This window comes from Cyclopterus lumpus, chromosome 23 (assembly GCF_009769545.1).
Source record: "Cyclopterus lumpus isolate fCycLum1 chromosome 23, fCycLum1.pri, whole genome shotgun sequence".
Taxonomy (NCBI): domain Eukaryota; kingdom Metazoa; phylum Chordata; class Actinopteri; order Perciformes; family Cyclopteridae; genus Cyclopterus; species Cyclopterus lumpus.
The window spans coordinates 16,949,107-17,066,606 of record NC_046988.1 but is presented as its reverse complement, the minus strand read 5'-3'; the positions used below and the strand labels follow the sequence as shown (position 1 = coordinate 17,066,606).

The 117,500-nt window shown below is 39.8% G+C and overlaps 5 protein-coding genes across 9 annotated transcripts; 3 read left to right on the top strand and 2 right to left on the bottom strand.

Moving 5' to 3' along the window:
* Nucleotides 1-2,505: 2,505 nt before the first annotated feature.
* On the bottom strand, nt 2,506-30,832 carry LOC117726161 (coiled-coil domain-containing protein 136-like). Its single transcript, XM_034526265.1, has 9 exons — nt 30,487-30,832; nt 27,883-28,154; nt 26,289-26,552; nt 26,130-26,204; nt 25,556-25,840; nt 24,072-24,183; nt 23,756-23,948; nt 22,513-22,635; nt 2,506-4,634 (listed from the first exon to the last, which is right to left on the bottom strand). The coding sequence occupies exons 2-9, from the start codon at nt 27,932-27,934 to the stop codon at nt 4,542-4,544; spliced, it is 1,197 nt and encodes a 398-aa protein (XP_034382156.1). The 5' UTR covers nt 27,935-28,154; nt 30,487-30,832; the 3' UTR covers nt 2,506-4,541.
* A 710-nt stretch (nt 30,833-31,542) lies between these two features.
* Nucleotides 31,543-33,043, top strand: LOC117726020 (protein SCO2 homolog, mitochondrial). Its single transcript, XM_034525999.1, has 2 exons — nt 31,543-31,683; nt 32,144-33,043. Exon 2 carries the CDS (start codon nt 32,156-32,158, stop codon nt 32,933-32,935), a length of 780 nt encoding a protein of 259 aa, XP_034381890.1. The 5' UTR covers nt 31,543-31,683; nt 32,144-32,155; the 3' UTR covers nt 32,936-33,043.
* ncaph2 (non-SMC condensin II complex, subunit H2) lies at nt 33,040-60,497 on the bottom strand. 4 transcript variants are annotated; one of them, XM_034525995.1, is made up of 19 exons: nt 60,385-60,497; nt 55,656-55,773; nt 55,479-55,580; nt 55,336-55,397; nt 55,188-55,263; nt 54,930-54,986; nt 54,000-54,079; nt 53,789-53,925; nt 53,580-53,716; nt 53,394-53,501; nt 37,460-37,625; nt 37,332-37,376; nt 37,155-37,225; nt 36,603-36,717; nt 36,401-36,490; nt 33,921-33,970; nt 33,752-33,853; nt 33,517-33,666; nt 33,040-33,283 (listed from the first exon to the last, which is right to left on the bottom strand). In XM_034525995.1, the coding sequence occupies exons 2-19, from the start codon at nt 55,761-55,763 to the stop codon at nt 33,161-33,163; spliced, it is 1,779 nt and encodes a 592-aa protein (XP_034381886.1). In that variant the 5' UTR covers nt 55,764-55,773; nt 60,385-60,497; the 3' UTR covers nt 33,040-33,160. The 4 variants fall into 4 exon arrangements, with proteins under 4 accessions (XP_034381886.1, XP_034381888.1, XP_034381887.1 ...); XM_034525997.1 differs by having other exon boundaries at nt 53,421-53,501; nt 60,385-60,486; XM_034525996.1 differs by lacking the exon at nt 60,385-60,497 and adding an exon at nt 56,105-56,254.
* A 1,396-nt stretch (nt 60,498-61,893) lies between these two features.
* socs2 (suppressor of cytokine signaling 2) lies at nt 61,894-69,068 on the top strand. Its single transcript, XM_034526000.1, has 3 exons — nt 61,894-62,183; nt 62,535-62,680; nt 68,327-69,068. Exons 2-3 carry the CDS (start codon nt 62,560-62,562, stop codon nt 68,800-68,802), a joined length of 597 nt encoding a protein of 198 aa, XP_034381891.1. The 5' UTR covers nt 61,894-62,183; nt 62,535-62,559; the 3' UTR covers nt 68,803-69,068.
* A 22,379-nt stretch (nt 69,069-91,447) lies between these two features.
* Nucleotides 91,448-94,109, top strand: cradd (CASP2 and RIPK1 domain containing adaptor with death domain). Of its 2 annotated transcripts, XM_034526193.1 has the most exons (3): nt 91,448-92,004; nt 92,086-92,409; nt 93,618-94,109. In XM_034526193.1, exons 2-3 carry the CDS (start codon nt 92,106-92,108, stop codon nt 93,908-93,910), a joined length of 597 nt encoding a protein of 198 aa, XP_034382084.1. In that variant the 5' UTR covers nt 91,448-92,004; nt 92,086-92,105; the 3' UTR covers nt 93,911-94,109. The 2 variants fall into 2 exon arrangements, with proteins under 2 accessions (XP_034382084.1, XP_034382085.1); XM_034526194.1 differs by lacking the exon at nt 91,448-92,004 and having other exon boundaries at nt 92,011-92,409; nt 93,618-94,083.
* Nucleotides 94,110-117,500: the final 23,391 nt, after the last annotated feature.

Sequence of the window (117,500 nt, the reverse complement as noted above, 5' to 3'; positions counted from 1 at the left end):
ACATATTGTAACATACCGTAACATATTGTAACATATTGTAACATATTGTAACATATTGTAACATATTTGTAACATATTGTAACATACCGTAACATATTGTAACATATTTGTAACATATTGTAACATATTGTAACATACCGTAACATACTGTAACATAGTGTAACATATTGTAACATATTGTAAATATTGTAACATACCTTAACATATTTTAACATATTGTAACATACCGTAACATATTGTAACATAATTGTAACATATTGTAACATATTGTAACATAATTGTAACATAGTGTAACATATTTGTAACATATTGTAACATACCATAACATATTTTAACATATTGTAACATACCATAATATATTGTAACATATTTGTAACATACTTGTAACATATTGTAACATATTGTAACATATTGTAACATATTTGTAACATACCTTAACATATTTTAACATATTGTAACATACTTGTAACATATTGTAACATATTTGTAACCTACCGTAACATATTTTAACATATTGTAACATACCGGGTTAGGGTTAGGGGCTAAATACAGAGAAACAGAATAACCCATCATTAACACCTGAAACACCTGAAGAACACGGTGTTGAAGGGGAAAAAAACACAGAAATGCAGCTGTTACACAGTAAAGTAGAACAATGATCTCAGGAGGTTCAAAACAGTCTGTTACTCCGTTCAACCTGAGACGCTAAATTACGAAAAGCTGCTACGGTGAAGGCATGACCCGCCCTCATCTTCCTCTGATTGGCTAGTACTCGTTGCCTTGGTCGGTGGGATTGGTTAGGTTTAGGCAGGATAAGTGAGATTTATCAGGATGAGCCAATCAGAAGCAGAGGAGGGTAGGTCATGCCTTCGCCATAGTGGGATTAGGACATTGTTAGCCTAGTTTAGCAAAAAGATAGAGGAGGAACGCTGCAAGCCTAGCAGCAGTTGTTGGTAAACAAATAGCTCCCATGCATATCTTCTTTTCACATTAATATTTCCCTACCTGGTTTGTGCTAAACTAGGCTAAAGATGATTTGTGTTTTCTTTTATGCTGAGCTGAGTTAAACCTATTTTGGTGTGATACACAAACAATAGCTACAAACCAAAAAACGGTTTAAATGTCTATAATAACAGCGACTAACTACAAAGCTAGCAGCTAAAGTTGGACAAGCTGTTTGTATCTAACAGGACCCAAACTAGCCAAAGTTATTAAGCTAACAAAAATAATACCTAACATAACATTTTGTTAGTTGTACATCAGTTACCAACAAAGACAAAATATTACATGAAAATCTAAGTTTCTCAAACGCGCTTTCTTTTCTCTTTTGGTTGAGCTAGCTTAGCATGTTTCCCCTGTATCCAGTCTTTGTGCTAAGCTAAACTAGCCATGTCCTACGTCTGTAGTGGATACATAGAAGGAACTGAAACATGATCAAAAGAGTTTAAAACATCATTTTAACTTGTAACTACAACATGTATAATAAAACAGTTTAAAGTAACTATGGAAGAGTTTGGATCACTGCGCTCATGTTAAATTAACAGCTGCTACATCGTCTTAACCTACTTGGCTAGTTTCATGCAAATGTGATACTTCTCTAAATCTAACATGCAACACTGCTGTCTACAGTTAACATTTGTCAGTGCACCACTAGGCTAGCTAACGTTTTTCAGCGCACTACTAAGCTAGCTAATGTTTATCAGTGCACTACTAAGCTAGCTAATGTTGGTCAGCGCACTAATAAACTAGCTAATGTTGGTCAGCGCACTAGTAAGCTAGCTAACATTTGTGAGTGCACTGGTAAGCCAGTTAACGTTTGTCAGCACACTATTAAGCTAGCTAATGTTTGTTTGCGCAATAGTAAGCTAGTGAATTGCTAAGGACGGACTGATTTAGGATCCTCCTCCTTGAATCTTTTAGCATTTAACATAAATCCTTTAACAATAGAAAGTGTTTACTTTTGTCTTAGATTTGGTATTGTTTTTTATTTCAGATTTATAATCTGAAATTTAAAAAACGCAAACAAATAATAATTCACATAAAAATGTATTTCAGGAACCATTATCATCAAAAGGTCAATTTAGTTTGAAGTCAAGTATCAGCTAACCAATAACCAATAATCAGTCCATCCCCAGTATGTATTTCTACTGCTACCTCTAAACTATAGTCTAAACAGCTGTCTGAAAAATAACTTCCTTTAATTATAGTGATTAGGAATCAAAGTGGAACTATTCTATGAACATTACAAACTATTAGTGAGTAGTAACAACAAAGAAAGCCACAGAAGTACAGAGTGAACTTAGCATGCAGCTTCAGGAAGAATTTATGTTTTTATAAACAAAGGTTTGAATAGCAATTGTTATTATTTGTCTATATTTATATATATATATATATATATATATATATATATATATATATAAATAGATATATATTAACTCCTCAAATGCTTAATACATTTTCTAATTTTATTTAATTTTTACAATTTATTAAAGACCTGCTGTGTCAAGCTAATGTCACTTCATCTGTCACTGTTCATCATGTTTCAGTCTTTTCTAATTCAGCACAATGTTTCAGACATTTTGTTATCAATTTGAATTCTCACCCGTGTCATATCACTAGTGCTTGTATGTAAACTGGAATGTTTTATTTTTAAGCTGTTAATATTTGGTCACATCACAAAGCAAAACAGTTTGTTTTCACTGTCATTCCAGCGTGATTATATTTTATGATTATTTGGTCCCCGCTCAAATGTAAACAGAATCATGAGTCTCTGAGGATCCATTGAAAAGCTAAAACACGTTATATAATAAAAAGATTAAATGTAAGAAATGTGTTCATTTCACCATCATATTAAAGCAACATGACATCTTTGAGAGTCTGCACAAACTGAAATGAGACGTAGACAGTTTGGTTTCTCTTGACTTTGATCTCATCAACGCTGTATCAAAAGCCCGATTATTTGAGCTATTTATGGTATATTTATTATTTTTAGGTCAATCCGTAAATTACAACTCAAGTAGCAGCTGTTTTATGGTTCCAAGCCAAGAAAGCAAAAATAAAGGTATCCCACAGGGCTGCATTTGTGGTCCTCTTCTCTTCACTATTTACAAAAATAATACATAAATAATCACTTCACTGTCTTCTTGTACACAGGGTTCCCCTGAAGAGGCCACCTCTATAATCAATAATTCATAAATGAACGTCAACATCTTTCTCCGGGTCCTCTTGTGCTCTTGTACCTTTGAGCTCAGTTTGCCTCATTTCAAGGGTAGTGAATGTTATCTGAAGGCTCTATTCCGGCCCCTCTTCTATCCACTAATATGTATTGCCCCCATCTGTATCCATAATCATATATCAGCTGCCTGATATGCTGTGCAAAAATATCTTTCTCAAATGAGTTGAGCTTAAAAGTGGCACAGTGACAACAGTCGTAGTAAATAATCTCTCTTCAGAAGGATTCAGCTACAACAAAGAGCTGGTTTTCACAGCTGTAATGAACATACGACCAAACATACAAATACAGATATTTAAATAGATCTGTAAAGGGTTACATAATGCATGTCAACCAACACACAGTAAATAACAGGAAGTCAATGGATTCCAACACAAAACCATCTTCTTGTATCTGCTGTCGATATCTCAGCCAGAGCAAAATATGATATTACTCCAGTACGCACAAATAAGGCAAAGAATTGTAGAAAAAAAAAAATCAATTATTGAATTACAAACATTTGCTACTTTTAAGTTCTTTATAAATGGAACACCTTTTGGGTTTTGGATTCATCAATTAATTGTAATATAAATTAAACTGATTGGAATTTTCAGATCTAAAGAATTCATGTCAATAAACTAATGTGCAGAAGTCTGGTGTTATTGATGACTTCTTCTTCACTTCACTGACAATAAACCCAACGACCGACTCCCATCACATACTGGGAACAGTGGAGGAAAATAAATGAATACTTTGACAACAGTACGGTACTGAAGTACAATCTGGAAGTTCTTGTACTTTTCTATTCTACACTACTTGATATTTCAGCACATTTTTGAGGTAAATATTCTATTTGCTACATTCACAACATTTGTTTTTTACTCTGAAAGTTAGACTTGTACATGCAAAACATATCAACAAATAAAATATGATTATTTTATAGATTAAAAGCTTCTCGACCAGCATATAAACATGCTGAATTATTTAAAAACATTATATATATATATATATATAATACTCTATAATATAATATTTGCATGTTTATACTTCTGTACTTTTTATTCTTACACTGTGGTATTACTACTTTCATTGAAGGAAAGTATCAGCAGCAAAAACAATGGACAACATAAAAACTCCGATGAACACTTCCAGCTGGACTCGTGGATCATGAAGTTGGACGTTTGAAAAGCTCACAAAGAGTTCAGAGTCCTTCTGGAGGACTTCTTCACGTCTTATTGCCTTCAGGAGAACCGACAAGCAGACATCAGGACAGCAACATGTATGGGCGGCGATCCCAGAGTTCCCAGTGAGGTCACTTCCTGTGGAGTCCTCAGGCCCTGGTGAAGCTGGGTAACACCAGAACCACAATGGCTGCCAGGGCCACCGCTGCCACCGCCAGCCTCCAGCCCTCGGGGTCCCGGCCCTGACGAAGAGATGGAATGACGTTAACGGAGAAAGGAAGAACAGAAGAAAAGAAGAAGAGAGTCCTGGACTCCCAAACAAGATGAACAATAAAGATTATAGACAAAAGAAATTTTGAAGAAATTTACATTTGCATAGACATTCATGAGAACGATGCAGCTGATTTATGAAACCATTGACATTATTCTAAAAATAATTACTGAAAATAATTACGAATAGCATAGATCATTTCATATGATATGAATTAGTATGAGTCAAATAACAAAGATATGTCTATAATACATACAAATATTGTGTGACTTTCTATATCATAATATCTAGTTTATGACTGAGTTTCAGTCAGGATTTAGAAAACAGCACAGAGACAGAACTGGTGAAGATTACTAATGACCTCCTAATGCATCAGATAAAGGACTCATCTCTGTACTGGTCTTGTTAGATCTTAGTGCTGATAAAGGACTCATCTCTGTACTGGTCTTGTTAGATCTTAGTGCTGATAAAGGACTCATCTCTGTACTGGTCTTGTTAGACCTTAGTGCTGATAAAGGACTCATCTCTGTACTGGTCTTGTTAGACCTTAGTGCTGATAAAGGACTCATCTCTGTGCTGGTCTTGTTAGACCTTAGTGCTGATAAAGGACTCATCTCTGGACTGGTCTTGTTAGACCTTAGTGCTGGTAAAGGACTCATCTTCGTACTGGTCTTGTTAGATCTTAGTGCTGATAAAGGACTCATCTCTGTACTGGTATTATTAGACCTTAGTGCTGATAAAGGACTCATCTCTGTACTGGTCTTATTAGACCTTAGTGCTGATAAAGGACTCATCTCAGTACTGGTCTTGTTAGATCTTAGTGCTGATAAAGGACTCATCTCTGTACTGGTCTTGTTAGACCTTAGTGCTGATAAAGGACTCATCTCTGTGCTGGTCTTGTTAGACCTTAGTGCTGATAAAGGGCTCATCTCTGGACTGGTCTTGTTAGACCTTAGTGCTGATAAAGGACTCATCTCTGTGCTGGTCTTGTTAGACCTTAGTGCTGGTAAAGGACTCATCTCTGTACTGGTCTTGTTAGACCTTAATGCTGATAAAGGACTCATCTCTGTACTGGTCTTGTTAGACCTTAGTGCTGATAAAGGACTCATCTCTGTACTGGTATTATTAGACCTTAGTGCTGATAAAGGACTCATCTCCGTACTGGTCTTATTAGACCTTAGTGCTGATAAAGGACTCATCTCTGTACTGGTCTTGTTAGACCTTAGTGCTGATAAAGGACTCATCTCTGTGCTGGTCTTGTTAGACCTTAGTGCTGATAAAGGACTCATCTCTGTACTGGTCTTGTTAGACCTTAGTGCTGATAAAGGGCTCATCTCCATACTGGTCTTGTTAGACCTTAGTGCTGATAAAGGACTCATCTCTGGACTGGTCTTGTTAGACCTTAGTGCTGATAAAGGACTCATCTCTGTGCTGGTCTTGTTAGACCTTAGTGCTGGTAAAGGACTCATCTCTGTACTGGTCTTGTTAGACCTTAGTGCTGATAAAGGACTCATCTCTGTACTGGTCTTGTTAGACCTTAGTGCTGATAAAGGACTCATCTCTGTACTGGTCTTGTTAGACCTTAATGCTGATAAAGGACTCATCTCTGTACTGGTCTTGTTAGACCTTAGTGCTGATAAAGGACTCATCTCTGTACTGGTCTTATTAGACCTTAGTGCTGATAAAGGACTCATCTCTGTACTGGTCTTATTAGACCTTAGTGCTGATAAAGGACTCATCTCTGTACTGGTCTTGTTAGAACTTAGTTCTGATAAAGGACTCATCTCTGTGCTGGTCTTGTTAGACCTTAATGCTGATAAAGGACTCATCTCTGTACTGGTCTTGTTAGACCTTAATGCTGATAAAGGACTCATCTCTGTGCTGGTCTTGTTAGACCTTAATGCTGATAAAGGACTCATCTCTGTACTGGTCTTATTAGACTTTAATGCTGATAAAGGACACATCTCTGTACTGGTCTTGTTAGACCTTAGTGCTGGTAAAGGACTCATCTCTGTACTGGTCTTGTTAGACCTTAGTACTGATAAAGGACTCATCTCCGTACTGGTCTTGTTAGACCTTAGTGCTGATAAAGGACTCATCTCTGTACTGGTCTTGTTAGACCTTAGTGCTGATAAAGGACTCATCTCCGTACTGGTCTTGTTAGACCTTAGTGCTGATAAAGGACTCATCTCTGTACTGGTATTATTAGACCTTAGTGCTGATAGAGGACTCATCTCTGTACTGGTATTATTAGACCTTAGTGCTGATAAAGGACTCATCTCTGTACTGGTCTTGTTAGACCTTAGTGCTGATAAAGGACTCATCTCTGTACTGGTCTTGTTAGACCTTAGTGCTGATAAAGGACTCATCTCCGTACTGGTCTTGTTAGACCTTAGTGCTGATAAAGGACTCATCTCTGTACTGGTCTTGTTAGACCTTAGTGCTGCGTTCGACACCATTGATCATGACATCCTATTACAGAGACTGGATCAGTCGATTGGCATTTCAGGTACCGCACTAAGTTGGTTTAAATCCTATTTATCAGATCGATCTCAATTTGTATTTGTAAACGATGAAGCCTCAATGACCACCAACGTTAATCACGGAGTTCCACAAGGTTCTGTGCTTGGACCAATTTTATTTACCTTATATATGCTTCCTTTGGGCAATATTATCAGGAAACACTGCATAAACTTTCATTGCTATGCAGACGATACTCAATTATATCTATCGATCAAACCAGAGGAGACCAAGCTCGCTAAAATTCAAGAATGTCTTAAAGACATAAAAACATGTCCAGCGATTGCTTGATAGCGAAGCCAGAGATGAAGTCTGACTTGAGGTAAAGCTGACTGGCAGTTCCAGAGGCCCCCTGTGACGAGGTGCTAGGTCTGTGTAGAGCGGGTGGGATAAATAAGAGAGGAGGGATTTTGGTGCATGTGTGACCGAGTCCGCGGTCTCTAGTATCTACGAGTAGATGTGCACACAGGTATGAAGAGAAAACACATTATCACAGAGAAATGTTTATACTCAGCCGCCCTCAGCCACCACCGAAGACTCCCACGAAAGACTCCTAGGTCTTTATCCTCAGAGTCTTGACTCCAACCAAAGACTCCTAGGTCTTTATCCTCCGAGTCTTTATACGGTTATACACCTGAGTTGGCAATAATTAGCTACAGCTGTGTCGACCCCGCCCACAGGTCGTTGAAGGAATTGCCCACTTAGTGACCGATACTGGTAAACAGGGGATCCTCGCTAACAGTGAAGTTTCAGCGTTGCTAGAATGCAAAATTCTTGCCAAACTGATTAAGGACAACGGTCTGTTTACATCAAGGTAAAAAGAATAAAGTTTAGTCCCTAGTAGATTTGGATTACAGAGCAAATACTTAAATCCTAGCTGGTTTGGTTGACTTTTCAGTCACTTGTGTAAAAAAGCAAGAAATCACAGTTCATCCATCCATCCATCCATTTTCAATACCGCTTATCCTCATTAGGGTCGCGGGGGCGCTGGAGCCTATCCCAGCTGACATAGGGCGAAGGCAGGGGACACCCTGGACAGGCCGCCAGTCCATCGAGGGCACATGTAGGGACATACAACCATTCACTCTCACATTCACACCTATGGGCAATTTAGAGATCAATTAACCTGCAGCATGTCTTTGGACTGTGGGAGGAAGCCGGAGAGCCCGGAGAGAACCCACGCTGCCACGGGGAGAACATGCAAACTCCACACAGAAGGACCGCTCCGACCGGGAATTGAACCCGCGGCCCTCTTGCTGTGAGGCGACAGTGCTAGCCACTACACCACCGTGCAGCCCAAATCACAGTTCAAAATGTTCAAATTAGAAAGACAGACTACAGACTAGCATTCTAGTATACCTACTCTCTATGGGCCACGTTCACTCCCTATCGACCGCGTTCACTCTCTATCGGCCGCGTTCACTCTCTATCGGTCGCGTTCACACTTTATAGGCCACGTTCACTCTCTATGGGCCACGTTCACACTCTATGGGCCACGTTCACTGTATTGGCCACCTTCACACTCTATGGGCCACGTTCACTTTCTCTATAGTTGAGTGGTATTGTGTTGTTCCATGCCTTAGCTCCCCTAGCTGTTTTGCTCAGACAGAAGTTTGCGCTCATGTTCCATTGAGATTTTTCCGGTGGAAGCTCGGATTAGCATTTGTGGCCCCCATGGATGTCCCCCCCATGATTCAGCCACTCTTTGATACTAAAGGAAACAGAGCGTCTGGTAGAGAAAGAAGGGCGTGGCCATACCTGGTCCTTTCTAGGACACCAGCTCCTCCCACCAGCACCAAATCAAGGCCACTATAACAATCATTCCTAAGAAGGGGGTGGGGAGGACAGGGAGCTCAGAAGGACCAGTGCAGTTCTGGGAAAAAGACAAAAGGTAGGAGTATGTGGTAACAATAAAATAATCAGAATAATAAAGTCAGAACGTGTCGGGAAGAAAGGCGAGCGGGGGAAAAACAACAAGAGACAGATAAAATAATAGATAGAAAGGCAGGCAAGTTAAGCATCAAAACCATCAAATTAACAGAGAATTTGATAAAGTTCATTGAAAAGTTTGTGTGAAAACCAAGTGATGGCGAACAGATAAAAACATGATGATGAAGGGAAAGACAGAACCAAAAAGAGCAGGCGATTAGAAGAAAACATCAAAGATGGTTAAAGACAAGATGGAGAGCTCCGATACCAATCTATCACCACCAGAGCAGTTTAAAACTGTTTAAAACATCTACATCTGGTCATTTAAAGATCTCTACCAACACTTTAAAGAAGTGCCTTGCAATGGCCTCGACCAGCAGCACTGCAGTGTGGGGAAAAGGTTTAACCTAAACCTAAACTACAACTATGGAGGACAAGAATGTAACTGAATGATAAAATGACGACGAGCAGAGGTGGGACCAAGTCAAGAAAATCCCAAGTTTAGTCTCAGGACTTGGCATTAAATACCTGTTCTTTGTCCTCTTCCACATTGAGACAGGAGAGTCTCCAGTCAAGTTTCAGAAAATCAGCAGGTGCCCTTATGGATGATTGGCGCCCTAAATGGATGATTGGTGGCCAAATGAATGGATTGCCCCTATGGTTGATTGGTGCCCGTATGGATGGACTGCCCATATGCATGATTGGCTCCCAAATAGACTGTTGGCATCCCAATAGATGATTGCCGCCAAAAGGATGGTTGGTGGCTCTATGGGTGGACGGTTATGCCCTTATGGATGATTGGCATCCAAATGGATGGATGTGCACATATGGATGGTTGGCACCCCTATGGCTGGATGGTGCCTGAATGGATGGTTGACGTCCCCTATGAATAGTTGGTGCCCCTACAGATGGTTGGCACCCCTATGGATGAATGGCAACCATTTGGATGAATGCCCCCCCTATGGTTGCATGGACCCCCTATAGATGATTGACACCTGTTTGGATGGATGGCCCCTCTATGGATGGATGGGCCCCTATGATTTTGACATTCCAGGTCAAGTTTCAGAATAGAGTCTGTCAGATTTGTGAAACTGGTCCACACCTCTGGACAGTAGTGAGGTCAGGCCAACAGACTCCAAATGTCTATGTTTGGATTGAACTATATAAAGAGATGTTCCACACATGATGTGTTATCAGACAACCAGATGGACCTCCGCTGTCAATGCACTTCACTGTGTTCTCATCGGTTGACCAGCGAGTAACCCTCTGAGATCCTGAGGGTTGAACGAAGGAAGCAGCAAGTTGAAGTAGAAACAGACAGATGACGGAAACAAAGTGCCCAGCAGCAACAGATGTTGAGAAGTTCACAAAACACTCAAAAACCAGCAACACCAGCAGAGCTGAAGCAGAATGACGGATGAGGAATGAGTTTCAGCCGCTCTTGACCCACGAGAGAAGATTCTGCATCGTACTTACCTTGAGTTGTTTCATTATTATACACATTATTATATTATAAAAAAATCAAAGTGTTGTAAACCAAAGTGTTCTAAGCCAAAGTGTTCTAAACCAAACTGTTCTAAACCAAAGTGTTCTATGCCAAAGTGTTCTAAACCAAAGTGTTCTAAGCCAAAGTGTTCTAAAACAAACTGTTCTAAACCAAAGTGTTCTAAACCAAAACCAAAGTGTTCTAAACCAAAGTGTTCTAAACCAAAACCAAAGTGTTCTAAGCCAAAGTGTTCTAAACCAAACTGTTCTAAACCAAAGTGTTCTAAGCCAAAGTATTCTGAACCAAAGTGTTCTAAACCAAAACCAAAGTGTTCTAAGCCAAAGTGTTCTAAACCAAAACGTTCTAAACCAAAGAGTTTTAAACCAAAACCAAAGAGTTCTAAACCAAAGTGTTCTTAACCAAAACCAAAGTGTTCTAAACCAAAGTGTTCTAAGCCAAAGTGTTCTAAACCAAACTGTTCTAAACCAAAGTGTTCTAAGCCAAAGTGTTCTAAACCAAAGTGTTCTAAGCCAAAGTGTTCTAAACCCAAACCAAAGTGTTCTAAGCCAAAGTGTTCTAAACCAAAACCAAAGTGTTCTAAACCAAAGTGTTCTAAACCAAAACCAAAGTGTTCTAAACCAAACTGTTCTAAACCAAAGTGTTCTAAACCAAAACCAAAGTGTTCTAAACCAAAGTGTTCTAAACCCAAACCAAAGTGTTCAAAACCAAAGTGTTCTAAACCAAAGTGTTCTAAACCAAAGTGTTCTAAACCAAAGTGTTCTAAGCCAAAGTGTTCTAAGCCAAAGTGTAGTGTTCTAAACCAAAATGTTCTAAACCAAAATGTTCTAAGCCAAAGTGTTCTAAGCCAAAGTGTAGTGTTCTAAACCAAAGTGTTCTAAACCAAAGTGTTCTAAACCAAAGTGTTCTAGACCAAACTGTTCTAAACAAAAAACAAAGTGTTCTAAACCAAAGTGTTCTAAGCCAAAGTGTTCTAAACCAAAGTGTTCTAAGCCAAAGTGTTCTAAACCAAAGTGTTCTAAACCAAAACCAAAGTGTTCTAAACCAAAGTGTTCTAAGCCAAAGTGTTCTAAACCAAAGTGTTCTAAGCCAAAGTGTTCTAAACCAAAGTGTTTTAAGCCAAAGTGTAGTGTTCTAAACCACCGTGTTCTAAGCCAAAGTGTTCTAAGCCAAAGTGTTCTAAACCACCGTGTTCTAAGCCAAAGTGTTCTAAGCCAAAGTGTTCTAAACCAAAGTGTTCTAAACCAAAGTGTTTTAAGCCATAGTGTAGTGTTCTAAACCAACGTGTTCTAAGCCAAAGTGTTCTAAACCAAAGTGTTCTAAGCCAAAGTGTAGTGTTCTAAACCAAAATGTTCTAAACCAAAGTGTTCTAAGCCAAAGTGTAGTGTTCTAAACCAAAATGTTCTAAACCAAAGTGTTCTAAGCCAAAGTGTAGTGTTCTAAACCAAACTGTTCTAGACCAAAGTGTTCTAAACCAAAGTGTTATAAGCTAAAGTGTTCTAAACCAAAGTGTAGTGTTCTAAACCAAAGTGTTCTAGACCAAAGTGTTCTAAACCAAAGTGTTATAAGCTAAAGTGTTCTAAGCCAAAGTGTTCTAAACCAAAGTGTTCTAAACCAAAATGTTCTAAGCCAAATTGTTCTAAACCAAAGTGTTCTAAGCCAAAGTGTAGTGTTCTAAACCAACGTGTTCTAAGCCAAAGTGTTCTAAGCCAAAGTGTGCTAAACCAAAGTGTTCTAAACCAAAGTGTTCTAAGCCAAAGTGTAGTGTTCTAAACCAAAGTGTTCTAAGCCAAAGTGGTCTAAGCCAAAGTGTTCTAAGCCAAAGTGTTCTAAACCAAAGTGTTCTAAGCCAAAGTGTTCTAAGCCAAAGTGTTCTAAGCCAAAGTGTAGTGTTCTAAACCAAAGTGTTCTAAGCCAAAGTGTTCTAAGCCAAAGTGTTCTAAGCCAAAATGTTCTAAGCCAAAGTGTTCTAAACCAAAGTGTTCTAAACCAAAGTGTTCTAAGCCAAAGTGTTCTAAACTAAAGTGTTCTAAGCCAAAGTGTTCTAAGCCAAAGTGTTCTAAACCAAAACCAAAGTGTTCTAAGCCAAAGTGTTCTAAACCAAAGTGTTCTAAACCAAAGTGTTCTAAGCCAAAGTGTAGTGTTCTAAACCAAAGGGTTCCAAGCCAAAGTGTAGTGTTCTAAACCAAAGTGTTCTAAGCCAAAGTGTTCTAAACCAAAACGTTCTAAACCAAAGAGTTTTAAACCAAAACCAAAGTGTTCTAAACCAAAGTGTTCTAAGCCAAAGTGTTCTAAACCAAAACGTTCTAAACCAAAGAGTTTTAAACCAAAACCAAAGTGTTCTTAACCAAAACCAAACTGTTCTAAACCAAAGTGTTCTAAGCCAAAGTGTTCTAAAACAAAGTGTTCTAAGCCAAAGTGTTCTAAACCAAACTGTTCTAAACCAAAGTTTTCTAAGCCAAAGTGTTCTAAACCAAAACCAAAGTGTTCTAAGCCAAAGTGTTCTAAACCAAAACGTTCTAAACCAAAGAGTTTTAAACCAAAACCAAAGTGTTCTAAACCAAAGTGTTCTTAACCAAAACCAAAGTGTTCTAAACCAAAGTGTTCTAAGCCAAAGTGTTCTAAACCAAACTGTTCTAAACCAAAGTGTTCTAAGCCAAAGTGTTCTAAACCAAAGTGTTCTAAACCAAAGTGTTCTAAGCCAAAGTGTTCTAAGCCAAAGTGTTCTAAACCAAACTGTTCTAAACCAAAGTGTTCTAAGCCAAAGTGTTCCAAACCAAAGTGTTCTAAGCCAAAGTGTTCTAAACCCAAACCAAAGTGTTCTAAGCCAAAGTGTTCTAAACCAAAACCAAAGTGTTCTAAACCAAAGTGTTCTAAACCAAAACCAAAGTGTTCTAAACCAAACTTTTCTAAACCAAAGTGTTCTAAACCAAAACCAAAGTGTTCTAAACCAAAGTGTTCTAAACCCAAACCAAAGTGTTCTAAACCAAAGTGTTCTAAGCCAAAGTGTTCTAAACCAAAGTGTTCTAAACCAAAACCAAAGTGTTCTAAACCAAAGTGTTTTAAGCCAAAGTGTTCTAAACCAAACTGTTCTAAACCAAAGTTTTCTAAGCCAAAGTGTTCTAAACCAAAACCAAAGTGTTCTAAGCCAAAGTGTTCTAAACCAAAACGTTCTAAACCAAAGAGTTTTAAACCAAAACCAAAGTGTTCTAAACCAAAGTGTTCTTAACCAAAACCAAAGTGTTCTAAACCAAAGTGTTCTAAGCCAAAGTGTTCTAAACCAAACTGTTCTAAACCAAAGTGTTCTAAGCCAAAGTGTTCTAAACCAAAGTGTTCTAAGCCAAAGTGTTCTAAGCCAAAGTGTTCTAAACCAAACTGTTCTAAACCAAAGTGTTCTAAGCCAAAGTGTTCCAAACCAAAGTGTTCTAAGCCAAAGTGTTCTAAACCCAAACCAAAGTGTTCTAAGCCAAAGTGTTCTAAACCAAAACCAAAGTGTTCTAAACCAAAGTGTTCTAAACCAAAACCAAAGTGTTCTAAACCAAACTTTTCTAAACCAAAGTGTTCTAAACCAAAACCAAAGTGTTCTAAACCCAAACCAAAGTGTTCTAAACCAAAGTGTTCTAAGCCAAAGTGTTCTAAACCAAAGTGTTCTAAACCAAAGTGTTCTAAACCAAAGTGTTCTAAGCCAAAGTGTTCTAAGCCAAAGTGTAGTGTTCTAAACCAAAATGTTCTAAACCAAAGTGTTCTTAGCCAAAGTGTTCCAAGCCAAAGTGTTCTAAACCAAAGTGTTCTAGACCAAAGTGTTCTTAACAAAAACCAAAGTGTTCTAAACCAAAATGTTCTAAGCCAAAGTGTTCTAAACCAAAGTGTTCTAAGCCAAAGTGTTCTAAACCAAAGTGTTCTAAACCAAAACCAAAGTGTTCTAAACCAAAGTGTTTTAAGCCAAAGTGTAGTGTTCTAAACAAAAGTGTTCTAAGCCAAAGTGTTCTAAACCAAAGTGTTCTAAGCCCAAACCAAAGTGTTCTAAGCCAAAGTGTTCTAAACCAAAACCAAAGTGTTCTAAGCCAAAGTGTTCTAAACCAAAACCAAAGTGTTCTAAACCAAAGTGTTCTAAACCAAAACCAAAGTGTTCTAAACCAAACTTTTCTAAACCAAAGTGTTCTAAACCAAAACCAAAGTGTTCTAAACCAAAGTGTTCTAAACCCAAACCAAAGTGTTCTAAACCAAAGTGTTCTAAGCCAAAGTGTTCTAAACCAAAGTGTTCTAAACCAAAGTGTTCTAAACCAAAGTGTTCTAAGCCAAAGTGTTCTAAGCCAAAGTGTAGTGTTCTAAACCAAAATGTTCTAAACCAAAGTGTTCTAAACCAAAGTGTTCTAAACCAAAGTGTTCTAAGCCAAAGTGTAGTGTTCTAAACCAAAGTGTTCTAAGCCAAAGTGTTCTAAGCCAAAGTGTGCTAAACCAAAGTGTTCTAAACCAAAGTGTTCTAAGCCAAAGTGTAGTGTTCTAAACCAAAGTGTTCTAAGCCAAAGTGGTCTAAGCCAAAGTGTTCTAAGCCAAAGTGTTCTAAACCAAAGTGTTCTAAGCCAAAGTGTTCTAAGCCAAAGTGTTCTAAGCCAAAGTGTAGTGTTCTAAACCAAAGTGTTCTAAGCCAAAGTGTTCTAAGCCAAAGTGTTCTAAGCCAAAGTGTTCTAAGCCAAAATGTTCTAAACAAAAACCAAAGTGTTCTAAACCAAAATGTTCTAAGCCAAAGTGTTCTAAACCAAAGTGTTCTAAGCCAAAGTGTTGTAAACCAAAGTGTTCTAAACCAAAACCAAAGTGTTCTAAACCAAAGTGTTTTAAGCCAAAGTGTAGTGTTCTAAACCAAAGTGTTCTAAGCCAAAGTGTTCTAAACCAAAGTGTTCTAAGCCAAAGTGTTCTAAACCAAAACCAAAGTGTTTTAAGCCCAAGTGTTCTCAACCAAAAGTGTTCTAAACCAAAGTGTTCTAAGCTAAAGTGTTCTAAACCAAAACGTTCTAAACCAAAGAGTTTTAAACCAAAACCAAAGTGTTCTTAACCAAAACCAAACTGTTCTAAACCAAAGTGTTCTAAGCCAAAGTGTTCTAAAACAAAGTGTTCTAAGCCAAAGTGTTCTAAACCAAACTGTTCTAAACCAAAGTTTTCAAAGCCAAAGTGTTCTAAACCAAAACGTTCTAAACCAAAGAGTTTTAAACCAAAACCAAAGTGTTCTAAACCAAAGTGTTCTTAACCAAAACCAAAGTTTTCTAAACCAAAGTGTTCTAAGCCAAAGTGTTCTAAACCAAAAGTGTTCTAAACCAAAGTGTTCTAAGCTAAAGTGTTCTAAACCAAAACGTTCTAAACCAAAGAGTTTTAAACCAAAACCAAAGTGTTCTTAACCAAAACCAAACTGTTCTAAACCAAAGTGTTCTAAGCCAAAGTGTTCTAAAACAAAGTGTTCTAAGCCAAAGTGTTCTAAACCAAACTGTTCTAAACCAAAGTTTTCAAAGCCAAAGTGTTCTAAACCAAAACGTTCTAAACCAAAGAGTTTTAAACCAAAACCAAAGTGTTCTAAACCAAAGTGTTCTTAACCAAAACCAAAGTTTTCTAAACCAAAGTGTTCTAAGCCAAAGTGTTCTAAACCAAACTGTTCTAAACCAAAGTGTTCTAAGCCAAAGTGTTCTAAACCAAAGTGTTCTAAGCCAAAGTGTTCTAAGCCAAAGTGTTCTAAATCAAACTGTTCTGAACCAAAGTGTTCTAAGCCAAAGTGTTCCAAACCAAAGTGTTCTAAGCCAAAGTGTTCTAAACCCAAACCAAAGTGTTCCAAGCCAGTGTTCTAAACCAAAACCAAAGTGTTCTAAACCAAAGTGTTCTAAACCAAAACCAAAGTGTTCTAAACCAAAGTGTTCTAAACCAAAGTGTTCTAAACCAAAACCAAAGTGTTCTAAACCAAAGTGTTCTAAACCCAAACCAAAGTGTTCTAAACCAAAGTGTTCTAAGCCAAAGTGTTCTAAACCAAAGTGTTCTAAACCAAAGTGTTCTAAACCAAAGTGTTCTAAGCCAAAGTGTTCTATGCCAAAGTGTAGTGTTCTAAACCAAAATGTTCTAAACCAAAGTGTTCTAAGCCAAAGTGTTCTAAGCCAAAGTGTTCTAAACCAAAGTGTTCTAGACCAAACTGTTCTAAACAAAAACCAAAGTGTTCTAAACCAAAATGTTCTAAGCCAAAGTGTTCTAAACCAAAGTGTTCTAAGCCAAAGTGTTCTAAACCAAAGTGTTCTAAACCAAAACCAAAGTGTTCTAAACCAAAGTGTTCTAAACCAAAACCAAAGTGTTCTAAACCAAACTTTTCTAAACCAAAGTGTTCTAAACCAAAACCAAAGTGTTCTAAACCAAAGTGTTCCAAACCCAAACCAAAGTGTTCTAAACCAAAGTGTTCTAAGCCAAAGTGTTCTAAACCAAAGTGTTCTAAACCAAAGTTTTCTAAACCAAAGTGTTCTAAGCCAAAGTGTTCTAAGCCAAAGTGTAGTGTTCTAAACCAAAATGTTCTAAACCAAAGTGTTCTAAACCAAAGTGTTCTAAACCAAAGTGTTCTAAGCCAAAGTGTAGTGTTCTAAACCAAAGTGTTCTAAGCCAAAGTGTTCTAAGCCAAAGTGTGCTAAACCAAAGTGTTCTAAACCAAAGTGTTCTAAGCCAAAGTGTTCTAAGCCAAAGTGGTCTAAGCCAAAGTGTTCTAAGCCAAAGTGTTCTAAACCAAAGTGTTCTAAGCCAAAGTGTTCTAAGCCAAAGTGTAGTGTTCTAAACCAAAGTGTTCTAAGCCAAAGTGTTCTAAGCCAAAGTGTTCTAAGCCAAAGTGTTCTAAGCCAAAAAGTTCTAAACAAAAACCAAAGTGTTCTAAACCAAAATGTTCTAAGCCAAAGTGTTCTAAACCAAAGTGTTCTAAGCCAAAGTGTTCTAAACCAAAGTGTTCTAAACCAAAACCAAAGTGTTCTAAACCAAAGTGTTTTAAGCCAAAGTGTAGTGTTCTAAACCAAAGTGTTCTAAGCCAAAGTGTTCTAAGCCAAAGTGTTCTAAACCAAAACCAAAGTGTTTTAAGCCCAAGTGTTCTCAACCAAAGTGTTCTAAACCAAAGTGTTCTAAGCCAAAGTGTTCTAAACCAAAACGTTCTAAACCAAAGAGTTTTAAACCAAAACCAAAGTGTTCTAAACCAAAGTGTTCTTAACCAAAACCAAAGTTTTCTAAACCAAAGTGTTCTAAGCCAAAGTGTTCTAAACCAAACTGTTCTAAACCAAAGTGTTCTAAGCCAAAGTGTTCTAAACCAAAGTGTTCTAAGCCAAAGTGTTCTAAGCCAAAGTGTTCTAAACCAAACTGTTCTAAACCAAAGTGTTCTAAGCCAAAGTGTTCCAAACCAAAGTGTTCTAAGCCAAAGTGTTCTAAACCCAAACCAAAGTGTTCTAAGCCAGTGTTCTAAACCAAAACCAAAGTGTTCTAAACCAAAGTGTTCTAAACCAAAACCAAAGTGTTCTAAACCAAACTTTTCTAAACCAAAGTGTTCTAAACCAAAACCAAAGTGTTCTAAACCAAAGTGTTCTAAACCCAAACCAAAGTGTTCTAAACCAAAGTGTTCTAAGCCAAAGTGTTCTAAACCAAAGTGTTCTAAACCAAAGTGTTCTAAACCAAAGTGTTCTAAACCAAAGTGTTCTAAGCCAAAGTGTAGTGTTCTAAACCAAAATGTTCTAAACCAAAGTGTTCTAAGCCAAAGTGTTCTAAGCCAAAGTGTTCTAAACCAAAGTGTTCTAGACCAAACTGTTCTAAACAAAAACCAAAGTGTTCTAAAACAAAATGTTCTAAGCCAAAGTGTTCTAAACCAAAGTGTTCTAAGTCAAAGTGTTCTAAACCAAAGTGTTCTAAACCAAAACCAAAGTGTTCTAAACCAAAGTGTTTTAAGCCAAAGTGTAGTGTTCTAAACCAAAGTGTTCTAAGCCAAAGTGTTCTAAACCAAAGTGTTCTAAGCCAAAGTGTTCTAAGCCAAAGTGTTCTAAACCAAAACCAAAGTGTTCTAAACCAAAGTGTTCTAAGCCAATGTGTAGTGTTCTAAACCAAAGTGTTCTAAGCCAAAGTGTTCTAAGCCAAAGTGTTCTAAACCAAAGTGTTCTAAGCCAAAGTGTAGTGTTCTAAACCAAAGTGTTCTAAGCCAAAGTGGTCTAAGCCAAAGTGTGCTAAACCAAAGTGTTCTAAACCAAAGTGTTCTAAGCCAAAGTGTAGTGTTCTAAACCAAAGTGTTCTAAGCCAAAGTGGTCTAAGCCAAAGTGTTCTAAGCCAAAGTGTTCTAAACCAAAGTGTTCTAAGCCAAAGTGTTCTAAGCCAAAGTGTAGTGTTCTAAACCAAAGTGTTCTAAGCCAAAGTGTTCTAAGCCAAAGTGTTCTAAGCCAAAGTGTTCTAAGCCAAAAAGTTCTAAACAAAAACCAAAGTGTTCTAAACCAAAATGTTCTAAGCCAAAGTGTTCTAAACCAAAGTGTTCTAAGCCAAAGTGTTCTAAACCAAAGTGTTCTAAACCAAAACCAAAGTGTTCTAAACCAAAGTGTTTTAAGCCAAAGTGTAGTGTTCTAAACCAAAGTGTTCTAAGCCAAAGTGTTCTAAACCAAAGTGTTCTAAGCCAAAGTGTTCTAAGCCAAAGTGTTCTAAACCAAAACCAAAGTGTTCTAAACCAAAGTGTTCTAAACCAAAGTGTTCTAAGCCAAAGTGTAGTGTTCTAAACCAAAGGGTTCCAAGCCAAAGTGTAGTGTTCTAAACCAAAGTGTTCTAAGCCAAAGTGTTCTAAGCCAAAGAGTTCTAAGCCAAAGTGTTCTAAACCAAAGTGTTCTAAGCCAAAGTGTTCTAAGCCAAAGTGTTCTAAACCCAAACCAAAGTGTTTTAAGCCCAAGTGTTCTCAACCAAAGTGTTCTAAACCAAAGTGTTCTAAGCCAAAGTGTTCTAAACCAAAACGTTCTAAACCAAAGAGTTTTAAACCAAAACCAAAGTGTTCTTAACCAAAACCAAACTGTTCTAAACCAAAGTGTTCTAAGCCAAAGTGTTCTAAACTAAACTGTTCTAAACCAAAGTATTCTAAGCCAAAGTGTTCTAAACCAAAACCAAAGTGTTCTAAGCCAAAGTGTTCTAAACCAAAACGTTCTAAACCAAAGAGTTTTAAACCAAAACCAAAGTGTTCTAAACCAAAGTGTTCTTAACCAAAACCAAAGTGTTCTAAACCAAAGTGTTCTAAGCCAAAGTGTTCTAAACCAAACTGTTCTAAACCAAAGTGTTCTAAGCCAAAGTGTTCTAAACCAAAGTGTTCTAAGCCAAAGTGTTCTAAGCCAAAGTGTTCTAAACCAAAGTGTTCTAAGCCAAAGTGTTCTAAACCAAAGTGTTCTAAGCCAAAGTGTTCTAACCCCAAACCAAAGTGTTCTAAGCCAAAGTGTTCTAAACCAAAACCAAAGTGTTCTAAACCAAAGTGTTCTAAACCAAAACCAAAGTGTTCTAAACCAAACTTTTCTAAACCAAAGTGTTCTAAACCAAAACCAAAGTGTTCTAAACCAAAGTGTTCTAAACCCAAACCAAAGTGTTCTAAACCAAATTGTTTTAAGCCAAAGTGTTCTAAACCAAAGTGTTCTAAACCAAAGTGTTCTAAACCAAAGTGTTCTAAACCAAAGTGTTCTAAGCCAAAGTGTTCTAAGCCAAAACGTTCTAAACCAAAGAGTTTTAAACCAAAACCAAAGTGTTCTTAACCAAAACCAAACTGTTCTAAACCAAAGTGTTCTAAGCCAAAGTGTTCTAAAACAAAGTGTTCTAAGCCAAAGTGTTCTAAACTAAACTGTTCTAAACCAAAGTATTCTAAGCCAAAGTGTTCTAAACCAAAACCAAAGTGTTCTAAGCCAAAGTGTTCTAAACCAAAACGTTCTAAACCAAAGAGTTTTAAACCAAAACCAAAGTGTTCTAAACCAAAGTGTTCTTAACCAAAACCAAAGTGTTCTAAACCAAAGTGTTCTAAGCCAAAGTGTTCTAAACCAAACTGTTCTAAACCAAAGTGTTCTAAGCCAAAGTGTTCTAAACCAAAGTGTTCTAAGCCAAAGTGTTCTAAGCCAAAGTGTTCTAAACCAAAGTGTTCTAAGCCAAAGTGTTCTAAACCAAAGTGTTCTAAGCCAAAGTGTTCTAACCCCAAACCAAAGTGTTCTAAGCCAAAGTGTTCTAAACCAAAACCAAAGTGTTCTAAACCAAAGTGTTCTAAACCAAAACCAAAGTGTTCTAAACCAAACTTTTCTAAACCAAAGTGTTCTAAACCAAAACCAAAGTGTTCTAAACCAAAGTGTTCTAAACCCAAACCAAAGTGTTCTAAACCAAATTGTTTTAAGCCAAAGTGTTCTAAACCAAAGTGTTCTAAACCAAAGTGTTCTAAACCAAAGTGTTCTAAACCAAAGTGTTCTAAGCCAAAGTGTTCTAAGCCAAAGTGTAGTGTTCTAAACCAAAATGTTCTAAACCAAAGTGTTCTAAGCCAAAGTGTTCCAAGCCAAAGTGTTCTAAACCAAAGTGTTCTAGACCAAACTGTTCTAAACAAAAACCAAAGTGTTCTAAACCAAAATGTTCTAAGCCAAAGTGTTCTAAACCAAAGTATTCTAAGCCAAAGTGTTCTAAACCAAAGTGTTCTAAACCAAAACCAAAGTGTTCTAAACCAAAGTGTTTTAAGCCAAAGTGTAGTGTTCTAAACCAAAGTGTTCTAAGCCAAAGTGTTCTAAACCAAAGTGTTCTAAACCAAAACCAAAGTGTTCTAAACCAAAGTGTTTTAAGCCAAAGTGTAGTGTTCTAAACCAAAGTGTTCTAAGCCAAAGTGTTCTAAACCAAAGTGTTCTAAACCAAAGTGTTCTAAGCCAAAGTGTTCTAAACCAAAGTGTTCTAAACCAAAGTGTTCTAAGCCAAAGTGTTCTAAACCAAAGTGTTCTAAGCCAAAGTGTTCTAAGCCAAAGTGTTCTAAGCCAAAGTGTTCTAAACCAAAGTGTTCTAAGCCAAAGTGTAGTGTTCTAAACCAAAGTGTTCTAAGCCAAAGTGTTCTAAACCCAAACCAAAGTGTTCTAAGCCAAAGTGTTCTAAGCCAAAGTGTTCTAAACCAAAGTGTTATAAGCCAAAGTGTTCTAAACCAAATTGTTCTAAACCAAAGTGTTCTAAGCCAAAGTGTTCTAAACCAAAGTGTTCTAAACCAAAGTGTTCTAAGCCAAAGTGTTCCAAGCCAAAGTGTTCTAAGCCAAAGTGTTCTAAACCAAAGTGTTCTAAACCAAAGTGTTCTAAGCCAAAGTGTTCTAAGCCAAAGTGTTCTAAACCAAAGTGTTCTAAGCCAAAATGTTCTAAGCCAAAGTGTTCTAAACCAAAGTGTTATAAACCAAAGTGTTCTAAACCAAAGTGTTTTAAGCCAAAGTGTTCTAAACCAAAGTGTTCTAAACCAAAGTGTTCTAAACCAAAGTGTTCCAAGCCAAAGTGTAGTGTTCTAAACCAAAGTGTTTTAAGCCAAAGTGTTCTAAGCCAAAGTGTTCTAAACCAAAGTGTTCTAAGCCAAAGTGTTCTAAACCAAAGTGTTCTAAGCCAAAATGTTCTAAGCCAAAGTGTTCTAAACCAAAGTGTTATAAACCAAAGTGTTCTAAACCAAAGTGTTTTAAGCCAAAGTGTTCTAAACCAAAGTGTTCTAAACCAAAGTGTTCTAAACCAAAGTGTTCCAAGCCAAAGTGTAGTGTTCTAAACCAAAGTGTTTTAAGCCAAAGTGTTCTAAGCCAAAGTGTTCTAAACCAAAGTGTTCTAAGCCAAAGTGTTCTAAACCAAAGTGTTCACCAAGAAGGTTTAAGACGATGGTTTAAACTTGACAGGAGCACCTTTGACCTCTGACCTGTGGCTTCTTCTGCAGCTCGGCCTTGCAGCGCTGCAGCTCCTGTTGCAGCGACGCTCGCCCCCGCTGGCTGCCGTCGTACAGCTGCTGCAGGTCGACCAGCTCGGCCCTCAAAGCGTCGCACTGACAGGAAGACAGACAGGCAGAGGTGAGACGGGCTCATTTAAATCATTGTTGTGATATATATATATATAGATATATATATCTATATATAGATATATAGATATATATAGATATCTTCATATCTATATATATGGAGGGAATACAAATAGAGGGGAACACAAAAGGAGGGACACAAATGGAGGGGACACAAATGGAGGGAACACAAATGGAGGGGAACACAAAAGGAGGGGAAACAAATGGAGGGAACACAAATGGAGGGGACATAGATGGAGGGGAACACAAAAGGAGGGAACACAAATGGAAGGGACACAAATGGAGGGAACACAAATGGAGGGGACACAAATGAAGGGAACACAAATGGAGGGGACATAGATGGAGGGGAACACAAAAGGAGGGAACACAAATGGAAGGGACACAAATGGAGGGGACATAGATGGAGGGAACACAAATGGAAGGGACACAAATGGAGGGGACATAGATGGAGGGAACACAAATGGAGGGAACACAAATGGAAGGGACACAAATGGAGGGAACATAGATGGAGGGGACATAGATGGAGGGGAACACAAAAGGAGGGAACACAAATGGAAGGGACACAAATGGAGGGGACATAGATGGAGGGAACACAAAAGGAGGGGAAACAAATGGAGGGAACACAAATGGAGGGGACATAGATGGAGGGGAACACAAAAGGAGGGAACACAAATGGAAGGGACACAAATGGAGGGAACACAAAAGGAGGGGAAACAAATGGAGGGAACACAAATGGAGGGGACATAGATGGAGGGGAACACAAAAGGAGGGAACACAAATGGAAGGGACACAAATGGAGGGAACACAAATGGAGGGGACACAAATGAAGGGAACACAAATGGAGGGGACATAGATGGAGGGGAACACAAAAGGAGGGAACACAAATGGAAGGGACACAAATGGAGGGGACATAGATGGAGGGAACACAAATGGAAGGGACACAAATGGAGGGGACATAGATGGAGGGAACACAAATGGAGGGAACACAAATGGAGGGAACATAGATATTGTTGCTGGTGAGACAGGAAGTGGTTTCACAGCCTCAGAGGATCCACAGATTGGAAAGCCCTCTGGGAAGTGGACTCACTTCCGTCTGCACTTTGAGGGACGTCTCCTCTGCTTGTCTCAGTTGGACCTGAAGGACATTGAGCTCCGAGCTGCAGGCACACAAGGAGTCCGGGTCCTGGTGCTCGGGACCCGGCGGAGACAGGGTAATGTAAGAGTCCGCCTTCACCTGCTCCCGCTCGGGGTCATTGACGGCCAGGTACACATCATCACACCTGTTTAGAGTCAGAGGTCAGATGTCAGGGGTGGGGAGGGTAGTTTTTATAAAAGGGTTAACCTTTAACCAACACAGTTATCTCAGAGCAGCAAGTTGACTGACAGCTGGTTGGACCACTCACGTGTCTCTTTGCAGTTGCTCCACTTTGATGTTCAGATCTTTGTTGTCGTTGTTTAAAAACTGACGTTCATCAGTCAAAGAGAAAAGCTCGTCCTTCAGCTGACTCCTGTCTCCTGAACACACATTTATACCAGATGATCAGTCACCTGACTCACTGTGTACCTGTGACTCACCTGTCTACCTGAGACTCACCTGTCTACCTGTCTACCTGGGACTCACCGGTCTACCTGGGACTCACCTGTCTACCTGAGACTCACCGGTCTACCTGGGACTCACCTGTCTACCTGAGACTCACCTGTCGACCTGAGACTCACCTGTCTACCTGTCTACCTGGGACTCACCGGTCTACCTGGGACTCACCTGTCTACCTGAGACTCACCGGTCTACCTGGGACTCACCGGTCTACCTGGGACTCAACTGTCTACCTGAGACTCACCTGTCTACCTGAGACTCACCTGTCTACCTGGGACTCACCTGTCTACCGGTCGACCTGGGACTCACCTGTCTCCCTGTCTACCTGGGACTCACCTGTCTACCTGGGACTCACCTGTCTACCTGTCTACCTGGGACTCACCTGTCTACCTGTCTACCTGGGACTCACCGGTGTACCTGAGACTCACCTGTCTACCTGTCTACCTGGGACTCACCTGTCTACCTGGGACTCACCCGTCTACCTGAGACTCACCTGTCTCCCTGTGACTCACCTGTCTACCTGGGACTCAACTGTCTACCTGGGACTCACCGGTCTACCTGGGACTCAACTGTCTACCTGAGACTCACCTGTCTACCTGAGACTCAACTGTCTACCTGAGACTCACCTGTCTACCTGAGACTCACCTGTATACCTGGGACTCACCTGTCTACCTGAGACTCACCTGTCTACCTGGGACTCACCTGTCTACCTGGGACTCACCTGTCTACCGGTCGACCTGGGACTCACCTGTCTACCTGGGACTCACCTGTCTACCTGGGACTCACCTGTCTACCTGAGACTCACCTGTCTACCTGGGACTCACCTGTCTACCGGTCAACCTGGGACTCACCTGTCTACCTGGGACTCACCTGTCTACCTGAGACTCACCTGTCTACCTGGGACTCACCTGTCTACCGGTCTACCTGGGACTCACCTGTCTACCTGGGACTCACCTGTCTACCTGAGACTCACCTGTCTACCTGGGACTCACCTGTCTACCGGTCGACCTGGGACTCACCTGTCTACCTGGGACTCACCTGTCTACCTGAGACTCACCTGTCTCCCTGTGACTCACCTGTCTACCTGGGACTCACCTGTCTACCTGTCTACCTGGGACTCACCTGTCTACCTGGGACTCACCTGTCTACCTGGGACTCACCGGTCTACCTGGGACTCACCGGTCTACCTGGGACTCACCTGTCTACCTGGGACTCACCTGTCTACCTGGGACTCACCTGTCTACCTGGGACTCACCGGTCTACCTGGGACTCACCTGTCTACCTGGGACTCACCTGTATTGTGGCTCTTCATGCTGATCTCGGTTCTCAGCGTGGTGACCTCCAGCTCGTACTCCTGCGTTGTGGCGTGGAGTCGCTGTAGCTCCGCCCTCAGCCGACACAGCTCCTCCTGCAGGGTGGCGATGTCGTTCTCTCTCTCCCCCGCCACCTCCTCTGCCCCCTGCTGAAGCATCAGCACCTCCTCCTGAGCTGAGCGCAGCTCCTCGTGCACCTCCTCCAGCTCGCTCTCCTTCTCCTCCTCCAGACTGTCCATCTCCTCCTGGACAGACCGGAGCTGGGCTGGAGGAGGAGGAGGAGGAGGGAGATGAGGAGGAAGAGGAGGAGGGAGATGAGGAGGAAAAGGAGGAGGGAGATGAGGAGGAAAAGGAGGAGGGAGATGAGTAGGAAGAGGAGGAGGGAGATGAGTAGGAAGAGGAGGAGGAGGAGGGACATGAGGAGGAAGAGGAGGGAAATGAGGAGGAAGAGGAGAGTTCAAACTTCAGAAAGATGTGTTCTTTGTCAGTTTTCTTTTCTCTGTTCAGTTTAAGTTCAGTTTAAGTTCAGTTTAAGTTCAGTTAAGCCTCCTAACCTTGCAGTCTTTGGATCTGTCTGGTGAAACTCTCCGCCTGGTGAGCACTCGCCAGGCGCTCGTCCTCCAAGAGACCTGAGGAGAGAGGAGGAAACAGAAGATGAGGAGCATGAGGAGGAGCATGAGGAGGACATTTGTGAACTGCTGTGAGGTCCTGACCCTGCAGCTCCTGTAGACCCTCCTCGTGTCTCTGAGAAACCTCTCTGGTCTCATCCAGCTCCATCAGCAGCTGGAACACCTGAGCTCTCAGCTCCTCCAGCTGCTCCTCTTCATGCTCCTGCACCTCCTTCTCCTCTTCCTGCACCTCCTTCTCCTCTTCCTGCACCTTCTTCTCCTCCTTCTCCTCCAGGGACTCCTTCTCTTTGGCTGTCAGGACTTCTGCCAACGTAACGGGAATCAGCACCTTCAGCTCACACAGCTCGTCTTCATCACACAGAGAGAGGTCACATGTTTTAACAAAATAAAGGTGGAGAGGTCACATGTTTTAACAAAATAAAGGTGGAGAGGTCACATGTTTTAACAAAATAAAGGTGGAGAGGTCACATGTTTTAACAAAATAAAGGTGGACAAGTCACATGTTTTAATAAAATAAAGGTGGACAAGTCACATGTTTTAACAAAATAAAGGTGAAGAGGTCACATGTTTTAACAAAATAAAGGTGGAGAGGTCACATGTTTTAACAAAATAAAGGTGGAGAGGTCACATGTTTTAATAAAATAAAGGTGGAGAAGTCACATGTTTTAACAAAATAAAGGTGGAGGTCACATGTTTTAATAAAATAAAGGTGGAGAGGTCACATGTTTTAACAAAATAAAGGTGGCGAGGTCACATGTTTTAACAAAATAAAGTTGAAGAGGTCACATGTTTTAATAAAATAAAGGTGGAGAAGTCACATGTTTTAATAAAATAAAGGTGAAGAGGTCACATGTTTTAATAAAATAAAGGTGAAGAGGTCACATGTTTTAATAAAATAAAGGTGAAGAGGTCACATGTTTTAATAAAATAAAGGTGAAGAGGTCACATGTTTTAATAAAATAAAGGTGGAGAAGTCACATGTTTTAACAAAATAAAGGTGAAGAGGTCACATGTTTTAATAAAATAAAGGTGAAGAGGTCACATCGATAACTGATAGAGGTTATTGATCATCATCACCCTCATCATCATCATCATCATCATCTTCATTATCATCATCATCCTCCAAACAGGTGGATGTCATTACTTGAATATTAGAAATTATTAGGAATTATGTATTTACATAATATATTTATATTATATACATGTATTAATGTCATATGTATTTATATATTTGTATAATAATAAATTATATTAAATATTTAAAAATAAGTATTTATATTGTATACATATAATTATATCATATGTATTTATAATATATATGAATCTCACTTCTTGCAGGTTTGATTGGTTGGATCTCCTGGCAATCAGCCAATCACAGACTGGCAGAGACAGCATCATGTGAACGAGATTGATTAGCATTGTGTCATTTTCATCATCATCTTCATCTAATGTCTCTAATGTTTACATGCTGTCTGTAGAATTCATGTGAATATATTTAACTCTGCAGGAAAGTGATCATAAAGTATCATCATGTTGACATGATGATGTCAGAGGATCAATAAAGGTACGACAGTTCATCACATACGTTGTTGAGATGTTTCAGACTGACTGAGTTATAGTTCTGATAACTATTTGATCATATTTCAGTTATTATTCGAACTGCTCTGAAAACACTGACCGGATGGATCCAGGACCTCCTCGATGACGGGAGGCAGCCGGAGTCCGTCCATATTGTCAGCTGATGGAGGACAGACGCTGCAGACAGACAGACGCTGCAGACAGACAGACGCTGCAGACAGACAGACGCTGCAGACAGACAGATGGAGGGTCAGAACTCCACACTGAGGTGGGAGGATGAGGTAGACAGAAGCCCAGGAAGGATGCTCAGGCTCTGGGTAGGCTGAGCCGCTGCAGCCCCACCATCCTCTTGCAGCTGAGAGATGATGCAGGCTGGAAGGGAGCAGAGGGGAAGGGGGAAGAGGAGGAGGGGGGTGAAGGGAAGGAGCAGGGAAGGACAGAAGGAGGAGGGGAGGAGGGGTCTGAGAGAGAACTGCGACATCACCGCCTCACTGATACTGGATCAGGTTCAGCGGTTTATGTTTTCATCATTATTTCTATAATTAGTTTGTCATCTCTGTCTTTAAACACTATAATACCCATGAGCCTCAGCTTCAGTTGCTATGGAGACAAAGCCTGAGGTCTGGTGAATGTTTTCTCAACAGTCTCAACAATTAATGTGAAGCTCTTTGATTGGATGTTTGTTGGTGAAATGCACCTTGGGAGTTCATGTTGTTTATTAAAATGTTGGCTCCTCGTCGATGATTCGCTAGTTCTAAGACAATCATTTCTTCATCTGCCTCCTACATACATCATAGGGTGCACATAGGGTGAGTCGTAGGGTACAATGTATGGTATGTCATAGGGTGAGTCGTAGGGTAAGTTTTAGGGTGAGTCGTAGGGTACATCGTAGTGTACACCGTAGGGTTAGTCGTAGGGTACGTCGTAAGTTAGGTCGTAGGTTACATCGCAGGTTACGTCATAGTCTACGTCGTAGGGTACATTGTAGGGTGAGTCGTAGGGTACGTTGTAGGGTATAGCGTAAGGGACAGTAGGGTACGTTGTAGAGTACGTTGTAGGGAATGTCGTAGGGTAGGTCATAAGGGACGCGTAGAGTACGTCTTATGGTATGTCGTAGGGCATGTTGTGGGGTACGTCTGAGGGTAGGTATTAGGGTACGTCTTATGGTACGTCTTAGGGTAGGTTTTAGGGTACGTCTTAGGGTACATCATAGGGCATGTTGTAGGGTACGTCTTAGGGTAGGTTTTACGGTACGTCGTAGGGTACGTCTGGTTAAATTTTTCGCGCGTCTGGATCCCATGTAAAGTCAACGTACAGACGCGTTTGACGCAAATTTGCGTCGGGCGGCGCGTCAGACGTGAATCGGGTGGCGCGAATTTTTCACCCGAGTTGAAATATTTCAACTTTGGCGTCGGGCGTTAAAATTCGCCTCGGGCGACAGCCAATCAGCGTTGAGATGCTCCGCCCGTCACTGTGCCGCCGTTGTTGAATCAGAAAAACATGGAGGACATAGTAGCGGTTTGCGGACCCCCGAGCTCTTTAATACAACTACAGGTTAGCCTGAAGTAGCGCTGGAAGCGGCAGTCATCCAGACGCAGTTCCAGGAGAAGACGGTGAAATTCACCGAGCTGTGTGCGGCGACGGGTGATGTTCCGACATTTGTGATATTTCCACAACAAGTACAGAGTAGAAATAGTGGCTATTTCTTTCATGGCGGACAGCGGAAGTTATAACTGTTTTTACGGAGACAAGCCACGGAGATAAGCCACGGAGATAAACCACGCCCCCTTTTCACGTCAAACGCATCTGTGCATTGACTTTGCATGGGATCTCGACGCGCGTTTGGTGTGAACACAGCACAACTTGTCGGGCGTCGAAACTCACGCGAGTAATGCGGCGCGAATATTCACGCCGCGTTTGGTGTGAATGCAGCATTAGGGCATGTTGTAGGGTACGTCTTATGGTATGTCTTATGGTACGTCTTATGGTACGTCTTATGGTACGTCATAGGGCATGTTGTAGGTTACGTCTTATGGTACGTCTTATGGTACGTCTTAGGGGACATCTTATGGTATGTCATAGGGCATGTTGTAGGGTACGTCTTAGGGTAGGTATTAGGGTAAGTCTTATGGTATGTCTTAGGGTAGGTTTTAGGGTACGTCTTATGGTACGTCATGTTGTAGAGGTGGAGTTTGTTGAGAGCGAAGACAACATGGGGGAAGTTACTAAAACTTTTCACTAAGATACTTCTGTCAAAACAAACACATTGCACCCTTTTTACCTTTTTCTTTTTGTGCCGGTCAAATAAATAAAGAAGCATCATGTAATGTCTTGGACTGCGCCAGGCTAGCTGTTTTCCCTACTTAATGCTAAGCTAAGTAAACCACGTCTTAAGCTGCATTCATGTCACATGGACATAAAGATAGATCTCATGTTGTTACATTTGGGCTGAAGTGTCTCTGATGATTCACTCTAGCTGACGAGAGGCGTCCATGTTTGTTTGGCTCCCGAGCACCTGAAACTCCCACATGACCTGAACGTGGCCCAGAATGTGGAACTGTCCCTTTAAGCTGCTGGTCTCCGGCTCCCCAGCAGCTCTCTTCCCTCCGAATGACCTTCCTGTGTTCGTCCTCACATTTAACATCACGCTTCTCACACGGCTCCACCCAAATCACACAGAGACAAACACACAGTCCATAAATACCTGAAGCTGAGATGAAGATGGTGCAGCTCAGTCTGCTGCAGCTCTCTTTATGATGTGTTGACTGCAGATGCTCCTCCTCCTCCTGTTGTCCTATAAATCCTCCTCAGCATCTCTCTGTGATGCTGAGCGACGTCACTAATAGAGATGCAGAGGACATGAAAACACAACCAACCTCCACGACGGCATTTATTAACTCCTAATAAATGATCAATTATTGAATTTTTTTTTAAATAACCAAATTTGTCAAACAAAAATCATGAATTAAAATGAAAGGTAAATAAATATACATGTATTACTTGATTTAATTATTTTTTTACAAGACGATGTGTAATAACCACATGTCATATTTATTATATCATTTATAAGTAATCGGGTGATTTGATTATTTTCTCCATTCATTAATTCATTATAATATATAATGCAATCATGAATATGAATTATTTTACTTTTTATTTGTTATATTGTACTTTTCTATATTCAAATGACTTGTTTTTATATTGCAAATTTTACAGTGTGGGATTAGTACTACAACACAGTATTTTTTTAATTGTGGTATTAGTACTATAACACAGTATTCTTTACAGTGTGGTATTAGTACTATAACACAGTATTCTTTACAGTGTGGTATTAGTACTATAACACAGTATTCTTTACAGTGTGGTATTAGTACTATAACACAGTATTCTTTACAGTGTGGTATTAGTACTTGTACCGTAGTATTTTTTTAATTGTGGTATTAGTACTATAACACAGTATTCTTTACAGTGTGGTATTAGTACTTGTACCGTAGTATTTTTTAGTTTGGTATTAGTACTATAACACAGTATTCTTTACAGTGTGGTATTAGTACTATAACACAGTATTATTTACAGTGTGGTATTAGTACTATAACACAGTATTCTTTACAGTGTGGTATTAGTACTTGTACCGTAGTATTTTTTAGTTTGGTATTAGTACTATAACACAGTATTCTTTACAGTGTGGTATTAGTACTATAACATGTTCTGTGTTTTGATGGAATCGGCAGAACTGAACTCGGATCGGTTTTACGTGGAGACACGTGACGTGCTGCCGTCACGTGTCTGAAGGCGGAAGCTGACCGCAGAACAACCCTGAAGGAAGTCTCTCCTCACGAGGCTCAGCGACCGGGACCGAAGGACCGGCTCGGCTGGGGGGGGGACGCGTCTAACCTCGAGGGTCAGAACCGGAGATCGTTTTATTCATAATAATAATAATAATAATAATAAAGACCAGCGTCGTCGTTCAGAGCAACACGAACCGGGTGCGATCCAAGATGGCGCCGGACGCTGCTCAGTGCTGTCGCGGGTGGCCGGAAGACGTTGCACACGTACACACACAAGTACGTGTGTGTGCACATGTACACACACACATGCACTTGTGTGTGTGTACATGTGCACACACACGTACACACACACATGCACTTGTGTGTGTACGTGTGCACATGTACACACACACGGGCATGTGTTTCGTCTTCCGATTTCATGTTGACGCTGGTCTTTATTGTTATGAATAACACGAGCTCCGGTTTTATTCATAACACACGTACTCACGTGTACTTACACTACGTGTACATAGTACTTTTGATGTACATGTACTATGGTACTATTATACTGTGGTACTTGTGTTTGTGTTGCAGGTCCAGTGGAAGATGTTGTGCTTCAGGTGCATTGTGGGTGATGTGCTTAGAGGAAGAAGACTCCTCCTCCAGCAGACGGCCCGGCGCCCCCTGTCCCGGGGCCCGGCCCCCGCCGGCCCGGCTCTGAGGACCCGCGTGGCGGCGGCGCTGCTGCTGGGCGGCGGCCTGCTGGCGGCCTGGCGGTGGGTGGAGTCGGAGAAGCGACAGCAGGAGCGGCGGCGGCGGGTGGAGCAGCTACGCCGGGTGTCTCTGGGCCGCGGCGCCTTCAGCCTGCTGGACCACGGCGGGCGGCGCCGGACCAAAGCCGACTTCCTGGGCCGCTGGGTGCTGCTGTACTTCGGCTTCACGCACTGCCCCGACGTCTGCCCCGAGGAGCTGGACAAGCTGAGCGGCGCCGTGGCAACGCTGGACCGCGACGCCGCGCTGCCGCCGGTGCAGCCCGTCTTCATCACCGTGGACCCGGAAAGGGACGACGTGCCGGCGCTGGCCCGCTACGTCCGGGACTTCCACCCGCGGCTCATCGGACTGGCGGGCACGCCGGAGGAGGTGAAAAACGCGGGGCGGGACTACAGGGTGTACGCCAGCCCCGGTCCCAGGGACGAGGACGGGGACTACATCGTGGACCACACAATCCTGATCTACCTCGTGAGTCCCGACGGGCTGTTCCTGGACTATTACAACCGCATGAAGGACCAGGACCAGATCGCAGAGAGCGTCCGGAACCACATCCACAACTACGACCGGCTGGACCCAGAACCCGGTAGAACCAGTCTGACTACCGGTCCTCTGTAAACATAATAAAGACCATCTGAAGACGGCTCGTCTCCTGAAATTATAATAATCATAAAAGAAAATGAATACATTTAATTAGGAAAGTAAATAAATGAGAATCAATGTAAACATTAAGGCCAATATTTATTTTGGTACATTTCATGGCAGATTTTTCTATAGACTTTAGATTTTGTCCTTCAGAGGGACGCACCAGAGTTCAAAGTACACACACACACACACACACACTCAGGTGGGGGCGCTCCTGAACCGGTCCGTGGCTCTCTGCGTGCTCAGCAGCTTCAGGCCCAGCGTGTCCACGCCGGCCTCCAGATGACCAGCGCTGTCCAGCTCCACCGTGAGGTCGTTGGCCTGAAACCACGAGGTGAGAGTCAGGTGACTGACAGGTGAGAGACAAGTGAGAGTCAGGTGACTGACAGGTGAGAGACAAGTGAGAGTCAGGTGACTGACAGGTGAGAGACAAGTGAGAGTCAGGTGACTGACAGGTGAGAGACAAGTGAGAGTCAGGTGACTGACAGGTGAGAGTCAGGTGACTGACAGGTGAGAGTCAGGACAGGCTGCCAGTGAACATGTGTGTTGTTTACCAGCTGCAGTGAGGCCAGCAGGTATTTACAGGCTTCATAGTTGTTGAGTCCAGACACGATGGAGGAGAACGACCTCCGCTGACCGACGCCGCTCAGCGCAGAGACGATGCGATCTCCGTAATCACGGATGTCGAACACCGAGCGCTGCTCCTGAACACAACATCAAAACAACAACAAGCAGCTGATCCTGAGGTTCATCCACAGCTCAACAACAAACTGGTCCCAGTGACTTTACCTGCAGCACCAGTTCAGGTCGGATCTTGTCCTCCCAGTCTTTGACTCTGCGAGACAGAGCTGTCTCCTGAGTGTAACCTCGACAGGTGACCACCAGCTGCTCCTGAACACACACACACAGGTAAATATGACACATGGATCTGATCGTATTGATCGTATTGATCTCTTACCACACGCAGCTTCACCAGATCTTCATAACTCAGCTCGTCTCTCTGAGTGCCTGAAACAAAAAGTTCAGCACTAATTAAAGAAGAATTCATGAAGCTTCTGGGACAGTCTGCTCCACTGTGAGAGGTCCTACAGGTGTGTGTGTCCTCCAGGTGTCCCCTACAGGTGTGTGTGTGTGTCCCATACAGGTGTCCCCTACAGGTGTCTGTGTGCGCGCGCGTGTGTCCTCCAGGTGTCCCCCTACAGAGTTGTGTGTGTGTGTCCTCCAGGTGTTCCCTACAGGGGTGTGTGTGTGTGTGTCCTCCAGGTGTTCCCTACAGATGTGTGTGTGTGTGTGTCCTCCAGGTGTTCCCTACAGAGGTGTGTGTGTGTGTCCTCCAGGTGTTCCCTACAGGGGTGTGTGTGTGTGTGTGTCCTCCAGGTGTCCCCCTACAGGGGTGTGTGTGTCCTCCAGGTGTTCCCTACAGGGGTGTGTGTGTGTGTGTGTCCTCCGGGTGTCCCCCTACAGGGGTGTGTGTGTGTGTGTCCTCCAGGGGTGTGTGTCCTCCAGGTGTTCCCTACAGAGGTGTGTGTGTGTCCTCCAGGTGTTCCCTACAGGGGTGTGTGTCCTCCAGGTGTTCCCTACAGGGGTGTGTGTGTGTGTGTCCTCCAGGTGTTCCCTACAGAGGTGTGTGTCCTCCAGGTGTCCCCCTACAGGGGTGTGTGTGTGTCCTCCAGGTGTTCCCTACAGGTGTGTGTGTGTGTGTGTCCTCCAGGTGTTCCCTACAGGTGTGTGTGTCCTCCAGGTGTTCCCTACAGAGGTGTGTGTGTGTCCTCCAGGTGTTCCCTACAGAGGTGTGTGTGTGTCCTCCAGGTGTTCCCTACAGAGGTGTGTGTGTGTCCTCCAGGTGTTCCCTACAGAGGTGTGTGTGTGTCCTCCAGGTGTTCCCTACAGAGGTGTGTGTGTGTCCTCCAGGTGTTCCCTACAGAGGTGTGTGTGTGTCCTCCAGGTGTTCCCTACAGGGGTGTGTGTCCTCCAGGTGTTCCCTACAGGGGTGTGTGTGTGTGTGTCCTCCAGGTGTTCCCTACAGAGGTGTGTGTCCTCCAGGTGTCCCCCTACAGGGGTGTGTGTGTGTCCTCCAGGTGTTCCCTACAGGTGTGTGTGTGTGTGTGTCCTCCAGGTGTTCCCTACAGGTGTGTGTGTCCTCCAGGTGTTCCCTACAGAGGTGTGTGTGTGTCCTCCAGGTGTTCCCTACAGGGGTGTGTGTGTGTGTGTGTGTCCTCCAGGTGTTCCCTACAGAGGTGTGTGTGTCCTCCAGGTGTTCCCTACAGAGGTGTGTGTGTGTGTGTCCTCCAGGTGTTCCCTACAGGTGTGTGTGTGTCCTCCGGGTGTCCCCCTACAGGGGTGTGTGTGTGTGTGTCCTCCAGGTGTGTGTGTGTGTCCTCCAGGTGTTCCCTACAGGTGTGTGTGTGTCCTCCGGGTGTCCCCCTACAGGGGTGTGTGTGTGTCCTCCAGGTGTCCCCCTACAGAGTTGTGTGTGTGTCCTCCAGGTGTTCCCTACAGGGGTGTGTGTGTGTGTGTGTGTCCTCCAGGTGTTCCCTACAGAGGTGTGTGTGTCCTCCAGGTGTTTCCTACAGAGGTGTGTGTGTCCTCCAGGTGTTCCCTACAGGGGTGTGTGTGTGTGTGTGTCCTCCAGGTGTTCCCTACAGAGGTGTGTGTCCTCCAGGTGTCCCCCTACAGGGGTGTGTGTGTGTGTCCTCCAGGTGTTCCCTACAGAGGTGTGTGTCCTCCAGGTGTTCCCTACAGGGGTGTGTGTGTGTGTGTCCTCCGGGTGTCCCCCTACAGGGGTGTGTGTCCTCCAGGTGTTCCCTACAGGGGTGTGTGTTCTCCAGGTGTCCCCCTACAGGGGTGTGTGTGTGTGTGTGTGTGTGTGTCCTCCGGGTGTCCCCCTACAGAGTTGTGTGTGTGTCCTCCAGGTGTCCCCCTACAGGGGTGTGTGTGTGTCCTCCAGGTGTTCCCTACAGAGGTGTGTGTGTGTGTCCTCCAGGTGCCCACTACAGAGGTGTGTGTGTGTGTCCTCCAGGTGTCCCCCTACAGAGGTGTGTGTGTGTCCTCCAGGTGTCCACTACAGAGGTGTGTGTGTGTGTCCTCCAGGTGTCCACTACAGAGGTGTGTGTGTGTGTCCTCCAGGTGTCCCCTACAGAGGTGTGTGTGTGTCCTCCAGGTGTCCACTACAGAGGTGTGTGTGTGTGTCCTCCAGGTGTCCACTACAGAGGTGTGTGTGTGTGTCCTCCAGGTGTCCACTACAGAGGTGTGTGTGTGTGTCCTCCAGGTGTCCACTACAGAGGTGTGTGTGTGTCCTCCAGGTGTCCACTACAGAGGTGTGTGTGTGTGTCCTCCAGGTGTCCACTACAGAGGTGTGTGTGTGTGTCCTCCAGGTGTCCACTACAGAGGTGTGTGTGTGTGTCCTCCAGGTGTCCACTACAGAGGTGTGTGTCCTACCTGCTGACATGAAGTCTGGTCCTCCAGCAAACTCAGGTGAAAGGTCGTCTGGAAACGCTTCCTGTTCGTTGTCCGAGTCGCCGTCTCCACCTTTAAGGATTATTAATCAGCTGCTCAGAGATTCATATTAAAATCATTACTTTCATTAATGTGAGTTCTACAAAAAGCTAAACAATAGAAGAAGAGTGTGTGGCGGTTTTACCCAGCAGGTCGGGGGGTCTGAATCCGTCCACAGGCTCCTCCCCCTGCTGATGTGGCCCCGCCTCCTCAAGCTGCAGGAAGGTCCTCCTCAGTTCTTCCTCAGAGACCGCCACCCCCTGAGTGACATCACAATCATCTCATATATATATATATATATATATATATATATATATATATATATATATATATATATATATATATATATATATATATATATATATATATATATATATATATATATATATATATATATATATATATATATATATATATATATATATATATATATATATATATATATATATATATATATATATATATATATATATGTGTGTATATATATATATATATATATATATATGTGTATATATATACACATATATATATATGTGTATATATATATATATATATATATATATATGTGTATATATATACACATATATATATATGTGTATATATATACACATATATATATATATATATATATATGTGTATATATATACACATACACATACACACACACGTACACAAGGTGATTGACAGGTTGTCCTACCGCTCTCCTGTAGATCCTCTTCTGAGTCCTCAGTTTGTTTTTCATTGTGCTCAAATAAATGTAGTTCAAGTCTGAAAAACATGAAGCGTGGTTTCTATAACTGTCCGATGGAAGTTATTAAATGTTATGAGCTCGTTTTATTCTGATGGTGAAATTACTCAAACAAGAGAGCGTTACCTGGAAACGCTGGTCCATTCTTTAACTTGTGCTCCGGAGGGTCAACTGAAACAAAAACATCACCATCACCACCTTCATCATCATCTTCATCTCAGCTGTGTAAACAGACACACAGAACTGCTTCTCACAGGTTCTTCTGAACCAGCTCCTGAAGTCCTGAAGCGAAGCGGCTCGTCTCCGTTTCCTCTTTCCTCCGTCATCCAGACCTTCAGGGACCTTGTGACACTTTCCTGGTCTGAAGGGTTTGTCCTCCTCGAGGACGGCGTACGGGTCACTCAGCGTCCACACGTTCACCTGAACCACATGAACACATGAAACACATGTTCACCTGAACCACATGAACACATGAAACACATGTTCACCTGAAACACATGAACACATGAAACACATGTTCACCTGAAACACATGAACACATGCTCACCTGAACCACATGAACACATGAAACACACGTTCACCTGAAACACATGAACACATGAAACACATGTTCACCTGAACCACATGAACACATGAAACACATGTTCACCTGAAACACATGTTCACCTGAAACACATGAACACATGCTCACCTGAACCACATGAACACATGAAACACACGTTCACCTGAAACACATGAACACATGAAACACATGTTCACCTGAACCACATGAACACATGAAACACACGTTCACCTGAACCACATGAACACATGAACACATGTTCACCTGAAACACATGAACACATGAAACACATGTTCACCTGAACCACATGAACCACACGTTCACCTGAACCACATGAACACATGAACACATGTTCACCTGAAACACATGAACACATGTTCACCTGAAACACATGAACACATGTTCACCTGAAACACATGAACACATGTTCACCTGAACCACATGAACACATGAAACACATGTTCACCTGAAACACATGAACACATGAACACATGTTCACCTGAACCACATGAACACATGTTCACCTGAAACACCTGAACACATGAACACATGAACACATGTTCATCTGAACCACATGAACACATGTTCACCTGAACCACATGAACACATGAACACATGTTCATCTGAACCACATGAACACATGTTCACCTGAACCACATGAACACATGAACACATGTTCACCTGAACCACATGAACACATGTTCACCTGAAACACATGAACACATGTTCACCTGAAACACATGAACACATGTTCACCTGAAACACATGAACACATGTTCACCTGAAACACATGAACACCTGAACACATGTTCACCTGAACCACATGAACACATGTTCACCTGAAACACATGAACACACGTTCACCTGAACCACATGAACACATGAACACCTGAAACACATGAACACATGTTCACCTGAAACACATGAACACATGTTCACCTGAAACACATGAACACATGTTCACCTGAAACACATGAACACCTGAAACACATGAACACATGTTCACCTGAAACACATGAACACATGTTCACCTGAAACACATGTTCACCTGAAACACATGAACACATGTTCACCTGAAACACATGTTCACCTGAAACACATGAACACATGTTCACCTGAAACACATGTTCACCTGAACCACATGAACACATGAACACACGTTCACCTGAAACACATGAACACACGTTCACCTGAACCACATGAACACATGTTCACCTGAACCACATGAACACATGTTCACCTGAAACACATGAACACATGTTCACCTGAAACACATGAACACATGTTCACCTGAAACACATGAACACATGTTCACCTGAACCACATGAACACATGAACACATGAACACATGTTCACCTGAAACACATGAACACATGTTCACCTGAAACACATGAACACATGAACACATGTTCACCTGAACCACATGAACACATGTTCACCTGAAACACATGAACACATGAACACATGTTCACCTGAAACACATGAACACATGTTCACCTGAACCACATGAACACATGAACACATGTTCACCTGAACCACATGAACACATGTTCACCTGAACCACATGAACACATGAACACATGTTCACCTGAAACACATGAACACATGTTCACCTGAACCACATGAACACATGTTCACCTGAAACACATGAACACATGTTCACCTGAAACACATGAACACATGTTCACCTGAACACATGAACACATGAACACATGTTCACCTGAACCACATGAACACATGTTCACCTGAAACACATGAACACATGAACACATGTTCACCTGAAACACATGTTCACCTGAATCACATGAACACATGTTCACCTGAACCACATGAACACATGTTCACCTGAACCACATGAACACATGTTCACCTGAAACACATGAACACATGTTCACCTGAAACACATGAACACATGTTCACCTGAAACACATGAACACACGTTCACCTGAACCACATGAACACATGTTCACCTGAAACACATGAACACATGTTCACCTGAAACACATGAACACATGTTCACCTGAAACACATGAACACCTGAACACATGTTCACCTGAAACACATGAACACATGAACACCTGAACCACATGAACACATGTTCACCTGAAACACATGAACACATGTTCACCTGAACCACATGAACACATGAACACATGTTCACCTGAACCACATGAACACATGTTCACCTGAAACACATGAACACATGTTCACCTGAACCACATGAACACATGAACACATGTTCACCTGAACCACATGAACACATGTTCACCTGAAACACATGAACACATGTTCACCTGAAACACATGAACACATGTTCACCTGAAACACATGAACACACGTTCACCTGAATCACATGAACACATGTTCACCTGAAACACATGAACACATGTTCACCTGAACCACATGAACACATGTTCACCTGAACCACATGAACACATGAACACATGTTCACCTGAAACACATGAACACATGTTCACCTGAAACACATGAACACATGTTCACCTGAACCACATGAACACATGTTCACCTGAAACACATGAACACATGTTCACCTGAACACATGAACACATGTTCACCTGAAACACATGAACACATGAACACCTGAACACATGTTCACCTGAAACACATGAACACATGAACACCTGAACCACATGAACACATGTTCACCTGAAACACATGAACACATGTTCACCTGAAACACATGAACACATGTTCACCTGAACACATGAACACATGTTCACCTGAACCACATGAACACATGTTCACCTGAAACACATGAACACATGAACACATGTTCACCTGAAACACATGAACACACGTTCACCTGAATCACATGAACACATGAACACATGTTCACCTGAACCACATGAACACATGTTCACCTGAACCACATGAACACATGTTCACCTGAACCACATGAACACATGTTCACCTGAAACACATGAACACATGTTCACCTGAAACACATGAACACATGTTCACCTGAAACACATGTTCACCTGAAACACATGAACACATGTTCACCTGAAACACATGTTCACCTGAACCACATAAACACATGAACACACGTTTACCTGAAACACATGAACACACGTTCACCTGAACCACATGAACACATGTTCACCTGAACCACATGAACACATGTTCACCTGAAACACATGAACACATGAACACATGTTCACCTGAAACACATGAACACACGTTCACCTGAACCACATGAACACATGAACACCTGAAACACATGAACACATGTTCACCTGAAACACATGAACACATGTTCACCTGAAACACATGAACACATGTTCACCTGAAACACATGAACACATGAACACATGTTCACCTGAAACACATGAACACATGTTCACCTGAACCACATGAACACATGTTGACCTGAATCACATGAACACATGAACACATGTTCACCTGAAACACATGAACACATGTTGACCTGAATCACATGAACACATGAACACATGTTCACCTGAAACACATGAACACATGTTCACCTGAAACACATGAACACCTGAAACACATGAACACATGTTCACCTGAAACACATGAACACATGTTCACCTGAAACACATGTTCACCTGAAACACATGAACACATATTCACCTGAAACACATGTTCACCTGAAACACATGAACACATGTTCACCTGAAACACATAAACACATGAACACATGTTCACCTGAAACACATGAACACATGTTCACCTGAAACACATGAACACATGTTCACCTGAAACACATGTTCACCTGAAACACATGAACACATGTTCACCTGAAACACATGTTCACCTGAACCACATAAACACATGAACACACGTTCACCTGAAACACATGAACACACGTTCACCTGAACCACATGAACACATGTTCACCTGAACCACATGAACACATGTTCACCTGAACTACATGAACACATGTTCACCTGAAACACATGAACACATGAACACATGTTCACCTGAAACACATGAACACATGTTCACCTGAACCACATGAACACATGAACACCTGAAACACATGAACACATGTTCACCTGAAACACATGAACACATGTTCACCTGAACCACATGAACACATGTTCACCTGAAACACATGAACACACGTTCACCTGAAACACATGAACACATGTTCACCTGAAACACATGTTCACCTGAACCACATAAACACATGAACACACGTTCACCTGAAACACATGAACACACGTTCACCTGAACCACATGAACACATGTTCACCTGAACCACATGAACACATGTTCATCTGAACCACATGAACACATGTTCACCTGAACCACATGAACAAATGTTCACCTGAAACACATGAACACATGTTCACCTGAAACACATGAACACATGTTCACCTGAAACACATGAACACATGAACACATGTTCACCTGAAACACATGAACACATGTTCACCTGAACCACATGAACACATGAACACATGAACACATGTTCACCTGAACCACATGAACACCTGAAACACATGAACACATGTTCACCTGAACCACATGAACACATGTTCACCTGAAACACATGAACACATGTTCACCTGAAACACATGAACACATGAACACATGTTCACCTGAACCACATGAACACATGTTCACCTGAAACACATGAACACATGTTCACCTGAAACACATGAACACATGTTCACCTGAACCACATGAACACATGAACACATGTTCACCTGAACCACATGAACACATGAACACATGTTCACCTGAAACACATGAACACATGTTCACCTGAACCACATGAACACATGAACACATGTTCACCTGAAACACATGAACACATGTTCACCTGAACCACATGAACACATGTTCACCTGAAACACATGAACACATGTTCACCTGAAACACATGAACACATGTTCACCTGAACCACATGAACACATGAACACATGTTCACCTGAACCACATGAACACATGTTCACCTGAAACACATGAACACATGTTCACCTGAAACACATGAACACATGTTCACCTGAACCACATGAACACATGAAACACATGTTCACCTGAAACACATGAAACACATGTTCACCTGAAACACATGAACACATGCTCACCTGAACCACATGAACACATGAAACACACGTTCACCTGAAACACATGAACACATGAAACACATGTTCACCTGAACCACATGAACACATGAAACACACGTTCACCTGAACCACATGAACACATGAACACATGTTCACCTGAAACACATGAACACATGAAACACATGTTCACCTGAACCACATGAACACATGAAACACACGTTCACCTGAACCACATGAACACATGAACACATGTTCACCTGAAACACATGAACACATGTTCACCTGAAACACATGAACACATGTTCACCTGAAACACATGAACACATGTTCACCTGAAACACATGAACACATGTTCACCTGAAACACATGAACACATGTTCACCTGAAACACATGAACACATGTTCACCTGAACCACATGAACACATGAAACACATGTTCACCTGAAACACATGAACACATGAACACATGTTCACCTGAACCACATGAACACATGTTCACCTGAAACACCTGAACACATGAACACATGAACACATGTTCATCTGAACCACATGAACACATGTTCACCTGAACCACATGAACACATGTTCACCTGAACCACATGAACACATGAACACATGTTCACCTGAACCACATGAACACATGTTCACCTGAAACACATGAACACATGTTCACCTGAAACACATGAACACCTGAACACATGTTCACCTGAACCACATGAACACATGTTCACCTGAAACACATGAACACACGTTCACCTGAACCACATGAACACATGAACACCTGAAACACATGAACACATGTTCACCTGAAACACATGAACACATGTTCACCTGAAACACATGAACACATGTTCACCTGAAACACATGAACACCTGAAACACATGAACACATGTTCACCTGAAACACATGAACACATGTTCACCTGAAACACATGTTCACCTGAAACACATGAACACATGTTCACCTGAAACACATGTTCACCTGAAACACATGAACACATGTTCACCTGAAACACATGTTCACCTGAACCACATGAACACATGAACACACGTTCACCTGAAACACATGAACACACGTTCACCTGAACCACATGAACACATGTTCACCTGAACCACATGAACACATGTTCACCTGAAACACATGAACACATGTTCACCTGAAACACATGAACACATGTTCACCTGAACCACATGAACACATGTTCATCTGAACCACATGAACACATGTTCACCTGAACCACATGAACACATGAACACCTGAACCACATGAACACATGAACACATGTTCACCTGAACCACATGAACACATGTTCATCTGAACCACATGAACACATGTTCACCTGAACCACATGAACACATGTTCACCTGAAACACATGAACACATGTTCACCTGAAACACATGAACACATGTTCACCTGAAACACATGAACACATGTTCACCTGAAACACATGAACACATGTTCACCTGAAACACATGAACACATGTTCACCTGAAACACATGAACACATGTTCACCTGAACCACATGAACACATGAACACATGTTCACCTGAACCACATGAACACATGAACACATGTTCACCTGAAACACATGAACACATGTTCACCTGAACCACATGAACACATGAACACATGTTCACCTGAAACACATGAACACATGTTCACCTGAACCACATGAACACATGTTCACCTGAAACACATGAACACATGTTCACCTGAAACACATGAACACATGTTCACCTGAACCACATGAACACATGAACACATGTTCACCTGAACCACATGAACACATGTTCACCTGAAACACATGAACACATGTTCACCTGAAACACATGAACACATGTTCACCTGAACCACATGAACACATGAAACACATGTTCACCTGAAACACATGAAACACATGTTCACCTGAAACACATGAACACATGCTCACCTGAACCACATGAACACATGAAACACACGTTCACCTGAAACACATGAACACATGAAACACATGTTCACCTGAACCACATGAACACATGAAACACACGTTCACCTGAACCACATGAACACATGAACACATGTTCACCTGAAACACATGAACACATGAAACACATGTTCACCTGAACCACATGAACACATGAAACACACGTTCACCTGAACCACATGAACACATGAACACATGTTCACCTGAAACACATGAACACATGTTCACATGAAACACATGAACACATGTTCACCTGAAACACATGAACACATGTTCACCTGAAACACATGAACACATGTTCACCTGAAACACATGAACACATGTTCACCTGAAACACATGAACACATGTTCACCTGAAACACATGAACACATGTTCACCTGAACCACATGAACACATGAAACACATGTTCACCTGAAACACATGAACACATGAACACATGTTCACCTGAACCACATGAACACATGTTCACCTGAAACACCTGAACACATGAACACATGAACACATGTTCATCTGAACCACATGAACACATGTTCACCTGAACCACATGAACACATGTTCACCTGAACCACATGAACACATGAACACATGTTCACCTGAACCACATGAACACATGTTCACCTGAAACACATGAACACATGTTCACCTGAAACACATGAACACCTGAACACATGTTCACCTGAACCACATGAACACATGTTCACCTGAAACACATGAACACACGTTCACCTGAACCACATGAACACATGAACACCTGAAACACATGAACACATGTTCACCTGAAACACATGAACACATGTTCACCTGAAACACATGAACACATGTTCACCTGAAACACATGAACACCTGAAACACATGAACACATGTTCACCTGAAACACATGAACACATGTTCACCTGAAACACATGTTCACCTGAAACACATGAACACATGTTCACCTGAAACACATGTTCACCTGAAACACATGAACACATGTTCACCTGAAACACATGTTCACCTGAACCACATGAACACATGAACACACGTTCACCTGAAACACATGAACACACGTTCACCTGAACCACATGAACACATGTTCACCTGAACCACATGAACACATGTTCACCTGAAACACATGAACACATGTTCACCTGAACCACATGAACACATGTTCATCTGAACCACATGAACACATGTTCACCTGAACCACATGAACACATGAACACCTGAACCACATGAACACATGAACACATGTTCACCTGAACCACATGAACACATGTTCATCTGAACCACATGAACACATGTTCACCTGAACCACATGAACACATGTTCACCTGAAACACATGAACACATGTTCACCTGAAACACATGAACACATGTTCACCTGAAACACATGAACACATGTTCACCTGAAACACATGAACACATGTTCACCTGAAACACATGAACACATGTTCACCTGAAACACATGAACACATGTTCACCTGAACCACATGAACACATGAACACATGAACACATGTTCACCTGAAACACATGAACACATGTTCACCTGAAACACATGAACACATGAACACATGTTCACCTGAACCACATGAACACATGTTCACCTGAAACACATGAACACATGAACACATGTTCACCTGAAACACATGAACACATGTTCACCTGAACCACATGAACACATGAACACATGTTCACCTGAACCACATGAACACATGTTCACCTGAACCACATGAACACATGAACACATGTTCACCTGAAACACATGAACACATGTTCACCTGAACCACATGAACACATGTTCACCTGAAACACATGAACACATGTTCACCTGAAACACATGAACACATGTTCACCTGAACACATGAACACATGTTCACCTGAACCACATGAACACATGTTCACCTGAACCACATGAACACATGTTCACCTGAAACACATGAACACATGAACACCTGAACCACATGAACACATGTTCACCTGAAACACATGAACACATGAACACATGTTCACCTGAAACACATGTTCACCTGAATCACATGAACACATGTTCACCTGAACCACATGAACACATGTTCACCTGAACCACATGAACACATGTTCACCTGAAACACATGAACACATGTTCACCTGAAACACATGAACACATGTTCACCTGAAACACATGAACACACGTTCACCTGAACCACATGAACACATGTTCACCTGAAACACATGAACACATGTTCACCTGAAACACATGAACACATGTTCACCTGAAACACATGAACACCTGAACACATGTTCACCTGAAACACATGAACACATGAACACCTGAACCACATGAACACATGTTCACCTGAAACACATGAACACATGTTCACCTGAACCACATGAACACATGAACACATGTTCACCTGAACCACATGAACACATGTTCACCTGAAACACATGAACACATGTTCACCTGAAACACATGAACACATGTTCACCTGAAACACATGAACACACGTTCACCTGAACCACATGAACACATGAACACATGTTCACCTGAAACACATGAACACATGTTCACCTGAACCACATGAACACATGTTCACCTGAACCACATGAACACATGAACACATGTTCACCTGAAACACATGAACACATGTTCACCTGAAACACATGAACACATGTTCACCTGAACCACATGAACACATGTTCACCTGAAACACATGAACACATGTTCACCTGAACACATGAACACATGTTCACCTGAAACACATGAACACATGAACACCTGAACACATGTTCACCTGAAACACATGAACACATGAACACCTGAACCACATGAACACATGTTCACCTGAAACACATGAACACATGTTCACCTGAAACACATGAACACATGAACACCTGAACACATGTTCACCTGAAACACATGAACACATGAACACCTGAACCACATGAACACATGTTCACCTGAACACATGAACACATGTTCACCTGAACCACATGAACACATGTTCACCTGAAACACATGAACACATGAACACATGTTCACCTGAAACACATGAACACACGTTCACCTGAATCACATGAACACATGAACACACGTTCACCTGAAACACATGAACACATGTTCACCTGAACCACATGAACACATGTTCACCTGAACCACATGAACACATGTTCACCTGAAACACATGAACACATGTTCACCTGAAACACATGAACACATGTTCACCTGAAACACATGTTCACCTGAAACACATGAACACATGTTCACCTGAAACACATGTTCACCTGAACCACATAAACACATGAACACACGTTTACCTGAAACACATGAACACACGTTCACCTGAACCACATGAACACATGTTCACCTGAACCACATGAACACATGTTGACCTGAATCACATGAACACATGAACACACGTTCACCTGAAACACATGAACACATGTTCACCTGAACCACATGAACACATGTTCACCTGAAACACATGAACACATGTTCACCTGAAACACATGAACACACGTTCACCTGAACCACATGAACACATGAACACCTGAAACACATGAACACATGTTCACCTGAAACACATGAACACATGTTCACCTGAAACACATGAACACATGTTCACCTGAAACACATGAACACATGTTCACCTGAAACACATGAACACATGTTCACCTGAAACACATGAACACCTGAAACACATGAACACATGTTCACCTGAAACACATGAACACATGTTCACCTGAAACACATGTTCACCTGAAACACATGAACACATGTTCACCTGAAACACATGTTCACCTGAAACACATGAACACATGTTCACCTGAAACACATGTTCACCTGAACCACATAAACACATGAACACATGTTCACCTGAAACACATGAACACATGTTCACCTGAAACACATGAACACATGTTCACCTGAAACACATGTTCACCTGAAACACATGAACACATGTTCACCTGAAACACATGAACACATGTTCACCTGAAACACATGAACACATGTTCACCTGAAACACATGTTCACCTGAAACACATGAACACATGTTCACCTGAAACACATGTTCACCTGAACCACATGAACACATGAACACATGTTCACCTGAAACACATGAACACATGTTCACCTGAAACACATGTTCACCTGAAACACATGAACACATGTTCACCTGAAACACATGTTCACCTGAACCACATAAACACATGAACACATGTTCACCTGAACCACATGAACACATGTTCACCTGAACCACATGAACACATGTTCACCTGAAACACATGAACACATGTTCACCTGAAACACATGTTCACCTGAAACACATGAACACATGTTCACCTGAAACACATGTTCACCTGAACCACATAAACACATGAACACACGTTCACCTGAAACACATGAACACACGTTCACCTGAAACACATGAACACATGAACACATGTTCACCTGAAACACATGAACACATGTTCACCTGAACCACATGAACACATGAACACCTGAAACACATGAACACATGTTCACCTGAACCACATGAACACATGTTCACCTGAACTACATGAACACATGTTCACCTGAAACACATGAACACATGAACACATGTTCACCTGAAACACATGAACACATGTTCACCTGAACCACATGAACACATGAACACCTGAAACACATGAACACATGTTCACCTGAAACACATGAACACATGTTCACCTGAACCACATGAACACATGTTCACCTGAAACACATGAACACACGTTCACCTGAAACACATGAACACATGTTCACCTGAACCACATGAACACATGAACACATGTTCACCTGAAACACATGAACACATGTTCACCTGAAACACATGAACACACGTTCACCTGAATCACATGAACACATGAACACATGTTCACCTGAAACACATGAACACATGTTCACCTGAAACACATGAACACATGTTCACCTGAACCACATGAACACATGTTCACCTGAAACACATGAACACATGTTCACCTGAAACACATGAACACATGTTCACCTGAAACACATGAACACACGTTCACCTGAAACACATGAACACCTGAACACATGTTCACCTGAACACATGAACACATGTTCACCTGAAACACATGAACACATGTTCACCTGAACACATGAACACATGTTCACCTGAAACACATGAACACCTGAACACATGAACACATGAACACCTGAACACATGTTCACCTGAAACACATGAACCACATGAACACATGTTCATCTGAACCACATGAACACATGTTCACCTGAAACACATGAACACATGTTCACCTGAAACACATGAACACATGTTCACCTGAACCACATGAACACATGAACACCTGAAGACATGAACACATGAACTTCTTTGCCAGTATGCCAGACATTCAAATCTGTGGCTCTACAGCTGAATGGTCCTACTCCAACCGTTTTACTCAACATCTACCGCCCACCCAAACCAAACAAGGACTTCATCAATGAATTCACCACACATCTGCTCACTGTCTCCCAACATCATTCTGTTGGGCGATCTGAATATTCACATGGACAACACTAATCATCCCCTCACTAAGGACTTCACTTTTTGCTTGGACAGTTTTGGTCTCCTTCAACATATTCACTTCCCCACCCACTCTAAAGGTCACATTTTGGACTTGGTCATTTGCTCTGGTGTCACTCCCCTCAACTGCTCTGCTGTCGATCTCCCTATCTCAGATCACATGCTCATTTTATTTAATTTAAGTTTAACATTATCCAAATACAAACAGTTACGTGTCATATCCTTCCGCAACATCACAAACATGAATCTGGCTGACCTCACAACAGGCATTGACAGTTTCCCCATCATCACCCCCCCACACACCCTGGATCATCTGGTTAATCTTTACAATGATAGTCTCTGTACTCTGCTGAACTCACTTGCTCCCCTCAAAACCCGGACTGTCTCATTCCCCCACTCTGCCCCCTGGTTCTCCCCTCAGCTCCGCCAGTTGAAAGCCAAGGGTCGTCAGTTGGAGAGGCTTTTCACCAAAACCGGACTCACGATCCATAAACAGATGCACCATGCCCACATCCTCCTCTACAAAGATGCCCTCTCCTCAGCCAAATCACAATTCTTTACTGACAAAATCACTGCTGGTGCTGGGAACACCAGGACCCTTTTCTCTGTGGTCAACAATTCATTCCGCCCCCCAGATTCCCTTCCCCCTCACTTCTACTCCACGGAAAACTGTAACTCCCTAATGTCATTTTTTAACACTAAAATAACTACCATCCATCAGCAACTGACCCCTCATACGTCCAGCTGTCCTTCTACTTTTGTTCCCCCCCCGTCTCTGTACCTCTCTCCTGCTTCCAACTCCCCTCTGCCATCGTTTTATCAAAACTCATCCAGACTTCCAAGCCATCCACCTGCCAACTCGACCCCCTCCCATCCTCCCTGGTTATAGCCTCCCTCCCCTCTCTGCTACCCCTGATAACGGCCATCATCCATTCCTCCCTCACCTCTGGTTCTGTCCCATCACCTCTCAAATCCGCTGCTGTTACTCCAATACTCAAGAAACCTGGTTTAGACCCCAACATGTTCAATAACCTCCGTCCCATTTCCAACCTACCATTTCTCTCTAAAATCTTAGAAAAAACAGTGGCATCTCAGATTCAGGCTCACCTCTCAAACAACAATCTCTATGAACAGTTTCAGTCCGGTTTTCGCCCCCGTCACAGCACAGAAACCGCCCTCATCAAGATCTCAAATGACCTCCTCATGGCAGCTGACTCTGGACTACTATCAATCCTCATCCTCCTCGATCTGAGCGCCGCCTTCGACACCATCTCCCACACCATCCTCCTCGACCGTCTAGCCTCCATTGGAATTTCAGATACACCCCTTTCATGGTTTCACTCATATCTCTCTGGCCGTACTCAGTTCATTCAGTTAAAATCATTCACATCACATCCCTCCCTCCTCTCCTCCGGTGTTCCCCAGGGATCTGTCCTTGGTCCTATCCTGTTTATTTTCTACCTCCTCCCACTTGGACTCATTTTCCGCAAACATAATATTCAATTCCACTGTTACGCGGACGACACCCAGCTCTATGTTTCCTCCAAACCCTCTTCCACTTCCCCGCCCCCCTCCCTCTGTGCCTGTTTACAGGAAATAAAAAACTGGTTCACCTCAAACTTCCTCAAATTGAACAGCAATAAAACCGAGGTTGTCCTCATCGGCTCCAAGTCCACTCTCACCAAGCATCCCAGTTTCGCCCTCACAATAGACAACTCCTCGGTCTCCCCCTCCCCTCAGGCTAAGAGTCTGGGTGTCGTCCTCGACAGCACACCGTCATTCCACACTCACATCAACACCACCATCCGGTCTGCCTACTTCCACCTCCGAAATATCAACCGCCTCCGCCCTTCACTCACACCCAACAGCGCCGCAATCCTGGTCCACTCTCTTGTCACCTCCCGCTTGGATTATTGTAATTCCCTCCTCTTTGGTCTCCCCCACAAACTCCTCCATAAACTCCAACTGGTCCAGAACACTGCTGCCCGCATCATCACCAAGACCCCTTCCATCTCTAACATCACCCCTGTTCTACGACAACTCCACTGGCTCCCCATCAAACACCGCATTGACTTTAAGATCCTCCTCCATGCATTCAAGGCCATCCACAACCTCGCCCCTCCATATCTGTCTCACCTCCTCCAAATCAACATCCCCACCCGGTCTCTCAGGTCTGCCTCCTCCATCAACCTGACTGTCCCCCCAGCTCGTCTGTCCACCATGGGGTCAAGAGCCTTCAGCCCTCTGGAACTCCCTCCCCCCTGACATCAGAAACATTGACTCTATCATTTTATTCAAAACCCACCTCAAAACCCACCTTTTCAGGCAGGCCTATGCCTGACGTGTTCCCTCTGGGTTGCTCTGCTGCAGACTGTTCTGCTTTTAACTGTGCTGCTTTTTAAATTGTGTCCGATTTTTAAATATGTTGTACGGCGACCTTGAGTGCCTTGAAAGGCGCCTTATAAAACAAATGTATTATTATTATTATGAACACATGTTCATCTGAACCACATGAACACATGAACCACATGAACACATGTTCACCTGAAACACATGAACACATGTTCACCTGAAACACATGAACACATGTTCACCTGAACCACATGAACACATGAACACATGTTCACCTGAAACACATGAACACATGTTCACATGAAACACATGAACACATGTTCACCTGAACCACATGAACACATGAACACATGTTCACCTGAAACACATGAACACACGTTCACCTGAAACACATGAACACACGTTCACCTGAAACACATGAACACATGTTCACCTGAAACACATGAACACATGTTCACCTGAAACACATGAACACATGAACACACGTTCACCTGAAACACATGAACACATGAACACACGTTCACCTGAACCACATGAACACATGAACACACGTTCACCTGAAACACATGAACACATGAACACACGTTCACCTGAACCACATGAACACATGAACACACGTTCACCTGAAACACATGAACACATGAACACACGTTCACCTGAACCACATGAACACATGAACACACGTTCACCTGAAACACATGAACACATGAACACACGTTCACCTGAACCACATGAACCGGATAACCTACAGCCGGCGGCGTCTCCTCCGTCCTCACCGGTGTCTCTCTGACTGGCCGTCTCTCTCGGATCATCGGCTCTTCACTCGGAGCCTGAGACACATTTTTAAAGACTTCAGTGAACGACTCAGAGTCTCAAGTCTCCAAACTGGACCGAGAATGAAACGAGACCTGGTGTCGGTCCACGTGCTCCTCTGGGTCCTGGTCCTGCTCCATGTTGTCGTCCTCTAAAGGAAGGAAATCCTCCGCGGTGTCGCCTCCGTGCTCTTCCATACCGGCAACCGCAGCCTCAGCGGGAGCCTCCTCACCTGCACGGAGAAGACACATTGAGACCAGTGAGCGCCAGTCACGGGCACCAGGACCAGGACCAAGAGCTGCACCTCTCTGCTGCAGGGGGTCTGCAGGGTCCAGCAGAAGCCTGGAGGATCCCAGAGTGAGGAGGATCATGTCCTCGGCTCCCGGGACGAAGAGGTTGATCCTGAAGTCCTTCTGACTGGACAGGACGTCGCCCGTCACGCTGAAAGGAAAAAAGAAAACGTGTGAACGATATCAGAACAGATTAATTTCACACACTTTGTTCTACAAACTGACCTGATGAGCGGAAGCTTCTGCTTCTCCGTAGTTTCAAGAGCAATCAGAGACTCCGGAGGAAGAGGAGCAACGCTCACAGTCTGAAGTCAAGCAGAGAAGTCACACATCAAGATGAACTACAGACAACAGAGTTAGTCTGGAACAAACGGTTCACAGAGTTAGTCTGGAACAAACTGTTCACAGAGTTAGTCTGGAACAAACGGTTCACAGAGTTAGTCTGGAACAAACTGTTCACAGAGTTAGTCTGGAACAAACTGTTCACAGAGTTAGTCTGGAACAAACGGTTCACAGAGTTAGTCTGGAACAAACTGTTCACAGAGTTAGTCTGGAACAAACTGTTCACAGAGTTAGTCTGGAACAAACGGTTCGCAGAGTTAGTCTGGAACAAACGGTTCGCAGAGTTAGTCTGGAACAAACGGTTCGCAGAGTTGGTCTGGAACAAACTGTTCGCAGAGTTAGTCTGGAACAAACGGTTCACAGAGTTAGTCTGGAACAAACGGTTCCCAGAGTTAGTCTGGAACAAACGGTTCACAGAGTTAGTCTGGAACAAACGGTTCGCAGAGTTAGTCTGGAACAAACGGTTCGCAGAGTTAGTCTGGAACAAACGGTTCGCAGAGTTAGTCTGGAACAAACGGTTCGCAGAGTTAGTCTGGAACAAACGGTTCACAGAGTTAGTCTGGAACAAACGGTTCACAGAGTTAGTCTGGAACAAACGGTTCCCAGAGTTAGTCTGGAACAAACGGTTCGCAGAGTTAGTCTGGAACAAACTGTTCGCAGAGTTAGTCTGGAACAAACGGTTCACAGAGTTAGTCTGGAACAAACGGTTCACAGAGTTAGTCTGGAACAAACGGTTCACAGAGTTAGTCTGGAACAAACGGTTCACAGAGTTAGTCTGGAACAAACGGTTCACAGAGTTAGTCTCGAACTCACCGTGTTGGAGTCGGCCTTCATCGGGTCCCTGGAGACATCAATGTCGAGCGTAGTGAACTGGAGGAGACAGACAGGTCGTCTCAATGATATTCTACATTACCCAGAATGCCTTTTCACTACTACCCCACCCCCAACAGTTCAGTAGAGGAAGCAGGCTATTGGCCTGTTGATAAATGTGGATCATGTGGTTTCAGTTTGTAAATGTTTCGACTGAACATATCTCTGGTTTAATAAATACCAGAATAAACGGCTCCTCACCACACATTCAGCGTTGTGGTCGCCTGCTGCTCCGGCTGCTTCGTCCTCCTGAGAATCGGCCGTCTGTTTGCTCCGTCTGTGGGGATCAAACATCAGAACAAGCCATCACCTGAACCCGTCTAACACCGAGACCGGGGGACGAGCTTACTTCTTGTTCCTGTCGTTGATGTACTCCAGAGTTTGGTAGACCAGGCTGTGCAGCAGCTCCACCTGAAACAGACGGCGTGGCGTCAATGGGAGTCGCTCCTACCTGAACCTTACCTCTTGCTTTCAGGTGAACGTCACCAGAACCTTCTTGCTGTAGATGCAGGCGGAGCCCTGGATCAGCAGCGCCGCTTCTGCAAAGTTCAGCCGGGTCTTCCCGCCATCGAAGGTGATGCACATGGTGTCCAGCTGCAGAGAAGTCTGGTTACTCCGGATGCTTTGACCCCCCAGGTGTCAGCTTCCCAACCCCGCTGAGCGGCTCACCTCTTCCAGGTAGTCGTTGAGCTCCGACGCCACGTCGATCTCCCAGTTCTTAGTGAGCTCTCTGATTGGCTGCAGCAGGTGAGGGAACCTGCTCTCTGTGAACTCCATGACCGTCTCACTGTGAACCAGAATCAATGAGTATTAATACATACAAGTACACATAACAATATGTTAAGTCAGTAAAAGTACTAGCAGCAAATGTACCAGAAATACAAGTACACTGTCCACACACACACTACACATATGCTATATATATATATATATATATATATATATATATATATATATATATATATATATATATATATAGCATACTACATTATAATGACCCCATCTTATGTACACAGTATTATTATTATTTTTGTATATTTGTAAACATATCACAAACAGTTTTCAGCAGAAATGTAGCGGGTGAAGCTTTGAATACCATTAAAATACAGTACAAGTACCTCACAATAAGCAAGCCCTTGAGCAGAGTTAAACTTGTTTACGTCAGGATGAAGCCCACAAGAAACAAGAAGCTCTAAAGCTGCGTGAGAAACAAGAAGCTCTAAAGCTGTGTGAGAAACAAGAAGCTCTAAAACTGTGTGAGAAACAAGAAGCTCTAAAACTGTGTGAGAAACAAGAAGCTCTAAAACTGTGTGAGAAACAAGAAGCTCTAAAACTAAAACAAGACAACAAGAAGCTCTAAAGATAAAACAAGACAACAAGAAGCTCTAAAGCTAAAACAAGAAGCTCTAAAGATAAAACAAGACAACAAGAAGCTCTAAAGATAAAACAGGAAACTCTAAAGATCAAACAGACACTCTAAAGATCAAACAGAAGCTCTAAAGATCAAACAGACGCTCTAAAGCTAAAACAAGAAGCTCTAAAGCTAAAACAAGACGCTCTAAAGCTAAAACAAGAAGCTCTAAAGCTAAAACAAGAAGCTCTAAAGATCAAACAAGAAGCTATAAAACTAAAACAAGAAGCTCTAAAGATCAAACAAGACAACAAGAAGCTCTAAAGATCAAACAAGAAGCTCTAAAGCTAAAACAAGAAGCTCTAAAGATCAAACAAGAAGCTCTAAAGCTAAAACAAGACAACAAGAAGCTATAAAGATAAAACAAGAAGCTCTAAAACTAAAACAAGACAAGAAGAAGCTCTAAAGATAAAACAAGAAGCTCTAAAGATCAAACAGAAGCTCTAAAGATCAAACAGACGCTCTAAAACTAAAACAAGACAACAAGAAGCTCTAAAGATCAAACAGACGCTCTAAAGATAAAACAAGAAGCTCTAAAGATCAAACAAGAAGCTCTAAAGATCAAACAGACGCTCTAAAGATCAAACAGAAGCTCTAAAGCTAAAACAAGAAGCTCTAAAGATCAAACAGAAGCTCTAAAGCTAAAACAAGACAACAAGAAGCTATACAGATCAAACAGACGCTCTAAAGATCAAACAGAAGCTCTAAAGCTAAAACAAGAAGCTCTAAAGATCAAACAGAAGCTCTAAAGCTAAAACAAGACAACAAGAAGCTATACAGATCAAACAGACGCTCTAAAGATCAAACAGAAGCTCTAAAGATCAAACAGAAGCTCTAAAAATCAAACAGAAGCTCTAAAGCTAAAACAAGACAACAAGAAGCTATAAAGATCAAACAGACGCTCTAAAGATCAAACAGACGCTCTAAAGATCAAACAGAAGCTCTAAAGCTAAAACAAGACAACAAGAAGCTATAAAGATCAAACAGACGCTCTAAAGCTAAAACAAGAAGCTCTAAAGATCAAACAAGAAGCTCTAAAGCTAAAACAAGACAACAAGAAGCTATAAAGATAAAACAAGAAGCTCTAAAACTAAAACAAGACAAGAAGAAGCTCTAAAGATAAAACAAGAAGCTCTAAAGATCAAACAGAAGCTCTAAAGATCAAACAGACGCTCTAAAACTAAAACAAGACAACAAGAAGCTCTAAAGATCAAACAGACGCTCTAAAGATAAAACAAGAAGCTCTAAAGATCAAACAAGAAGCTCTAAAGATCAAACAGACGCTCTAAAGATCAAACAGAAGCTCTAAAGCTAAAACAAGAAGCTCTAAAGATCAAACAGAAGCTCTAAAGCTAAAACAAGACAACAAGAAGCTATACAGATCAAACAGACGCTCTAAAGATCAAACAGAAGCTCTAAAGATCAAACAGAAGCTCTAAAAATCAAACAGAAGCTCTAAAGCTAAAACAAGACAACAAGAAGCTATAAAGATCAAACAGACGCTCTAAAGATCAAACAGACGCTCTAAAGATCAAACAGAAGCTCTAAAGCTAAAACAAGACAACAAGAAGCTATAAAGATCAAACAGACGCTCTAAAGATAAAACAAGACGCTCTAAAGATCAAACAGACGCTCTAAAGATCAAACAGTAGCTCTAAAGATCAAACAGAAGCTCTAAAGCTAAAACAAGACAACAAGAAGCTATAAAGATCAAACAGACGCTCTAAAGATCAAACAGACGCTCTAAAGATCAAACAGAAGCTCTAAAGCTAAAACAAGAAGCTCTAAAGATCAAACAGAAGCTCTAAAGCTAAAACAAGACAACAAGAAGCTATACAGATCAAACAGACGCTCTAAAGATCAAACAGAAGCTCTAAAGATCAAACAGAAGCTCTAAAAATCAAACAGAAGCTCTAAAGCTAAAACAAGACAACAAGAAGCTATAAAGATCAAACAGACGCTCTAAAGATCAAACAGACGCTCTAAAGATCAAACAGAAGCTCTAAAGCTAAAACAAGACAACAAGAAGCTATAAAGATCAAACAGACGCTCTAAAGCTAAAACAAGAAGCTCTAAAGATCAAACAAGAAGCTCTAAAGCTAAAACAAGACAACAAGAAGCTATAAAGATAAAACAAGAAGCTCTAAAACTAAAACAAGACAAGAAGAAGCTCTAAAGATAAAACAAGAAGCTCTAAAGATCAAACAGAAGCTCTAAAGATCAAACAGACGCTCTAAAACTAAAACAAGACAACAAGAAGCTCTAAAGATCAAACAGACGCTCTAAAGATAAAACAAGAAGCTCTAAAGATCAAACAAGAAGCTCTAAAGATCAAACAGACGCTCTAAAGATCAAACAGAAGCTCTAAAGCTAAAACAAGAAGCTCTAAAGATCAAACAGAAGCTCTAAAGCTAAAACAAGACAACAAGAAGCTATACAGATCAAACAGACGCTCTAAAGATCAAACAGAAGCTCTAAAGATCAAACAGAAGCTCTAAAAATCAAACAGAAGCTCTAAAGCTAAAACAAGACAACAAGAAGCTATAAAGATCAAACAGACGCTCTAAAGATCAAACAGACGCTCTAAAGATCAAACAGAAGCTCTAAAGCTAAAACAAGACAACAAGAAGCTATAAAGATCAAACAGACGCTCTAAAGATAAAACAAGACGCTCTAAAGATCAAACAGACGCTCTAAAGATCAAACAGTAGCTCTAAAGATCAAACAGAAGCTCTAAAGCTAAAACAAGACAACAAGAAGCTATAAAGATCAAACAGACGCTCTAAAGATCAAACAGACGCTCTAAAGATCAAACAGAAGCTCTAAAGCTAAAACAAGACAACAAGAAGCTATAAAGATCAAACAGACACTCTAAAGATCAAACAGACGCTCTAAAGATCAAACAGAAGCTATAAAGATAAAACAAGAAGCTCTAAAGATCAAACAGACGCTCTAAAGATCAAACAGAAGCTATAAAGATCAAACAGACGCTCTAAAGATAAAACAGACGCTCTAAAGATAAAACAGACGCTCTAAAGATCAAACAGAAGCTCTAAAGATCAAACAGACGCTCTAAAGATCAAACAAGAAGCTCTAAAGATAAAACAAGAAGCTCTAAAACTAAAACAAGAAGCTCTAAAGATCAAACAGACGCTCTAAAGATAAAACAAGAAGCTCTAAAGATAAAACAAGAAGCTCTAAAACTAAAACAAGAAGCTCTAAAGATCAAACAGAAGCTCTAAAGCTAAAACAAGAAGCTCTAAAGATCAAACAAGAAGCTCTAAAACTAAAACAAGAAGCTCTAAAGATCAAACAGAAGCTCTAAAGCTAAAACAAGAAGCTCTAAAGATCAAACAGACGCTCTAAAACTAAAACAGAAGCTCTAAAGATCAAACAGACACTCTAAAACTAAAACAAGAAGCTCTAAAGATCAAACAAGAAGCTCTAAAACTAAAACAAGACAAGAAGAAGCTCTAAAGATAAAACAAGAAGCTCTAAAGCTAAAACAAGAAGCTCTAAAGATCAAACAGACGCTCTAAAGATCAAACAGACGATCTAAAGATCAAACAGACGCTCTAAAGATCAAACAGAAGCTCTAAAGATAAAACAAGAAGCTCTAAAACTAAAACAAGACAAGAAGAAGCTCTAAAGATAAAACAAGAAGCTCTAAAGCTAAAACAAGAAGCTCTAAAGATCAAACAAGAAGCTCTAAAGCTAAAACAAGAAGCTCTAAAGATCAAACAAGAAGCTCTAAAGATCAAACAGACGCTCTAAAGATCAAACAAGAAGCTCTAAAGATCAAACAAGAAGCTCTAAAACTAAAACAAGACAAGAAGAAGCTCTAAAGATCAAACAAGAAGCTCTAAAACTAAAACAAGACAAGAAGAAGCTCTAAAGATCAAACAAGAAGCTCTAAAACTAAAACAAGACAAGAAGAAGCTCTAAAGATCAAACAAGAAGCTCTAAAACTAAAACAGACGCTCTCACCGAGAAGAAGAACCCGGAACTTCAACTACCGTTCAGTCAAAGGACCCGCCAAAGCGTCTTCTTCTGCTCCTCATAAAGGCGCAGAGAGGAGCCTCGCGCCACCTGCTGGCCCGGAGGGAACGACATCATGACGTCACCTAGCGGAGTCTCCTGGAGACGCTGCAGATGACGTCACCTAGCGTAGTCTCCTGGAGACGCTGCAGGTGGAGCAAGTACTTCAGGAAAAGTACTAATACAACAGTGAAGAAATACTGTAGTACTTTATACTGTACTACATCTCAGAGGTACATGTAGTACTTTATACTGTACTACACCTCAGAGGTACATGTTGTACTTTATACTGTACTACATCTCAGAGGTACATGTTGTACTCTATACTGTACTACACCTCAGAGGTACATGTTGTACTTTATACTGTACTACACCTCAGAGGTACATGTTGTACTCTATACTGTACTACACCTCAGAGGTACATGTAGTACTTTATACTGTACTACACCTCAGAGGTACATGTTGTACTCTATACTGTACTACACCTCAGAGGTACATGTAGTACTTTATACTGTACTACACCTCAGAGGTACATGTTGTACTTTATACTGTACTACACCTCAGAGGTACATGTTGTACTCTATACTGTACTACATCTCAGAGGTACATGTACTTTATACTGTACTACACCTCAGAGGTACATGTAGTACTTTATACTGTACTACACCTCAGAGGTACATGTTGTACTTTATACTGTACTACACCTCAGAGGTACATGTTGTACTTTATACTGTACTACACCTCAGAGGTACATGTAGTACTTTATACTGTACTACATCTCAGAGGTACATGTAGTACTTTATACTGTACTACACCTCAGAGGTACATGTAGTACTTTATACTGTACTACACCTCAGAGGTACATGTAGTACTTTATACTGTACTACACCTCAGAGGTACATGTAGTACTTTATACTGTACTACATCTCAGAGGTACATGTAGTACTTTATACTGTACTACAGCTCAGAGGTACATGTAGTACTTCTATTGAGTATAATATTAAAGCATAAAGTGGTATTCCGTAAACATCAGATGCTGATCAGAGATCAATAAGTGTAATATATCTCTTATGGCCACGTGACTCCTGTGTGGCGCGTTCACTATTCGAGCAATTTAAGGTCAAATCTGTACAAACATGCTTAAAATAAAAAAGACTTTTGGTTTCAGTTCGACTCTGCATACCGGAAGTGGAGTATATGTATATTTATGTATATTTATATTTATAGGTATGAAACAATAATCTTCAAAGACTTCTGTTGTTTACTTCTCAAAAACATATCTGAGCACGCGCATTCAACCTGTAACTCCAGTTTTTCCCCTGTGCGCATGTACGTGCACGTGTAACTGTGTGTGTGTGTGTGTGTGCATGTGTGTGTGTGTGTGTGCGCGTGTGTGTGTGTGCGTGTGCGTGTCGGACCACCTTAAATCGCTCGCGCGCTCGCACCACGTGACCGTGTTCCTGGAAAGTTCCTGGAAGCCGCCCGTGTTGATGGTCGGTTCGGGGGCGGCGCACGGACACCGGATCGGGACACGCGCAGCTCGTTCGGCTCTCCGGGAAACGGGAAATAAATCGTTGTTTTGTTTGTCTGACTGTGATTGACGTGTTGAGGCTCGTGGGGGTTTTCGACGGCGGGACCTCCGGTTGTCCGGTAACCGGACGTCCCGGTCCGGAGGACGGAGCCCCGTGAATGTGAGCGACATGTCGGGCTGCTAGTTTAGCAGCTAGCCGCGACACCGACACCTCCAGGTAACGTTACCGTGGGTCCGTGACGTCATCGGTCAACGTGACGCGGGGCCTATTTCTCCTCCGCCTTCATTTCTACATTGATTTTCAAATGAATTAATTAAGTATTTTTGTTTATTTATATTTGTATTCAATATAAATGTAATATATGTGATGAATAGATTATCTGTCTAGAATGCAGAAGTCTTTCACCATACAACAAATTCGATCAAACATTTGTCAACTTCCATTTTTTTTTCTGGATTAGTTGTTAAAATGTCAGTAAATAATAAGTCTATTTTAAAAGAGAAAGCATGATTTATGGGTTCAGCATTTCTCCGGTTTGGTGGCTTTTCTTCATTCCTTGACCTCCAGTACCCTGAAGCTGCAGCCCAGTCCAATGACCTGCCAGTCCACCGAGCCCACAGACGCCATCGAGAGCGACGGACGAGCCGACAACAACTCCAGGTCTGTGGAGACGGACCGGATCGCCTCCGCCATGAAGGACCTGAGGAACACAGGTACGCGGTCCCTGAGCCGCCAGGTGAAACCCGGTGTCCACGCAGCCTTGTGTCTCTTGTATTATTCAATTCAATTTTTCAATTCTGTTTATTTTGTATAGCTCAATATCACAAATCACATCTACTGGATGCTTGAGGACCTTACAGAATCAAGACGAGACACTTTGAAGAAAATATGTCACAAAAGAGCAGCTGAGGAAGGATCACTACAGAACATTACATTACATTAAATACATTACATTACTTTACATTACATTACATTACATACATTACATTACATACATTACATTACATTACATTAAATACATTACTTTACATTACATACATTACATACATTACATTACATACATTACATTAAATACATTACATTACATACATTACATTAAATACATTACTTTACATTAAATACATTACTTTACATTACATACATTACTTTACATTACATTACATACATTACATACATTACATTACATTAAATACATTACTTTACATTACATTACATACATTACATTAAATACATTACATTACATTACATTACATACATTACATACATTACATTACATTAAATACATTACATACATTACATTACATACATTACATTACATTAAATACATTACATTAAATTAAATACATTACTTTACATTACATTACATACATTACATTACATTAAATACATTACATTAAATTAAATACATTACATTAAATACATTACATACATTACATTACATTAAATACATTACATTAAATACATTACTTTACATTAAATACATTACTTTACATACATTACATTACATTACATTAAATACATTACATTAAATACATTACATACATTACATTACATTAAATACATTACATTAAATACATTACTTTACATACATTACATTACATTAAATACATTACATTAAATACATTACTTTACATACATTACATTACATTACATTAAATACATTACATTAAATACATTACATACATTACATTAAATACATTACATTAAATACATTACATTACATTAAATACATTACTTTACATACATTACTTTACATTAAATACATTACTTTACATACATTACATTACATTACATTAAATACATTACATTAAATACATTACATACATTACATTAAATACATTACATTAAATACATTACTTTACATTACATTACATTACATACATTACATTAAATACATTACATTAAATTAAATACATTACATTAAATACATTACATACATTACATTACATTAAATACATTACATTAAATACATTACTTTACATTAAATACATTACTTTACATACATTACATTACATTAAATACATTACATTAAATACATTACATACATTACATTACATTAAATACATTACATACATTACATTACATTAAATACATTACATTAAATACATTACTTTACATACATTACATTACATTAAATACATTACATTAAATACATTACATACATTACATTAAATACATTACATTAAATACATTACATTACATTAAATACATTACATTAAATACATTACTTTACATTAAATACATTACTTTACATACATTACATTACATTACATTAAATACATTACATACATTACATTAAATACATTACATTAAATACATTACTTTACATACATTACATTACATTAAATACATTACATTAAATACATTACATTAAATACATTACATTACATTAAATACATTACATTAAATACATTACTTACATACATTACATTACATTAAATACATTACATTAAATACATTACTTTACATACATTACATTAAATACATTACATTAAATACATTACTTTACATACATTACATTACATTAAATACATTACATTAAATACATTACTTTACATTAAATACATTACATTACATACATTACATTAAATACATTACTTTACATACATTACATTAAATACATTACATTAAATACATTACTTTACATACATTACATTACATTACATTAAATACATTACATTACATTAAATACATTACTTTACATACATTACATTACATTACATTACATTAAATACATTACATTAAATACATTACATTACATTAAATACATTACATTACATACATTACATTAAATACATTACATTACATTAAATACATTACATTAAATACATTACATTACATTAAATACATTACATTACATACATTACATTAAATACATTACATTACATTACATTGAATACATTACATTAAATACATTACATTAAATACATTACATTACATTAAATACATTACATTACATACATTACATTAAATACATTACATTACATTACATACATTACATTACATACATTACATTAAATACATTACATTACATACATTACATACATTAAATACATTACATTAAATACATTACATTAAATACATTACTTTACATACATTACATTACATACATTACATTAAATACATTACATTACATTAAATACATTACATTACATTACATTACATTAAATACATTATATTATATTACATTTCATGTCATTTAGCTGACGCTTTTATCCAAAGCGACTTACAATAAGTGAATTCAACCAAGAGTCCAAACTCAGAACAACAAGAATCAAGAAAGTAACGTTTCTTCAAGAAAGCCAAACTACAAAAATACCATTTAAGTGGCACTGAAGTGCTAATCTGTTTTTATTAAAAGTTTTGTCGGAAAAATTGTGTTTTTAGTTTCGGGCGGAAGATGTAGAGACTTTCTGGTGTCCTGGAGCTCGTCCCACCAATGAGGAGTCAGGACAGCAAACAGTCTTGACTTTGTTGAGTGTTTAGCTCGAAGTGAAGGAGTCACAAGTCGATTGGTAGAAGCCGAGCGAAGTGAACGGGCTGGGGGGTAAGGTCAGACCATGTCCTGGATGTAGAACGGACCCGATCTGTTCGCAGCACGGTACGCAAGTACCAATGTTGGTAACCAGTGAAGGTCACGGAGGAGCAGAGGATTGTGGGTGAATTTCGGGAGGTTGAAGACCAGTCGAGCAGCTGCATTCTGGATGAGCTGTAGCGGTCGAATGGCATTAGCAGGTAGACCTGCCAGGAGGGAGTTGCAATAGTCTAGCTGTGAGATGATCAGGACCTGGACCAGAACCTGTGTCGCCTTCTGAGTGAGAAGAGGTCGTATTCTCCTGATGTTGTACAGCATGTACCTACAGGAGCGTGTTATTGCGGTAATGTTGGCAGTCAGGGAGAGTTGACTGACAGGTGTCACACGAGGTTCCTGGCAGTCGGGGCCAACACTGAGTTGTTGAAGTTAATAGTCAGGTCGTGGGTGGGAGATCCTTTTCCTGGAAGGAGGAGAAGTTCAGTCTTGTCTGGGTTAATTTTCAGGTGGTGAGCGGACATCCACTGAGAGATGTCAATCAGACATCCACTGAGAGATGTCAGTCAGACATCCACTGAGAGATGTCAGTCAGACATCCACTGAGAGATGTCAGTCAGACATCCACTGAGAGATGTCAATCAGACATCCACTGAGAGATGTCAGTCAGACATCCACTGAGAGATGTCAGTCAGACATCCACTGAGAGATGTCGGTCAGACATCCACTGAGAGATGTCGGTCAGACATCCACTGAGAGATGTCAGTCAGACATCCACTGAGAGATGTCAATCAGACATCCACTGAGAGATGTCAGTCAGACATCCACTGAGAGATGTCAATCAGACATCCACTGAGAGATGTCAGTCAGACATCCACTGAGAGATGTCAGTCAGACATCCACTGAGAGATGTCAATCAGACATCCACTGAGAGATGTCAGTCAGACAGGCAGAGATTTGTGCTGCTACCTGTGTTTCAGATTGGGGAAACGAGAGGATCAGTTGGGTGTCGTCAGCATAGCTGTGGTAGGAGAAGCCATGGGAGGGAATGACAGAGCCAAGAGAGTTGGTGTACAGAGAGAAGAGAAGAGGACCAAGGACTGAACCCTGAGGGACCCCAGTAGTCAGAGGACAAGGCTCAGACACAGATCCTCTCCAGGTTACCCGGTAAGAGCGGTCGGTGAGGTAGGATGAGAAGAGGGAGCGTAGTGCCTGAGATACCAGGTCCTGGAGGGAGGACATGAGGATCTGGTGGTTCACTGTGTCAAAGGCAGCGGAAAGGTCTAGAAGGATAAGGACAGAGGAGAGACAGGCTGCTCTAGTAGTGTGAAGCTGCTCAGAGACAGCAAGGAGGGCAGTCTCTGTGGCCGGCCTTGAATCCAGACTGGTGAGGGTTAAGAAGGTTGTTACTGTGGAGATAGGAGGAGACTTGGTAAACCTGTACCAACCCGACCAGTGGATCTGGATGTGTGGCTGAAAGAGAAGGCAGAGGAGAGAGCAGCAGGGGTAGATGTGTTGTCTGGTGTGATCCAAGTCTCAGTGAGAGCCAGCCTTTATCCTCCGAGCCTTGACTCCATGAAAAGACTCCTGGGTCTTTATCCTCCGAGCCTTGACTCCAACCAAAGACTCCTAGGTCTTTATCCTCAGAGTCTTGACTCCAACTTAAGACTCCTGGGTCTTTATCCTCCGAGTCTTGACTCCAACTTAAGACTCCTAGGTCTTTATCCTCAGAGTCTTGACTCCAACTTAAGACTCCTGGGTCTTTATCCTCCGAGTCTTGACTCCAACTTAAGACTCCTGGGTCTTTATCCTCAGAGTCTTGACTCCAACCAAAGACTCCTAGGTCTTTATCCTCCGAGTCTTGACTCCAACTTAAGACTCCTAGGTCTTTATCCTCCGAGTCTTGACTCCAACCAAAGACTCCTAGGTCTTTATCCTCCAAGTCTTGACTCCAACCAAAGACTCCTAGGTCTTTATCCTCCGAGTCTTGACTCCAACCAAAGACTCCTAGGTCTTTATCCTCAGAGTCTTGACTCCAACTTAAGACTCCTAGGTCTTTATCCTCAGAGTCTTGACTCCAACCAAAGACTCCTAGGTCTTTATCCTCAGAGTCTTGACTCCAACCAAAGACTCCTAGGTCTTTATCCTCAGAGTCTTGACTCCAACCAAAGACTCCTAGGTCTTTATCCTCAGAGTCTTAAAGACCCTACCTGGTTATGCACCCGAGTTGACAATAATTAGCTACAGCGGTGTCAGCCACTTCCCCAGACCTGTGGAATGGCCAGCATTTCATACTTAATATTTTACTCTGTGTTGTTACCAATTTCCCCCTGGGGATCAATAAAGTATCTATCTATTTGTTTGTGTCTCTTGTATTTGTTTGTCCCTCTGTGTCTCTTGTATGTGTTTGTGTCTCTTGTATTTGTTTGTTTCTGTGTCTCTTGTATTTGTTTGTCTCTTTGTGTCTCTTGTATTTGTTTGTGTCTCTTGTATTTGTTTGTCCCTCTCTGTCTCTTGTATTTGTTTGTTTCTGTGTCTCTTGTATTTGTTTGTGTCTCTTGTATTTGTTTGTCCCTCTCTGTCTCTTGTATTTGTTTGTTTCTGTGTCTCTTGTATTTGTTTCTGTGTCTCTTGTATTTGTTTGTTTCTGTGTCTCTTGTATTTGTTTGTTTCTGTGTCTCTTGTATTTGTTTCTGTGTCTTGTATTTGTTTGTCTCTCTGTGTCTCTTGTATTTGTTTGTTTCTGTGTCTCTTGTATTTGTTTGTTTCTGTGTCTATTGTATTTGTTTGTGTCTCACATGTGTCTCCCTGTCCTTCTCTGTGTCCTCAGGCTGGTACTGGGGCGGTCTGACGGCTACTGAGGCCAAAGAGATCCTGCAGGACACGTCTGAGGGCACGTTCCTGGTGCGGGACAGCTCCCAGACAGACTTCCTGTTCACTATCTCGGCCATGACGTCGGCCGGTCCCACCAACCTGCGGATCGAGTACAAACACGGGAAGTTTAAGCTGGACTCGGTGGTCCTGGTGAAGCCCAAACTGAAGCAGTTCGACAGCGTGGTCCACCTGGTGGAGCACTACGTCCATCTGTCCCGGACCGGAGACCAGACGCCGTTGGATCCCCGTCCCTCGGCGGCCCCGTCCAACGGCGTGGTGCAGCTGCTGCTCACCAGGCCGGTGTACACGGCCACACCGCCGCTGCAGCATCTCTGTCGCATCGCCATCAACCAGAGGACTCGGCGGGTCCAGGACCTGCCACTCCCCATCAGACTAAAGGACTACCTGACGGACTACAGCTACAACGTGTAGATGCCCCGTGGGACTACTCCCAGCATGCACTGCTCCCACAGGAACCATGGGGCCGTGCAGTCACCTGAGGAACTAACAGGAAGTCCTTGAGGTACTCTTAAAGTACTAGTACGTGCTGTAGTACTCTGCAGTAAGTACTTGTACTTTTTTGTTAACGTCCACAAACTGCATTCAAACCTGGAGACGCTGCTCAGCTCAGTCTGATAGAACTGATCAATACTATTGATTTATTGTGTTGTCTATAAAATGTTTTCACGTCTTTAAAAGTCTTGTTTTGTCTTCAGATCTTTCATCCTAAAAACAGTTTCACATTAATTTCCCTTTTGGTTAACTTATTGTTTAATCTACCAATAGTCACTATTATAACCCCGGTTCTATGGAGCAGCTGACTGTAGATGCTGGACCTCCAACAGGGTTCTCTTTATCAGAACCAGACGGGTTTCTACTTGATGCTTGAGGACCTTACAGAATCAAGACGAGACACTTTGAAGAAAATATGTCACAAAAGAGCAGCTGAGGAAGGATCACTACAGAACATTACATTACATTTCATGTCATTTAGCTGACGCTTTTATCCAAAGCGACTTACAATAAGTGCATTAAACCATGAGTCCAAACTCAGAACAACAAGAATCAAGAAAGTACAATTTCTTCAATAAAGTTAAACTACAAAGTGCTATCAGTAAGAGACATTTAAGTGTTACTAAAGTGTTAAACTACAAAGTGCTATCAGTAAGAGACATTTAAGTGCTACTAAAGTGCTACTACGGCTCTACCTTCCCTATTCAAGGTGTAGTCACTAAGATGTGTTTTTAGTCTGTAGAGACTTCCTGTCCTGATGTCAATGGGGAGCTCGTTCCACCAATGAGGAGCCAGCACAGCAAACAGTCGTGACTTTGTTGAGTGTTTAGCTCGAAGTGAAGGAGCTACAAGCCGATTGGCCGAAGCCGAGTGAAGTGAACGAGGTGGGGTGTGAGGTTAGACCATGTCCTGGTGTGAGGTTAGACCATGTCCTGGGTGTGAGGTTAGACCATGTCCTGGTGTGAGGTTAGACCATGTCCTGGTGTGAGGTTAGACCATGTCCTGGTGTGAGGTTAGACCATGTCCTGGGTGTGAGGTTAGACCATGTCCTGGTGTGAGGTTAGACCATGTCCTGGGTGTGAGGTTAGACCATGTCCTGGGTGTGAGGTTAGACCATGTCCTGGGTGTGAGGTTAGACCATGTCCTGGGTGTGAGGTTAGACCATGTCCTGGATGTGAGGTTAGACCATGTCCTGGGTGTGAGGTTAGACCATGTCCTGGATGTGAGGTTAGACCATGTCCTGGTGTGAGGTTAGACCATGTCCTGGGTGTGAGGTTAGACCATGTCCTGGTGTGAGGTTAGACCATGTCCTGGTGTGAGGTTAGACCATGTCCCGGTAACCAGTGAAGGTCACGGAGGAGCGGAGGATTGTGGGTAAATTTAGGAGGTTAAAGACCAGTCGAGCAGCTGCATTCTGGATGAGCTGTAGAGGTCGAATGGCATTAGCAGGTAGACCTGAAGGAGGGATGCCACAAGATCTCTAAAAAAGATGTCTGAGTAGATCTCTAAAGGAAGATCTCTAGAGGTAGGTTCTGAGTAGATCTCTAAAGGAAGATCTCTAGAGGTAGGTTCTGAGTAGATCTCTAAAGAAGATCTCAAGAGGTAGGTTCTGAGTAGATCTCTTCTCTAAAGGAAGATCTCTAGAGGTAGGTTCTGAGTAGATCTCTTCTCTAAAGGAAGATCTCTAGAGGTAGGTTCTGAGTAGATCTTTAAAGGAAGATCTCTAGAGGTAGGTTCTGAGTAGATCTCTAAAGGAAGATCTCTAGAAGTAGGTTCTGAGTAGATCTCTTCTCTAAAGGAAGATCTCTAGAGGTAGGTTCTGAGTAGATCTCTTCTCTAAAGGAAGATCTCTAGAGGTAGGTTCTGAGTAGATCTCTAAAGGAAGATCTCTAGAGGTAGGTTCTGAGTAGATCTCTTCTCTAAAGGAAGATCTCTAGAGGTAGGTTCTGAGTAGATCTCTAAACAAAGATCTCTAGAGGTAGGTTCTGAGTAGATCTCTAAAGGAAGATCTCTAGAGGTAGGTTCTGAGTAGATCCCTAAAGGAAGATCTCTAGAAGTAGGTTCTGAGTAGATCTCTTCTCTAAAGGAAGATCTCTAGAGGTAGGTTCTGAGTAGATCTCTAAAGAAGATCTCGAGAGGTAGGTTCTGAGTAGATCTCTAAAGGAAGATCTCTAGAGGTAGGTTCTGAGTAGATCTCTAAAGAAGATCTCGAGAGGTAGGTTCTGAGTAGATCTCTAAAGGAAGATCTCTAGAGGTAGGTTCTGAGTTGATCTATTCTCTAAAGGAAGATCTCTAGAGGTAGGTTCTGAGTAGATCTCTAAAGGAAGATCTCTAGCGGTAGGTTCTGAGTAGATCTCTTCTCTAAAGGAAGATCTCTAGAGGTAGGTTCTGAGTTGATCTATTCTCTAAAGGAAGATCTCTAGAGGTAGGTTCTGAGTAGATCTCTAAAGAAGATCTCTAGAGGTAGGTTCTGAGTAGATTTCTAAAGAAGATCTCTAGAGGTAGGTTCTGAGTAGATCTCTTCTCTAAAGGAAGATCTCTAGAGGTAGGCTCTGAGTAGATCTCTAAAGGAAGATCTCTAGAGGTAGGTTCTGAGTAGATCTCTAAAGGAAGATCTCTAGAGGTAGGTTCTGAGTAGATCTCTTCTCTAAAGGAAGATCTCTAGAGGTAGGTTCTGAGTAGATCTCTATAGAAGATCTCTAGAGGTAGGTTCTGAGTAGATTTCTAAAGAATATCTCTAGAGGTAGGTTCTGAGTAGATCTCTACAGGAAGATCTCTATAGGTAGGTTCTGAGTAGATTTCTAAAGAATATCTCTAGAGGTAGGTTCTGAGTAGATCTCTAAAGGAAGATCTCTAGAGGTAGGTTCTGAGTAGATCTCTAAAGAAGATCTCGAGAGGTAGGTTCTGAGTAGATCTCTAAAGGAAGATCTCTAGAGGTAGGTTCTGAGTTGATCTATTCTCTAAAGGAAGATCTCTAGAGGTAGGTTCTGAGTAGATCTCTAAAGGAAGATCTCTAGCGGTAGGTTCTGAGTAGATCTCTTCTCTAAAGGAAGATCTCTAGAGGTAGGTTCTGAGTTGATCTATTCTCTAAAGGAAGATCTCTAGAGGTAGGTTCTGAGTAGATCTCTAAAGAAGATCTCTAGAGGTAGGTTCTGAGTAGATTTCTAAAGAAGATCTCTAGAGGTAGGTTCTGAGTAGATCTCTTCTCTAAAGGAAGATCTCTAGAGGTAGGCTCTGAGTAGATCTCTAAAGGAAGATCTCTAGAGGTAGGTTCTGAGTAGATCTCTAAAGGAAGATCTCTAGAGGTAGGTTCTGAGTAGATCTCTTCTCTAAAGGAAGATCTCTAGAGGTAGGTTCTGAGTAGATCTCTATAGAAGATCTCTAGAGGTAGGTTCTGAGTAGATTTCTAAAGAATATCTCTAGAGGTAGGTTCTGAGTAGATCTCTACAGGAAGATCTCTATAGGTAGGTTCTGAGTAGATTTCTAAAGAATATCTCTAGAGGTAGGTTCTGAGTAGATCTCTACAGGAAGATCTCTAGAGGTAGGTTCTGAGTAGATCTCTAAAGAAGATCTCTAGAGGTAGGTTCTGAGTAGATCTCTAAAGAAAGATCTCTAGAGGTAGGTTCTGAGTAGATCTATTCTCTAAAGGAAGATCTCTAGAGGTAGGTTCTGAGTAGATCTCTAAAGAAAGATCTCTAGAGGTAGGTTCTGAGTAGATCTATTCTCTAAAGGAAGATCTCTAGAGGTAGGTTCTGAGTAGATCTCTAAAGAAGATCTCTAGAGGTAGGTTCTGAGTAGATCTCTAAAGGAAGATCTCTAGAGGTAGGTTCTGAGTTGATCTATTCTCTAAAGGAAGATCTCTAGAGGTAGGTTCTGAGTAGATCTCTAAAGGAAGATCTCTAGAGGTAGGTTCTGAGTAGATCTCTTCTCTAAAGGAAGATATCTAGAGGTAGGTTCTGAGTAGATCTCTAAAGGAAGATCTCTATAGGTAGGTTCTGAGTAGATCTCTAAAGAAGATCTCTAGATGTAGGTTCGGAGTAGATCTCTTCTCTAAAGGAAGATCTCTAGAGGTAGGTTCTGAGTAGATCTCTAAAGGAAGATCTCTAGCGGTAGGTTCTGAGTAGATCTCTTCTCTAAAGGAAGATCTCTAGAGGTAGGTTCTGAGTTGATCTATTCTCTAAAGGAAGATCTCTAGAGGTAGGTTCTGAGTAGATCTCTAAAGAAGATCTCTAGAGGTAGGTTCTGAGTAGATTTCTAAAGAAGATCTCTAGAGGTAGGTTCTGAGTAGATCTCTTCTCTAAAGGAAGATCTCTAGAGGTAGGCTCTGAGTAGATCTCTAAAGGAAGATCTCTAGAGGTAGGTTCTGAGTAGATCTCTAAAGGAAGATCTCTAGAGGTAGGTTCTGAGTAGATCTCTTCTCTAAAGGAAGATCTCTAGAGGTAGGTTCTGAGTAGATCTCTATAGAAGATCTCTAGAGGTAGGTTCTGAGTAGATTTCTAAAGAATATCTCTAGAGGTAGGTTCTGAGTAGATCTCTACAGGAAGATCTCTATAGGTAGGTTCTGAGTAGATTTCTAAAGAATATCTCTAGAGGTAGGTTCTGAGTAGATCTCTAAAGGAAGATCTCTAGAGGTAGGTTCTGAGTAGATCTCTAAAGAAGATCTCGAGAGGTAGGTTCTGAGTAGATCTCTAAAGGAAGATCTCTAGAGGTAGGTTCTGAGTTGATCTATTCTCTAAAGGAAGATCTCTAGAGGTAGGTTCTGAGTAGATCTCTAAAGGAAGATCTCTAGCGGTAGGTTCTGAGTAGATCTCTTCTCTAAAGGAAGATCTCTAGAGGTAGGTTCTGAGTTGATCTATTCTCTAAAGGAAGATCTCTAGAGGTAGGTTCTGAGTAGATCTCTAAAGAAGATCTCTAGAGGTAGGTTCTGAGTAGATTTCTAAAGAAGATCTCTAGAGGTAGGTTCTGAGTAGATCTCTTCTCTAAAGGAAGATCTCTAGAGGTAGGCTCTGAGTAGATCTCTAAAGGAAGATCTCTAGAGGTAGGTTCTGAGTAGATCTCTAAAGGAAGATCTCTAGAGGTAGGTTCTGAGTAGATCTCTTCTCTAAAGGAAGATCTCTAGAGGTAGGTTCTGAGTAGATCTCTATAGAAGATCTCTAGAGGTAGGTTCTGAGTAGATTTCTAAAGAATATCTCTAGAGGTAGGTTCTGAGTAGATCTCTACAGGAAGATCTCTATAGGTAGGTTCTGAGTAGATTTCTAAAGAATATCTCTAGAGGTAGGTTCTGAGTAGATCTCTACAGGAAGATCTCTAGAGGTAGGTTCTGAGTAGATCTCTAAAGAAGATCTCTAGAGGTAGGTTCTGAGTAGATCTCTAAAGAAAGATCTCTAGAGGTAGGTTCTGAGTAGATCTATTCTCTAAAGGAAGATCTCTAGAGGTAGGTTCTGAGTAGATCTCTAAAGAAAGATCTCTAGAGGTAGGTTCTGAGTAGATCTATTCTCTAAAGGAAGATCTCTAGAGGTAGGTTCTGAGTAGATCTCTAAAGAAGATCTCTAGAGGTAGGTTCTGAGTAGATCTCTAAAGGAAGATCTCTAGAGGTAGGTTCTGAGTTGATCTATTCTCTAAAGGAAGATCTCTAGAGGTAGGTTCTGAGTAGATCTCTAAAGGAAGATCTCTAGAGGTAGGTTCTGAGTAGATCTCTTCTCTAAAGGAAGATATCTAGAGGTAGGTTCTGAGTAGATCTCTAAAGGAAGATCTCTATAGGTAGGTTCTGAGTAGATCTCTAAAGAAGATCTCTAGATGTAGGTTCGGAGTAGATCTCTTCTCTAAAGGAAGATCTCTAGAGGTAGGTTCTGAGTAGATCTCTAAAGAAGATCTCTAGAGGTAGGTTCTGAGTAGATCTCTAAAGGAAGATCTCTAGAGGTAGGTTCTGAGTAGATCTCTAAAGATAAATAAATAAATGTTATATTCATTCATCATTCACATATTTTGAGACTCCAGATGTTTACGTTTGTGAACAAACTGATGATTATTATTAATAAAATAATAATTAATATAATAGTAGTTATTAGAATACTAGTTCAATTCAGTTCAGTTTATTTTATATAGCCCAATATCACAACCTCCCCTCAGAGGGCTTTACAATCTGTACACATACGACATCCCTGACCTTTGACCTCACATCAGATCAGGAAAAACTCCCCAAAAATAACCTTTGACAGGGAAAAAAGTGAAGAAACCTTCAGGAGAGCAACAGAGGAGGATCCCTCTCCCCGGATGGACAGATGAATAGATGTCATGTGACCAGAAAGTGTGTGCGTGTGTGTTTCTTAAAGTTACATCAAAGTAAAATTATGGAATATCAAGAAACGTATATAAATATCAAAAGAATTATATATATATAAGTCATTATGTATAGTTCCAGAAGCAAAACTCAATAAATCTACAAAAGAAAAGCAGCTGAAGCTTCATGTCAAACACAACAGCAAAGGTTTTACAGGTCATCATCTTCATCATCATCATCGTCTCAGCGGAGGCTGCTGATTGGCCGACAGGCGGCCGTGAGGTTCAGTCGAGGCAAACGTTAGTGAGCCGGACAACGTCGAAAACAAACAGACGTCAGAGTTTGACCTGTTGAGCTTTGTCCCCGTGACTGTGGACCAATCAGATCACAGGAAAACAGTCCTCAGGCCTCTATGACTGTGGACCAATCAGAACACAGGAAAACAGTCCTCAGGCCTCTGTGACTGTGGACCAATCAGAACACAGGAAAACAGTCCTCAGGCCTCTGTGACTGTGGACCAATCAGAACACAGGAAAACAGTCCTCAGGCCTCTGTGACTGTGGACCAATCAGAACACAGGAAAACAGTCCTCAGGCCTCTGTGACTGTGGACCAATCAGAACACAGGAAAACAGTCCTCAGGCCTCTGTGACTGTGGACCAATCAGATCACAGGAAAAGAGTCCTCAGGCCTCTGTGACTGTGGACCAATCAGATCACAGGAAAAGAGTCCTCAGGCCTCTGTAACTGTGGACCAATCAGATCACAGGAAAAACAGTTTTCGCTGACTTTAGTTTATCTGAATTCTTCCCGGTCAGAAAGTTGTTTTTTCGGGCTGTTCCTGAATGCAGCATTAATACTCAACCAATGAAATCCATTTAAAATGATCTCATCAACCCAGGAGTTGAGCCTCATGTTCTTCATCATGTCTCATCATGTCCTTCATCATGTTCATGTCCTTCATCATGTTCATCATCATGTCTCATCATGTCCTTCATCATGTTCATCATGTCCTTCATGTTCATCATGTCCTTCATCATGTTCTTCATGTCTCATCATGTCCTTCATCATGTTCATCATGTCCTTCATCATGTTCTTCATGTCCTTCATGTTCATCATGTCCTTCATCATGTTCATCACGTCTCATCATGTCCTTCATCATGTTCTTCATGTCTCATCATGTCCTTCATCATGTTCATCATGTCCTTCATCATGTTCATCATGTCCTTCATCATGTTCATCATGTCCTTCATCATGTCTCATCATGTCCTTCATCATGTTCATCATGTCCTTCATCATGTTCATCATGTCCTTCATCATGTTCATCATGTCCTTCATCATATTCATCATGTCCTTCATCATGTCTCATCATGTCCTTCATCATGTCCTTCATCATGTTCATCATGTCCTTCATCATGTCCTTCATCATGTTCATCATGTCCTTCATCATATTCATCATGTCTCATCATGTCCTTCATCATGTCCTTCATCATGTTCATCATGTCCTTCATCATGTCCTTCATCATGTCCTTCATCATGTCCTTCATGTTCTTCATCATGTCCTTCATCATGTCCTTCATCATGTTCATCATGTTCTTCATCATGATGTTCATCATGTTCTTCATCATGTCCTTCATCATGTTCATCATGTTCTTCATCATGTTCATCATGTCCTTCATCATGTTCATCATGTTCTTCATCATGTCCTTCATCATGTTCATCATGTCCTTCATCATGTCTCATCATGTCCTTCATCATGTCTCATCATGTCCTTCATCATGTTCATCATGTTCTTCATCATGTTCATCATGTCCTTCATCATGTTCATCATGTCCTTCATCATGTCTCATCATGTTCATCATGTCCTTCATCATGTCTCATCATGTCCTTCATCATGTCTCATCATGTCCTTCATCATGTTCATCATGTCCTTCATCATGTCTCATCATGTCCTTCATCATGTCTCATCATGTCCTTCATCATGTTCATCATGTTCTTCATCATGTTCATCATGTCCTTCATCATGTTCATCATGTCCTTCATCATGTCTCATCATGTTCATCATGTCCTTCATCATGTCTCATCATGTCCTTCATCATGTCTCATCATGTCCTTCATCATGTTCATCATGTCCTTCATCATGTCTCATCATGTTCATCATGTCCTTCATCATGTCTCATCATGTCCTTCATCATGTCCTTCATCATGTCCTTCATCATGTTCATCATGTCCTTCATCATGTTCTTCATCATGTTCATCATGTCCTTCATCATGTCTCATCATGTCCTTCATCATGTTCATCATGTCCTTCATCATGTTCTTCATCATGTTCATCATGTCCTTCATCATGTCTCATCATGTCCTTCATGTTCATCATGTCCTTCATCATGTCTCATCATGTTCATCATGTCCTTCATCATGTTCTTCATCATGTCCTTCATCATGTTCTTCATCATGTTCATCATGTCCTTCATCATGTTCTTCATCATGTTCTTCATCATGTCTCATGTTCATCACGTCTCATCATGTCCTTCATCATGTCTCATCATGTTCATCATGTCCTTCATCATGTTCTTCAACATGTTCATCATGTCCTTCATCATGTCTCATCATGTTCTTCATCATGTCCTTCATCATGTCTCATCATGTTCATCATGTCCTTCATCATGTTCTTCATCATGTTCATCATGTCCTTCATCATGTCTCATCATGTCCTTCATCATGTTCTTCATCATGTTCATCATGTCCTTCATCATGTTCATCATGTCCTTCATCATGTTCATCATGTCCTTCATCATGTCTCATCATGTTCATCACTCATCATGTCCTTCATCATGTCTCATCATGTTCATCACGTCTCATCATGTCCTTCATCATGTCTCATCACGTCTCATCATGTCCTTCATCATGTTCTTCATCATGTCTCATCATGTTCATCATGTCCTTCATCACGTCTCATCATGTCCTTCATCATGTTCTTCATCATGTCTCATCATGTCTCATCATGTCTCATCATTCTCATCATGTCTCATCATGTCTCATCATGTTCTTCATCATGTCCTTCATCATGTCCTTCATCATGTTCTTCATCATGTCTCATCATGTCTCATCATGTCTCATCATTCTCATCATGTCTCATCATGTCTCATCATGTTCTTCATCATGTCCTTCATCATGTTCTTCATCATGTTCATCATGTCCTTCATCATGTTCATCATGTCCTTCATCATGTCTCATCATGTTCATCACTCATCATGTCCTTCATCATGTCTCATCATGTTCATCACGTCTCATCATGTCCTTCATCATGTTCTTCATCATGTCTCATCATGTTCATCATGTCCTTCATCATGTCCTTCATCATGTCTCATCATGTTCATCATGTTCATCATGTCTCATCATGTCTCATCATGTCTCATCATGTCCTTCATCATGTTCTTCATCATGTCTCATCATGTTCATCATGTCCTTCATCATGTTCATCATGTCTCATCATGTCTCATCATGTCTCATCATGTCTCATCATGTTCATCATGTTCATCATGTCTCATCATTCTCATCATGTCTCATCATGTTCTTCATCATGTCCTTCATCATGTTCATCATGTCCTTCATCATGTTCATCATGTCTCATCATGTTCATCACGTCTCATCATGTCTCATCATGTTCTTCATCATGTCCTTCATCATGTTCATCATGTCCTTCATCATGTTCATCATGTCTCATCATGTTCATCATGTCTCATCATGTCTCATCATGTTCATCATGTCCTTCATCATGTCTCATCATGTTCATCATGTCCTTCATCATGTTCATCATGTCTCATCATGTCCTTCATGTTCATCATGTCCTTCATCATGTCCTTCATCATGTTCTTCATCATGTTCATCACGTCTCATCATGTCTCATCATGTTCTTCATCATGTCCTTCATCATGTCTCATCATGTCTCATCATGTTCATCATGTCCTTCATCATGTTCATCATGTCCTTCATCATGTTCATCATGTCTCATCATGTCCTTCATGTTCATCATGTCCTTCATCATGTTCATCATGTTCTTCATCATGTTCATCATGTCCTTCATCATGTTCTTCATCATGTTCATCACGTCTCATCATGTCCTTCATCATGTTCATCATGTCCTTCATCATGTTCATCATGTCCTTCATCATGTTCATCATGTCCTTCATCATGTTCATCATGTTCATCATCATGTTCATCATGTCCTTCATCATGTTCATCATGTCCTTCATCATGTTCATCATGTCTCATCATGTCCTTCATGTTCATCATGTCCTTCATCATGTCCTTCATCATGTTCATCATGTTCATCATCATGTCTCATCATGTCCTTCATCATGTTCATCATGTCCTTCATCATGTCTCATCATGTCTCATCATGTTCATCATGTCTCATCATGTCCTTCATGTTCATCATGTCTCATCATGTCCTTCATCATGTCTCATCATGTCCTTCATGTTCATCATGTCCTTCATCATGTCTCATCACGTCTCATGTCTCATCATGTCCTTCATCATGTCTCATCATGTCCTTCATGTTCATCATGTTCATCATGTCTCATCATGTCCTTCATGTTCTTCATCATGTCCTTCATCATGTCTCATCACGTCTCATCATGTTCTTCATCATGTCCTTCATCATGTTCTTCATCATGTCCTTCATCATGTCTCATCATGTCCTTCATGTTCATCATGTCCTTCATGTTCTTCATCATGTCCTTCATCATGTCCTTCATCACGTCTCATCATGTTCTTCATCATGTTCATCATGTCCTTCATCATGTCCTTCATCATGTTCATCACGTCTCATCATGTCCTTCATCATGTTCATCATGTCCTTCATCATGTTCTTCATCATGTCCTTCATCATGTTCATCATGTTCTTCATCATGTTCTTCATCATGTCCTTCATCATGTTCATCATGTCTCATCATGTTCATCATGTCCTTCATCATGTCCTTCATCATGTTCTTCATCATGTTCATCACGTCTCATCATGTCTCATCATGTTCTTCATCATGTCCTTCATCATGTCTCATCATGTCTCATCATGTTCATCATGTCCTTCATCATGTCTCATCATGTTCATCATGTCCTTCATCATGTTCATCATGTCTCATCATGTTCATCATGTCCTTCATCATGTTCATCATGTTCTTCATCATGTCCTTCATCATGTTCATCATGTCTCATCATGTCCTTCATGTTCTTCATCATGTCTCATCATGTTCATCATGTCTCATCATGTCCTTCATCATGTCCTTCATCACGTCTCATCATGTCCTTCATCATGTTCATCACGTCTCATCATGTCCTTCATCATGTTCTTCATCATGTTCATCATGTCCTTCATCATGTTCATCACGTCTCATCATGTTCTTCATCATGTCCTTCATCATGTTCATCATGTTCTTCATCATGTCCTTCATCATGTTCATCATGTCTCATCATGTCCTTCATGTTCTTCATCATGTCTCATCATGTTCATCATGTCTCATCATGTCCTTCATCATGTCCTTCATCATGTCTCATCATGTCCTTCATCATGTTCATCATGTCCTTCATCATGTTCATCATGTCTCATCATGTTCTTCATCATGTTCTTCATCATGTCCTTCATCATGTTCTTCATGTTCTTCATCATGTCTCATCATGTTCTTCATCATGTCCTTCATCATGTTCTTCATCATGTCCTTCATCATGTCCTTCATCATGTTCATCATGTCCTTCATCATGTTCATCATGTCTCATCATGTCCTTCATGTTCTTCATCATGTCCTTCATGTTCTTCATCATGTTCATCATGTCCTTCATCATGTTCATCATGTCTCATCATGTCCTTCATGTTCTTCATCATGTCCTTCATCATGTTCATCATGTTCTTCATCATGTCCTTCATCATGTTCATCATGTTCATCATGTCTCATCATGTCTCATCATGTCCTTCATGTTCTTCATCATGTCTCATGTCCTTCATCATGTTCTTCATCATGTTCATCATGTCTCATCATGTCCTTCATCATGTTCATCATGTTCATCATCATGTTCATCATGTCCTTCATCATGTTCATCATGTCCTTCATCATGTCTCATCATGTTCATCATGTCTCATCATGTTCATCATGTCTCATCATGTCTCATCATGTCCTTCATGTTCATCATGTCCTTCATCATGTCTCATCACGTCTCATGTCTCATCATGTCCTTCATCATGTCTCATCATGTCCTTCATGTTCATCATGTTCATCATGTCTCATCATGTCCTTCATGTTCTTCATCATGTCCTTCATCATGTCTCATCACGTCTCATCATGTTCTTCATCATGTCCTTCATCATGTTCTTCATCATGTCCTTCATCATGTCTCATCATGTCCTTCATGTTCATCATGTCCTTCATGTTCTTCATCATGTCCTTCATCACGTCTCATCATGTTCTTCATCATGTTCATCATGTCCTTCATCATGTCCTTCATCATGTTCATCACGTCTCATCATGTCCTTCATCATGTTCATCATGTCCTTCATCACGTCTCATCATGTTCTTCATCATGTTCATCATGTCCTTCATCATGTTCATCACGTCTCATCATGTCCTTCATCATGTTCATCATGTCCTTCATCATGTTCTTCATCATGTCCTTCATCATGTTCATCATGTCCTTCATCATGTTCTTCATCATGTCCTTCATCATGTCTCATCATGTCCTTCATGTTCATCATGTCCTTCATGTTCTTCATCATGTCCTTCATCACGTCTCATCATGTTCTTCATCATGTTCATCATGTCCTTCATCATGTCCTTCATCATGTTCATCACGTCTCATCATGTCCTTCATCATGTTCATCATGTCCTTCATCATGTTCTTCATCATGTCCTTCATCATGTTCATCATGTTCTTCATCATGTTCTTCATCATGTCTCATCATGTTCATCATGTCTCATCATGTCCTTCATCATGTCCTTCATCATGTCTCATCATGTCCTTCATCATGTTCATCATGTCTCATCATGTCCTTCATCATGTCTCATCATGTCCTTCATCATGTCCTTCATCATGTTCATCATGTCTCATCATGTTCTTCATCATGTCCTTCATCATGTTCTTCATGTTCTTCATCATGTCTCATCATGTTCTTCATCATGTCCTTCATCATGTTCTTCATCATGTCCTTCATCATGTTCATCATGTCTCATCATGTCCTTCATGTTCTTCATCATGTCTCATCATGTTCTTCATCATGTCCTTCATCATGTCCTTCATCACGTCTCATCATGTCCTTCATCATGTTCATCACGTCTCATCATGTCCTTCATCATGTTCTTCATCATGTCCTTCATCATGTTCTTCATCATGTCCTTCATCATGTTCATCATGTCCTTCATCATGTTCATCACGTCTCATCATGTCCTTCATCATGTTCTTCATCATGTCCTTCATCATGTTCATCATGTTCTTCATCATGTCCTTCATCATGTTCATCATGTCTCATCATGTCCTTCATGTTCTTCATCATGTCTCATCATGTTCATCATGTCTCATCATGTCCTTCATCATGTCCTTCATCATGTCTCATCATGTCCTTCATCATGTCCTTCATCATGTTCATCATGTCTCATCATGTTCTTCATCATGTCCTTCATCATGTTCTTCATGTTCTTCATCATGTCTCATCATGTTCTTCATCATGTCCTTCATCATGTTCTTCATCATGTTCTTCATCATGTCCTTCATCATGTTCATCATGTCTCATCATGTCCTTCATGTTCTTCATCATGTTCATCATGTCCTTCATCATGTTCATCATGTCTCATCATGTCCTTCATGTTCTTCATCATGTCCTTCATCATGTTCATCATGTTCTTCATCATGTCCTTCATCATGTTCATCATGTTCATCATGTCTCATCATGTCCTTCATGTTCTTCATCATGTCTCATGTTCTTCATCATGTCTCATCATGTTCTTCATCATGTCCTTCATCATGTTCATCATGTCTCATCATGTCCTTCATGTTCTTCATCATGTCTCATCATGTTCTTCATCATGTCCTTCATGTCTCATGTTCTTCATCATGTCCTTCATGTCTCATGTTCTTCATCATGTCTCATCATGTTCATCATGTCTCATCATGTCCTTCATCATGTCCTTCATCATGTCTCATCATGTCCTTCATCATGTTCATCATGTCTCATCATGTCCTTCATCATGTCTCATCATGTCCTTCATCATGTCCTTCATCATGTTCATCATGTCTCATCATGTTCTTCATCATGTCTCATCATGTCCTTCATCATGTCTCATCATGTCCTTCATCATGTCCTTCATCATGTCTCATAATGTTCTTCATCATGTCCTTCATCATGTCTCATCACGTCTCATCATGTTCTTCATCATGTCCTTCATCATGTTCTTCATCATGTCCTTCATCATGTCTCATCATGTCCTTCATGTTCATCATGTCCTTCATGTTCTTCATCATGTCCTTCATCACGTCTCATCATGTTCTTCATCATGTTCATCATGTCCTTCATCATGTCCTTCATCATGTTCATCACGTCTCATCATGTCCTTCATCATGTTCATCATGTCCTTCATCACGTCTCATCATGTTCTTCATCATGTTCATCATGTCCTTCATCATGTTCATCACGTCTCATCATGTCCTTCATCATGTTCATCATGTCCTTCATCATGTTCTTCATCATGTCCTTCATCATGTTCATCATGTCCTTCATCATGTTCTTCATCATGTCCTTCATCATGTCTCATCATGTCCTTCATGTTCATCATGTCCTTCATGTTCTTCATCATGTCCTTCATCACGTCTCATCATGTTCTTCATCATGTTCATCATGTCCTTCATCATGTCCTTCATCATGTTCATCACGTCTCATCATGTCCTTCATCATGTTCATCATGTCCTTCATCATGTTCTTCATCATGTCCTTCATCATGTTCATCATGTTCTTCATCATGTTCTTCATCATGTCTCATCATGTTCATCATGTCTCATCATGTCCTTCATCATGTCCTTCATCATGTCTCATCATGTCCTTCATCATGTTCATCACGTCTCATCATGTCTCATCATGTTCTTCATCATGTCCTTCATCATGTCTCATCATGTCTCATCATGTTCATCATGTCCTTCATCATGTCTCATCATGTTCATCATGTCCTTCATCATGTTCATCATGTCTCATCATGTTCATCATGTCCTTCATCATGTTCATCATGTTCTTCATCATGTCCTTCATCATGTTCATCATGTCTCATCATGTCCTTCATGTTCTTCATCATGTCTCATCATGTTCATCATGTCTCATCATGTCCTTCATCATGTCCTTCATCACGTCTCATCATGTCCTTCATCATGTTCATCACGTCTCATCATGTCCTTCATCATGTTCTTCATCATGTTCATCATGTCCTTCATCATGTTCATCACGTCTCATCATGTTCTTCATCATGTCCTTCATCATGTTCATCATGTTCTTCATCATGTCCTTCATCATGTTCATCATGTCTCATCATGTCCTTCATGTTCTTCATCATGTCTCATCATGTTCATCATGTCTCATCATGTCCTTCATCATGTCCTTCATCATGTCTCATCATGTCCTTCATCATGTTCATCATGTCCTTCATCATGTTCATCATGTCTCATCATGTTCTTCATCATGTTCTTCATCATGTCCTTCATCATGTTCTTCATGTTCTTCATCATGTCTCATCATGTTCTTCATCATGTCCTTCATCATGTTCTTCATCATGTCCTTCATCATGTCCTTCATCATGTTCATCATGTCCTTCATCATGTTCATCATGTCTCATCATGTCCTTCATGTTCTTCATCATGTCCTTCATGTTCTTCATCATGTTCATCATGTCCTTCATCATGTTCATCATGTCTCATCATGTCCTTCATGTTCTTCATCATGTCCTTCATCATGTTCATCATGTTCTTCATCATGTCCTTCATCATGTTCATCATGTTCATCATGTCTCATCATGTCTCATCATGTCCTTCATGTTCTTCATCATGTCTCATGTCCTTCATCATGTTCTTCATCATGTTCATCATGTCTCATCATGTCCTTCATCATGTTCATCATGTTCATCATCATGTTCATCATGTCCTTCATCATGTTCATCATGTCCTTCATCATGTCTCATCATGTTCATCATGTCTCATCATGTTCATCATGTCTCATCATGTCTCATCATGTCCTTCATGTTCATCATGTCCTTCATCATGTCTCATCACGTCTCATGTCTCATCATGTCCTTCATCATGTCTCATCATGTCCTTCATGTTCATCATGTTCATCATGTCTCATCATGTCCTTCATGTTCTTCATCATGTCCTTCATCATGTCTCATCACGTCTCATCATGTTCTTCATCATGTCCTTCATCATGTTCTTCATCATGTCCTTCATCATGTCTCATCATGTCCTTCATGTTCATCATGTCCTTCATGTTCTTCATCATGTCCTTCATCACGTCTCATCATGTTCTTCATCATGTTCATCATGTCCTTCATCATGTCCTTCATCATGTTCATCACGTCTCATCATGTCCTTCATCATGTTCATCATGTCCTTCATCACGTCTCATCATGTTCTTCATCATGTTCATCATGTCCTTCATCATGTTCATCACGTCTCATCATGTCCTTCATCATGTTCATCATGTCCTTCATCATGTTCTTCATCATGTCCTTCATCATGTTCATCATGTCCTTCATCATGTTCTTCATCATGTCCTTCATCATGTCTCATCATGTCCTTCATGTTCATCATGTCCTTCATGTTCTTCATCATGTCCTTCATCACGTCTCATCATGTTCTTCATCATGTTCATCATGTCCTTCATCATGTCCTTCATCATGTTCATCACGTCTCATCATGTCCTTCATCATGTTCATCATGTCCTTCATCATGTTCTTCATCATGTCCTTCATCATGTTCATCATGTTCTTCATCATGTTCTTCATCATGTCTCATCATGTTCATCATGTCTCATCATGTCCTTCATCATGTCCTTCATCATGTCTCATCATGTCCTTCATCATGTTCATCATGTCTCATCATGTCCTTCATCATGTCTCATCATGTCCTTCATCATGTCCTTCATCATGTTCATCATGTCTCATCATGTTCTTCATCATGTCCTTCATCATGTTCTTCATGTTCTTCATCATGTCTCATCATGTTCTTCATCATGTCCTTCATCATGTTCTTCATCATGTCCTTCATCATGTTCATCATGTCTCATCATGTCCTTCATGTTCTTCATCATGTCTCATCATGTTCTTCATCATGTCCTTCATCATGTCCTTCATCACGTCTCATCATGTCCTTCATCATGTTCATCACGTCTCATCATGTCCTTCATCATGTTCTTCATCATGTCCTTCATCATGTTCTTCATCATGTCCTTCATCATGTTCATCATGTCCTTCATCATGTTCATCACGTCTCATCATGTCCTTCATCATGTTCTTCATCATGTCCTTCATCATGTTCATCATGTTCTTCATCATGTCCTTCATCATGTTCATCATGTCTCATCATGTCCTTCATGTTCTTCATCATGTCTCATCATGTTCATCATGTCTCATCATGTCCTTCATCATGTCCTTCATCATGTCTCATCATGTCCTTCATCATGTCCTTCATCATGTTCATCATGTCTCATCATGTTCTTCATCATGTCCTTCATCATGTTCTTCATGTTCTTCATCATGTCTCATCATGTTCTTCATCATGTCCTTCATCATGTTCTTCATCATGTTCTTCATCATGTCCTTCATCATGTTCATCATGTCTCATCATGTCCTTCATGTTCTTCATCATGTTCATCATGTCCTTCATCATGTTCATCATGTCTCATCATGTCCTTCATGTTCTTCATCATGTCCTTCATCATGTTCATCATGTTCTTCATCATGTCCTTCATCATGTTCATCATGTTCATCATGTCTCATCATGTCCTTCATGTTCTTCATCATGTCTCATGTTCTTCATCATGTCTCATCATGTTCTTCATCATGTCCTTCATCATGTTCATCATGTCTCATCATGTCCTTCATGTTCTTCATCATGTCTCATCATGTTCTTCATCATGTCCTTCATGTCTCATGTTCTTCATCATGTCCTTCATGTCTCATGTTCTTCATCATGTCTCATCATGTTCATCATGTCTCATCATGTCCTTCATCATGTCCTTCATCATGTCTCATCATGTCCTTCATCATGTTCATCATGTCTCATCATGTCCTTCATCATGTCTCATCATGTCCTTCATCATGTCCTTCATCATGTTCATCATGTCTCATCATGTTCTTCATCATGTCTCATCATGTCCTTCATCATGTCTCATCATGTCCTTCATCATGTCCTTCATCATGTCTCATCATGTTCTTCATCATGTCCTTCATCATGTCTCATCACGTCTCATCATGTTCTTCATCATGTCCTTCATCATGTTCTTCATCATGTCCTTCATCATGTCTCATCATGTCCTTCATGTTCATCATGTCCTTCATGTTCTTCATCATGTCCTTCATCACGTCTCATCATGTTCTTCATCATGTTCATCATGTCCTTCATCATGTCCTTCATCATGTTCATCACGTCTCATCATGTCCTTCATCATGTTCATCATGTCCTTCATCACGTCTCATCATGTTCTTCATCATGTTCATCATGTCCTTCATCATGTTCATCACGTCTCATCATGTCCTTCATCATGTTCATCATGTCCTTCATCATGTTCTTCATCATGTCCTTCATCATGTTCATCATGTCCTTCATCATGTTCTTCATCATGTCCTTCATCATGTCTCATCATGTCCTTCATGTTCATCATGTCCTTCATGTTCTTCATCATGTCCTTCATCACGTCTCATCATGTTCTTCATCATGTTCATCATGTCCTTCATCATGTCCTTCATCATGTTCATCACGTCTCATCATGTCCTTCATCATGTTCATCATGTCCTTCATCATGTTCTTCATCATGTCCTTCATCATGTTCATCATGTTCTTCATCATGTTCTTCATCATGTCTCATCATGTTCATCATGTCTCATCATGTCCTTCATCATGTCCTTCATCATGTCTCATCATGTCCTTCATCATGTTCATCATGTCTCATCATGTCCTTCATCATGTCTCATCATGTCCTTCATCATGTCCTTCATCATGTTCATCATGTCTCATCATGTTCTTCATCATGTCCTTCATCATGTTCTTCATGTTCTTCATCATGTCTCATCATGTTCTTCATCATGTCCTTCATCATGTTCTTCATCATGTCCTTCATCATGTTCATCATGTCTCATCATGTCCTTCATGTTCTTCATCATGTCTCATCATGTTCTTCATCATGTCCTTCATCATGTCCTTCATCACGTCTCATCATGTCCTTCATCATGTTCATCACGTCTCATCATGTCCTTCATCATGTTCTTCATCATGTCCTTCATCATGTTCTTCATCATGTCCTTCATCATGTTCATCATGTCCTTCATCATGTTCATCACGTCTCATCATGTCCTTCATCATGTTCTTCATCATGTCCTTCATCATGTTCATCATGTTCTTCATCATGTCCTTCATCATGTTCATCATGTCTCATCATGTCCTTCATGTTCTTCATCATGTCTCATCATGTTCATCATGTCTCATCATGTCCTTCATCATGTCCTTCATCATGTCTCATCATGTCCTTCATCATGTCCTTCATCATGTTCATCATGTCTCATCATGTTCTTCATCATGTCCTTCATCATGTTCTTCATGTTCTTCATCATGTCTCATCATGTTCTTCATCATGTCCTTCATCATGTTCTTCATCATGTTCTTCATCATGTCCTTCATCATGTTCATCATGTCTCATCATGTCCTTCATGTTCTTCATCATGTTCATCATGTCCTTCATCATGTTCATCATGTCTCATCATGTCCTTCATGTTCTTCATCATGTCCTTCATCATGTTCATCATGTTCTTCATCATGTCCTTCATCATGTTCATCATGTTCATCATGTCTCATCATGTCCTTCATGTTCTTCATCATGTCTCATGTTCTTCATCATGTCTCATCATGTTCTTCATCATGTCCTTCATCATGTTCATCATGTCTCATCATGTCCTTCATGTTCTTCATCATGTCTCATCATGTTCTTCATCATGTCCTTCATGTCTCATGTTCTTCATCATGTCCTTCATGTCTCATGTTCTTCATCATGTCTCATCATGTTCATCATGTCTCATCATGTCCTTCATCATGTCCTTCATCATGTCTCATCATGTCCTTCATCATGTTCATCATGTCTCATCATGTCCTTCATCATGTCTCATCATGTCCTTCATCATGTCCTTCATCATGTTCATCATGTCTCATCATGTTCTTCATCATGTCTCATCATGTCCTTCATCATGTCTCATCATGTCCTTCATCATGTCCTTCATCATGTCTCATCATGTTCTTCATCATGTCCTTCATCATGTTCTTCATGTTCTTCATCATGTCTCATCATGTTCTTCATCATGTCCTTCATCATGTTCTTCATCATGTCCTTCATCATGTTCATCATGTCTCATCATGTCCTTCATGTTCTTCATCATGTCTCATCATGTTCTTCATCATGTCCTTCATGTCTCATGTTCTTCATTGTGTCTCATAATGTCTCATAATGTGTGTTTTAATAGTCAGGTTGTTTATATCCTAGTGTAACATTAGTATTCATGATCTATATTTATTTTGGCTCTTTTGTGTCCCCATTATTTACAGCTGTCATTATTATAAAATTACAATGATATAATTTTTACACTATGAAGTGTTTCACAAGCCAGAAGTTATGAATCATCAATAGAAGCGCTGCAGCCTGGTCTCCTCCTGCCACACACATATGGGCATAAATATGACCTAAAATAAAGCATCAATATGACCTATAATAAACCATAACTATGACTTATAATAAATCATAAATATGACCTATAATAAACCATAAATAAGACCTATAATAAAGCATCAATATGACTTATAATAAACCATAAATAAACCATAGTATGACTTATAATAAACCAGAAATATGACCTAAAATAAAGCATCAATATGACCTATAATAAACCATAACTATGACTTATAATAAAGCATAAATATGACCTATAATAAACCATAAATAAGACCTATAATAATGCATCAATATGACCTCAAATAAAGCATAAATATGACTTATAATAAAGCATCAATATGACCTATAATAAACCATAACTATGACTTATAATAAAGCATCAATATGACCTATAATAAACCATAAATAAGACCTATAATAAAGCATCAATATGACCTATAATAAAGCATCAATATGACCTAAAATTAACCATAACTATGACTTATAATAAACCATAACTATGACCTATAATAAACCATAAATATGACCTATAATAAACCATAAATATGACTTATAATAACGCATCAATATGACTTATAATAAAGCATCAATATGACCTATAATAAACCATAACTATGACTTATAATAAAGCATCAATATGACCTATAATAAAGCATAAATATGACTTATAATAAACCATAAATATGACTTATAATAAACCATAAATATGACCTATAATAAACCATAAATATGATCTATAATAAAGCATAAATAAGACCTATAATAAAGCATACATATGACCTATAATAAAGCATAAATATGACCTATAATAAAGCATCAATATGACCTATAATAAAGCATAAATATGACTTATAATAAAGCATAAATAAGACCTATAATAAAGCATACATATGACCTATAATAAAGCATAAATATGACCTATAATAAACATGTATATCTGAGCAAAACTAATCTTAATTCTAACGTTTGACCACACTGTTTGCAGCAGGAGATGAGTGGTTATTATTATTGGATGTATTGTATAGTGAAATAGTATTCCGTAATAATGTAATTGTCTACTGATCAGTTAAAGATGACTTGATTCATATTTGACTTAAAAGACAAATGCTTTAATGGCGAACTTTTGGTTATATTTCATACAACAAATTAATAGAATTAATAGTCTTCATTTTAGCATCAGCTTGTGTGTGTGTCAGCTAACGTTGTCCGGAAGAAACATTGGATTCATTTCCTGTAGCTAAATAGTGTTTGTTGTATTAAATTAATTAATATAAAAATCAGTCCCTAAAGAATAAAACATGAACTGTCGTAAAGTGGATTAAATGATGAACTGTCGTAAAGTGGATTAAATGATGAACTGTCGTAAAGTGGATTAGCTAAATGGCCTCCCCCGGAGACCATTCGGCCGGACTTTGCTGAAAGATCTGTTTTATTCTTCGTCTTTAGTCGTTAACTATTGACACCTGGTGGAAGCTGAGCTTCTACTTCTAGATTCGGAACACATCTGATCCATAAAGGATCTTTGGTTACTAACGTAAACCTAGTTTGGGCATTAGCTTACGCTGTTTGCTAACGTTAGCTTACGCTGTTTGCTAACGTTAGCTTACGCTGTTTGCTAACGTTAGCTTACGCTGTTTGCTAACGTTAGCTCCTGAGCACCACGGAGAGCTTTTCTACAAAGACAAAAAGGAGTGATTCGGAGTGTCTAACATAACGTTACGTGCCGAACAAAAGATTGTGTCCATAACATTGGACTTTATTGAATTCAATCGGTTGAACAATTCCTAAAAGTTGGCATTAAATCAGAATATTTCCAGATGTGGTTGGCGTTAGTAAAACGTTGGTTCCGGTCACATGTTTCCAGTCGGACTCAACAACATTGAGCAAACGGTAGTTATCCGACTCAAGCGACTCGCTTTGGTGAAGAATAATCTAGTTAATTGATTATGAATTAATTTGTATTATTTACAGCCGGCGACCAGCGCCTCAGAATGGACCCGGTCCACAGAGCTCTGCTGCGGACACACAGGCTGTATCTGTCCGGGCAGCTACTGGTCACCGACACCATCGTTCCGTTCCTGTATCAAGAGGACATCCTGTCGGACCGCCACGTGGAGGACATCGAGGCCCAGACCACCAGCACCCTCAGGTGCCTCAGGCTGCTGGACCTGCTGCCGGCCCGCGGGCCCCGGGCCTTCCACTGCTTCCTCAGGTCTCTGGAGGACTTCAGCTGGGTCAGAGACAAGCTGCTGCTGGAGCTCCAGACGGGGCCAGGACCGGAAGCCAGCTCAGCAGGTGAGCCCACACCAGAGAATACACCTTCTACACCCAGGACAAGGTCTAATCTGTTACAAGACATGATGCAATACTGATTAGTCTCCACCCGGCCCACATAGGACCAGTTCTGCATCAGAGACCACCTGGACCCAGATCAACACATTTATTACTTATTTAAAGTTCTTCAAACTTAATAAATAATCATTCACATTTGAGACGTTAATGATTAATATGAAGAGGAAGAAGAGGAGAGCACTTCTCCTCCTCTTCCTCCTCCTGTACTGGTCCTGAACTGGTACTTTACAATGTTGAATGTTTCTCCTTGTACATGTGTTCAGGCCTTGAGTGGCATCATGCATGATTCTTTTTGGAAAGATTGGTTTAGTTAAAGCAACATAACAAACAGAAAGTGGGTCCACATAACGTCAAGTAAGAAGTGGTGAAAAGTCTCAGAATAATCATCCTCAAGGCCTTCTGATCATCCTCGAAAGAAGATTGAAGTCGATCGGATCATTTTTGTGGGAGAAAACGTTAAATGTATAACGGCGAAAAGTGCCAAAAACGATCGAAAAATTGCCAAATTCTGCGAATTATTGTAGCGCCCCCTTGTGTTCAAAACGCATAAGATTTGTTTTGCATGTTACAGGATGCAATGTGCACATATGCTACAAATTTTGAGTGATTAGTCCCAATAGTGTTGGAGATATGAGCAGTGAAAAATAAGACACGCCCCTAAGATGTTCATTGGGCCATAGATCTTTACCACAATGAGATATAAATAAACGGTTGACATATTCTACGTCAGCTGGCTTCAATGATCTGATATGATTTTTTGTATGATTCGGACCCAGCATGTAGTAAAAGCAGTCAATTATGTGTTTTTCACAAAATTAAAAATGGCGGAAAATCTAAGTAGGCGGAGCTTAGAGGTCTGAGAGGCTTTTTGTAGAGCAGGTGGAGATGGACACTTGAGGGGCGTCGCCGGTCAAAATTTGAGGGGGCGCTAGAGAGCAAAAATGCTCCCAATGTTCAAAAATAAAAAGCGGAATAATGAGAATCCTAGCAATTTGAATAATAATTATTAGGGTCCTCTCGGACTGAAGTCAGTCCAAGAGGACCCTAATAATTATTCATGATCAGAATGTTGAGAAATAACTTTGAACCTGAGATTAAAGTCAGATTTAATCCCCATTAATGCTAGATTTATTTATTAAATGTCTCTGCAGACGTCCAGCTCCCCGACTCGGTCCTGCAGAAGGTTCCTTCAGACCGGTTCTTGTCCCGGCTGGTGTCCCGGCTCGGCTCCGAGTGGGAGGCGGTCCTGATGGATCTGGGTCTGTCCGCGGAGGACTGGTTCCGGTGTAGTTCCGATCACCGTCTCAGTACTCACGGAGCAGTTCTGGCCGGTTTGGTTCGGTGGAGACAATTTGGAGGGAAGACCGCCACGGTCCAGAGACTCCTGAGGAGTCTGCAGGACGCCGGTGTCCATCCGTCGGTCTTGGAGGACGTCCTGCTGTGACCATGTTCCACAAACATCTCCACTGTCACTTTAAGGACTTAAGGTTTCTTAAATGAACTTGTTTATGTTGTTGTCTCTTAACATTGAGTTTCTTTCAATTTGTGTTTTTTGTGACTGTTTCTTATGTTGCTGCCTGTCTTGGCCAAAAGAGATTTTTAATTTCAATGGGACTCACCTGGTTAAATAAAGATTTATATTTAAAAAAAAAACTTCTCCACTGTCACTTTAAGGACTTCATAACTTCTAAACAGCTCTACTGTCACTTTAGGAACATAATTATTAATCTTTTCAGTTTTTGTGATATGATTTTGAACTCTACCTCAAAACATCTTCAACAGTATTTGACAGACTTGATACGTAAAATATTTCTTCATAAATGAATACTTGCTAATAGTTTTACTAGATTACAGATCAATAAACTAGACAGTAACACACTTTAATGCACTTTAACACACTAACACACTTTAACGCACTTTAACACACTAACACACTTTAACGCACTTTAACACACCGTAAACACACAGTAACACACTTTAACACACAGTAACACACTTCAACACACTTTAACACACTTCAACACACTAACACACTTTAACACACTTTAACACACTAACACACTTTAACACACTTTAACACACGGTAACTCACAGTAACACACTTTAACACACAGTAACTCACAGTAACACACTTTAACTCACAGTAACACACTTTAACACACAGTAACACACTTTAACACACAGTAACACACTTTAAAACACAGTAACACACTTTAACACACAGTAACACACTTTAACACACTTTAACTCACAGTAACACACTTTAACACACAGTAACACACTTTAACACACAGTAACACACTTTAAAAACACAGTAACACACTTTAACACACTTTAACACACAGTAACACACTTTAAAAACACAGTAACACACTTTAACACACTTTAACACACGGTAACTCACAGTAACACACTTTAACACACAGTAACTCACAGTAACACACTTTAACACACAGTAACACACTTTAACACACAGTAACACACTTTAACTCACAGTAACACACTTTAAAACACAGTAACACACTTTAACACACAGTAACACACAGTAACACACTTTAACACACAGTAACACACTTTAACTCACAGTAACACACTTTAAAACACAGTAACACACTTTAACACACAGTAACACACAGTAACACACAGTAACACACTTTAACACACAGTAACACACTTTAACTCACAGTAACACACTTTAACACACAGTAACACACTTTAACACACAGTAACACACTTTAACTCACAGTAACACACTTTAAAACACAGTAACACACTTTAACACACAGTAACACACTTTAAAACACAGTAACACACTTTAACACACAGTAACACACAGTAACACACTTTAAAACACTTTAACGCACTTTAACTCACTTTAACACACCGTAAACACACAGTAACACACTTTAACACACAGTAACACACAGTAACTCACAGTAACTCACTTTAACTCACAGTAACACACTTTAACACACAGTAACTCACAGTAACACACTTTAACACACTTTAACACACAGTAACTCACAGTAACTCACAGTAACACACTTTAACTCACAGTAACACACTTTAACACACAGTAACTCACAGTAACTCACAGTAACACACAGTAACACACTTTAACACACAGTAACACACTTTAACACACAGTAACACACTGTAAAACACAGTAACACACAGTAACACACTTTAACTCACAGTAACACACAGTAACACACAGTAACACACAGTAACTCACAGTAACACACAGTAACACACAGTAACACACTTTAACACACAGTAACACACTTTAACTCACAGTAACACACTTTAACACACAGTAACACACTTCAACACACTAACACACTTTAACACACTTCAACACACTAACACACTTTAACACACTTTAACACACTTTAACACACTAACACACTTTAACACACTTTAACACACGGTAACTCACAGTAACACACTTTAACACACTTTAACTCACAGTAACACACTTTAACACACAGTAACACACTTTAACACACAGTAACACACTTTAACACACAGTAACACACTTTAAAAACACAGTAACACACTTTAACACACTTTAACACACGGTAACTCACAGTAAAACACTTTAACACACAGTAACTCACAGTAACACACTTTAACACACTTTAACTCACAGTAACACACTTTAACACACAGTAACACACTTTAACACACAGTAACACACTTTAACACACAGTAACACACTTTAAAAACACAGTAACACACTTTAACACACTTTAACACACAGTAACACACTTTAAAAACACAGTAACACACTTTAACACACTTTAACACACGGTAACTCACAGTAACACACTTTAACACACAGTAACTCACAGTAACACACTTTAACACACAGTAACACACTTTAACACACAGTAACACACTTTAACTCACAGTAACACACTTTAAAACACAGTAACACACTTTAACACACAGTAACACACAGTAACACACTTTAACACACAGTAACACACTTTAACTCACAGTAACACACTTTAAAACACAGTAACACACTTTAACACACAGTAACACACTTTAAAACACAGTAACACACTTTAACACACAGTAACACACAGTAACACACTTTAAAACACTTTAACGCACTTTAACTCACTTTAACACACCGTAAACACACAGTAACACACTTTAACACACAGTAACACACAGTAACTCACAGTAACTCACTTTAACTCACAGTAACACACTTTAACACACAGTAACTCACAGTAACACACTTTAACACACTTTAACACACAGTAACTCACAGTAACTCACAGTAACACACTTTAACTCACAGTAACACACTTTAACACACAGTAACTCACAGTAACACACAGTAACACACTTTAACACACAGTAACACACTTTAACACACAGTAACACACTGTAAAACACAGTAACACACAGTAACACACTTTAACTCACAGTAACACACAGTAACACACAGTAACACACAGTAACTCACAGTAACACACAGTAACACACTTTAACACACAGTAACACACTTTAACTCACAGTAACACACTTTAACACACAGTAACTCACAGTAACACACAGTAACACACTTTAACACACAGTAACACACTTTAACACACAGTAACACACTTTAACACACATTAACACACTGTAAAACACAGTAACACACTTTAACACACAGTAACTCACAGTAACACACTTTAACACACTTTAACTCACAGTAACACACTTTAACACACAGTAACTCACAGTAACACACAGTAACACACTTTAACACACAGTAACACACTTTAACACACAGTAACACACTTTAACACACATTAACACACTGTAAAACACAGTAACACACAGTAACACACTTTAACACACAGTAACTCACAGTAACACACTTTAACACACTTTAACACACAGTAACTCACAGTAACACACTTTAAAACACTTTAACGCACTTTAACTCACTTTAACACACATTAACACACTTTAACACACAGTAACACACAGTAACACACTTTAACACACAGTAACTCACAGTAACACACAGTAACACACTTTAACACACAGTAACACACTTTAACACACATTAACACACTTTAACACACATTAACACACTGTAAAACACAGTAACACACAGTAACACACTTTAACACACAGTAACTCACAGTAACACACTTTAACACACTTTAACACACAGTAACTCACAGTAACACACTTTAAAACACTTTAACGCACTTTAACTCACTTTAACACACTGTAAACACACAGTAACACACTTTAACACACAGTAACTCACAGTAACACACTTTAACTCACAGTAATACACAGTAACACACTTTAACACACAGTAACACACTTTAACACACAGTAACTCACTTTAACACACTTTAACTCACTTTAACACACAGTAACACACTTTAACACACAGTAACACACTTTAACACACAGTAACACACAGTAACTCACAGTAACTCACTTTAACTCACAGTAACACACTTTAACACACAGTAACTCACAGTAACACACTTTAACACACTTTAACACACAGTAACTCACAGTAACTCACAGTAACACACTTTAACTCACAGTAACACACTTTAACACACAGTAACTCACAGTAACTCACAGTAACACACAGTAACACACTTTAACACACAGTAACACACGTTAACACACAGTAACACACTGTAAAACACAGTAACACACAGTAACACACTTTAACTCACAGTAACACACAGTAACACACAGTAACACACAGTAACTCACAGTAACACACAGTAACACACAGTAACACACTTTAACACACAGTAACACACTTTAACTCACAGTAACACACTTTAACACACAGTAACTCACAGTAACACACAGTAACACACTTTAACACACAGTAACACACTTTAACACACAGTAACACACTTTAACACACATTAACACACTGTAAAACACAGTAACACACAGTAACACACTTTAACACACAGTAACTCACAGTAACACACTTTAAAACACTTTAACGCACTTTAACTCACTTTAACACACCGTAAACACACAGTAACACACTTTAACACACAGTAACTCACAGTAACACACTTTAACTCACAGTAATACACAGTAACACACTTTAACACACAGTAACACACTTTAACACACAGTAACTCACTTTAACACACTTTAACTCACTTTAACACACAGTAACACACAGTAACACACTTTAACACACAGTAACTCACAGTAACACACTTTAACTCACAGTAACACACTTTAACACACAGTAACACACTTTAAAACACAGTAACACACTTTAACACACTTTAACTCACAGTAACACACTTTAACACACGGTAACTCACAGTAACACACTTTAACACACGGTAACTCACAGTAACACACTTTAACTCACAGTAACACACTTTAACACACAGTAACACACTTTAACACACAGTAACACACTTTAACTCACAGTAACACACTTTAAAACACAGTAACACACTTTAACACACAGTAACACACAGTAACACACTTTAACACACTTTAACTCACAGTAACACACTTTAACACACAGTAACACACTTTAACACACAGTAACACACTTTAAAACACAGTAACACACTTTAAAACACAGTAACACACTTTAACACACAGTAACACACTTTAAAACACTTTAACGCACTTTAACTCACTTTAACACACCGTAAACACACAGTAACACACATTAACACACAGTAACACACAGTAACTCACAGTAACTCACAGTAACACACTTTAACACACTTTAACACACAGTAACTCACAGTAAATCACAGTAACACACTTTAACTCACAGTAACACACTTTAACACACAGTAACACACTTTAACACACAGTAACTCACAGTAACTCACAGTAACACACTTTAACTCACAGTAACACACTTTAACACACAGTAACACACTTTAACTCACAGTAACTCACAGTAACTCACAGTAACTCACAGTAACACACAGTAACACACTTTAACACACAGTAACACACTTTAACTCACAGTAACACACTTTAACACACAGTAACACACTGTAAAACACAGTAACACACAGTAACACACTTTAACACACAGTAACTCACAGTAACACACTTTAACTCACAGTAACACACAGTAACACACTGTAAAACACAGTAACACACAGTAACACACAATAACTCACAGTAACTCACAGTAACACACAGTAACACACTTTAACACACAGTAACTCACAGTAACACACTTTAAAACACTTTAACGCACTTTAACTCACTTTAACACACCGTAAACACACAGTAACACACTTTAACACACAGTAACTCACAGTAACTCACAGTAACACACTTTAACTCACAGTAATACACAGTAACACACTTTAACACACAGTAACACACTTTAACACACAGTAACTCACTTTAACACACTTTAACTCACTTTAACACACAGTAACACACAGTAACACACTTTAACACACCGTAAACTCACAGTAACACACTTTAACACACAGTAACACACTTCAACACACTAACACACTTTAACACACAGTAACACACTTTAACACACAGTAACACACTTTAAAAACACAGTAACACACTTTAACACACTTTAACACACGGTAACTCACAGTAAAACACTTTAACACACGGTAACTCACAGTAACACACTTTAACACACAGTAACTCACAGTAACACACTTTAACACACAGTAACACACTTTAACACACAGTAACACACTTTAACTCACAGTAACACACTTTAAAACACAGTAACACACTTTAACACACAGTAACACACAGTAACACACTTTAACACACTTTAACTCACAGTAACACACTTTAACACACAGTAACACACTTTAACACACAGTAACACACTTTAACTCACAGTAACACACTTTAAAACACAGTAACACACTTTAACACACAGTAACACACTTTAAAACACAGTAACACACTTTAACACACAGTAACACACAGTAACACACTTTAAAACACTTTAACGCACTTTAACTCACTTTAACACACCGTAAACACACAGTAACACACTTTAACACACAGTAACACACAGTAACTCACAGTAACTCACTTTAACTCACAGTAACACACTTTAACACACAGTAACTCACAGTAACACACTTTAACACACTTTAACACACAGTAACTCACAGTAACTCACAGTAACACACTTTAACTCACAGTAACACACTTTAACACACAGTAACTCACAGTAACTCACAGTAACACACAGTAACACACTTTAACACACAGTAACACACTTTAACTCACAGTAACACACTTTAACACACAGTAACACACTGTAAAACACAGTAACACACAGTAACACACTTTAACACACAGTAACTCACAGTAACACACAGTAACACACTTTAACTCACAGTAACACACAGTAACACACTGTAAAACACAGTAACACACAGTAACACACAGTAACTCACAGTAACACACAGTAACACACTTTAACACACAGTAACACACTTTAACTCACAGTAACACACTTTAACACACATTAACACACTGTAAAACACAGTAACACACAGTAACACACTTTAACACACAGTAACTCACAGTAACACACTTTAACACACTTTAACACACAGTAACTCACAGTAACACACTTTAAAACACTTTAACGCACTTTAACTCACTTTAACACACCGTAAACACACAGTAACACACTTTAACACACAGTAACTCACAGTAACACACTTTAACTCACAGTAATACACAGTAACACACTTTAACACACAGTAACACACTTTAACACACAGTAACTCACTTTAACACACTTTAACTCACTTTAACACACAGTAACACACAGTAACACACTTTAACACACAGTAACTCACAGTAACACACTTTAACTCACAGTAACACACTTTAACACACATTAACACACTTTAAAACACAGTAACACACTTTAACACACTTTAACTCACAGTAACACACTTTAACACACGGTAACTCACAGTAACACACTTTAACACACGGTAACTCACAGTAACACACTTTAACACACAGTAACTCACAGTAACACACTTTAACTCACAGTAACACACTTTAACTCACAGTAACACACTTTAAAACACAGTAACACACTTTAACACACAGTAACACACAGTAACACACTTTAACACACTTTAACTCACAGTAACACACTTTAACACACAGTAACACACTTTAACTCACAGTAACACACTTTAAAACACAGTAACACACTTTAACACACAGTAACACACTTTAAAACACAGTAACACACTTTAACACACAGTAACACACAGTAACACACTTTAAAACACTTTAACGCACTTTAACTCACTTTAACACACCGTAAACACACAGTAACACACTTTAACACACAGTAACACACAGTAACTCACAGTAACTCACAGTAACACACTTTAACACACTTTAACACACAGTAACACACAGTAACTCACAGTAACTCACAGTAACACACTTTAACTCACAGTAACACACTTTAACACACAGTAACTCACAGTAACTCACAGTAACACACAGTAACACACTTTAACACACAGTAACACACTTTAACTCACAGTAACACACTTTAACACACAGTAACACACTGTAAAACACAGTAACACACAGTAACACACTTTAACACACAGTAACTCACAGTAACACACAGTAACACACTTTAACTCACAGTAACACACAGTAACACACTGTAAAACACAGTAACACACAGTAACACACAATAACTCACAGTAACTCACAGTAACACACAGTAACACACAGTAACACACTTTAACACACAGTAACACACTTTAACTCACAGTAACACACTTTAACACACAGTAACACACTGTAAAACACAGTAACACACAGTAACACACTTTAACACACAGTAACTCACAGTAACACACTTTAACACACTTTAACACACAGTAACTCACAGTAACACACTTTAAAACACTTTAACGCACTTTAACTCACTTTAACACACCGTAAACACACAGTAACACACTTTAACTCACAGTAACACACAGTAACACACAGTAACACACTTTAAAACACAGTAACACACGGTAACACACTTTAACACACAGTAACACACAGTAACACACTTTAACTCACAGTAACACACCGTAACACACAGTAACACACTTTAAAACACAGTAACACACATTAACACACAGTAACACACTTTAACACACAGTAACTCACTTTAACACACAGTAACACACTTTAACACACAGTAACACACTTTAACTCACTTTAACACACAGTAACACACAGTAACTCACTTTAACACACTTTAACGCACAGTAACACACTTTAACACATAGTAACTCACTTTAACACACTTTGACACACAGTAACACACTTTAACACACAGTAACACACTTTAACACACTTTAACACACCGTAAACACACTTTAACACACGGTAACTCACAGTAACACACTTTAACTCACAGTAACACACTTTAACACACAGTAACACACTTTAACACACAGTAACTCACAGTAACACACTTTAACACATAGTAACACACAGTAACACACTTTAACACACAGTAACTAACAGTAACTCACTTTAACACACTTTAACACACAGTAACACACAGTAACACACTTTAACACACGGTAACACACTTTAACACACAGTAACACACTGTAACACACAGTAACTCACTTTAACACACAGTAACACACTTTAACACACTTTAACACGCAGTAACACACTTTAACACACAGTAACTCACTTTAACACACTAACACACTTTAACACACTTTAACACGCAGTAACGCACAGTAACACACCGTAAACACACAGTAACTCACTTTAACACACAGTAACACACTTTAACACACTTTAACTCACTTTAACACACAGTAACACACTTTAACACACAGTAACACACCGTAAACGCACAGTAACTCACAGTAACACACTTTAACACACAGTAACTCACAGTAACACACTTTAACACACTTTAACACACTTTAACACACAGTAACACACAGTAACTCACAGTAACTCACTTTAACTCACAGTAACACACTTTAACACACAGTAACTCACAGTAACACACTTTAACACACAGTAACACACAGTAACTCACAGTAACTCACAGTAACACACTTTAACTCACAGTAACACACTTTAACACACAGTAACTCACAGTAACTCACAGTAACACACAGTAACACACTTTAACACACAGTAACACACTTTAACTCACAGTAACACACTTTAACACACAGTAACACACTGTAAAACACAGTAACACACAGTAACACACTTTAACACACAGTAACTCACAGTAACACACAGTAACACACAGTAACACACTTTAACTCACAGTAACACACAGTAACACACTGTAAAACACAGTAACACACAGTAACACACAGTAACTCACAGTAACACACAGTAACACACTTTAACACACAGTAACACACTTTAACTCACAGTAACACACTTTAACACACATTAACACACTGTAAAACACAGTAACACACAGTAACACACTTTAACACACAGTAACTCACAGTAACACACTTTAACACACTTTAACACACAGTAACTCACAGTAACACACTTTAAAACACTTTAACACACTTTAACTCACTTTAACACACCGTAAACACACAGTAACACACTTTAACACACAGTAACTCACAGTAACACACTTTAACTCACAGTAATACACAGTAACACACTTTAACACACAGTAACACACTTTAACACACAGTAACTCACTTTAACACACTTTAACTCACTTTAACACACAGTAACACACAGTAACACACTTTAACACACAGTAACTCACAGTAACACACTTTAACTCACAGTAACACACTTTAACACACAGTAACACACTTTAAAACACAGTAACACACTTTAACACACTTTAACTCACAGTAACACACTTTAACACACGGTAACTCACAGTAACACACTTTAACACACGGTAACTCACAGTAACACACTTTAACACACAGTAACTCACAGTAACACACTTTAACTCACAGTAACACACTTTAACACACAGTAACACACTTTAACACACAGTAACACACTTTAACTCACAGTAACACACTTTAAAACACAGTAACACACTTTAACACACAGTAACACACAGTAACACACTTTAACACACTTTAACTCACAGTAACACACTTTAACACACAGTAACACACTTTAACTCACAGTAACACACTTTAAAACACAGTAACACACTTTAACACACAGTAACACACTTTAAAACACAGTAACACACTTTAACACACAGTAACACACAGTAACACACTTTAAAACACTTTAACGCACTTTAACTCACTTTAACACACCGTAAACACACAGTAACACACTTTAACACACAGTAACACACAGTAACTCACAGTAACTCACAGTAACACACTTTAACACACTTTAACACACAGTAACACACAGTAACTCACAGTAACTCACAGTAACACACTTTAACTCACAGTAACACACTTTAACACACAGTAACTCACAGTAACTCACAGTAACACACAGTAACACACTTTAACACACAGTAACACACTTTAACTCACAGTAACACACTTTAACACACAGTAACACACTGTAAAACACAGTAACACACAGTAACACACTTTAACACACAGTAACTCACAGTAACACACAGTAACACACTTTAACTCACAGTAACACACAGTAACACACTGTAAAACACAGTAACACACAGTAACACACAATAACTCACAGTAACTCACAGTAACACACAGTAACACACAGTAACACACTTTAACACACAGTAACACACTTTAACTCACAGTAACACACTTTAACACACAGTAACACACTGTAAAACACAGTAACACACAGTAACACACTTTAACACACAGTAACTCACAGTAACACACTTTAACACACTTTAACACACAGTAACTCACAGTAACACACTTTAAAACACTTTAACGCACTTTAACTCACTTTAACACACCGTAAACACACAGTAACACACTTTAACACACAGTAACTCACAGTAACTCACAGTAACACACTTTAACTCACAGTAATACACAGTAACACACTTTAACACACAGTAACACACTTTAACACACAGTAACTCACTTTAACACACTTTAACTCACTTTAACACACAGTAACACACAGTAACACACTTTAACTCACAGTAACACACAGTAACACACAGTAACACACTTTAACACACAGTAACACACTTTAACTCACAGTAACACACAGTAACACACAGTAACACACTTTAAAACACAGTAACACACGGTAACACACTTTAACACACAGTAACACACAGTAACACACTTTAACTCACAGTAACACACCGTAACACACAGTAACACACTTTAAAACACAGTAACACACATTAACACACAGTAACACACTTTAACACACAGTAACTCACTTTAACACACAGTAACACACTTTAACACACAGTAACACACTTTAACTCACTTTAACACACAGTAACACACAGTAACTCACTTTAACACACTTTAACGCACAGTAACACACTTTAACACATAGTAACTCACTTTAACACACTTTGACACACAGTAACACACTTTAACACACAGTAACACACTTTAACACACTTTAACACACCGTAAACACACTTTAACACACGGTAACTCACAGTAACACACTTTAACTCACAGTAACACACTTTAACACACAGTAACACACTTTAACACACAGTAACTCACAGTAACACACTTTAACACATAGTAACACACAGTAACACACTTTAACACACAGTAACTAACAGTAACTCACTTTAACACACTTTAACACACAGTAACACACAGTAACACACTTTAACACACGGTAACACACTTTAACACACAGTAACACACTGTAACACACAGTAACTCACTTTAACACACAGTAACACACTTTAACACACTTTAACACGCAGTAACACACTTTAACACACAGTAACTCACTTTAACACACTAACACACTTTAACACACTTTAACACGCAGTAACGCACAGTAACACACCGTAAACACACAGTAACTCACTTTAACACACAGTAACACACTTTAACACACTTTAACTCACTTTAACACACAGTAACACACCGTAAACGCACAGTAACTCACAGTAACACACTTTAACACACAGTAACACACCGTAAACACACAGTAACTCACTTTAACACACAGTAACACACTTTAACACACTTTAACACACAGTAACACACAGTAACACACTTTAACACACAGTAACACACTTCATCCATTGTCCTGAGTCAGAGCAGTATTGATTGTTGGACCATTCCAACAACGACCTGAGGGCGGAGTCCACACAGCTGTAGCTAATTATCGGCAACTGGCATAAAACCAGGTGGAGGCTTGAAGCGTCAGCTGTAGCGTCAGTGAAGACTCAGAGGATAAAGACCTAGGAGTCTTTGGTTGGAGTCAAGACTCTGAGGATAAAGACCTAGGAGTCTTTGGTTGGAGTCAAGACTCTGAGGATAAAGACCTAGGAGTCTTTGGTTGGAGTCAAGACTCTGAGGATAAAGACCTAGGAGTCTTTGGTTGGAGTCAAGACTCGGAGGATAAAGACCTAGGAGTCTTTGGTTGGAGTCAAGACTCTGAGGATAAAGACCTAGGAGTCTTTTGTTGGAGTCATGACTCGGAGGATAAAGACCCAGGAGTCTTTTGTTGGAGTCAAGACTCTGAGGATAAAGACCTAGGAGTCTTTGGTTGGAGTCAAGACTCGGAGGATAAAGACCTAGGAGTCTTTGGTTGGAGTCAAGACTCTGAGGATAAAGACCTAGGAGTCTTTTGTTGGAGTCATGACTCGGAGGATAAAGACCCAGGAGTCTTTTGTTGGAGTCATGACTCGGAGGATAAAGACCCAGGTGTCTTTGGTTGGAGTCAAGACTCTGAGGATGTGTACTATTACACTTTATATGTACTATTACACACTTCATGTGTGCTATTACTTCATGTGTACTATTACACTTTATGTGTCCTATTACACTTCATGTGTCCTATTATACTTCATGTGTCCTATTATACTTCATGTGTGCTATTACACTTCATGTGTCCTATTACACTTTATGTGTCCTATTATACTTCATGTGTCCTCTTCATGTGTCCTATTATACTTCATGTGTCCTATTATACTTCATGTGTCCTATTATACTTCATGTGTCCTATTACACTTCATGTGTCCTATTATACTTCATGTGTCCTCTTCATGTGTCCTATTATACTTCATGTGTCCTATTATACTTCATGTGTCCTATTATACTTCATTTGTCCTATTACACTTCATGTGTCCTATTATACTTCATGTGTCCTATTACACTTCATTTGTACTATAATACTTCATGTGTCCTCTTCATGTGTCCTATTATACTTCATGTGTCCTATTATACTTCATTTGTCCTATTACACTTCATGTGTCCTATTATACTTCATGTGTCCTATTATACTTCATGTGTCCTCTTCTTGTGTCCTATTACACTTCATGTGTCCTATTATACTTCATGTGTCCTATTATACTTCATGTGTCCTCTTCATGTGTCCTATTACACTTCATGTGTCCTATTACACTTCATGTGTCCTCTTCATGTGTCCTATTACACTTCATGTGTCCTATTACACTTCATGTGTCCTATTATACTTCATGTGTCCTATTACACTTCATGTGTCCTCTTCATGTGTCCTATTACACTTCATGTGTCCTATTACACTTCATGTGTCCTATTATACTTCATGTGTCCTATTACACTTCATGTGTCCTATTATACTTCATGTGTCCTATTATACTTCATGTGTCCTATTACACTTCATGTGTCCTCTTCATGTGTCCTATTACACTTCATGTGTCCTATTACACTTCATGTGTCCTCTTCATGTGTCCTATTATACTTCATGTGTCCTATTACACTTCATGTGTCCTATTATACTTCATTTGTCCTATTACACTTCATGTGTCCTATTATACTTCATGTGTCCTATTACACTTCATTTGTACTATAATACTTCATGTGTCCTCTTCATGTGTCCTATTATACTTCATGTGTCCTATTATACTTCATTTGTCCTATTACACTTCATGTGTCCTATTATACTTCATGTGTCCTATTATACTTCATGTGTCCTCTTCATGTGTCCTATTACACTTCATGTGTCCTCTTCATGTGTCCTATTACACTTCATGTGTCCTATTACACTTCATGTGTCCTATTACACTTCATGTGTCCTCTTCATGTTTCCTATTACACTTCATGTGTCCTATTACACTTCATGTGTCCTATTATATTTCATGTGTCCTATTACACTTCATGTGTCCTATTATACTTCATGTGTCCTATTACACTTCATGTGTCCTATTATACTTCATGTGTCCTATTACACTTCATGTGTCCTCTTCATGTGTCCTATTACACTTCATGTGTCCTATTATACTTCATGTGTCCTATTACACTTCATGTGTCCTATTATACTTCATGTGTCCTATTACACTTCATGTGTCCTATTACACTTCATGTGTCCTATTATACTTCATGTGTCCTATTACACTTCGTGTCCTATTATACTTCATGTGTCCTATTACACTTCATGTGTCCTATTATACTTCATGTGTCCTATTATACTTCATGTGTCCTATTATACTTCATGTGTCCTATTACACTTCATGTGTCCTATTACACTTCATGTGTCCTGTTATACTTCATGTGTCCTATTACACTTCATGTGTCCTATTACACTTCATGTGTCGTCTTCATGTGTCCTATTACACTTCATGTGTCCTATTACACTTCATGTGTCCTATTATACTTCATGTGTCCTATTACACTTCATGTGTCCTCTTCATGTGTCCTATTACACTTCATGTGTCCTATTACACTTCATGTGTCCTCTTCATGTGTCCTATTACACTTCATGTGTCCTATTATACTTCATGTGTCCTATTACACTTCATGTGTCCTATTATACTTCATGTGTCCTATTATACTTCATGTGTCCTATTACACTTCATGTGTCCTCTTCATGTGTCCTATTACACTTCATGTGTCCTATTACACTTCATGTGTCCTCTTCATGTGTCCTATTACACTTCATGTGTCCTATTACACTGCATGTGTCCTATTATACTTCATGTGTCCTATTACACTTCATGTGTCCTATTATACTTAATGTGTCCTATTACACTTCATGTGTCCTCTTTATGTGTCCTATTACACTTCATGTGTCCTCTTCATGTGTCCTATTATACTTCATGTGTCCTATTACACTTCATGTGTCCTATTATATGTGTCCTATTACACTTCATGTGTCCTATTACACTTCATGTGTCCTATTATACTTCATGTGTCCTATTATACTTCATGTGTGCTATTACACTTCAAGTGTCCTATTACACGTTATGTGTCCTCTTCATGTGTCCTATTACACTTTATGTGTCCTATTATACTTCATGTGTCCTATTACACTTCATGTGTACTATATTACTTCATGTGTCCTCTTCATGTGTCCTATTATACTTCATGTGTCCTATTATACTTCATGTGTCCTATTATACTTCATTTGTCCTATTACACTTCATGTGTCCTATTATACTTCATGTGTCCTATTACACTTCATTTGTACTATAATACTTCATGTGTCCTCTTCATGTGTCCTATTACACTTCATGTGTCCTATTACACTTCATGTGTCCTATTATACTTCATGTGTCCTATTACACTTCATGTGTCCTCTTCATGTGTCCTATTACACTTCATGTGTCCTATTACACTTCATGTGTCCTATTATACTTCATGTGTCCTATTACACTTCATGTGTCCTATTATACTTCATGTGTCCTATTATACTTCATGTGTCCTATTACACTTCATGTGTCCTCTTCATGTGTCCTATTACACTTCATGTGTCCTATTACACTTCATGTGTCCTCTTCATGTGTCCTATTACACTTCATGTGTCCTATTACACTTCATGTGTCCTATTATACTTCATGTGTCCTATTACACTTCATGTGTCCTCTTCATGTGTCCTATTACACTTCATGTGTCCTATTACACTTCATGTGTCCTATTATACTTCATGTGTCCTATTACACTTCATGTGTCCTATTATACTTCATGTGTCCTATTACACTTCATGTGTCCTATTACACTTCATGTGTCCTCTTCATGTGTCCTATTATACTTCATGTGTCCTATTACACTTCATGTGTCCTATTATATGTGTCCTATTACACTTCATGTGTCCTATTACACTTCATGTGTCCTATTATACTTCATGTGTCCTATTATACTTCATGTGTGCTATTACACTTCAAGTGTCCTATTACACGTTATGTGTCCTCTTCATGTGTCCTATTACACTTTATGTGTCCTATTATACTTCATGTGTCCTATTACACTTCATGTGTACTATATTACTTCATGTGTCCTCTTCATGTGTCCTATTATACTTCATGTGTCCTATTATACTTCATGTGTCCTATTATACTTCATGTGTCCTATTACACTTCATTTGTACTATAATACTTCATGTGTCCTCTTCATGTGTCCTATTATACTTCATGTGTCCTATTATACTTCATTTGTCCTATTACACTTCATGTGTCCTATTATACTTCATGTGTCCTATTATACTTCATGTGTCCTCTTCATGTGTCCTATTACACTTCATGTGTCCTCTTCATGTGTCCTATTACACTTCATGTGTCCTATTACACTTCATGTGTCCTATTACACTTCATGTGTCCTCTTCATGTGTCCTATTACACTTCATGTGTCCTATTACACTTCATGTGTCCTATTATACTTCATGTGTCCTATTATACTTCATGTGTCCTATTACACTTCATGTGTCCTATTATACTTCATGTGTCCTATTACACTTCATGTGTCCTCTTCATGTGTCCTATTACACTTCATGTGTCCTATTATACTTCATGTGTCCTCTTCATGTGTCCTATTACACTTCATGTGTCCTATTATACTTCATGTGTCCTATTACACTTCATGTGTCCTCTTCATGTGTCCTATTACACTTCATGTGTCCTATTACACTTCATGTGTCCTATTATACTTCATGTGTCCTATTATACTTCATTTGTCCTATTACACTTCATGTGTCCTATTATACTTCATGTGTCCTCTTCATGTGTCCTATTATACTTCATGTGTCCTATTATACTTCATGTGTCCTATTATACTTCATTTGTCCTATTACACTTCATGTGTCCTATTATACTTCATGTGTCCTATTACACTTCATTTGTACTATAATACTTCATGTGTCCTCTTCATGTGTCCTATTATACTTCATGTGTCCTATTATACTTCATTTGTCCTATTACACTTCATGTGTCCTATTATACTTCATGTGTCCTATTACACTTCATGTGTCCTATTATACTTCATGTGTCCTATTATACTTCATGTGTCCTATTACACTTCATGTGTCCTCTTCATGTGTCCTATTACACTTCATGTGTCCTATTACACTTCATGTGTCCTCTTCATGTGTCCTATTACACTTCATGTGTCCTATTACACTTCATGTGTCCTATTATACTTCATGTGTCCTATTACACTTCATGTGTCCTATTATACTTAATGTGTCCTATTACACTTCATGTGTCCTCTTTATGTGTCCTATTACACTTCATGTGTCCTCTTCATGTGTCCTATTATACTTCATGTGTCCTATTACACTTCATGTGTCCTATTATATGTGTCCTATTACACTTCATGTGTCCTCTTCATGTGTCCTATTACACTTCATGTGTCCTATTACACTTCATGTGTCCTATTATACTTCATGTGTCCTATTACACTTTATGTGTCCTATTATACTTCATGTGTCCTATTACACTTCATGTGTCCTCTTCATGTGTCCTATTACACTTCATGTGTCCTATTACACTTCATGTGTCCTATTATACTTCATGTGTCCTATTATACTTCATTTGTCCTATTACACTTCATGTGTCCTATTATACTTCATGTGTCCTCTTCATGTGTCCTATTATACTTCATGTGTCCTATTATACTTCATGTGTCCTATTATACTTCATTTGTCCTATTACACTTCATGTGTCCTATTATACTTCATGTGTCCTATTACACTTCATTTGTACTATAATACTTCATGTGTCCTCTTCATGTGTCCTATTATACTTCATGTGTCCTATTATACTTCATTTGTCCTATTACACTTCATGTGTCCTATTATACTTCATGTGTCCTATTACACTTCATGTGTCCTATTATACTTCATGTGTCCTATTATACTTCATGTGTCCTATTACACTTCATGTGTCCTCTTCATGTGTCCTATTACACTTCATGTGTCCTATTACACTTCATGTGTCCTCTTCATGTGTCCTATTACACTTCATGTGTCCTATTACACTTCATGTGTCCTATTATACTTCATGTGTCCTATTACACTTCATGTGTCCTATTATACTTAATGTGTCCTATTACACTTCATGTGTCCTCTTTATGTGTCCTATTACACTTCATGTGTCCTCTTCATGTGTCCTATTATACTTCATGTGTCCTATTACACTTCATGTGTCCTATTATATGTGTCCTATTACACTTCATGTGTCCTATTACACTTCATGTGTCCTATTATACTTCATGTGTCCTATTATACTTCATGTGTGCTATTACACTTCAAGTGTCCTATTAGACGTTATGTGTCCTCTTCATGTGTCCTATTACACTTTATGTGTCCTATTATACTTCATGTGTCCTATTACACTTCATGTGTACTATATTACTTCATGTGTCCTCTTCATGTGTCCTATTATACTTCATGTGTCCTATTATACTTCATGTGTCCTCTTCATGTGTCCTATTACACTTCATGTGTCCTATTACACTTCATGTGTCCTATTATACTTCATGTGTCCTATTATACTTCATTTGTCCTATTACACTTCATGTGTCCTATTATACTTCATGTGTCCTATTACACTTCATTTGTACTATAATACTTCATGTGTCCTCTTCATGTGTCCTATTATACTTCATGTGTCCTATTATAATTCATTTGTCCTATTACACTTCATTTTTCCTATTATACTTCATGTGTCCTATTATACTTCATGTGTCCTCTTCATGTGTCCTATTACACTTCATGTGTCCTCTTCATGTGTCCTATTACACTTCATGTGTCCTATTACACTTCATGTGTCCTATTACACTTCATGTGTCCTCTTCATGTGTCCTATTACACTTCATGTGTCCTATTACACTTCATGTGTCCTATTATATTTCATGTGTCCTATTACACTTCATGTGTCCTATTATACTTCATGTGTCCTATTACACTTCATGTGTCCTATTATACTTCATGTGTCCTATTACACTTCATGTGTCCTCTTCATGTGTCCTATTACACTTCATGTGTCCTATTATACTTCATGTGTCCTATTACACTTCATGTGTCCTATTATACTTCATGTGTCCTATTACACTTCATGTGTCCTATTACACTTCATGTGTCCTATTATACTTCATGTGTCCTATTACACTTCGTGTCCTATTATACTTCATGTGTCCTATTACACTTCATGTGTCCTATTATACTTCATGTGTCCTATTATACTTCATGTGTCCTATTATACTTCATGTGTCCTATTACACTTCATGTGTCCTATTACACTTCATGTGTCCTGTTATACTTCATGTGTCCTATTACACTTCATGTGTCCTATTACACTTCATGTGTCGTCTTCATGTGTCCTATTACACTTCATGTGTCCTATTACACTTCATGTGTCCTATTATACTTCATGTGTCCTATTACACTTCATGTGTCCTCTTCATGTGTCCTATTACACTTCATGTGTCCTATTACACTTCATGTGTCCTCTTCATGTGTCCTATTACACTTCATGTGTCCTATTATACTTCATGTGTCCTATTACACTTCATGTGTCCTATTATACTTCATGTGTCCTATTATACTTCATGTGTCCTATTACACTTCATGTGTCCTCTTCATGTGTCCTATTACACTTCATGTGTCCTATTACACTTCATGTGTCCTCTTCATGTGTCCTATTACACTTCATGTGTCCTATTACACTGCATGTGTCCTATTATACTTCATGTGTCCTATTACACTTCATGTGTCCTATTATACTTAATGTGTCCTATTACACTTCATGTGTCCTCTTTATGTGTCCTATTACACTTCATGTGTCCTCTTCATGTGTCCTATTATACTTCATGTGTCCTATTACACTTCATGTGTCCTATTATATGTGTCCTATTACACTTCATGTGTCCTATTACACTTCATGTGTCCTATTATACTTCATGTGTCCTATTATACTTCATGTGTGCTATTACACTTCAAGTGTCCTATTACACGTTATGTGTCCTCTTCATGTGTCCTATTACACTTTATGTGTCCTATTATACTTCATGTGTCCTATTACACTTCATGTGTACTATATTACTTCATGTGTCCTCTTCATGTGTCCTATTATACTTCATGTGTCCTATTATACTTCATGTGTCCTATTATACTTCATTTGTCCTATTACACTTCATGTGTCCTATTATACTTCATGTGTCCTATTACACTTCATTTGTACTATAATACTTCATGTGTCCTCTTCATGTGTCCTATTATACTTCATGTGTCCTATTATACTTCATTTGTCCTATTACACTTCATGTGTCCTATTATACTTCATGTGTCCTATTATACTTCATGTGTCCTCTTCATGTGTCCTATTACACTTCATGTGTCCTCTTCATGTGTCCTATTACACTTCATGTGTCCTATTACACTTCATGTGTCCTATTACACTTCATGTGTCCTATTACACTTCATGTGTCCTATTACACTTCATGTGTCCTATTACACTTCATGTGTCCTATTACACTTCATGTGTCCTATTATACTTCATGTGTCCTATTACACTTCATGTGTCCTTGTATACTTCATGTGTCCTATTACACTTCATGTGTCCTCTTCATGTGTCCTATTATACTTCATGTGTCCTATTATACTTCATGTGTCCTATTACACTTCATGTGTCCTATGTATACTTCATGTGTCCTATTACACTTCATGTGTCCTCTTCATGTGTCCTATTACACTTCATGTGTCCTATTATACTTCATGTGTCCTATTACACTTCATGTGTCCTATTATACTTCATGTGTCCTATTACACTTCATGTGTCCTATTACACTTCATGTGTCCTATTATACTTCATGTGTCCTATTACACTTCGTGTCCTATTATACTTCATGTGTCCTATTACACTTCATGTGTCCTATTATACTTCATGTGTCCTATTATACTTCATGTGTCCTATTATACTTCATGTGTCCTATTACACTTCATGTGTCCTGTTATACTTCATGTGTCCTATTACACTTCATGTGTCCTATTACACTTCATGTGTCGTCTTCATGTGTCCTATTACACTTCATGTGTCCTATTACACTTCATGTGTCCTATTATACTTCATGTGTCCTATTACACTTCATGTGTCCTCTTCATGTGTCCTATTACACTTCATGTGTCCTATTACACTTCATGTGTCCTCTTCATGTGTCCTATTACACTTCATGTGTCCTATTATACTTCATGTGTCCTATTACACTTCATGTGTCCTATTATACTTCATGTGTCCTATTATACTTCATGTGTCCTATTACACTTCATGTGTCCTCTTCATGTGTCCTATTACACTTCATGTGTCCTATTACACTTCATGTGTCCTCTTCATGTGTCCTATTACACTTCATGTGTCCTATTACACTGCATGTGTCCTATTATACTTCATGTGTCCTATTACACTTCATGTGTCCTATTATACTTAATGTGTCCTATTACACTTCATGTGTCCTCTTTATGTGTCCTATTACACTTCATGTGTCCTCTTCATGTGTCCTATTATACTTCATGTGTCCTATTACACTTCATGTGTCCTATTATATGTGTCCTATTACACTTCATGTGTCCTATTACACTTCATGTGTCCTATTATACTTCATGTGTCCTATTATACTTCATGTGTGCTATTACACTTCAAGTGTCCTATTACACGTTATGTGTCCTCTTCATGTGTCCTATTACACTTTATGTGTCCTATTATACTTCATGTGTCCTATTACACTTCATGTGTACTATATTACTTCATGTGTCCTCTTCATGTGTCCTATTATACTTCATGTGTCCTATTATACTTCATGTGTCCTATTATACTTCATTTGTCCTATTACACTTCATGTGTCCTATTATACTTCATGTGTCCTATTACACTTCATTTGTACTATAATACTTCATGTGTCCTCTTCATGTGTCCTATTATACTTCATGTGTCCTATTATACTTCATTTGTCCTATTACACTTCATGTGTCCTATTATACTTCATGTGTCCTATTATACTTTATGTGTCCTCTTCATGTGTCCTATTACACTTCATGTGTCCTCTTCATGTGTCCTATTACACTTCATGTGTCCTATTACACTTCATGTGTCCTCTTCATGTGTCCTATTACACTTCATGTGTCCTATTACACTTCATGTGTCCTATTATATTTCATGTGTCCTATTACACTTCATGTGTCCTATTATACTTCATGTGTCCTATTACACTTCATGTGTCCTATTATACTTCATGTGTCCTATTACACTTCATGTGTCCTCTTCATGTGTCCTATTACACTTCATGTGTCCTATTATACTTCATGTGTCCTATTACACTTCATGTGTCCTATTATACTTCATGTGTCCTATTACACTTCATGTGTCCTATTACACTTCATGTGTCCTATTATACTTCATGTGTCCTATTACACTTCGTGTCCTATTATACTTCATGTGTCCTATTACACTTCATGTGTCCTATTATACTTCATGTGTCCTATTATACTTCATGTGTCCTATTATACTTCATGTGTCCTATTACACTTCATGTGTCCTATTACACTTCATGTGTCCTATTATACTTCATGTGTCCTATTACACTTCATGTGTCCTATTACACTTCATGTGTCGTCTTCATGTGTCC

Excerpts from the sequence above, each read along its gene's own strand:
- LOC117726161 (XM_034526265.1), bottom strand. The coding sequence starts at position 27,934 with ATGGACGGACTCCGGCTGCCTCCCGTCATCGAGGAGGTCCTGGATCCA. Across the intron at positions 26,205-26,288 it reads GGGTCTACAGGAGCTGCAGG|GTCTCTTGGAGGACGAGCGC; the intron begins GTCAGGACCTCA and ends CTCTCTCCTCAG. Across the intron at positions 25,841-26,129 it reads ACAGATCCAAAGACTGCAAG|CCCAGCTCCGGTCTGTCCAG; the intron begins GTTAGGAGGCTT and ends CTCCTCCTCCAG.
- LOC117726020 (XM_034525999.1), top strand. The coding sequence starts at position 32,156 with ATGTTGTGCTTCAGGTGCATTGTGGGTGATGTGCTTAGAGGAAGAAGA.
- ncaph2 (XM_034525995.1), bottom strand. The coding sequence starts at position 55,763 with ATGGAGTTCACAGAGAGCAGGTTCCCTCACCTGCTGCAGCCAATCAGA. Across the intron at positions 55,264-55,335 it reads ATCAACGACAGGAACAAGAA|ACGGAGCAAACAGACGGCCG; the intron begins GTAAGCTCGTCC and ends TGATCCCCACAG. Across the intron at positions 53,717-53,788 it reads AGACCCCCTGCAGCAGAGAG|GTGAGGAGGCTCCCGCTGAG; the intron begins GTGCAGCTCTTG and ends TTCTCCGTGCAG.
- socs2 (XM_034526000.1), top strand. The coding sequence starts at position 62,560 with ATGACCTGCCAGTCCACCGAGCCCACAGACGCCATCGAGAGCGACGGA. Across the intron at positions 62,681-68,326 it reads GAAGGACCTGAGGAACACAG|GCTGGTACTGGGGCGGTCTG; the intron begins GTACGCGGTCCC and ends CTGTGTCCTCAG.
- cradd (XM_034526193.1), top strand. The coding sequence starts at position 92,106 with ATGGACCCGGTCCACAGAGCTCTGCTGCGGACACACAGGCTGTATCTG. Across the intron at positions 92,410-93,617 it reads ACCGGAAGCCAGCTCAGCAG|ACGTCCAGCTCCCCGACTCG; the intron begins GTGAGCCCACAC and ends ATGTCTCTGCAG.